General features: G+C 41.4%; 3 protein-coding genes across 10 annotated transcripts; 1 reads left to right on the forward strand and 2 right to left on the reverse strand.

Annotated features, from left to right (window-relative positions):
* Positions 1-14526: 14526 nt before the first annotated feature.
* On the reverse strand, positions 14527-36836 carry LRRC34 (leucine rich repeat containing 34). Of its 5 annotated transcripts, none has more exons than XM_047874585.1 (11): positions 36599-36836; positions 27958-28078; positions 27331-27449; positions 27166-27230; positions 26068-26151; positions 22802-22930; positions 20992-21087; positions 18095-18249; positions 17552-17707; positions 16205-16331; positions 14527-14755 (listed from the first exon to the last, which is right to left on the reverse strand). In XM_047874585.1, exons 2-11 carry the CDS (start codon positions 28029-28031, stop codon positions 14552-14554), a joined length of 1209 nt encoding a protein of 402 aa, XP_047730541.1. In that variant the 5' UTR covers positions 28032-28078; positions 36599-36836; the 3' UTR covers positions 14527-14551. The 5 variants fall into 5 exon arrangements, with proteins under 5 accessions (XP_047730541.1, XP_047730543.1, XP_047730540.1 ...); XM_047874587.1 differs by lacking the exon at positions 36599-36836 and adding an exon at positions 33158-33250; XM_047874584.1 differs by lacking the exon at positions 36599-36836 and adding an exon at positions 32906-33025 and having other exon boundaries at positions 27385-27449.
* LRRIQ4 (leucine rich repeats and IQ motif containing 4) lies at positions 33400-55271 on the forward strand. Of its 4 annotated transcripts, none has more exons than XM_047874580.1 (6): positions 33400-33470; positions 41662-42709; positions 46631-46804; positions 48528-48666; positions 49929-50125; positions 54985-55271. In XM_047874580.1, the coding sequence occupies exons 2-6, from the start codon at positions 41690-41692 to the stop codon at positions 55132-55134; spliced, it is 1680 nt and encodes a 559-aa protein (XP_047730536.1). In that variant the 5' UTR covers positions 33400-33470; positions 41662-41689; the 3' UTR covers positions 55135-55271. The 4 variants fall into 4 exon arrangements, with proteins under 4 accessions (XP_047730536.1, XP_047730537.1, XP_047730535.1 ...); XM_047874581.1 differs by lacking the exon at positions 33400-33470 and adding an exon at positions 33482-33580; XM_047874579.1 differs by lacking the exon at positions 33400-33470 and adding an exon at positions 34000-34068.
* Positions 55272-56390: 1119 nt separating this feature from the next.
* LRRC31 (leucine rich repeat containing 31) lies at positions 56391-105894 on the reverse strand. Its single transcript, XM_047875486.1, has 11 exons — positions 105768-105894; positions 104598-104681; positions 84744-85000; positions 76227-76370; positions 73692-73859; positions 70621-70788; positions 70234-70401; positions 69309-69476; positions 66355-66522; positions 63487-63654; positions 56391-57468 (listed from the first exon to the last, which is right to left on the reverse strand). Exons 3-11 carry the CDS (start codon positions 84934-84936, stop codon positions 57113-57115), a joined length of 1701 nt encoding a protein of 566 aa, XP_047731442.1. The 5' UTR covers positions 84937-85000; positions 104598-104681; positions 105768-105894; the 3' UTR covers positions 56391-57112.
* Between the last annotated feature and the right edge of the window lie 31706 nt (positions 105895-137600).

Raw genomic sequence — 137600 nt, forward strand, 5'->3', positions numbered from 1 at the left:
TAGGGCTCCGCGCTGGGCATGGAGCCTGCTTAATATTCTCCCTCTCCCTCTGCCCCTTCACTGCATGTGCGCATGCTCCCATGCGTGCACTTTCTCAAAAAAGAGAGATTTGGTTTATTTGTTTAAGGAATTAGATCATTATCATGTAAACATAATAACCACCCAGAAGTAGGGTATTTAATATCGAGAAGAATGCACTAAAATAAATACCATAGGTGTGAATAGATACCTGGATTAAAATGTCTGGCCAGTATTTCAAATGCTAGAAAATTATTGAAATCAATACATAAACCTACAAAGATGAATAAACTAAATACCACCCTAAGTCAAATGGGAAGGAAAAGCCTGAATATAACTGGCAGTAAACAAGACAATGTCAAGTGTTACAGGGGAAGGCAAGAAAGAAAATATTGAGCAGTCAACCAGAGTTGAATGGGCAGAAAAAGGGCCATTACTCCCATGGATAGGCAAACAAGAAGAAATGGATGAATGTGCACACAGCTAACTGAAATAGGCAGAATGAAAAAAGTATGAAACAGGGAGGAGTGAAAGACATGTCCAGTGCCTCCATCATCTTACATGAAATAGTCCTCAGTCCTCTGCCTGTGCTGAGGAGTAGGATTGGATAGCCAGGTTTACAACCCATGATCTCACACACCCAAGCACAGTTGACTGCTGAAGGGCGGGGATTAGATAGCCACATTTATAACACATGATTCCATACTATGTCCACAGCTAACCGAACACTTTACCAGGGAGAAACAATTCTTAGGCCCGACTGAGCGGTTAGATTCTCAAGAATATGAGTTTTGAAATTCAGAGACTGTTAGGTTTTGGTATACATGTGAGTGAAAAGATCGTTTAGAACTGGCCCAGAGTCAGTGAAGCAAGCCAGAGTCTACGGGAAATTATGAATAAGCAGAGAAAGCTGATCTATAGAGTGAAGCAAGGGAGTGAAATCAGTTCACAGAACCAGCCACTGATTCCCTGTGAGAGAGGTGTGGCCTTGGTTTCTGGCTTTGCAGTCCCATTCTTTAAGTGGCACAGTGCTGTGCTTCATTTCCTTGTCCCTGGGTACCAGTGATTTTTTTTCCCCTGTTAGATCCTTAAGGTAAATCCTTTTCTTAAACAGGCATGAATGAATCAGTGTTTTTTCCTTGCAGTTAGATAGCTCCAACTTAGACACCTAAGTTTTGATCCTTAATGATTGAGAAGATGGTGATCCCATTAACTGTGATAGGGAAGATAAGAGGCTTATACAAGAGAAGACTTTAGTGGCTCCTGGGTGGCTCAGTCGGTTAAGCATCTGACTTCGGCTCAGGTCATGATTTCACACTCCGTGAGTTCAATCTCTGTGTCGGGCTCTGTGCTGACTGCTTGGAGCCTGGAGCCTGCTTCAGATTCTGTGTCTCCCTCTTTCTGACCCTCCCCCGTTTATGCTCTTTTTCTGTCTCAAAAATAAATACTGAAAAAAAAGTTAAAAAAGACTTTACTTTAGATGCACTGAGTTTGGTGATAAAACAGCCATGTGACAATGTCTAGCTGTAGTTGGAAATGGAGCCTTAAGCCCAGGAGAGGTCAGAGCTAAAGATACAGATCTTGTAGCATAAGACTGATAATTCTTGTGATAGAAATGATTCAGGCAGCCCTAGGAGATGGTACAGAACAAAAGATGAGGAAACAATCTTCAGGGAAATACATTTAAAGAATGAGCCAAAGATGGGGTGCCTGGATGGCTCAGTTGGTTAAGCGTCCAGTTTCGGCTCAGGTCATAATCTCACAGCTTGAGAGTTTGAGCCCCATCGATTGAGAGCCTGCTTGGGATTCTCTCTCAAAGAGAGAAAGTGAGGGAGAGAGGGAGGCAGGGAGGGTGGAAGGAAGGAAGGAAAGGAGATACAAAGTGATGAAGAAAATCAGGGTGCGGCAAGTTTCACAAGGACAAAAGTGGCTTTACACCAGTCATATGGCACAGAGAAATTAAATAGGTGCAAATCAAAGACAACTTTAGGTTGGGTAATTGAAGCATGATGATCCTTTGAGGAGGCAGTTATAGTAAGCTTAGGTGGATATGGTTTGAGTGGTAGCTAAGACATTGAATACTACTATTTAGCTTGAAAAGCAGAGTGTAGGTCAAGATCAGTTTTTGTCAAACATGTAAAAAATATCAAGCACTTTTTTGTTTTCAAACTTGAAACATCGCAAAATGAAGAGTATAATATTGTAACACCATAATCAAGAGGCTGTATTTGAGCCTGAAATTAAAGGATGATAAGAGAAAAATGGAAACATACACATGGTCACAGATTTATTCATGGTTCAGATGTGCAGAGGAAATAGAGTATTCTGACAGAATGTGCATGTGTTTACTCTTGAGCTCCCACCCAGTGGGAAGTCTGGAAAAAATTAACCTTTAGTCCCAGCCAATTTAAAACTTAGTCTAATATAAAGGAGATACAATTTATAATATTTTAAGGTAATGCTTAAACTTTTGGAAAAATGCTGTCTTATTTCTGCCCTTTGTCTTCTCTTTAAACTGGTGTCGAGCTATACGGAGGGTGCTTACATGACATAATGGCATCAGGGAAGACCATGTGTTCAGGTCTTCATTTTCTGGGCATCCTACTGGCCTCTGATGCAGTAGGCAACAGCTTGTAAAATAGGTGATCAGATTTTTCCTAGCTTGGTCAGAGCCTGGTGGTTCTTGACTGAATTGGCCTCGCCTTAGTTTTAACAAACGTGGAGAACTCAGACTTCTGCTGCTCTGTCTCAAGCAGGCCAGTGTAGTTCAGGTTGCAGGTTTAACCTGTGCCACCCCACCACAGGCTTGAAGTAAGCCTGTTTGCCTGCCATTCATGAACTTGCTTCCCACTCAGCTAGCTACCTTCTGAAGGTAGCTAGCTACCTTCCCTTGGGAGAATGTAGAAACTTGGGGGGGGGTCCCTTCTATTCCACACAGGAACAGAGATTAGCCTGGACAGGCAGATCTCGTTACCAAGGTTTGTTTTCTTGTGACTGTTTCCTAGACTGACGAGAGGCCACCTCGTTCCAGAATCTGGTAGACTCCTCTGCTACCCAGCATATTACAGAATACTTCAAAGCAATAAAAGACTATTGCTACATTAAACATAAGTAAATCACACAGACACAAAGGGTGTAAGATTCCTTTTCTATAAAATACAGAAATAGGCAAAACTGTTACTGTGGTGTTAGAAATCAGGAAAGTGGTTGCCTGTTGGAAGAAGGTTGGAGGCACTTCTGGGAAGTGTGTGGTATTTACTATCTTTATGTAAGTTGTGGCTGACACAGGTGGGTTAGCATCTCTTCACTTAAGATTTGTGTACTTTTCCATATGATTGCTCTACTTGCGTTTAAAAAAGTACATATTTAAAAAACTGAAGAATGAGAAAACCAGGGCATTGGTTCTTAAACTTTAATAGATTAAAGATGACCTGGATTGTAAAAATGCAGATTCCCCAGACTGTCCTCAGAAAATTTGATTCAGTAGGTCTCACTCTAAGAAATCTGTAGTTTTAACATTTGCCCCAATGTGTTCTGATGCTCCACATTTTAAAAATGCTGATTTAGCATCTCTAGTTTAATGAACGTAACTCTCTGGACAGACATCCAGGTATATGAGGTTTGTCATATTAATTGTTGCTCAAGTCTGAATTTATTGGATCTCTAATTGCTGGGAGAAATTTCCTCACTAGCTTAATGTTTTACAGATGTAATGACAGTTGTTTAAAATGTTCCTAACTTTTCCCATAGCTTAGTTTTATTGCATCCACTGAATTCTGCAGTTTTTCCAATTTGATTAAAAAACAAAAAATTTTATTCACTTTCTATTGCATTTTTAACAATACAAAAACATTTGATTTTTATGAGATATACAGCCTTTTATTTTTATTTGTATTTTTAATTTTTTTTAACATTTACTTATTATTGAGAGATAGAGAGACAGAGCATGAGCAGGGGAGGGGTAGAGAGAGGGGAGACACAGAATCTGAAGCAGGCTCCAGGCTCTGAGCTGTCAGCACATAGCCCAACTTGGGTCTCAAACTCACTAACTGTGAGATCATGACCTGAGCTGAAGTCAGTGGCCTAACCAACTGAGCCACCCAGGCGCCCCGAGATATACAGCCTTTTAGATACAGATATTTAGTTCTAGATTATTCAGTATGTAATAATGTTAAAAGAACTCTATAAAAAAACAACCAGTCTTTATATCCGCATAGCAGAGATCTTAAAATGGAAATAAAATAAGATTGGAACACGAAGAGAAGAGAGTGTTGGCAAGTAAGGTTTGATAAAACCTATTAAGTAAAGTCAATAACTAGTAAAATCAGTTTAAGCGTCAGGATACATAATGTCATTTATAGAATTCTGTAATCTATACAGTATAATTTTGTTCCATTGTAAACATTTGCAGATCTTTAAGTGATTTTTGCATCAATGGAAGGTCATATTATTTCTAAAATTCCATTACCAGATTGTGGTAGTTTTCTATGATACAACATATAAATAATATCTATCTAAAAAAAAAAAACCTTGAAATCCATTTCACACGTTGTTATTAACATGAACTGTTATGTATTTTTCAACCAATTCCAGATGTTTTAAGATTTTATTTTTCAGCGCAGACTCAGCCTGATAGCAACCATCTGTCCTGTCCTGGATGATTCAAATTCATCTCTGAAAGCATGAGAATGGATTTGGTAAGGCATTTAGGTCTTTTCTGGCTCAATGACTCTGTAACATTAAGTGAAAATAATGCCTCATACAGTTTATTCAGATGTTCTTCCCTTTACATAACCACCATCATCCTCTGTACGCACCCTCCCGCCTCCCCCCAGGGAGTATAGGAACGCGGTATTAGATGCTAAATAGAAGGAAAGACCTATAAAACTTCAAAAATCATTAAATACTGAGTAGGGGGTATTCATCTTATTTGTTTAAAGGAATGGACATCGGTGGGGGTTTTTTATTGCTAATTTTTAATAAATACAGCTACGATTTGAGGAATTAACAATACTTTAAGTGAAGGCCAATACTCTGACATCTGTAAAGTTGACCACCACCTTGATTTCACGTCCTTGCTGTCAACATTTAGAGATAGGTGGTATTTTCTTTTAGACTGCAGAACCTCAGCTCAATTTAAAGTAACCTTTTAAAACTGTCCATGTCTTTTCACACTTTGCTTGACAAGTAAATCATTCAGATGAAGCAGCCTCTTCTTGGTATGTGTGAATAAATTTGTGTATGTAGGTCAAAGCATCATAGCGTCAGTTGCCTCATCATAGGAATCTTTTTTTTTAACGTTTATTTATTTTGAGAGAGAGCGTGTACAAGTGTGCATGACCCAGGGAGGGGCAGAGAGAGGGAGAATCCCTTTTTCTTTTATTTATTTATTTATTTATTGTTTAATATACATCCAAGTTAGCATATAGTACAACAATGATTTCAGGAGTAGATTCCTTAATGCTCCTTGCCCATTTAGCCCATCCCACCTCCCACAACCCCTCCAGTAACCCTCTCTTCTCTATATTTAAGAGCCTCTTATGTTTTTCTATAAAACAGCACCTGTTTTTATATTCTTTTTGCTTCCCTTCCCTTATGTTCATCTGTTTAGTATCTTAAATTCCTCATATGAGTGAAGTCATATGATATTTGTCTTTCTCTAATTTCACTTAGCTCACCAGCTCCATCCACGTAATTGCAAATGGCAAGATTTCATTCTTTTTGATTGCCTAGTAATATTCCGTGTGTGTGTGTGTGTGTGTGTGTGTGTGTGTGTACACATACATGTACATACATACATATACATATATACACCACATCTTCTTTATCTAGTCATCCGGTGACAGACATTTGGGCTCTTTCCATACTTTGACTATTGTTGATAGAGCTGCTATAAACATGGGGGCACATGTGTCCCTTTGAAACAGCACACCTGTATCCCTTGGATAAATGCCTAGTAGTGCAATTGTTAGGTCATAGGGTAGTTCTATTTTTAGTTTTTTGAGGAACCTCCATACTGTTTTCCAGAGTGGCTGCACCAGCTTGCATTCCCACCAACAATGCAAAGAGATCCTCTTTCTCCGCATCCTCGCCAACATCTGTTGTTGCTTGAGTTCTTAATGTTAGCCATTCTCACAGGTGTGAGGTGATATCTCATTGTGGTTTTGATATTTCCCTGATGATGAGTGATGTTGAGCATTCTTTCATGTGTCGGCCATCTGGTTTTCTTCTTTGGAGTGTCTATTCATGTATTTTGCCCATTTCTTCACTGGATTCTTTGTTTTTTGGGTGTTAAGTTTGGTAAGTTCTTTGTAGATTTTGGATACTAACCCTTTATCTGATGTGTCATTTGCAAATATCTTCTCCTATTCCGTTGGTTGCCTTTTAGTTTTGGTGATTGTTTCCTTTGCTGTGCAGAGCTTTTTATTTTAATGAGGTCCCAATAGTTCATTTTTGCTTTTGTTTCTCTTGCCTCTGGAGACATGTCAGGTCTCTAGAAGTTGCTGCGGCTGAGGTCAAAGAGGTTTTTGCCCGCTTTCCCCTCTAAGATTTTGATGGCTTCCTGTCTTACTTGGTCTTTCGTCCATTTTGAGTTTATTTTTGCGTATGGTGTAAGAAAGTGGTCCAGGTTCATTTTTCTGCACGTCGCTGTCAAGTTTTCCCAGCACCATTTTCTGAAGAGACTTTCTTTATTTCATTGGATATTCTTTCCTGCTTTGCCAAAGATTATTTGGCCATCCATTTGTGGGTCCATTTCTGGGTTCTTTATTCTGTTTCATTGACCTGAGTGTCTGTTTTTGTGCCAGTACCATATTGTCTTGATTACAGCTTTGTAATACGTCTTGAAGTCCGAGAACATGATGCCTCCAGCTTTGGTTTTCTTTTTCAAGATTGGTTTGGCTATTTGGGGTCTTTTCTGGTTCCATAAAAATTTTAGAATTGTTTGTTCTGGCTCTGTGAAGAATGCTGGTGTTATTTTGATAGGGATTGTATTGGATATGTAGATCGGGTAGTATTGACATTTTAACAGTGTTCTTCCTATCCAGGAGCATGGAATATTTTTCCATTTTATTGTGTCTTCTTTAATTTCATACATAAGCTTTCTACAGTTTTCAGTGTATAGATTTTTTACCTCTTTGGTTAGGTTTATTCCTAGGTATTTTATGGTTTTTGGTGCAGTTGTAAAGGGATTGATTCCTTGATTTCTTTCTGTTCTTTTTTATTGGTGTATAGAAATGCAACCGATTTCTATGCATTGGTTTTATATCCCGCGACTTTGCTGAATTCATGTATCAGTTCTAGCAGTTTTTTGGTGAAATCTTTTGGGTTCCCCATATAGAGTATCGTGTCATCTGTGAAGAGTGAAAGTTTGACTTTCTCCTGGCTGATTTGGATCTCTTTTATTCCTTTGTGTTGTCTGATTGCTGAGGCTAAGACTTCCAATACTATGTTGAGTAACAGTGGCGAGTGTGGACATCCCTGTCTTCTTCCTGACCTTAGGGGGAAGGTGCTCAGTATTTCCCCATTGACGATGATATTAGCAGTGGGTCTTTCATATATGGCTTTTATGATCTTCAGGTGTGATCCTTCTACCCCTACTTTCTTGAGGGTTTTTATCAAAAAGGATGCTGTATTTTGTCAGATGCTTTCTCTGCATCTATTGAGAGGATCATATGGTTCTTGTCCTTTGTTTCATTGACGTGATGAATCACATGGATTGTTTTGCTGATATTGAACCACCCTGCATCCCAAGTATAAATCCCACTTGGTCGTGGTGAATAATTCTTTTAATTATTGTTGGATTCGGTTGGCCACTATCTTGTTGAGGATTTTTGTATCCATGTTCATCAGGGAGAGAGGAAGAATCCTAAGCAGTCTCCGCACCTGAGCCATTCAGGCACCCCATCCTTATAGGAATCTTAATTTGAAAACAAGATTGGCCATAGACAACAGTAATTATTTGCAATCAAATCATTAAAATGTTACTGGCATCTTCTGGCGCCTGGGTGGCTCAGTAGGTTAAGCATCTGACTCTTGATCTCAGCTCCTGTCATGATCTCATGGTCCTGAGATTGAGCCCCAGTGGGCCTCTGAGCTGGGCATGGAGCCTACTTAAGATTCTCTCTCTCCCTCTGCCCTTCCCAACTCGTGCATGTTCTGTCTCTCAAAAAATACTTAAAAGAATTCTTAAATAAAAAAAATGTTGGAGCACCTGGGTGGCTCCATTAAGCATCCTACTCTTGATTTCAGCTCAGGTCATGATCTCCCAGTCGTGAGATCAAGCCCCATGTCAGACATGCACTGACTTTGGAGTGTGGGATTCTCTCTCTGTCTTTCTCTCTGTCTCTTTCTGTCTCTTGCTCTCTCTCTCTCTCTCTCTGCCTCTCCCCCGCTTGTGCTCTCTCTCTCCCTCTCTCCAATACATAAACATTTTTAATTTTTTTTAACATTTATTTATTATTGAGAGACAGAGCATGAGCATGGGAAGGGTAGATAGAAGGGGAGATAACAGATTCTGAAGCAGACTGCAGGCTCTGAGCTGTTAGCACAGACCACAGTGCGGGGCTTGAACTCACAAACTGCGAGATCATGACCTGAGCCAAAGTTGGATGCTTAACTGACTGAGCCACCCAGGCACCCCATCAAATACATAAACAATTTTTAAAAATAAAAATAACAGCTCTTTAAAAAATGTTACTGGCATCTTCTAAAAAAGGACGATCTTAAAAATTTCACTGGCATCACTGACTTGTTTGGAAAGCCTCCACTTATATGTATTTGTAACGTGTATGTTTATAATATATTTGCTTATATTTGTGAGATTCTGTCAATACCCATAATACCTAAATAAGATACATAAAATACTTTTTCAACTTCTGAAATTCCCTGACAGCCTGCCACCTGAACCCGTTTTACAACCTCATGACAACTTTCAGTTAGGATAACTAATAATGACATCTTCTTTTTTGTGCTATTTTTACTACTTAATGATATTTTCTTTTTAAAAACAAATTTAATTCCTTAATTTTTTTTTTTCCACATGGTTAAAATTTTAGTCTCTATTCCTTTTTTCCCCCAGTCCTTTTTTTTTTTTTTTTTTTTTTTTTTGATGTGTAGGTGACATTAGTTTCAGGGGTACAACATAGTGATTCGACAATTATATACAAAATGTTCACTATGGTAAGCTTAGTTACCATCTGTTACTATACAGTGTTATTATAATATTACTATGTTCTCTATGCTGTACTTTTCATTCTCATGACTTAAATATTTATTTTGAGAGAGATCATGAGCAGGGGAAGGGCAGAGGGAGAGAGAGAATCCCAAGTAGGCTCCACGCTGTCAGCACAGAGCCCAGTGCGGGGTTCGAACCCACAAAATGTGAGATTTTGACTTGAGCTGAAACCAAGAGTCAGTCGTTTAATCAACGGAGCCACTCAGGTTCCCCTGACTTATTTATTAAGTTTGGAAGTTTGTACCTCGTTAATCCCTTTATTTTGTCTGTCCTTTCATCTCCCTCTCCTCCAACAACCACTGGTTTGTTGTCTGTGAGTCTGTTTTTGTTCTTGTTTCTTTGTTCATTTGTTTTTGACTCCACATATAAGTGAAAGCATAGGTTATTTGTCTTTCTCTGTCTGGCTTACCTCACTTAGCATACATAACCTTTAGGTCCACTGATGTTGCCAGTGGCAAGATTTCATTCTTTTGGTTGAGTAATATTCCATTGTATATATGTACACTGCATCCTTATCCATTCGCCTATCAGTAGACACCTAAGTTGCTTCCATATCTTGGGTACTATAAGTAAAGCTGCTATAAACATAAGGGTGCATATCTTTTCAAATTCGTGGTTTTGGGGTTTTTTTTGGTAAATACCTAGAAATGGAAATACTACATCATATGGTAGTTGTATTTTTAGTTTTTTTTGAGGAATCTCCATACTCTTTTTCATAGTGGCAGTACCAGTTTACATTCCCACCAGTTCTCCAACACTTATCTCGGCTTTTTTTTGGTACTAGCCATTCTGACATATGTGAGGTGATATAATTGTCGTTTTGATTTTCATTTCCCTGATAACTAATGATGTTGAGCATTTTTTCATGTGTCTGTTGGCCATCTTTATGTCTTCTTTGAAAAAAAATGTCCATGGGTCCTCTGCACCTGAATAATAATTGGATTATTTGGGGGTTTTGGTGTTGAATTGTAGTTCTTCATGTATTTTGGATATTAACTTTTTATCATATATGCAACTAGCAAGTATCTTCTCCCATTTGGTAGGTTGCTTTTTTGTTTTGTTGATGCTTTCCCTCACTGTGCATAAGCTTTTTAAGTTTGATGTAGTCCCAGCTGTTTATTTTTGCTTTTGTTTCCCTTGCCTGGGAGATATATCCAGGAAAACGCTAAGGTTCATGTCCAAGAGATTCCAGCCTATGTTTTCTTTTAGGAGTTTTGTGGTTTCAGGTCTCTTATGTTTAGGTTTTTAATCCATTTTGAGTTTAATTTTGTCTATGATAAGGAAGTGGTCCTGTTCTCCCAGCAGCATTTATTGAAGAGACTGTCTTTTCTCCATTATGTACTCTGGTCTCTTTTGTCATGGAATAATTAACCATATAAGCATGGGTCTTTTTCTGAGCTCTCAATTCTGTTCTGTTGATCTCTGTATCAGTTTTTGTGCCTATACCGTACTGTTTGGTTATTACAGCTTTGTAGTAGAGTTTGAAATCTTAGATTGTGATATCTCCAGCTTTGTTCTTTCTCAAGATTGCTTTGGCTATTCAGGGTCTTATGAGGTTCCATACAAATTTTAAGATTTTTTGTTCTAGTTCTGTGAAACATGTTATTGGTATTATTTTAGGGATTGCATTGTATGGCCATTTTAACAATATTAAGTCTTCCAATCCATGAGCATGGAATATCTTTCCATTTGTTTTATATCATCCTCAGTTTCTTTCATCAATGTCTTTTTTTTAACCTTTTTAAAAATATATATTTTGAGGGGCGCCTGGGTGGCGCAGTCGGTTAAGCGTCCGACTTCAGCCAGGTCACCATCTCGCGGTCCGGGAGTTCGAGCCCCGCGTCGGGCTCTGGGCTGATGGCTCAGAGCCTGGAGACTGTTTCCGATTCTGTGTCTCCCTCTCTCTCTGCCCTTCCCCCGTTCATGCTCTGTCTCTCTCTGTCCCAAAAATAAATAAACGTTGAAAAAAAAAATTTTTTTTTAATATTTATTTTGAGAGAGAGCGAGCAAGTGAGCAGGGGAAGGGCAGAGACAGCGGGAAGGAGAGGATCCCAAGCAGGTTCCACTCTGTCAGTGCAGAGCCTGACATGGGGCTCAAACTCTTGAACTGTGAGATCATGACCTGAGCCAAAATCAAGAGCCAGACACTTACCTGACTGAGCCACCTAGGCACTCCACCTTTATTATTTTTTAAAAATAAGCTCTAGGGGCGCCTGGGTGGCTTGGTCGGTTAAGCGTCGGACTTCGGCTCAGGTCATGATCTCATGGTCCGTGAGTTCAAGCCCCGCATCGGGCTCTGTGCTGACAGCTCAGAGCCTGGAGCCTGTTTCAGATTCTGTGTCTCCCTCTCTCTCTGCCCCTCCCCTGTTCATGCTCTGTCTCTCTCTGTCTCAAAAATAAATAAACGTTAAAAAAAAAAAAAATTAAAAAAAAAAAAAAAGCTCTATACCCAATGTGGGACTTGAAATCATGACCCTAAGATCAAGACTCACATGCTCTTGATCTTGAACCAGCCAGGTGCCCCTCATCAATAGCTTACAGTTTTTAGAGTACAAGCTTTTCACCTTCTTGGTTAAATTTATTCGTATTTTGTTTTCTTTCTTTAAAGTTTATTTTTATTTATTGTGAGAGAAAGATAGCAATCAGGGGGAAGGGCAGAGAGGGAGACACATCACAGAGCCTGATGGAGGGTTCAAATTCACAAACCAAGAAATCATGACCTGAGCCAAAATCAAGAGTTGGACACTTAACTGAGCCACCCAGGCGCCCCCTAAGTTTTTTCTTTTTTTCAGTATCTACACTGAATATGGGACTTAAATTCACAACCCTGAGATCAAGAGTCATATGCTCTTCCAACTGAGCCAGCCACCCTGGTATTTTATTCTTCTGATGCAATTTTTATTACCACTTCCATGTTTATGTATATATCATATTCTGCCTCTTTTTGTGTATCCCTTGACTAATTTTTATAGCTATAAGCAATTGATCTACTAACTTAACTATGTATTTGCTTGTATTGTGAAATTTTCTCCTCTCAGTTTTCCTCTGGTTGTGGCCTCTTTTCGTTTATAGGATTTCTATTAACATTTCTTGTAAAGCTAGTTTAGTAGTGATGAACTCTAACTTTTGTCTGGGATACTGTCTCTACTTCAATTCTGAGTGATAATTTTGCTGAATAGAGTAGTCTTGGTTGCAGGGGGTTTTGTTGTTTTGTTGTGTTTTTTCTTTCAGCACTTTATGCCACTCCCTTCTGGCCTGTAGAGTTTCTGAAAATGAGCTGATAGCTTTATGGGGTTTCCCATGTATGTAAGTTTGCTTTTCTATTGCTTTTAGGATTCGCTTTTTAATTTTTGTCATTTTAATTATATGTCTTGGTGTGTATTATATACATATAATTATACATAATTATATGTATTTCCATTTTAATTATATGTCCTTGGGTTCACTGTAAGGCTCTCTTTGCTTTTTGTACCTGAATGTCTGTTTCCTTCCCCAGGTTAAGGTAGTTTTCAGTTGTTATTTCTTCAAATAAGTTTTCTGTCCCCCTTTTCTCATCTCCTTCTGGAACCCCCTATGATGCAAATGTTCATACACTGATAGATCACAGAGAGGTCCCTTAACTTATTCTCATGTATTACTTTTTCTTTTTGCTGTTCAGCTTTGGTGTTTTCCATTATCCTGTCTTCCAGATCACTGATCAGATCTGTATCCTCTACTCCACTGATTTCCTGTAGCCCATTTTTTTATTTTAGTTATTCTCTATCTCCGACTAGTTTTTAAATTTTATATCTCTGTGTTGAAGTTCTCCCTGAGTTCATCCATTCTTCTCTCAAGTCTGGTATCTTTAGGGCCATTACCTTGAACTCCTTATCAGGCATATTGCTTACCTGTTTCATTAGCTCTTATTTTGTGGTTTTGCCTTCTTTCATTTGAGACCTATTCCTGTCTCCTCATCTTGTCTGTTTCTGTGAATTAAGTCAGCTCCTTCTCTTAGGTCTAGAAAGTAGTGTCCTTGTGTAGAAAGGGTCCTATGGTTCCCTGTAGCACAGTCCTCCCTGGTCACCAGAACCTGTTGTGGTTGATATGTGACTAATGCCGGCATGCTGGTTGGTGATGCTAGCCCTCTACCCAGCTGACTACAGTGATTATCCTCTAGTGTTGAGGATACACTGGTGGGCAGCGCTTATCCCCTGCACGACTAATAAGCCCTGCTTCAGCCTGTGCAGTGTGGACAGCCTATCTGCAGTGATCTGCTTTGCTTGCTGTGGGCTTACTGGTGGGTCGGGCTTGCTTCCTATGTGGCTGGCTCTGAGACCTGGTTGTAGCAGCTGTGGGTTTGCTGGTAGGCAGGGCTAGCCTGTAGCCCAGCTGTCTATAGTGAGCCTCTGTGACTGCTGCAGACACATCGACGGGTAGGGCTTTCTCAAACCTCTGTAGCTAGCTGAGAAGTGCAGCTACAGCAACTGCAGGCGCACTGGTGTGTGGGGTTAGCTCCCTCCTCTTCAGAGCAAGAGTTGCTTTGGAGGGGTGCCTGCTGGCATGGGCAGTTTGGAGAGGGCAGGGCACACCATGCTAGGAAGGTAGGTTGAGAATGTCAGAACTGGCTTCCATAAGTGTTCGGCTGTCTAGGCTGGGAGGGGGCAGGGAAACTGACAGCCACCAGCACTTTCCTTCCTGGAGAAAGCTACTAGATTTCCTGTAGATTCCTGCCCCTCCTGTATACATCCTCAAATGAGGCAACAAATCTCCCTCACATACACCCCAGGCACTTTTCAAACTGCTTTTTAGTTGTTTAGTGTATTGGTTTTTAGAGGGTAGAGCCTTGGTTTCCTATAGCCCTCCAGCTCTCCTGGAGTTAAGCCCCACTGATGTTCAAAACCAGACAGTATGGAGACTGGTCTTCCCAGTGCAAGTCCCCAGGGCCATTGGTGTCCAGTGTGGGCTCGCTTCTCCTTGCCTGTGATATCCTTCCCCTTTGTGGCTAGTCATTCCAGGGGTTTAGCTGTGGAAGATCTGTTCTGCCAGGCTTCAGGTTGTTTGCAGAGTGGAGCAGTTACCTTGATATGTCCATGGGATGAGGTGAATTCAGGGTTCTCCTGCTCTACCATCTTTGCTCTCCTGTAAAATTTCTTCTAAAAAATTATATTACTCAGTTTTTCCACAATGGACAGTTAAAGTTTAATATATCTTTTACACATTTCAAGAAGTAGCTTGTTCTAATTTATGAACGAAAACTGTAGTAGGCCATAAAATATTAACATAAGGCAAATACGTGAAAATTATTTTAGAGCTTGTTTTTCATAGATCTGGACCTACTGGTACAAGAATAGAACCTGCATTAGATGACTGACTGCAAGCTTCTCCATAAGTTGGCCTCCAGTAATAATGCTTTTTAAGGCCATTGGAGACTTCTGCAAGATACACATGTCCATCCACCACAAATGGCTCCACATCTGTATTGTCTGGTTTTAGACGGCCTGTTTGAATTAAGTCTGAATATGCCTGTGATTTTAAAAAAAAAGAACAAACTATCATTAATAAAATAGGTTGTTCATTTATCGTAATTAAATTTCTATATTCAAATTAGCTGTACTGATTTTCAGTTTAAAATATTTTGAGTAAATTACTGAATTTTATTTTCCACATATAGATTTTTGTTCACTTAATTTCACAATGAAATTAGAATCTTGCAAAATTTATTTCTAAGCTTTAAGGTATTTTTTGTCATTTTATGACTTCCAGAATTAACAATTCTCAACTGTTACTGATTTTGTGGGCCAAAAGGTCCCATGGTCAAAATTCCTACAGGGGATCTTAAATGAGGGACATAAGGAGTTGTATATGCCCTTGAAAATTTGATGGCCAGGGACCCATTTCTCAGAAAAATAATCAGATTTTGGCATCCAACTCTCTGGATTTCATAAACTCCCTGAAGCTCATTTATCGTCTGAGGCTAAGAGACCATTTCCATATTATTAGATGGTGGCCTGGCTGGTAGCCCCATTCTTTTTTCATTGTAGAATTTTCTTTGTTTATCTCATGGATCATTGGTACGTACGTAAGATCACACAAACATGCTAAGCTGGCTTGTCAGTAAGATTGTATACAGAGATAGGCAGAAATGTAGACAGTAAAAGAAAACTTCAGTTGCTTTCCGCTTTATTCCAAGCTCACCTTAGTTTCTAGTGTGTAGAATGTTTTTCTAAAATCAAGATTTAAATAGTATGTTTTATTACTCATTTTGGTGGTAGTTTTGGATAGCCTTTTTGCAAATTGAGATTTTTAGCATCTTCTTTCCAAATGAAAACTATTTGTTACTATGCTTTTTGTTTTGAAAGTAGTATCAAGGGCTGTGTTTGCATAAGCAACTGTAGGTCTCCAAAACCATGTCTTGGTTTAATTATTGGGCAGCAGATTAGAGACTGTGCTGCATCAAATTTAGAATAAATCAACAATTGTGATTTTTAAAATGTTTTAACTTTGGAGGAGTTGGGACTGTGTCATTCATTGATCTTTATATTAATATGTAGTATTTGAGATATTTTGCTATTTCAACCACAGAACTTTACAGTCATTTTTAGGGTTTATTTTTAAATGTATCAGAACTGCAGTGTCTTACTATATTTTGTAATCATTCTTTTAATATTTATTTTTGAGAGAGAGAGAGAGACCAAGCAAGTGAGCAGGGGAAGGAGGGAAGGAGAGAGGGAGAGAGAGAATCCCAAGCAGGTTCCACTCTGGCAGTGCAGAGCCTGACACAGGGCTCCAACTCAACAAACTGAGATCATGACCTGAGCTGAAATCAAGAGTCAGACGCTTAACCTACTGAGCCACCCAGGTGCCCCAATATGTTATAATCATTTCTAAGGCCACCTGTAAATGTCTGATGTTATAGAGAAGACCCCAGAAAAAGCCTTCAGTGAAGAAGAAAGAAAACAAAACAAAACATACCACACATGTAGCTTCATCAAATTTGTTTCCCCAAATGTAGACATTAGAGAGTATGGGGTTTGTTTTCATGGACTGTGAAAGTGCAACAAGTCCTTCTCCCTTTATGTTGTTGTTGACTACTGACAACCTAGGGAGAAACAAGAAGTAATAACCCTGGAAACCAGTAAATACTTTCACAAAGAAGATGCATAAGTTAGCCAACAACATTTATTACATTTCTTTCTAAGTTTGTTATTTTTTTTTTAATTTTTTTTTTTCTTCAACGTTTATTTATTTTTGGGACAGAGAGAGACAGAGCATGAACGGGGGAGGGGCAGAGAGAGAGGGAGACACAGAATCGGAAACAGGCTCCAGGCTCTGAGCCATCAGCCCAGAGCCCGACGCGGGGCTCGAACTCACGGACCGCGAGATCGTGACCTGGCTGAAGTCGGACGCTTAACCGACTGCGCCACCCAGGCGCCCCCTAAGTTTGTTATTTTAAAAGAGGGGGAGATAGAGGATCCGAAGTAGGCTCTGCACTTACAGCAGAGAGCTCTATGCAGGGCTCAAACACACGAAGCTTGACATCATGACCTGAGCCGAAGTTGGTCACTTACCCCACTGAGCCACCCAGGCACCCTTGTTGAATTTTATGCTGTAAAATCTTGGCATTACTCTTCAGCATCTGATGTAATCCTAAAATCCAAGAAACTTAGTCCTCTAATTGGATGCTTCATGTACCTAGTAGAGCTACCTACATTTTAGAAATCAGTAGGTTGTTTTATATCACTCAGTAAATGTTTGGGGTGGATTACAAATATGCCCTTCAGGATTAGGTCATCCAAGTAGTATTTTCTTTATTTTTTAAGTCTTGGTCATATTGAATGATTGTGATTTTTCTATAGAATTCAGGGTAAATACTATAAGCAGTAAGAATTCTCTCAGTCTTAAATCGATCATAATTAGAATCAATATAATTTTTAATAGACATTACTTTTGGGGATGCCTGGGTGGCTCAGTCGGTTAAGTGGCCGACTTGGGCTCAGATCATGATCTCGTGGTTCGTGAGTTCGAGCCCCATGTCAGACTCTGTGCTAACAGCTCAGAGCCTGGAGCCTGCTTCAGATTTGTGTCTCCCTCTCCCTCTGCCCCCTCCCCTGCTCACATTCTGTGTCTCTCTCTCTCTCAAAAATAAACATTAAAAAAAAAATAGACATTACTTTTGAAAAAGAAATTGAAATGTTTAATATGTCAGTTTAGAAACTATTTTTATATATTTCATCATGCATCTTGAGTTAAACCTTTAAAACACTAACCTCAAGCCCTTTAAATTTTTGTTATTTTGATTAAATGTAAAGTGATACTAACGCTTTAAGACCCCTGTTGTGTGAAGCAAGAATTTCACTGAGATACTTTGCTCCTACATCTTCTATTCTGTTAAAAGAAAGATCTATTACTTCCAGAGTAGTATTGCTTTTCAGTACGTCAGCCAAACACACCATTCCATCACGAGTTATTTTATTGCTGGGAAAGGAAAAAATACGTGTTACATTTGAAAATATGAAGTATTCTTCTTTTATTCATAGAGATTAACAGGCCTCAGAATTGTTATATAGAACAGTATTTTCTCATTCACTAAAAGATTTTCATCACTCAATTTCCCAAAAAGTTAATGAAAATTTGCTATAAAATGTTACTTTCATTCTGGATTACTCGTGATTAAATTGCTCATTCACATCATAGGAGATACAATATCAGTATAAGCTAAATACTAAGACTTAGGATAAAAAGTTGACAACAATGGTTGCATTTTCTGATCTTTGGAATTAGCATCTAACGGCGAATCCTGTGTACTGTAAATGTTTACATAGATTATTCCCAGGACTTCTGGATTAATGTATTATCACTTACCAGCTCACATCAAGGTAGCGTAGGCTTCTATTCAGATACAGTGCATCGCATAATTGTTTTATTCCACAGTTTTTCATATTATGCTTACACATGTGTAGTGCAACAAGGCAGTGATTTTCTTTCAACATGTGGCCTAGATGAACTGTGGACTCTTCCTAAAAATAGGTAAAATCTTTTTCTAAAATACAATTTTGAAGCTATACCTGTTTATTCCAAACATATTCTAAGTTTTTTAAATTAGCTTTAAAAAAATATCAAGACTATTAGTCTGTAATTTTCATTTGTTTTGGCTTGGCTTTTAAGAAAAATCATTTTTGCCACAAATGATACCTTATTTTAAAAATAGACAGTAGGTACTTGCAAGGTACAGTGACTAAGTGATGTAAAGTAAGAGGCTGGTTTTAAAAAGGCATAATCCTAAACAATCATTCCAGGTGAAAAAAAAAAATTGGTCCCATGACATATTGAGCATATTAAGCCCCCTTATTGTTGTCCTCTCAGCCTCTAAATTTTTCTTACACCCTCCATATGTTCCTGAACTTTTCTCTTGATTCCTACTCTTCATAGTCTTTAGACAAAATACACATTTCCCAATGTTGATTCTATTTAAAAACACTCATTAATCGTGTGATACCTAGTTCTTCCCTTTTATATAATCATCCCAAATTTCTAAATATGTTTTACTCTTCTAGTCACTGGAAGACTTATTTTTAATTCCAAAATCTAGCTGCTTCCAGGCAAAAGGTATGTAGCCTCAATGAGGATTTGAATACCAAGCACTTTAAATTTTTAACAGAGTCAGTCTTGAAATGAATGGGTCAGAGTATTTTATGGTAAGAAGTCCTCTTGCTTGATTGCTGTATTTATAAGAAGTTTTACAGTCACTGGAAATGCTGAATACAAACATGGATAACTATGCTCAAATTACATACTTCTACGTAATACTCTGAGAAAAACCTACTTTGAGAAAAACTTTAAAAGTTAAACGAGACCACGTGGCAGTAGCAGATAGTACTTGAGCTTTATAATAAAACTGTCCAGGGGTGCCTGGGTGGCTCAGTCAATAAAGCGTCTGACTCTTGATTTCGGCTCAGGTCACGATCTCACGGTTCATGAGTTCAAGCCCCACAACGGGCTCTCTGCATACAGTGCAGAGCCCGCTTGGGATCTCTCTCTCCCTCTCTCTCTGCCCCTTCCCTGTTTGCATGCGCTCTCTTGCTCTCCCAATACCCTTAAAACTGTCCAGATACTTGCATTATACTAGCTGTATGACTTTGAGCAAATTATTTCATCTAGCTGAGTCTCAGTTTCCTTTCCTGTAAAACAGATAAAATTCTACTTCCCTCACAGAATTAAATTAACAAAAAAGTACATGGCCCCAAATAAGTGTTCTATAGAACACTGCAAAGCATTTATTATTATTCAGTGTTCTGTAATCCTGTATCTTATTTAAATTATTGCTGACACTGAAATAGATACACCCAAAGGAAGCTATAGTTTAGGATCTTAACAAATGCAAATTGATCACTCAGGGGCCAAATATTGCTCTGCATGGTGCCTGAAACAGAGGACATGATACATATTTGTGTTTTATGCTTTGCGTTTTTTTTAGGTCAAGAAATTCGGTTGAGTGACCACCCTTATTTAAGGGACGGAACTAGAATCAGAAATAGTAAAGAGTTTTTAGGTCAATTCACTGAGTTTGACAATTTGCCTAAGATGATGCCTGGCATCAGTATCTTTCCAAGCTCCCCAGATAATGAAATGGAATTCATTAAATGGAACAGGTTTGCAGGCTTATGTTTGGGAACAGCACAGTATGAGGAAGCACATGAGGATTCTACTCCACAGCCACTGAAGAAACTAGTGCTCACAGGGAGAGAGAGGGTGGTGGCTGCCTTGGAGAGGAATTAGAGTTTACCTGGCTAAACTCTCAGCACCAGGCTGAGAGCAAGGTCTTGGACCTGAGAAAGGCCTTTGGGCTTTTCATAATTCTCAGATTTGGGAATGAGAACACTCGACACACAAGAGGAATCGTGCTTCTGATGTGATTTCATATAGTTTAACACACTTATTTCTTTGAGGCTTTAATCCAGAAAATTTTGATTTAGCCTTCATAGGTCACATCCTCAATCTGAGAACCTTCTCTGCCACTTCTAAAAGAATGTTAAAGGAATAAGGAGAAGCCTTGACAGCAGGTACCATGTTTTCCCTCATCTTGTCTCCAGTAGATAGCTTACCTATAGGATCAAGTCCAGACTTCCCAGGCTGCTATTCACTCACATTCTGCCATTATTACTCATAATTTCAAAAGTGGTTTAGTGATACCAATATAACAGACAACAAAACAATTTACACTGAGCTTTTATAATCTAGCCTTTAAAACTTGAATCATTTGGGGGCACCTGGGTGGCTCAGTAGGTTAAGCATCCGACTTCAGCTTAGGTCATGATCTCACAGTTTGTGGGTGAGATCACACATGGGGCTCTGTGCTGACAGCTCAGAGCCTGGAACCTGCTTTGGATTGGGTGTCTTCCTCTCTCCCTGCCTCTCTCCCTGCCCCTCCCCGACTTGTTCTCGCTCTCTCAAAAAAAACATTAAAAAAATTAAAAAAAAAAAAAACTTTAATCATTTGTTTTTGTCTGAGCTACTTTGCCTCTCTACAGGTTTACTGTTAATCTGAGTTTACAAGAAAAAAAAAAAAAAAGACATGTTTACTGCTTAAATAAGCAACATCTAAAATCATGACTCAATTTTTCTTCAAGTAAGCTTTTGTTTGTAAATGCAGTTAATTCTAAAAATATAATGCATTCATGAACCTTGACATAACCTTCAATAAATAGTACCTTCGTTTTATTCACATAATAATATTAGCTGTCATCACTTTGAATACATACCTGTTCACCATACAGTATAGGTCGGTTTAGGTTTATTCCCTTAATTGTTTGGTTTTGAGTTAGGACTGTAGCAAATGCTATCACACTTTGCATTCCCTAAAAACAATAAATTCATTAAGGAAACTGACAACATATTTAATGTCCCTATTTCAAAATCAGTAATCTGGATTCAGTTAAATAAATGTATTTTGAATTGTAAACCTTTCGTGGTCAAATTCAGAAATGAATGATCACTGTGTTCTTTTTTCCCTGGCCTAAAATCTGTAACATGATGGGGAGTTCTGAAAGTTTCACAGTCCATTTCCTAGGATGTTTACCTCCAGGTTTGCTCCTAAGTTCTCAAGGTACTGTGTGTTGCAGACAGACCTCAGATACATAGATACACACGTGGGTCCCAGCTAGCATTCTGCACTACTGAGAACACTGCAAGTTTTACGCATACTTGAACCCTCTGTGTGAGTTGTGGCAAAGATTTACTAATCCATTTTTCACAGCTTCCACAGGCCTCCCTCTTTACCTTATTGGAAGGGCCTAATTCTTCCCCATTTCTGTGATGGACACCACCGACCACACCTAGGTGTTACACCAGAAAACCTGGGCTTCCTTGCACTCTGCCACCCCACTCACCCTCCCATCCAATTAATCAGTAAGTCTTAAGAGATTCTGTCTCCAAAAGATGTCTCAAATTAGCCCATCTGGGTGCCATCACCCCAACCCCAGTCCTTATTGTCGTCACCCGGACTACTGTAGTAACTTCCTAAGTGGTCTGTGAGCTTCCTCTGTCACTAATTCCCCAACAGAGAAACCAGAGATCTTTTTAAAGGACCAGATAACGTCACTTCTCAAAGCCTTTCCATGACACATATTTATAACAATCCCCTCTTCCCCTGATGTATGACCTGCAACCCATACAACATTGCTGGATCTGGCCTCTGCAAACCTCCGCCTTCATTTTGAGATACTCTTAACTCCCTCATCCACTCTGGCTTTTGGGTTCTTGAAACCTGCGGAGTCAGTATTTCATTACTCATGTACCTCTCATGATTTTTGCTATATTTGGGTGTCAGTTTTATTATTTACTTAATAGTTTTCCATTAAATCAATTCACTTTTTCCATCTTATTTTAAAACTGTCATTACTATAAATGGAAAACCTTAAGTAAATTCCTCAAAATAAGCATCTATAAAAATAAATACATGAGTATTAAAATCGCCTCAGTCTGTATTAGTAATGCCACCCATACAACACTTGGGGCAGCACTATCTTAGAGTCTGTATGTGTTGGACCCCTGCCTTGAATGTTCTGCCATGGATGCTTTCCAAGGCAGTTATTCCTCATCCTTCATGACCAAGTGTTACCTCCTCAGATATTAGAAACTACCCTATCCTGAAGATTACCTCCTACTTGGCAATCTTTGTAGCACTTTTCTCTTTATTGATGTTTTCCCAACTGGAATATAAGCTTTCTAATGAAGTAGCATTTTTTTAAATAAGAAACAACAATAACAACAGAAAACACTACAATCTTTTTTCTCAAAAGATCCCATATAGGTTAAGAAGGGTTATAGATGGAAGATTAGGAAGAATTTTATTCTAAGTATTCCTCTATAATAAATACAATCTGATTTTATTAATAGCACTATTATGCCTAATAGTATAAAAAAAAAAAAACCTTTTTCTCTGATATTAGGGGAAAGCTTAATCATTCCTAAGATGGTCATTTAGCTGGTCTCTTTAACAATTACCTATCCTGGTTTCCAGGGAGAATGACGCAGTACCTAGGCGATATTTCTTATAACCATTTTACTCACCAGATCACAGTCACCCAGATCTAATTTTTCTAAGGATGAATTAATTTGCAGCATTGCAGCAAAAAACATTCCACCTTTATTTTCAATCTTGTTTCCAGTCATTCTTAGGTATTTCAGAGTTGTATTCTTCTGCAAAGGAAAAGAACCAAAACTTCGTTAAATTTTAGTCCACAGAATTCTTGTTTGATTACGTGAGTTAGGAGACTATATTACTATTTGTAGACTCCTCAGTTTTTCATGAAGACAGAAGAGGATACACTCCTTAAGGGTACCATTCAGCTACTCATAGCATAAAAATCTAGCTTAATTTTTTAGTGGAGAGAATGCCCCGGAAACAGATGCCCAAAAATGCCCAGTAAATGAAGCAGATTTTAATAAATTTTCCTTTCACTGGGAAATCTATAAGTTTGTTTTCTAACAAAATTATGCCACTTTTTTTTGAGGTGAAATTCACATAACCCAAAGTTAACCATTTTAAAGTGTACAATTCACTGGCTTTTAATAAAGTCACAGTGTTACACGGCCATCACATAGCTAGTTCCAAAGTATTTTTATTACCTCCTCAAAAGGAGACACTATACCCATTAAGTACTCATTCCATATTCTCCCTGTATCACTTCTAAAGGAATAGAATTTCTCAAACATTTGCAAAGTTTAACTCCTCTCATTCCACTCTTTTGATAATTCTTTCACAAATAAAACTACAGACATTTCAATATGCTGATGAGTAAATATCAGAAGACATGCAAGTGCAAATAGTTATCTTTAAAGTTAATCCAAACCCCTTAAGAGCAGGAAGAAGGCAAGGAGGTCTACTGTTAACACTTCTATTCAATATTGTACTGGAGATTCTAGACCAAGCAATTAGGCAAGGAAAAGAAACAAAAAAGGCATCCAGATTGGAAAAGAAGTAAAACCATCTCTGCATATAATGTGATCTTATTTATGGAAAATCCAAAGGAATCCACCAAAAAAGCTGTTAGAACTAGTGAGTTCAGTGAGACTGCAGGGCAAAAGACCAATTGTGTGTGTGTGTGTGTGTGTGTGTGTGTGTATTTTTTTAATCGTATTTCTACACACTAGCAATGAACAACCCAAAACTGAAATTAAGGTTATCCCATTTACAATAGCATCAAAAATAAAACGTTAGGAATAAATTTAGCAAAACAAGACTTGTACGTTAAAAACAAAGCACTGTTGAAGGAAATGAAAAACCTAAATAAATGGAAACCCTTCCCATGTTCGTGGATCAGAAGACTTAATACTGTTAAGATGGCAATACTCCCCAAACTGATCTAAAGACTGAAAGCAATTCCTCTCAAAAATCCTTGTTTTTCTTGCAGAACTTGATAAACTGATCTTAAATTTCGTACGGAAATACAAGGGACCAGCACATGTTGAAACAGAAAGGACCCATATGGGCTTCTTGACTTCAGAACTGGCTACAAACTACAGTAATCAAGATAGCGTGGGACTGGCATAGGGATCAAAATACAGGTTAATAGAATGAAGAACAGAGAAATAAGCCATTTACAATCGATCGAGAAAATTAATGGGGAAGAACAGTCTTAAATAGTATTGGGACAACTGGATATCCACATGCAGAAGAATGAGGTTAGACTCCCACCTCACATCATATACAAAAATTGACTCAAGATGGATCAAATAACTAAATGAAAGAGCTAAAACAAAACTGTTAGAAGAATACGCAAGTGTAAATCTTCATGACTTCGAGTTAAGCAAAGCCTTCTTAGATATAACAACAAAAGCAAAAATAAATCAAACTTTATCAAAATTAAATAATTTTGTGCTTCAAAGGACAGACACCATTAAGGAAGTGAAAAGACAACCTAAACTACAGAATGAGAGAAAACATTTGCAACTCAGGTATCTGATAAGGGACTTACATCCAGAACATGTAAAGAACTCTCACAGTTTATAAATTTTTTTTTTTTAACGTTTGAGACAGAGACAGAGCATGAACAGGGGAGGGGCAGAGAGAGAGGGAGACACAGAATCAGAAGCAGGCTCCAGGCTCTGAGCCATCAGCCCAGAGCCTGACGCGGGGCTCGAACTCATGGACCGCGAGATCGTGACCTGAGCTGAAGTCGGATGCTCAACCGACTGAGCCACCCAGGCGCCCCAGAACTCTCAGTTTAAAAAGACAACTAAAAACCATTTACAAATGGGCACCGAATAGACGTTTCTCCAAAGAATGGCACATGCAAAGATGCTCAACATCATTATTTATGAGGGAAATGCGAATCAAAACCACAAAACCTCTTCATATCCACCAGGATGGCTAAAATCAAGACAGTAACAAGTGCTGGTGAGGATGTAGAGAAATTAAAACACTCCACATTGCTGGTGGAATCATAAAAAGGGACAGCCACTTTGGAAAACAGTTTGGCAGTTTCTCAAGATGTTGAACACCATTACCAAATGATCTAGCAGTTTCACTCCTAGGTATATACCCAAGAAAATGGAAAACCTATGCACACAAAAATGTGCAAATATTCACATTATTATATATAATTCACATTATTATAGCATTATTATAGACAAAAAGTGGAAACCCAAATGTCCTTTAACTGATAGATGAACAAAATAGGATATATCCAAACCATGGAATATTATTGGGCAATAAGAAGGAATGAAGTATGTTACAATATGGATGAACACTCACTGGGGAGTGAAAGAAGCATGGAGAAGGGTTGCTAATGGCTTTGCGGCATCTTTGGGGGATGAAAAGTTCTAAAAATAGACAGTGATGGTTGCACAATTCTGAATATACAAAGACGCACAGAGCTGAACACCTTAAAGGTAAATTTTTATGGAAAAACGTAAATTTTTATGTATGTGAATTATACCTCAATAGAGCTGTTTATTTTTAGGGGTACCTGGGTGGCTCAGTCAGTTAAGTGTCTGATTCTTGGTTTTGGCTCAGGTCATGATCTCACGGTTCATGGGTTTGATCCCCACATCGGGCTCTATGCTGGCAATGTGGAGCCTGCTTGGGATTCTCTCTCTTTCCCTTTCTCTTTGTCCCTCCCCTGTTCGCTCACTCTCTCAATATAAATAATCATTTTTTAAAAACTGAGGTCAAAAGTGCTTGTAATATTACATTTTAATACATCGAAGTACAATAAAAGTACACATTTGCATAATAATGTAAGTTCACAGTGATATTTTATTACGTTGATTACAAGCTATCAGAAGTTAAAATTCCCAAAGAAAATGTTGGTTTAAGGTATTTAAATGCTTACATGTAGTGCTTTAGCAATCAATTCTCCACCTTCGGGCCCAATATCATTAAACATAAGATTTAAATAAATGAGTTTATGTTGTTTCTATAATAAGGAGAGAAAAGAAACTATTATTAGGAATGCAATTATTAGGAAACAAATCAATCTAGGAGCTGCTTTATTTAAATAAAAGTATTCACCTCCAAAGAAAATCTTTGCAACATAGAAAATCTTTAAGTCCAGCACAAGAAACTACCATTAAGGGCCGGGGGAGGGGGTGGAGATTACCATTCTCATTTAAACATAACTGCAATATAAATGAAAGAAAAAGACCACATTCTTTTTTGATCAATGATTCAAAGTACGAATGTGCTTACAAAGTATGAGTGTACAAGTTTGCAAAAGAGGACTCAGGAGCTCTAGGTACCAGTAGTCTACTGATAAATACACAGGTGGGTTTTCAGTGTATTTCAAGTGTTATAAATATACTGCAAGGTCAGGACCTGGACATTTTGCAAAACTGTCACTTTGTGGGTGTGCCACGAGACTAGGTGGTTTCACTGTAAACAGAACATTTTGATGACTTTTGCAGCATTTTTGTAATTGTTGAGAATAAATTTATATTCTTTTTTAATCTTCACTCTGTCCTTACGTTGTGTGCTATCTCATGGATAGAATTTTAAAATCACTTTTAAGCTCATTGGAAACATGTTTAGCAGTTGAGATTGGGACAAGTAAGAACTGAAAAAGCGAATTCAAGAGAGGTAGTGAGTAAGTGATGTATGCTGCCTTAAACATTTTAACTGAAAAAACAGACACATACACATATTTGCCAATCGTCTTGAGGTCGGAACAAGGGCCTTTTCTTAAAGTACACCTATCTGATTGGTGGACCACACGTTTTTTGTTTTGTTTTTTTGACCACACTGTATTTCTTAAACAAAATGCAACCATAATGCAGCACTTCAGCCTGGGCAGTTCCAAAGTGAAGACTGTAATAAAGGGTTAACTTAGCAGGCTTAGGGTACTCAAACTCTGCACATTCCAAAGAAAGGACTGGTTCTTAACTGACTCCTGGGAGAAAACAAAAAGAACTGAGAACATGTTGCAGTAAAATACCTGAAGCAGTCTTGCAGCATAGTATGCACCAACATCACTCATGAAGTTATATCTAACATCCAAACCTGGAGAACACGGATGAATAGAGGCAGATATTCCTTATAATGAATAATTAAAATCAGGAAAATGAAAGCAAGAGGCAACGATTCTTAAGGAAGCATATACCATTAATATATGGATTCTTCTTTAAAATTCTGGAAAGAATCCAAAAATCTTCACCTGTTATTCTTTCTACTGGCATTAAGCGACTGTTACCAGGAATGTTTAATGTGATTCCTTCCAATCTGTTAAAATACAAAAAAGAAACCCAGTAAAGAAATAAAAGCACTTTTTCCCTCATGTGTAAATAGTAACGTCATGAATAGCATTTACTGAAACCAAGTATGTGTCACAATATAGATTTACAGCAAGTAACTTAAGAGGGCTGAATATTCTACAGATTTTACAGACACTTTTATATTATAGAATTTTTCTCACACACACACAAAACAATGTATCTCCACTTGACAGATAATGACATCAAAGACTTCAACGATTTTCATAAATAAATCCAGCCCACAGGAGTTCAGCACAAATCTGGAGCCGAGAGCCACTGGTCTCGTGTTCGTCCCCATATACTCCACTACCTCTGGGACTAACGCTGTCCATCATTTACCTCTCTAAATCAAAAAGTACGTCCATTTTAAAAAGGATTTGCAAGTGGCTTTAAACAAATCACTCAGTATTCCAGGATTTTCACACAGATGATTATCAGTGAATATTACTTACGTAATCAAGTTTTGTCTTCCTTACCCCTTTTCAATTTCTTCATCCACTTCCTGGAGTAGATGCCATACAAAGGAATTAATTTTCCTGGACTTTTCCATACATAGATTATAATAATCTTCCTGGAGACTGCCAATAATTTCTGGAACTTTTGAAAAAGTAGTGCATTACTCTTCACAATGTGAATTATACTGGGACCTTTCCCTTTCCCTCTACACCCTCCCCCTGCCCCCCGCAAAAAAAAAAAAAAAAAAAAAAAAAAAAAAAATTACACTTCTTCCAAAGATACGAATGTGTATGTGAATAGAGTCAGGGGTAAGGAAGAAAAGGAGATGGGATTAAGAGCAAGAGGGGGAAAACAGAAGGAATCGAGGCGAATGAAAATGCCGTTCGAACAAGAGCCATAGAAGCCCCCACTGAGGGTAGGCAGACACTAACTGGGAATTGACACAAAGGGAGAACTACAGGCCTGGTAGCTGAGGAAAAGGATATTCATAAAAATTAAATATTTTGTCCAAAACCATACAGCTAATGAGGGCAGAGTATAAAAACTGACTCCAAAGCCTCTTTCCACTCTGCCACCTTAGGTTAGGATGACTCACACTTTCTTATCATGACTTCAGATAAAGACAATTCTATCAGAGAATCTAAACTTTAAAAAGATCTGAAAAATCACCACGTCCCATAGGCTTCTTGGATACCCTCTCTACCATGCAGGTTGATGCATCTTTGAATATAGCTGTCAGTTCCTCCTTACACTAAGTGGAGGCCTGGCTCATAGCAGCTCTTCACCTACCCTAGCCTTCCATGTCCTCTATTTTTTTTTTTTTTTAAGTTTATTTTGAGAGAGAAGGAACCAGTGGGGAGGGGCAGAAGCGTGGGGACAGAGGATCCAAAGCAGGCTCTGTGCTGACAGCAGAGAGCCTGATGTGGGACTCAAACCCACAAACTGTGGGATCATGACCTGAGCCCAATTTGGACACTTGAGCCACCCAGACACCCCCTTTTCCTCTTTCTAAAGATTGATTTTGCTCTGTTCAGCCCTTAACAAAGAAGACTGAAACAAAGCAGGAGTTGAACTCTCTCCTTTGTTACACCTTCTGCTTTCCTTAAAGGTCTTAGTTTTTCATATTAATTTAAAAGGATCTTTTGCCAGACCCACGCCTTCCAGGGTGGAAGCTATGCTGTCACTCTCCTTAGAAACACATGCCACTATCTTTGTTTCCTGTCCTATCTTTTGTGTCTCTTGAAAAAAAAAAAATCTGTGCTCAGAGATCTCACGACTCAACCAACCTAGTGTCTTCAGAGCCAGCCTCTTTGAGTCTCTGCATCTCAACAGATGTTCTTTGCTGAGATTTTTGCTGAGTAGATTTCTACGTTATATGAACCCAAGAGTTTACTAAACAAATTTGCAAAACAAGATTTAAGATGAGGAACGTTGTATTAAAAAGGAAAGCAGTACACTTTTCTTAACAGTTTTTAAGAATGAGCTTTAAAGGGGCACTTGGGTGGCCCAGTCAGTTGAGCGTCCGACTTCGGCTCAGGTCACGATCTCGTGGTCTGTGAGTTCGAGCCCTGCGTCGGGCTCTGTGCTGACTGCTCAGAGCCTGGAGCCTGTTTCAGATTCTGTGTCTCCCTCTCTCTCTGCCCCTCCCCCATTCATGCTCTGTCTCTGTCTCAAAAATAAATCAAAACATTAAAAAAAAAAAAGAATAAGCTTTAAAGGGACACTCGGGTGGCTCAGTCGGCTGAGCGTCCGACTTTGGCTTGGGTCACGATCTCATGGTTTGTGAGTTCGAGTCCCGCGTTGGGCTCTGTGCTGACAGCTTGGTATTGTCTCCCTCTCTCTCTGCCCCTAACCCACTCACATTCTGTCTCTGTCTCTCCCAAAAATAAATAAACATTAAAAAAATTTTAAATAATAAGCTTTAACAAAAATTAACCCACTTATTCCAGACAAGTTGGAAATTTCAGTATAAAAAAAAACAACAAAACATTTATCAGCAATCCCACTGCCAAAGAACCATTATAACTGAGGCCTGTGGGTATTTCCTCCCAAATGTTTTTCTCACATATGTACTTATTAGCATTTTTAAACAAAATTGGAATATTTCAGTACAGTTCCAGATCTTTTAACATTATGTTGTGAGTTTTCCCATGTCATTCTCTGAAATTTTTTTATGTCAACAGAATTTCCTCTCTTGTGTGTGGATGTACCTAAGAAATCCTTCACTTATTTTAGGAAGTTTTCATGTATTTAAACAACATTTTAGCACAATATCTCCCAAATTGTGCTCTTTAGAATACTAATCTATGAAATGATCAAAGATACTCTGGGGCACCTGGGTGGTACAGTCAGTTGAGCATCTGACTTTGGCTTAGGTCATGATCTCACGGTTCTTGAGTTCAAGCCCCACATCAGGCTCACTGCTGTCAGTGCAGAGCCCGCTTGGATCCTCTGTCCCCCTCTCCCTATACCCCTACCCTGCACGCTCTCTTTCAAAAATAAACATTTTTTTAAAAAGATGTTCTAAGTAGAAAAGATTTTATTGTCAGATAAGCTTGGGAAGCACTGCAGTAAACAAAGCTAAACAGACCCCTATCTGTATAACACTTCTCTGGACATTAAAAACACTCAAGAGTGTAAGAGTCTTTAAATTATTGAGCCTGGAGAGAAGGGAGAATAAAAATACTCCATCTCCCAGACTTATGTGACCAGGGTTCACATGGAATTCAATCTACAAAATGCTACTTTAGCATTCTCGACAGGAAACATAGCAAACATCTCAAACACATTTACTTGTTGGAGCTGGACTCCCACTGGGCTTGTTTCCTCCCTTCTACTACCTTCCTTGTTTTGTTTTTTAAATTTTAACAATTATTTTTGAGAGAGACAGACGGACAGACAACGCGAATGGGGGGGGTGGGGGGGTGGGGGGGGGGTGGGGGGGGAAGACAGAGAGGGAGACACAGAATCTGAAGCAGGCTCCAGGCTCCGAGCTGTCTGCCCAGAGCCTGACACGGGGCTCGAACTCACAAACCATGAGATCATGACCTGAACTGAAGTCGGACCCTCGACCAACTGAGCCACCCAGGAGCCCCATCCTTGGTGTTAAAAACAGACTACCGTGAGAATCTCTGAGGCTCAGTGCCTGCCTTCAGCTGGCCACAGCACACCCGGGACATGCAGGAGAAATGCGTCAGACTTAGAAATCCTGTTTCTTTGAAAGAAGGAGGGAATCTTAAACTATACACTAAATATAGCTAAAGAAAGTTAATACAAAAAATTCTTATCACCCGACTGTGGATTTAAAGTGTTTAAAAGTTTCCGGTATATTTTTCTGTTATGCTCTCTTTCATTTAAAATTCACCTAAGGGGGCGCCTGGGTGGCGCAGTCGGTTAAGCGTCCAACTTCAGCCAGGTCACGATCTTGCCGTCCGTGAGTTCGAGCCCCGCATCGGGCTCTGGGCTGATGGCTCAGAGCCTGGAGCCTGTTTCCGACTCTGTGTCTCCCTCTCTCTCTGCCCCTCCCCCGTTCATGCTCTGTCTCTCTCTGTCCCAAAAATAAATAAACGTTGAAAAAAAAAATTTTAAATTCACCTAAGTACTGTATGTCGGGATTTTATGGCATCAGTAATTTATTTCCTGTATTCATATTCACGGAAAATAATAAGTCAGTGTTCCAATTGTAAAGCTAAGACTAGGAATACCAGTTACACAAGAAAATGTCAAAGTCTAACCCAAATGTCATTTTTAATCCATGCCAAAGTCTTATATTCCAAATATTTTCCACCTAGGAGCACTTTTTAAAGATTCTATATTAAAAAAAAAAAGTGGGCAGGGGCTCAGTTTGGAGGTGGTCCCCTATGCCCTCCTACACTGGCACCACCCAAGTACTGGGGAAATCCAAGGGTTGGGAGTGAGTCAGAGTAAGTGCCTATCCCGGATCAGCTGTGTGACTTTGAACAAGTACAAGTTATTTAAATTCTCCCATCTTAAACTTCCTCTTATGCTAGAGGCAGAGCTAGATGCCCATCTCACAGATGCAGTAAGGAATAGGTAAAGCTTCTAGCACAGTTCCATATCTACAAGCACCCAACCCTTTAAAACAAGCATCCAGGGGCCCCTGGGTGGTCTGACTTAGCTCAGGTTATGACCTCACTACTCATGAGTTCAAGCCCCACATGACCTCTGTGCTGACAGGTCAGAGCCTGGAGCCCGCTTTAGGATTCTGTCTCCCTCTCTCTCTGCCCCTCACCTGCTCGTTCTCATTCACTCTCTCGAAAATAAACATTTAAAAATATATTTAAAAAGACAAACAAAAACAAGCATCCAAAATGGAAACAGTGAGGAATACCTGGGTGGCTGAGTCAGTTAAGCAACCCATTCTTGATTTCTGCTCAGATCATGAGCTCATGGTTCTTGGGTTTGAGCCCTGCAATAGGGGTCCTACTGAGCCTGTTTGGGATTCTCTCTCTCTTTCTCTCTCTTCCCCTTTCTCCCTCTCTGCCCCTCCCCTGCTACGTGCTCTTCCTCAAAAATTAATCTAAAAAAAATGGACAGGATGGCAGGAGGAGGGGTGTGCAGACCATACTCGAGACCCTCTTGCCCACCTAGGCCCCGCTTTCTGGAGCTTGCACACAAAAAAGGGCCCAAGAGGAGCACCTACACACCCTTCCCTGAGACGGGAGAGCAAATCAATAGACACACCTCCCCCAGGACAACCTATCAAGTGAAGGGCAGACCCTCGGGGAGGAAGGGGGCGGATCGTGGGGCTCCCCTCCCACCCATATGTGGGGGCCCCCGAAGTTCTGGCCACAGCTGGGGTTCCCAGGGGCACCCTCCTGCCCAGCCGCCTCAGGCCAGCAGCCTGCTCGGAGGAAAGGGCTGGTGCGAGCAAGCCCGCGGCTGGGGTATCACCCCTCGCCCGCTCCACCTGGCCAGGCAGGCGCCGAAGGACACCCTATTTCTTACCGCTCCTGTCGGCCGGGGCCCAGGACGTAGTAGGGATTGTAGTGGGAGCGGGAGGAGGAGACGGGGACTTGGCCCGGGCCGCCACCTTCCCACCGCCCCGCATCTCCCTTTCCGCCCCCAGAGCGGCGGTGGAGTTGTCATGACGACCGCGCGCATGCGCCTGCCCAGTCCCGGGCCTCCTGCCAGCTGCACCGGGGCTCGGGTGACCGCCGGACCCTGAACGCCACCTCCAGCCCGCTGCACATTCATTACCCACTTGGGCCCTTGAGGCCTGTCTGGGCAGGCGGTGACCGCCAATGCTATGGAAGCTCTTCGGTCACCCCCGCCTGGCTTCGGGTCACCTTGACCTGGGTTAAAAACACAGACGGAGAGTGCCCCGGATCCTTTGCAGGGAGAAGTTCTTGAGGTTTAGCGGGCACGGCTGATAGTCTGGGGGCCAGGGCTACAATGACGATTGTGACACAGTCCCCTCCCCAAAGCGTGCACATACCTGCGGGGGGCCAAGTACAGAGGAACGTGGTAGCACCAGGACAGATAAGGTCCGGAGCTAAGGAAGCTGAAAGGGGTATGTAGATCAGTCTTGTGTTGGGGCGGGGGTATCAGGGAGGGCTTTTTGTCGGAGGTGACTCTCTGACCGGCCCCAGCGAATCCGTCCCAGGTGCTGGAGACCCACAGGTACTTGGGGCTGCCTAGATGAGTATGGGGGCGAGGCGGGGAAGGCGGGCAGGGCCAGATCCACACGGAGCCCTGCGCATCCTCTGAGAAGCACAGCTGATAGGGGGCCAGGTGCTGGGAGCCCTCAGATAGGAAACAGCTGGTGGAGGTGGATTTGACAGGATCTAGGGGAGACTCTGAAGCAGCCTCAGTAGCCCAACAGAGATAGGGCCTCAGCCGAGGCTGGACTCAGTGAAAGGAGGAGATGGGGACAAAACCCAGCAGGAGGTACAGGGTAGCATGCTCAGGATTTGGTACTTGGATGGGGGAGAGAGAAAAAGAGGAAGGAGGAAAGGAAAGGTCTTCTGTTTGGGGTTAACCATAGACTGCAGAGGAAGCAGCTGAAGGGCCCTGGAGAGAGCTCTGGAACCAACCAGAGACTCCGTGCCTGGAGGATAGAAGGAAGACCCTCAAGGTGAAACCAGGACATTTATGAACACTGTTCAAAGGTGAAAAATAAAGTGCCCAAGACCTCTCTCCCGGAAGCTACCCCACTAGGCAATTCCAGAAGGGCACTCCACTGTTAGCAAATTGTGCTAGGAGGCAGGGGTCTCTGTGTAGCCCACAGACTGTGGCCATCACTTGAATCACTTCAGGTTAAACATGATAGAAAATGCTGTTTCCATTTACCTTCCCCCGTTCTACCAATAGAGGTAGCTTGAAATACTAAAGCATGAATGTGGGCACAATTCAGCATCTGCAGTCCCTACCCCTCTCAAAGTACTTGAAGTCAAGTAGGGGAAAGTAAAGAGTTAAGGATTAATTGCTGCTCTAGGGGAAGGGAGGGATATACTTTTAAAGGAGGAAGAAGTGCCAATCAGACTTTTGTTCTAGAGAGTGACTAATAAACAAGGTCAGAACAAACAGAAAAGAGCTGCTTTTCACCAAACAGCACTTAAGCACTGTTCTCCGTATGAACCTAGCAAAACAAAGTATTTGCACAGAACTACAGACTGTGTGTCAAAATGCATATCAAATAGGATGGCCAAAAAAATACCGACCACATGTACAACTCATTTCCGTCAGTACATTTTTCATTAACCCAATGATTTCCAGATGGAGGAGGGATGTAATTTTAAAGACCTGTCCCTTGAGAATTAAGTGGCTGAGGGGCAGGGAGGTAGGGGAAACAGATGTTGCTGAGCTGGCTTCAAGGAAACTTAAGTGGATTCACTGGGTGCTTATGTGTCAGGAGGTCTAACTTGAGTCTCGGCTTTCTAGAAGTCAGAACCAAAGAAAATATATGAAAGTATGTAGTTCCCATTTTTTTTTTAATTTTTCTTAATGATTGTTTTTTGAGAGAGACAGAGTACAAGTGGGGGAGAGGCAGAGGAGAGGGAGACACAGAATCCAAAGCAGGCTCCAGGCTCTGAGCTGTCAGCACAGAGTCCGACGCAGGGCTTGAACCCATGAACTGCGAGATCATGCCCTGAACCAAACTTGGACACTTAACTGACTAAGCCACCCAGGTGCCCCTGTAAATGGCAGCATTTACTTTCCTCTGGCACCTTATAGTAGGAAGGTTTAGTAGGTGTATCTTTATATAAGTAACTTAACAGACATATCTTTGACTATAATTTTATAGAAATATTTTTCAAATGATTGTTTAACTGTTTAAAAAGCCAACAGCATGGTGTTTAATTATGATCTAAGGAAGTCCTATCTTTTTTTTTTTTTTTTTTAATTTTTTTTTCAACGTTTATTTATTTTTTGGGACAGAGTGAGACAGAGCATGAACGGGGGAAGGGCAGAGAGAGAGGGAGACACAGAATCGGAAACAGGCTCCAGGCTCTGAGCCATCAGCCCAGAGCCCGACGCGGGGCTAGGAAGTCCTATCTTGAGGAAACAGATAATAGGGTCTAGGGAAGTTGTTTCCTGCTAACAGGGAGAGAGAACTCAAAGGATCTGGGAGAATTAATGTTTCACACACCCATTAGCTCTTTCCCCCCAACTACCAGAAGATTGAACTGAGCTGCTAGCAGGTGTCAGAATAGAGCAAATTCCTGGTTGAATTTTCTGACGAGTATCTGAAGTGCTGACTCCTGGTATTGATCGTGCATACATGTTGTTTAGGTACTGAATATGCAGGTGGAAAAATGAGTGTTATTAAAAAATTGAGTTGGCCCATGGATAAAAGAAGAGTAGAGGGAGTTGGTGGAAAAGTTTACATTCCTATCATCTGATGAAACGAGAAAGTATATCAGTGATTAGTAGTAAATAGTGCCTCAAACCTTCTTGCTCATTGTGCAAGACAATAGGGAAAAAAACCACAGTCTACAAATAAAAAAATGCATTGTCTATGAATTACGAGATCTATAGTTTGGTGATATGCGTGGAAGAAGGAAAAGTAGAAACATTTTTGAAAATGGATAAAATGCCGTTTTGAGTCTATTTAAAGACAACAAGTCCTAAGAAACTATTTCAGATCGATCATTTGGTGACGATGGCGATACGGGCACACTGGTGTGGCACAAGCTAACAATTCCGGCAAACAGATGTTTCTCTAAGGCCTCTTTTACCTTTAAGTCACTGATCTGAGGTTTTCAAAAGGAAAGGGTTACTGGCCCTGGGCTTGGTAGAGCTCTTCACCTACAAGCCTTTCAGAGCTCATCACCAGATTAAAGACTTCTCTATTTCTCTTAAGAAAACATATCGTACGTTTCAGTATCCCAGGACTAAGTATGAAATTTCTACTTAGAGAACACTTCTAACACCAACTGTGTGGGTTTTCCCAAGAAGCAAGTCTCCAGTTCTCTGCGGACGCCAAGTAGGTGTCCAAAAATTTAGTTCTGCACTGTACCCAGAGTTAGCACAGACCCTACAGGGTGAAGGTTCAGTCCCACAAGACTGCTTCCCACTGCAGATGCCAGCCACAAATCCTAGGTTGTCGCCAGTTCCAGCGGACTACCAGTCGGGGTTCCCTCAAGTTCAATAATTTGCTTTAGTCGTTTACAGAACTCAAGGAAACACTTTACTTACTATTACCGCTGTATTCTAAAAACTACCATTCAGTCACCGCCAAACGGAAGAGATGCATGTGGGGAAGAGAGGGTATCAAGACAGGGCGCAGAGTTTCCATGCCTTCTCTGGGAATATTAGCCTTCCAGCACCAACCCAAAAGCTCTCCCATAACCTCTCGGTTTAGGGTTTTTATAGAGGCTCCAGTACATAGGGAGGATTGATTACATCGCCGGCAATTGGTGATTAAACCAACATCCGGCCCCTCTCCCCTCCCCTGAGGTCAAGGGCTGGGGTTGAAAGCTCCGCCCCTCTAATCACGTGAGTGGTTCCTCTGGCAACCAGCTGCCGTTAGGGAGCTATCAGGGTGCAAATAAGAGTGAGGGCAGTAAGCGGTATGGACTCAGGTGTGGTTGATGGGGCTTATTATGAATAACAAAAGATGCTCCTTCCCAACCACTCAGAAAACACCAAAGTTTTAGAAGCTCTTGTATCAGGAACTAGGGAACGAAGACCAAATATATATTCTATCACAATATCACACCCAGAATCTTCCTTTATTATTGTCTGAGCAGATTAGATTCTCCCTTGCCTCTGCTGAAAATCTAAAGTTGCTTGCTTATAATAGTTTTCCACTCAAGTCTGAATTTTATATGAGTCTTCATCTCCGTATTACTTGAGACTTAAAAATTTTTCATGGAATTTTATGGTTTCCCAGAAATTATCAAAGCAAAGGATTACCATTACCATTACCATTACATGATTCTCCAGTCCTAGCTGTATTGAGGCTTTTTGCTTGTCTGTATTAAAGGGAGAAGATCTCCCAGGTGTTTTAAGTAAAATCTTGAAACTAATTTAACTGGAAATGGTTATTTATGCTATCAGATTCACATTACACATCCAGTTGGTGTGTAATCAGACTTGAAAACCAAAGTGTCACCACTTGATGTAAATTTCAGAGGGCTGATCATTTTTTCCTAAATGGTTTTCTCAAGCATTAAAGTTAAGCAAAAAAGAGCTAACTATTAAACTATCCAAAACCTGGCTCCCTGAAATTACACAACGGTTACGACGCTTAGAAATTCCACAGTAATATGGATTTGTAACAAGTTATTTGACCACGTTGAGGTAGCAATCCCAATGAAAAAAAAAATAGCCAGATAAGGAATCAATCTTCTTCATTCTTATTTACTGTGGCTGAATTACTGGCCAAGCTGTTGCAAATCCTGACTTTACAACCTCCTTTTATTAAGTCTGCTAATGGATATACAATATATATAGCTTTCAGAGGCCATCAAATTGGTTCCAGACACATGTGGGCTATAAGATTCTGGTGAGATAACATACGTACACACACATTCAGACATTCTAGGCAGGTCTCATCATGGAGGAAGATGAATATTAGAAAAAATAAGTTCTTTTATGCACCTGGATGCCTAGACACACTTGTGTTAACCCTAATCAGATGGCTAGTCCACAAGAATCTTCCCCAGATGACTCTGCCTGAAGGGCTGCAAAAGAAAATCAAGCCTGAATGCTTACACCCAAGACTGATTTTAATAAAAACCAGACTTCTTGTAAACAAATAATGTAAATATCCTTAGTGAGGATATCCAGCCCCCACTTCCTACTATGTTCTGAGATAAGCCCTTTTAGTTACTTAGTATCTGTATCTGTAAAACAGAGATCTTAATGGTGCCTGCTTCTCAGGGTTCTAGTGAGGATTAAACGCATTGAGTAAAGCTTAGCCCACGTAGTGTCCTGGGTGCTATTTTCATTTCTAGTATCACCTTAGTCTGTATAGTATGGATTGTCTAGAGGCCTTCAGTATTGTCAGTAGTTTAGGACACTGGAAATTTTATCCTGCAGGACTGAACAGTATTAATCTACCTAATGATCAAATGACAAATGCTGGCATTTGTCATTCCAGGCATAATTCTCATTCTAGGCATAATTCATTCTAGGCATAATTCTAGGCATTCTAGCCATAATTCAACCAGTGATAAGTCTTTTCTTTTCTTTAACAGAGAACAACACTGTCCCAGAGCTCTTTTGGAGGCTAGGCATATAGTAATGGGGATCTAAACCACACACTGTTGTGTTGCAAGGTGCAGTAATATTAAGTGTGGGGCTCGAAGCACATCCCCTCTATCTATGGACTGGACCTCTGTGTGGATGAGAGGCTCCATACTCCAGCAGGAAAGTCCCCATCCTAGAATGCAAGTCAGAGATGCTACAATCAACCTAGCTACCATCACATCATTGTCTTCTCTGCCCTTTATCTTAGGCTTTGTGTGTGTGTGTGTATGTGTGTGTACTAAGGACCAACAACTTAGTCTTTGGTAACACAATATTAACATCTTAGATTTACAAAATTTATAAATCCAGTAGTGCAAGTCTGCCAATTTTGTGATTATTCAAGATTGTCTTTTGCAATTCTAGGTTCTTTGCATTTTCATATAAATTTTAGAATCAGCTTGCTAACTTCTACCAAAAAGAAAAAAAAAAGCCTATTGAGATTTTGATTGAGGTTGCACTGAAACTATAGATCAATTTGAGTAACACTGACATCTTAACATTGAGTGTTCTAATCCACAGACATGATTTATTTCTCCATTTCTCCATTCTTTCTGGGTTGCAGCTGCAGTTCATTTCAATTCCCAGCAATTTCAAATGTCCCGCTTAGGGATTTAAGCCCCTTCCTCCAGCCAGGCTTAGGGATCTAAAAGCATGAGAGGACAGGACCTCTCTCTGCTTTTCCAGATCGCCTGCAACTTTTCCTAGGCCACTGAGTCGGCCCCAGTCTACTGGGGAGAGGTGGCTCTGCATTTGAGGCTCCTCCGTGCTAACCCACCATGCTGCTCATACAGGGCTCTTAAAAGTTTGACTGGTTTCTCCTGGTTTCAGAAGTTCCTTTGCCTGTGCATATGGAAGGCTGGCTTCTCTGCCTGCCTGGTCCCCAAAGTTGAAAATGCCACCGGGCATGAAAGTGCCCACTGGTCTCTGCTAACTTAGGGAAGGGATAGTCCTTCTCTAGAATTAATTCGTTGGCCTCCTTTGCATCCACAACTCTCTGGTGGCTTCAAGAAAAAAACAATATTTTTAAAATATTATTTTTTCCAAGTGTTTTCTCAGTGTTCATGGTAAGAGCAATCTTTTGCAATCTTCCACATCTACCTGCAAAGAGAATCAAGATAGGGATTTTTAAAAACTGAATTTATTTTTAATTTTTTTTTATATATGAAATTTATTGACAAATTGGTTTCCATACAACACCCAGTGCTCATCCCAAAAGGTGCCCTCCTCAATACCCATCACCCACCCTCCTCTCCCTCCCACCCCCCATCAACCCTCAGTTTGTTCTCAGTTGTTTTTTTTTAATTTTTTTTTCAACGTTTATTTATTTTGGGGACAGAGAGAGACAGAGCATGAACGGGGGAGGGGCAGAGAGAGAGGGAGACACAGCATCGGAAACAGGCTCCAGGCTCTGAGCCATCAGCCCAGAGCCTGACGCGGGGCTCGAACTCCCGGACCGCGAGATCGTGACCTGGCTGAAGTCGGACGCTTAACCGACTGCGCCACCCAGGCGCCCCTGTTCTCAGTTTTTAACAGTCTCTTATGCTTTGGCTCTCTCCCACTCTAACCTCTTTTTTTTTTTTTTTTCTTCCCCTCCCCCATGGGTTCCTGTTAAGTTTCTCAGGATCCACATAAGAGTGAAACCATATGGTATCTGTCTTTCTCTGTATGGCTTATTTCACTTAGCATCACACTCTCCAGTTCCATCCACGTTGCTACAAAAGGCCATATTTCATTTTTTCTCATTGCCACGTAGTACTCCATTGTGTATATAAACCACAATTTCTTTATCCATTCATCAGTTGATGGACATTTAGGCTCTTTCCATAATTTGGCTATTGTTGAGAGTGCTACTATGAACATTGGGGTACAAGTGCCCCTATGCATCAGTATTCCTGTATCCCTTGGATAAATTCCTAGCAGTGCTATTGCTGGGTCATAGGGTAGGTCTATTTTTAATTTTCTGAGGAACCTCCACACTGCTTTCCAGAGCGGCTGCACCAATTTGCATTCCCACCAACAGTGCAAGAGGGTTCCCGTTTCTCCACATCCTCTCCAGCATCTATAGTCTCCTGATTTGTTCATTGTGGCCACTCTGACTGGCGTGAGGTGATACCTGAGTGTGGTTTTGATTTGTATTTCCCTGATAAGGAGCGACGCTGAACATCTTTTCATGTGCCTGTTGGCCATCTGGATGTCTTCTTTAGAGAAGTGTCTATTCATGTTTTCTGCCCATTTCTTCACTGGGTTATTTGTTTTTCGGGTGTGGAGTTTGGTGAGCTCTTTATAGATTTTGGACACTAGCCCTTTGTCCGATATGTCATTTGCAAATATCTTTTCCCATTCCGTTGGTTGCCTTTTAGTTTTGTTAGTTGTTTCCTTTGCTGTGCAGAAGCTTTTTATCTTCATAAGGTCCCAGTAATTCACTTTTGCTTTTAATTCCCTTGCCTTTGGGGATGTGTCGAATAAGAGATTGCTACGGCTGAGGTCAGAGAGGTCGTTTCCTGCTTTCTCCTCTAAGGTTTTGATGGTTTCCTGTCTCACATTTAGGTCCTTTATCCATTTTGAGTTTATTTTTGTGAATGGTGTGAGAAAGTGGTCTAGTTTCAACCTTCTGCATGTTGCTGTCCAGTTCTCCCAGCACCATTTGTTAAAGAGGCTGTCTTTTTTCCATTGGATGTTCTTTCCTGCTTTGTCAAAGATGAGTTGGCCGTACGTTTGTGGGTCTAGTTCTGGGGTTTCTATTCTATTCCATTGGTCTGTGTGTCTGTTTTTGTGCCATAAAAACTGAATTTAGACAATCTTTTTTTTTTTTCTTCATGTAAGTCAACCTGTTAGGAGGAGTCTATACTTGAACTCTTCTCCCAACATGAAACACGAAAACCTACATTTCATGCTATGTTAGAACATCAGGCCCTAGATTCAAGCAACTCAAATTTTCTCTCTCTCAGGGACAGAAAGAATCCTGGTGAGTAAATGGATTTTTTTTTCTTTTCACACTATTTCAGATTTTGGATATTTGCATTTTCCATCAACATGTCAAGTGACATGATAAAACGAGGACATTCCGTTAAAATTCATCAGAAAGTTGATCCACAACGGGCCACTGCTAGAACCTTTTTCATTGATGCTTCTAATCAGAGCTTGACTACCATTCCACCAGAGATCTTCGACCTCGAAGAATTAGAAGAAGTGCATCTGGAAAACAACCAGATTGAAGAAATCCTCCGGGGTATTCAGCATTTAAAGAACGTCCGGATCCTCTACCTGAACAAGAACAAGCTGAGAAAGCTGTGCCCAGAGCTGGGCACGCTGAGCAGCCTGGAGGGCCTGGACCTGAGCGACAACCCGCTCCTGTCCTCGTCCCTTCCTGTCCTCAGAGGCCTGCGGGGGCTGCGGGAGCTCCGCCTGTACCACACTGACCTGGCCGAGATCCCCGTGGACCTCTGCAAACTCCTCCACCACCTCGAGCTGCTTGGGCTGGACGGAAACCACCTGAAATCTCTGCCCAAGGAAGTAGTGAACCACACCAAACTGAGGGAGATCTACCTGAAGCAAAACCAGTTTGAAGTCTTTCCTCCCGAGCTCTGTGCTCTCTCCAACCTGGAGATCGTTGACCTGGATGACAACAAACTAACTGCCATCCCACCGGAGATTGGGAACCTGACCAGGCTGCAGAAGTTCTACGTGGCTCGCAACAACCTGCTCCTCCTACCCGAGTCGCTGTGCCAGTGCAGCAAACTGTCCGTGCTGGATCTGTCCCACAACCGCCTCCACTCGCTCCCGCACTCCCTGGCCGAGCTGTCGGGGATGACGGAGATTGGGCTGAGCGGGAACCACCTGGAGAAGGTGCCACGCCTCATCTGCAAGTGGACCTCGCTGCACCTGCTCTACCTCCGCGACACCGGCCTGCGGGCGCTGCGGCGCTCCTTCCGGCGGCTCGTCAACCTGCGCTTCCTGGATCTCAGTCAGAACCATCTGGAACGCTTTCCGCTGCAGATCTGTGCGCTCAGGAACCTAGAGATCCTGGCGCTGGATGATAATAAAATATGCCAGGTACCGATTCCCTTCCCGGCTGTCACTGTGCCCTCACAGGGGCTTTTCCCGCCCTGAGTTGGTGTTGATGTCCTCATTTGGACGTGGGCGATCTTCTCCTCGGCGACACGTGGGGGAAATGAGACACTGGGAGCTTAACTAACCCGTCAAGGCCACACACCTGTACGTGGCAGAACCGAGCTCCAACCCAGAGCTGCGGGGCCCCAGAGTCTACGTTCTTAACCAAGACCCCCTCTGAACAGGGTTTCCTCACACAGATTTCTTTCTGACACCTACAGCCTTAGGCCTCCAGTCATGGTGAACTGCAAAATCAGATTTGTCCCAAAAGAAACTCCCGTGTGTGCAGGGTGACGGGTTCAAAAATGTTCATAGCACAGTGTTGACAGCCCACGACAGTCATGGGAGACCGTGTCAATAGAGCAATGAGCAAACAGATTGTGCTAGATTTAGAAAATTAAAAAACTAAAGGTTTAAGTGAACTGGAGGAGTATGTGCCAGTGTGGACAGATCTTAAAATTGTGATGTTTATTAAAAAGGAAAGCACCAAGCTGCAGAACCTTACACCATTTAAAAATTTTTAAAAATCTTTTTTAATGTTTTTATTTATTTTTTGAGAGACAGAGCACCAGTGGGGGAAGGGCAGAGAGAGAGGGAGACACAGAATCCGAAGCAGGCTCCAGGCTCTGAGCTGTCAGCACAGAGCCCCGATGCAGGGCTCCTTGAATCCATGAACTGAGAGATCATGACCTGAGCTGAAGTTGGGCACTTAACTGACTGAGAGCCATCTAGGTGCCCCTCACCATTTATAAATTTTTAATCACACAAAACTACATACATATACACACATAATACATACTTTGGATATTTACAAATGTAACAAAAGTATAAAAATATGAACTAGAGGGGCCCCTGGGTGGCTCAGTTGGACTTTGGACTCAGATCATGATCTCCCAGTTGAATGAGTTCGAGCCCCCCCATGGGGCTCTCTGCTGTTAGTGCAGAGCCCAGTTCAGGCCCTCTGTCCCTCCCCCTCTTAAAAATGAATAAACATTTATTTAGAAAAATCATGAACTAGAAAAAAACTGGCTAAATTTTTAGTAGTGGCTGCCTCTGGGAAGAGAAGGGAAGTCAAGGAAATGAGGGATGGATCCCAGGGGAGCTCAATTTTAATTGCAGTGTTTGATTTTATTAAAAAAATCTTTTTATTTGACTGTAGTTGACACACATTCATTTTGTTTATTAACAAAAGATTTGGGTGGTGAGGACACATGCATTTGTTTTAATATTTGAAAATTTAAAAGAACAGTTCTGTTAAAAGCAAAAGACAACCATAGAGGGAGAAATCAGGCCATCTGGAAATCAACAACTGTGATCAAATAATAGGTCTGTTTTTCCCGGCCATGGACACCAAGCTGCTGTGTTCACCGTACCTTATACAAGTCCTAGGCCTTAAAGGTTTGTTGGGGGTGTTTTTGTTTTTGTTTAATCTCTTATTTGATTTTTAATTTAGAACTTCGGAGGGGCGGGGGGAGATTGGTTGTTCTTTTTCTAATTCCTATAGAGTTTCAAAACTGCCTTTTAGGAAGTGACCATTTTGATGGTAATTTAGGATTTAGGAAGAGAATCTTAGACTTAATCTCTACTTAGGCAGCAACCCATTTTGGAGGATTTTTGAAGTTTATCATAGGCCCTCTGCCCATCCCCATTCCACCACTGAGGTAAGAAATTCCTTTTACAGTAGACAAAGTCTGCCATTCCACACTGGGAGTGAGAGGCTCAAAATATAAAGCGCCTTTGGGAAAAATAACACATCGACTTAATTCCTTATTGAGTCATGAATGATACCTAATCGTTTCCTGTGAAACACTTGAAGATATCAGAATAGAGGAAGGAATCACATACAGATGGCTCCTTAAAGATAAGCCTCATCCGGTACCAAGTTTTACCACAAATCAGGCTGCACTGAAATGTGGTTCAATATTATTATACTGAATGTGGAAATCTCTGTGTCCATTGCCTGCTATTCTCTAGTTCCTATGATGGTATTTCTGGGTTTTGTTTGTTTTTCTCATTTCCTGTTATGCTAATCCCTCCAGTAACCTCCCAGTCTGTATAATGACACGTGACCTTTATGCCAGCTCCTTACCTCTCCCACCCCAAAGACTTTCCTGGTGGGTTTCTGGCTCCCAGAGCCTGGCCAGTAGCCTTCTCTTGCCTAGGTGAATGCAAAAGTAGCTTTCAGTGTGTGTCTAGATGGGTCTTATTTGTATGGTACATTTCTGTTAAGGGAGAACTCAACCTTACGGTGAGTATAGCTCAGTGAGAGCATCAGTAATAACTGTCCTCATTTGACACTCTGTAGGTTTTCTGTGCATCTAGATTTACTTCCACTGTGCTTTAATGTGACTGTTATGGGATTAATTATTGGATCTTGAATATCCTGAAAAAAAAAGTCTTTAAACATTCAATGTGCTTTGAAAAAGAAAAGCTAAACCTATGAGCTAGCTGAACCGCGATGTGAAATTACTAGGTTCTAATGAAGGGGTTAGATTGAAAACCATTTTCCCATTAGTTTGGACGCTTTGTGTCAAAGGGATCTAAGTGCCTGGTAAAGAATTTTGAAATAGCTAAGAAGGAAAGCTCAAACAGCAGCTTCTCTGGAGATTGACTTTAAAAAATAAGTAAAGGGATAAATAAAACTATAAACACTTTATAGCATGTTTAGGAAAATGGGTGCTCCCCCTACCCAATAAAGAAAAAATCTGAAAGATTGCGGGTGAGACTTACTGCTATGTTATCCCTCTAGGGGGCTTTCTTTTGACCTATTCCCCAATGTATCTATCCCACCCATCCATCGAGGGGTCAGACTGAGCTGGACTGTAACCATTCTCATGAAGAAGAGGTGCTGGATTGAGGAACGGGTGGAGGAGAGGCCAGGGCTAAGACTGGGAACTGTGGGGAACGATTTCCCCATTAGGAGTAAAGCCAGATGATGGAAGGTGATTCAAAGTGAGTTAAGAAGCTCTTGAGCTATATAGCTGGGCTCTTTTTTCTCCAAGAAAACAGGTGTCTCTGTAACATAATCAATAGGGAGACCATCCCGTGTTTTAAGAATGAGATTTTTCCATGTGGTTCCAGAGTGCCAGAAAGACACCAGAAGGTGGACATACGAGACTTTGACTTGACACGAGAAGGAAATCTGGCGATTAGAGGTCTCCATCCAAGTAATGAGCTTTTCGTTCCAGGAAGTGGTGTTTAAATGTGTGCTGGATGGCTAGCTGTGGAATATATTCAACCATCCTATTAAGGGATTAGAATAGACGACCCTTCCAAGGCCTTCCCGCCCAGACAGTTGGGAGTCTCTGAAATGCCTACCTAATACCTGTAAAGGGCCTGTAAAACCTTGGGATTCACTGGAAGGCAGAATATGACCAGATAAAATCATAATAGTCTTCTTCCTTGTTTACTTCCAACTGAGATTTCAACTGAAGTTTCTAAATTGCTGGGCCTTTAGGGTGAGAGGTCATGTGTCTAAATTGATCAGTTCCAATAACTGAAATTGTTGATATTATAGTTGCAATATTACACCAATAACTTTAGTACTTTTTCAGTAATATCAAGCATTTGCTACCCTACCATTCAAAAATCTGCAATAAAGTAGGTTTAAAATTGCTTCAGTTTAAAGCAGTGCATAAAATTGAAGAGCAGAGAGGCTCATCAGAAAAAGGAGGACTCCCGACTTTGGATCTACAGGTATAAATACTCTATATGCAAAGGTGTGTGCAAACTTTTCATCAGTAGGAATTGCTAAATCGCTGTACTTGATGTTTATCAATTTGCCTCAAAACTAAAAGCCCAATTTATTTTCTTACTGTTACAAATAATTTTGACCTGAAACTTATATTTTTGGAATACTTCTAGCTACCTCCAGACTTTGTATCCCTTTCAAAACTGAAGATGCTTGGATTAACAGGGAATCAGTTGGCTTCATTTCCAGAAGAAATCCTTTCTTTAGAGTCTTTAGAGAAATTATACATTGGGCAAGACCAGGGAGCCAAGCTCACCCATATTCCAGAAGACATTAGTAAACTACAGGTAAGCCTCCCCAAATGATTAGGCAAAGAAGTACATGCCCACTGATTCCTTAAGTTGGCTGATACTGAGAACACCCAATGGTGTCCCCATAGGCTGCATGTGGAATCATCCATACTAGATTTCCAACCCCCTAACAAGCAGCCATTATTCCACTCTGAGGCTTCCACTGTTTTTCTGAGCCCCTGGATCCATATTCAAAGAACATTTTGTTGTGATTGCTGTTGGCTATGCTGTGCCATACTCCTTTTCACTGTACGGTTTGGCATGTTTCATTTGCAGAAATTGAGCCCCACTGCTTTCCATTTAATTTCTAGCTTTTGTAGGAGGCCCCTGAAAATTGTACTATTTTGAAGTTCACATGGGTGGGAGCCCGCATTTTGGATGCATCAGCGTGACCTCCCTTCCTGCATGATGGCAAACCAGAGTAATTTAATGTTGCCCCAGTTTCCTGTGGAAATGGGTCCGCAGCCCTGTGCTAAATCCTAACAAAGCAACAAGATAACTTCATTCAAAGGAGCCCTACCACTGTGTCTTAATCCATGCATACTTTAAAGAAGTGATTTTTTTTTTTTTCCATGTCGGTGGTACTGTGCTCTTACTAATGATAAAGTAGGTGAGGGCCACGACAGACCCCCGCCCCTGGTTGTGGAACTGAGCAACAGCATGTATATATAACACAGGTGCTTCTCAACCTGTGGCACAGAGGTCCTCTTCCTGATTCTCCATTGCTTTGCCCTGTGTTCAGAACTCTCCTCATCATCTTGCTCCTTGACATGCCATGCCATGCTCTCTGAAATCTTAGGGTGACATGCAAACATTATATTTTTGCCCAGTGAATTTGCAAATAGTTAACTCATTATCTACACATTTTGGCTTCTCCTGCTTGGGCAGTGTTGGATTGGTACCTGAGGCAATTTCAGTTCTGTAACACTACTGTAGATTTCAATTAGCTTTTGAAAGCAAGCAAATGATATATATACTTATATTATCAAATTATTTTTCCATAAAGTTCTTGTGAAACAAACGCTAGATTCCCATGTTTTCTTTTCCCTGCATAGATGGGAACCATGTCCAATGGTTTTACCCAAAAATACTTTTATGTTTGGATGTTGGCTCTTTAAGTATGTTTCCCCCTTTATCCTAATGAATAGTGTCCCCACTGAAAGAGCATGGGAATTCACCAATGATTCTGGTTATTAGAATGTAAGGATCATTGTAAGGATCAATGTAAGGATCATTATGGTCTACTGACATGTTTTTCAGAATCTTTTTTTAAAAATTTTTTTTTAAATTTTTTTTTTCAACGTTTATTTATTTTTGGGACAGAGAGAGAGACAGAGCATGAGCGGGGGAGGGGCAGAGAGAGAGGGAGACACAGAATCGGAAACAGGCTCCAGGCTCTGAGCCATCAGCCCAGAGCCTGACGCGGGGCTCGAACTCACGGACCGCGAGATCATGACCTGGCTGAAGTCGGACGCTTAACCGACTGCGCCACCCAGGCGCCCCTAAAAATTTTTTTAATGTTTATTTCTGAGAGATAGAGACAAGTGTGAGCAAGAGAGGGGCAGAAAGAGGGAGACACAGAATCAGAAACAGGCTCCAGGCTCTGAGCTTTCAGCACAGAGCCTGACACAGAGCTCAAATCCATGAACCGTGAGATCATGACCTGAGGCGAAGTCAGATGTTTAACTGACTGAGCCACCTAGGCACCTCTGTCTTTCAGAATCTTAAAGAGCTGTATATAGAGAACAATCATCTGGAGTACCTGCCCACATCCTTGGGATCCATGCCTAACCTGGAAATTCTTAATTGCTGCCACAACCTGCTTAAGCAACTTCCAGATTCCATTTGCCAAGCACAAGGTGAGGAATCTTAGTAGATCCTCAGCGTAGTGGAGTGTGAGGCCAGCATGTCCCATTTCCTTGATTTACCAAAGACCAATCTCAATGTTCAGAGAGCTGAGCCCTACCCTGTTACCTCCTCGAAGGCCTCACTAGTGAGACAAGGAAAGCCAGATGCCTGATGAGCACAGCTAAGAACCTCACAAAGACAGTTAGACTGTTTCTTGTAAATTGAATAGAGGAGTAAGTACCAGCTGCTAAGAAAATTAGCATTCACCCAGATGGTCATCATACAACCAACACTAATTTACTGAATACCTACTATATGCCAGAATTTGGAGTTGGGGGTCCTGCAGCAGATTTGCACTAGGTCACTAAGTCACTTGAATGAAAGGAAAAGTGTTGACCCTGAGTGATGAAATCAGCAAGGCAGGACTTTTGGAGCTGTATGATTGGCATGAAAAGTCCTATATGATTCATATTTAAACACCCAAACATTTTACGCTAGGCTAAACCAGTCTTTATTTGTACATGCATCAGTTCATCCATCCATTTAACAACCTTTTGCTGAGCTTCTAGGGGGACCAAATAAAAAAAAAATGTTTTTGGCCATAGTGTGCTGAATCTTCAGGTTTAGAGATAGTTTTCAAACTATGACTCTTTCTTTAATGAAAAGAGGGTGAAGAAATATGAGTGGAAGCTGTGGCCTACCCCCAAGACATTCAAAGGTTAGAGGTGAGGGTGGGCTTGTTCCTTAGTAATGCTTCTGACCATACATCTTTATCCTGTCCTTGGCCCCTGGAGGAATGAACCATTATCAATTTTTTTTAGTGTGTACTACTTTTCTGTCTCTCATGCACTGGCTCTCACAACCCTGAACTGTTATAAGGAAGAGAACTTGGTCTGCCTTATGAAATCTGTGTCTTTTGTGACACGACAGCACAGGAAACAAATATTTCAGAGCCAGTAGACTAAAGAGCGTACGTTTTAGGGGCGCCTGGGTGGCGCAGTCGGTTAAGCGTCCGACTTCAGCCAGGTTCCGATCTCGCGGTCCGTGAGTTCGAGCCCCGCGTCAGGCTCTGGGCTGATGGCTCGGAGCCTGGAGCCTGTTTCCGATTCTGTGTCTCCCTCTCTCTCTGCCCCTCCCCCGTTCATGTTCTGTCTCTCTCTGTCCCAAAAAAATAAATAAACGTTGAAAAAAAAAATTAAAAAAAAAAAGAGCGTACGTTTTAATTTTGCTTGTTCTTAAGATAAACCTATCATTTAAAAACAAACTGTTTCAGCTTTGAAAGAATTACTGCTTGAGGACAACTTGATCACCTGTCTTCCAGAGAATTTGGATAGCCTGATGAATCTAAAGGTTTTGACACTGATGAACAATCCTATGGAGGACCCCCCAGGAGAAGTGTGCGCCGAAGGCAATCAGGCTATATGGACGTACTTTAAGACAAAAAGAAACAGGAAAATAATGGCAACAAAGGTAACGTCAGCGAAAATTCTGGATAGCACATTTACAGTTGCTTTGTCCTCACCGAGAGTAGGGACTCTTACTTCCTTTATATCCTCAGAATTAAGCAAGAGAAACTTGGAATACCATCTTAGCATTTTTTTTTTTGCATTTTTGTCCTTCATGTCTTTGTCAGATAAGGAGGCGACACACAGCTGAAAGAAATCGAAACTTCAAATCCCCAAAACAGTCTAAAATTCTTGGACTATTCAAAGGACTGAAGAGCTTATATTAACAAATTCACTAAGCTAAGGCTGAAAAATCAGAAGTGAAAGTCCTGATGGGGCAGGGGTGTAGAGACCGGAGTTCTTCTCTGCCATTAACTAGGATCGAAGGGCGAAGAGCCTTTAAAACAGGGAGAGCAAAGAATCTTGTCCTCTCCTTGCCCACCTCGCCCATGGAGACATAGGATACCCCCAGACAGACTAGGACAGGCCAGGGTCCGCTTCAGTCAGTAATTCAGTATTCTTTATTCAACTGGTCAAGCCCCCACTGCCCCACAACCTGATGACCACATTAGTCCTCCAGTTAGTGCCCCCACTTGTATAGCTGCACCCCCTACAGTATACCTTCCACTTGGCAGTCAGACCAATGCTGTTAAAATGTAGGTCAGATCTTATCACTGCTCTGCTGAAATCCATGATTTTCCTTTTTACCCAGAACAAGAGTCAGTCTTTGATCTCCTCTGTCAATGGCCCTTATCTGTATCAAACCTAATACCCTCTCTTCTGTGATAAATATTATGTGATACCTTCTTTCTTCTTCCGAAGTTAAACTCAGATAATGTAACCTACCGAAACCACATAATTTTTTAAAAATGTTTATTTATTTACTTTGATAGATACAGAGAGGGGGACATGGAGAATCCCAAGCAGCCTCTGCGCTGTCAGCACAGAGCCTGATGCAGGGCTCAAACTCACCAACTGTGAGATTGTGACCTGAGCCGAAACCAAGAGTCAGGTGCTTAGCCGACTGAGCCACCCGGGTGCCCCAACACAATTTTAATAAATGAAAATAATGCCCAAGCTGCAACATAAAGGAAAAAGGAAAGTAATTTATATTATTTATTTTAATATGTATATTCTCAGGAATAGCTACACTGGAAGAATGAAAATAATATTTTTTGGATACTTCCTAAAAGTATTGTGAAAAACCATGCATCCTCTTGCACATTTTAAAATTGATATTTAGGGGTGCCTGGATGGCTCAGTAGGTTAAGCATCCAACTTCGGCTCAGGTCATGATCTCATGGCCAGTGGGTTCAAGCCCTGCATCAGGCTCTGTGCTGACTGCTCAGAGCCTGAAGTCTGTTTCAGATTCTGTGTCTCCCTCTCTCTCTGCCCCTCCCCTGCTTGCACTCTGTCTCTCTTCCTCTCTCAAAAATAAATAAACATTAACAAAAATATTAAAAAATAATAAAGTTGATATTTAATTTTTTTGCCACTAAGTTTAAATTATTGCAAAGGATTTACTTGCCAGTGAGTTTTGAATATTGACATCTTGAAATAGAGCTCTTAGATCAGTATCTTAAATGTATCCAGTAGATTCTAAATACCACTATGATTTTGTCAGTCACATCCGTTTACGAAATACTTGAGCAAACTTATTTTCTAGGCAAAAATTTTATATCCGTTTTCTTCTTGAACATGTATGTCTATTTCACTTTCCCCTAAGAATAGATCTTAATGTTTTATATATGTAATTCTAAGTCATTTATAGATCACCTTTCATACTTTCAGGCAACAAAAATATTTATACAAATTAAGTTTTAAAATTAAATTTTTTTCTGTGGCCATAGTGTTTCTACATCCTGGATTGAGTCATATTACAATTCTTAGTTGCGTAAAACTGAACAAAACAGCATAAAATCCATTGCAAATTTTGGTGGTTAATTATTTGACCTATAGGACTTGGGGGAAGAAATACATACACAGATGAGAGACTTTTCCACATCGTTTATATATTCCCACATAAACATTACTTATTGCTAGAATGTGATAGGATTGATGTCAGTTCTAGTCCCATTTTTCATTTTATAGATGAACCTTGTTTACATAGCTAAATTGAAAAGAATGGAAGAAGCTTTGTGTGTGTGCGCGCGCCCATATTGTTTTGTTTCAAATGGTAATGATTCACACATCTCTGAACTTCTTCCAGATTTCTATCCCAGAAACTCATAGCAGACTCTTAGCTGGCAAATCACCTGGCCTTCTTCCAATTTTCTTGAGGGCAAAGAGCTGGGAACCACTTGCTTTACAAAAGGATTGGTTACCTAGTCCCTAGAGCCAACATCAATACTGCTAGTCTTTTATTATTGAAATGTAATCGACATACAATTCTATATTAGTTTTGGGTCACATCACATATTGATTTGACGATTCTGTGTATCATGCAGTGTTCACCACAGTTAGTCACCACCAGTCCCCTAGTCCACTCATGCCCCCACTGTTCTCTGTATTTAAGAGTCTGTTTTATGGTGTTGTTTGTTCATTTGTTTTGTTTTTTTTCAATACTGCCGCTCTATATTGTCTCTTTTTTTGTGGTGTCCCAGAGGTTTCTGGAGTCCAGCTCAACACACCCTAGTCAGATTCAGGTGGCAGTTGTGAAGGCAGAAGTGGGAATGGAGAAAACCAGCAGTTGTTTTCCTAGGAGAGACATTGTAGGAAGGGGTGCACGTGCAAGCTGAAGCTCTGGAGATGGATCGCCTCCAGATCATCCAAGCCTGCACACCCTGGAAAAGTCTCTGTGCACCGGGTACATGTTACACAACTGGAAGACTGCTAAGCCTGGAGATAACAGAAAACCCCATGAATGTCTAGAATGCCTCTAGAGGGCGATACTGTTCCCTGGGAAAATCCCCACCTGAACGGATGTGCTGCTGCTGTCACTTCCCATCTCATCTGTCCCGTTTTCACATCACAGACGATCCTTGGTATTTTTCCCCTGCTCCTCCCTCTGCTCAGATATGGACAAGGCTCTCAGTTCAGTCCCTGCTCACATCTCCTCATACCTGCCTGTGATCCACCTTACATAAAACAGCATAGCCCACCCACTTCATTCATTCAGTTGTTCACTCATCAACAAATACTTATTTTTTGCTTTTTGCTATGTGCCAGGCGCTGTTCTAGGCACTGGAATTGCATCAGTGAGCAAAACAGATTTTTTTTCTGTCCTCTTATTGCCTAAAGTCTAGTGTGATGGAAATGAAAAGATGAAATATAAAACATAAAATTATATAGTCTTGTTAGAAAGTGATACCTGGCATGGGAAAAAAGTTCAAGCTAAGGGGAACTGAGACTGCCAGAAGTTTTGTGTGTGTGTGTGTGTGTGCGCGCGCGCGTGTGCGTGCAGGGGAGGGGGGTTGGTTGTGCTGAGGGAGGTTCAATTTAAATAGGAAGGTCAGGGTAGGCCTCATTGGAAAAATGACTGGCTTAGTCAGCTCAAGCTCCCATAACAATATACCATAGACTGGGTGTCTTAAACAACACAAATTTTCTCACAGTTTCAGAGGCTGGAAGTCCAGGATTATGGTGCCGGCATGGTCCGTTTCTGTTGAGAGCTCTCATTCTGCCTTGCACATGGCTGTCTTCTTGCTGTGTCCTCGCATGACAGAGAGACAGAACGAGCTTTCTGGTGTCTCTTATAAGGGCACTAATCTTATCGTGAAGACCCCACCCTCATGACCTCATATAAGCTTAATTACCTCCCAAGGGCCCATCTCCAAATACATTCACATTGGAGGTTAGGACATTTAACATAAGAGCAGGGAGTGAGGGGGCACGGTTCAGTCTACAGCCATGACAAGTGAGCAACTACTGGAAGAACTGGAGGGTAAGCCATCTGAATATTGGGAAGAGTGTTCCAGGCAGAGGAAGCAGTACACACAAAGGCTGTGAGCTGAGGTTGTGCCAGGAGTGTCTGACAGTGGGGAGCCCTGCACAGCTGGAGCACAGTGAGTGAGGTGAGGGAGTAGGTAAGAGGCAGTGAGGTCGAGAGGGAGGGGGCAGATTGGATAGGGCCTTGTGAGCCACTGTAAGGACTTGAGCTTTTTTTCTGAAAGAAGTGGGGAGGCACTGGAAGGTTCAGAGGTGGGATCTTTCTGAGTAGGTGGGAGGGCACAGGATCTCAGAACCAGTGAGGGCTGGCTGTAGGTAGAAGCACAGCAATCCAGTAACAGAGGGAAGACAGGTATAAGCCCTCCTGATTTCCCCTTACTGTGCTCTGTTGTCTCCATGGCACTTATTACCATCTATCCTGTATCCTCTCCTTCCTGCAATGTGAGATCAGTGACATTAGCTTTTTCTTTAAGTTTTTATTTATTTATTGAGAGAGAGAAAGCCAGAGAGAGAGAGAGAGAGAGAGAGAGAAAGAGAGAGAGAGAGAGAGAGAGAGAGAGAGAGAGAGAATGAGCAAGGGGAGAGGCAGAGAGAGGGGGAGAGAAAGAATTCCTGGCAGGCTCCACCCAGTGAGAAGCTTGATGCGGGGCTCCAACTCATGAACTGTGAGATCATGACCTGAGCTGGTCAGACGCTTAACCAACTGAGCCACTCAGGTGCCCCAGTGACGTTCGCTTTTAACTGCTGTTTCCTAAATGTCTAGAACAGTGCCCGGGACATAAAAGCACTGAATTTTTCTTTTCTTTCTTTTCTTTTCTTTCTTATTTTTTTACATTTGCCAAGATGACTGGCCAATTGAGAGAGAGAAAATAAGGTGGAGTTCTAATGACATTCCATTCTCTACGTCTTTAGAACTACATATCCAGAACAAAGAGATCGCCATCCCCAGTCCAGAGTGATACCAGCTGATGCTGTTTGGGTTTATCTTGTTTTCAGATTCAGGCATGGTGGCGAGGAATAATGGTCCGGAAAGGACTGGGGAGATTTGAAGAACTAAAAGTGCAAAAGAAAGGAAAGCCTTCTCCAAAAGATAAGAAAAGGGGGAAAAATGCAAAAGGAAAAGCTGTGAAGAAAAATAAGAAATAATTCTATAATGAATTGAGGTAATGAACCCCGATGGATTACGAAGGCAAAACATCTAGGAATTAGATACCTAGCACACTAAAATTATTCATAGAATTATGGTTATGTGTAAAAATAAAGATTCTCAATTTATTGAAATATTTATGGATGAAATGATATGATGCCTGGGAACGGTGGCATAATATCAGGGAGAGGGAAGTGTGGGGGATCCAAATGAAACAAGATCGGCCTTAAGTCAGTAAGTATAGACACATGAGATAGGCAAATGGAGGTTCATTGTACTACCTTCTCTACAACTTTTTTTTAAGTTTATTTATTTAAGTAATCTCTACACTCAACATGGGGCTTGAACTCATGACCCCGAGATCAAGAGTTCTATGCTCTTCCTACTGAGCCAGCCAGGCACCCCTACAACTTTTAATTCTGAAATAGAGACTCATAGGAAGTTCTGAAGAAATGGACAGGGAGGTCCATGCCCCTTCACCCTCCCTCAGTGTTGACATCTCACATAACTCTAATAAGGAAACCAGAAAATTTATATTGGTGCCATCAACTGAGCTTATTCAGATTCCTTCTGTAGTATGTGTGCTTCTGTGTGAGTGTGTAGTTCAACATGGTTTTGTCATGTGGACTTGTGTGGCACAAGTCTCCTTTGTGCTATTCCTTTGTCACACCTATGACCTACCCCTCTTCTGATCCCTAGCCTTTTCTCCATCTCTGTAATTTTGTTATTTCAAGAATGTCCTATAATTGGAATCACAGACTACATAACCTTTGGGGACTGGCTTTTTCATTCAGCGGAACTGGAAGTCCATCTGCACTGTTGATGTATCAATTTATTGCTGAGTAGTATCACCTAGTACAATAGCTTGTTTAAGCATTCACCCACTGAAGGATATTGGTGTTTCCAGTTTTTGCCTAATTCATAGGTTTTACATGTGTTCACGTAAACACAGGAGCACAAGTGCCCATGGAATCCATGGGGATGCCCAGAGAATGAATACCACAATTACCTAAAACATCCCCATTTACATCACCCAAAAGCTTCTTATCCTGATGGCTTTCTTTTGGAGTAATATTGATTTCAAATTCCACATGTCTTTCAAGCAATAATTGCAACACAAATTATTAGTGTAGCAACAAGAAAGCAAAACATGATTAGAGTGTATGAGAATAGAAATGTGTGAGCAAACACACACTTCTGCCATGCAGTGAGTTCCATGCTCCTGCAAAAGATACCCCAGTATTTTAAAAATCACTTAGAGCAAGACAAAAACTTTAATGAATTAAATAGGTTTTATGTAGCAAAAACCATGCCAAAAAAAAATGCCCAGAGCTAGTATGTTAGTTTCTTTCAACAATAAAAATTTTAACAAGATGTGTTTTTGATACTGGGTTTTGATTTTTTGACCACCTTTTTACTAAGATTTATGTCAGTGACCATTATTAGCATTCATGGTTTATATCTGAGATAAAAAGCACCAGGACATAAAATAATAAACCATGGAAGGGCACATTTCCTGATAAAAATGCAAGTAGTTTACATTAAGATACATATAATAATGATAACATAAAACTATTACATAGCTAGTGCTTTTCACATTAGATTTCACACTCACACTCATACACACACTCACACATGTACTTACACACCCTTATATTTAGAACATTTATCATGTAGGAAAACAAGAGGGAGAAAATTCCAGGGCAAGAAAAAAGGAAATATGTTACCAGAATCTAAACATCTTTGGCAGGCCTTCCAAATAGTAAGTGAATTAGATTTCCAAAATAAATGAAACTCCAGGGGAAAATGTCATCCTTGTCATTTGAGAATAAAGACATGCTCATATTAGATTACCATATACATATTTACAAAGCTTTTGTAACATCAATCCCACTAAACAGCCCAGAAGTTGATACTCCTTTGATTACACTGGGATTCATTCATGTTTTTTTCCTCCTCCAGATAATGGTTTATAGCTTAGTTAAGCCGTGGGAAATCAGCTTCCTGAAATTCACCAAGGTCAAAGTGAATGCTGCATCTGTGATCTTGGTGAAAACGTTTGAGTTCTTCCTCCTGTGTAGCAGGGAGGATCCACCTTTTCATCCCTATCTCCGTGATCTTGGGAAGTGTGGTGACAGCACATAACAAATGTCTAAACCATTGTCCGCAGTCCCGGGAAGTTGATGGCCTAAGGCTGATATCCAGCTCCGTTAACTCTTTGAGGAACCACATGTTTTGGCAGAAGATGGCCCATCCTGTGTCACAGATACTGTCGTTATAGCTCAGGATAAGCTTCTGCAGCTTGGCAAGATGACCCGTCTGTATTAGTGATGCTGAAAAATGAGATCACACTAAGTGCTAAAATACAAGAATACTTTCTACTGTGGCTGTTTGCCACTTCCAGTAACACAGTAGCTCCAAGGTTGGTAATGACAAGATTGGCGATTCTTAATGATTTGTTATTAGCTACCAGCTTTAATCAGGGCATCTGAACTTACCAGAGCTATTCTCTGTGTATTCCAATACAGCTTGAAAAGTGTTCCTTTTTTCTTTCCAAATCCCAACCCAAAGAATATCTTTTTTGTCAAGTTCCTGCTCTTGGCTCAACTAGAGTCCCAGCTCTTCCTGCAGACTCTAATTAAATATGGGAGTGATTGGCTTTAATGAGGACCATTTATTTGTAAATAGTCTTCTTGCTGTTTAATACTGTTTAATTGTTCACTGCTCATTCAGTCATTCTTCATTCAGCAAATATTTAACTGAGCACTTTCCAAGCTCAAAAGACACCTGGGTAGATTCTAATTCACCTTAGGGACCTCTAATACACAGAACAATTTTCCCTCTGAAGAGCACATATCACAGTACTACCTAAAATGGCACTTAATAAATAATAGTGATGAAGCAATGAAAAGATGATAACACCTGTAAGGGGAGACAGGAGAGCTACCCAAAGCAAACAGTGTGTGCTTCCCTTGCCAGCCGAAAGCAGGGATGGATTACAGAGATCAGATGAGTAGCACAGAATCTCGAGTGGGCAGGGGCTTTGGAGGTCTCCTCATCCAACCTCCAGATCAATGATCAGAGAGGACTCTCTCTTTCACGGCTCCTCTACTGGAGACCAGCCTGCTCCTGCCTGAAGCATCCCCTCAAGTTGCCCCAACAGAGTGAGAGAGTTCCAAGCAGGAGAAAGCCCTTCCTCCGGGTCCCTTTCTGCCTTCCAGTGACTTTCACTGATTGCCCCCACAGCCTGCTGGACACCTCAGCTCCTCCCTCCCACCAGCCCTGCCGTGTTGGAACAGAGTCTGGTCCCGTCAACTTCTCCCCCTTTAGGACTAAACGTGCCCAGGTCTTTCATTCTTCATGTGTCCTGGCTTCCAGAACAAACAGGATGCTCCATCCCCATCACTTTAATCTTTCCCACAGTTTGGTTCCACTGTGCATTTATTTGGAGCTTAGCATTCCAGGCACTCAACAGCTGCCCTCCATTCCTAGGTGTCCATGTTCATGTGTATCTCTTCCTTGTTCTACAACATGACTCACCATATTCTCAAGACCTAAGTGTTAAAGACAATGTGCATGCTTTTCCTATTGAAGTATTTTTCTATTGTGGAAATTTTCAAAGGTACAAAACATAGGAGCATGAACTCCTGTGTCCCCATCATTCGGCTTCATTACATCAGTCTTGTTTCACCTACTTCCCATCTTTTCTTTTCTTTCTTTCTTTCTTTCTTTCTTTCCTTCTTTCCTTCTTTCTTTCCTTCTTTCTTTCTTCCTTTCCTTTCCTTTCCTTTCCTTTCCTTTCCTTTCCTTTCCTTTCCTTTCTTTTAGTAGAGGCATACGTCGTTTTATTCCACTTCACTTTACTGTGCTTTGCAGACAGTGCTTTTTTTTATTTTAAATAACAAATTGGCAGTTTGTGGCAACTCTGCACCAAGCACCATTTTTTTCCAACAGCATTTACTCACTCTGTGTCTCTATGTCACATTTTGGTAATTCTCACAATATGTCAAACTTTTTCCTTATTTGTTATGTGATCAGTGATTATGACTTGCTGAAAGCTCAGATGATGGTTAGCACTTTTCAGCAATATTTTTAAACTAAGGCAAATATGTTCTTTTTTTAGACATAACATATTGCACACTTAATAGACTATAGTATAGTGTACTGGGAAACCAGAAAATTGAGTGGACTCGCTTTTTTGCAGTCTTTTCTTTATTGTGGTAGTCTGAAACTGAACCCACAATATCTCCAAGATATGACTATATTCTATTTTTATTTATCCTAGAATGTTATTGACTGTATTCCCTGTGCTGTACTTTTCATCTCCAGGACTTATTTATTTTGTACCTCTGAATTCCCTTTATCTTTTTCACCCATCCCCCACCTACCTCCTCTCTGGTAACTACAAGTTTGTCCTCTGTATTTAAGAGTCCATTTTTTTGTGGGGCGCCTGGGTGGCTCAGTGGGTTGAAAGTCCAACTTCGGCTCAGTTCATGATCTCACGGTGTGTGAGTTCGAGCCCCACATCAGGCTCTGTGCTGACAGCTCAGAGCCTGGAGCCTACTTTGGATTCTGTGTCTCCCTCTCTCTGCCCCTCCCCCACTCATGCTCTGTTTCTCTGTCAAAAATAAACATTTTTTAAAAAAAGAGTCTGTTTTTGTTGTTGTTGTTGTTTTGCATTTTAGATTCCACATATAAGTGCAATCCTATAGTATTTACTTATTTCACTTAGCATTACACCCTCTAGGTCCAACTATGTTGTCACAAGTAGCAAGATCTCATTCTTGGGGCACCTGGCTGGCTTAGTCTGTACAGCATGTGACTCAACCTTTGGGTCATGGGTTCAAGCCCCATGTTAGGTGTAGAGCTTACTTAATTAAGAAAAAGAGAGGGAAGTGTAGGTTTGTGTGTATCTTTTTAAACAAGATCTCGTTCTTTTTTTATGGCTCAGAAATATTATATGTATACATACATATCACTCTTCTTTATCCATTCATCTGTCTGTGGACACTTAGGTTGCTTCCATATCTTGGCTATTATAAATAATGCTGTAATAAACACAGGGGTGCATATATCTTTTCAAATTAGTGTTTGTGTTTTCTTTGGGTAAGTACCCAGTAGTAGGATTACTGGATCATGATATTTCTATTTTTAATTTTTTGAGGAACCTCCATACAGTTTTCCACAGTAGCTGCACCAATTTACATTGCCATGAACGGTGCATGAGGGTTCCTTTTTCTCCATATCCTCTCCAACGCTTGTTGACTTTTTGATTTTAACCATTGACAGGTGTTAGGTGATTCTTCATTGTGTTGTGTTTTAAGATTTTTTTTAAAGTAACATCTACACCCAATGTGGGGCTCAAACATACAACCCTGAGATCAAGTGTCACCATGCTCCACTGACTGAGCCAGCCAGGCGCTCCCTCGTTGTGGTTTTGATTTGTGTCCCCCCATTGACCAATGATATTGAGCATCTTTTCATGTGTCTGTTGGCCATCTGTATGTCTTCTTTGGGAAAACCTCTGTTCAGTTCTTCTGCCCATTTTTTAATTGGATTATTTGGGATTTTTGGTGTTGAATTGTATAAATTCTTTATACATTGTGGATATTAATGCCTTATTGAATATGTCATTTGCAAATATCTTCTCCCATTCAGTAAGTTGCCTTTTCATGCTTTTGGTGGTTTCCTTCATTGTGCAAAAGCTTTTTTTTTTTTTTTTTGGTGTAGTCCCAATAGTTTAATTTTGCTTTTGTTTTTCTTGCCTGAGGAGTTATATCTAGGCCAAGGTTGCTAAGGCCAATGTCCAGATCACTGCCTATGTTTTCTTCCAAGAGTTTTATGGTTTTAGGTCTCACATTTAGGTCTCTAATCCATTTTGAGTTTTTGTGTATGGTGTAAGAAAGTGGCTCAGTTTCATTCTTTTGCACGTAGGTGTCCAGTTATCCCAATACCATTTATTGAAGAAACTGTCTCTGCCCAACATTGTATATTCTTGCCTCCTTTGCCATAGATTACTTGATCATATAAGCATAGATTTATTTCTTGGGTCTTGTTCTGTTCTATTGATCTATGTGTCTATTTTTGTGCCAGTACCATACTGTTGACATTACTACAACTTTGTAGTATATCTTGAAATCTAGGATCCAATTTTGTTCTTTTTCTAGATTGCTTTGACTATTCAAGGTCTTTTGGGTTTCCATACACATTTTAGGATTATTTGTTCTAGTTCTGTAAAAAATGCTGTTGGTATTTTGATAGGGATTGTATTAAATCTGTAGATTGCTTTGGGTAGCTATGGACATTTTAATAATATTTGTTCTCCCAGCCCAGGACTATGGAATATCTTTCCATTTGTTTGTGTCATCTCCAATTTCTTCTATCAGTGTTCTATAGTTCTCAGAATATAGGTCTTTTACCTCCTTCGTTAAGTTTTTTCCTAGGTATTTTATTATTTTATTATTTTTGGTGCAATTGTAAATGTGATTATTTTCTTAAATTTCTCTTTCTGCTGCTTCATTATTAGTGTATAGAAATGCAACAGAATTCTGTATATTGACTTTGAATCCTGCAACTTCACCAAATTCATTTATCAGTTCTAATAGTTTTTGGTGGAACGTTAGGGTTTTCTAGCTATATCATTATGTCATCTGCAAATAGTGAAAGTTTTACTTCTTCCTTACCAATTTGGATGCCTCTTAGTTCTTTTTTTGTCTGACTGCTGTGGCTAGGGCTTCCAGTACTATGTGGAATAAGAGTGGCAAGAGTGAACATCCTTGCCTTGTGCCTGACCTTAGGGGAAAGCTCTCAGTTTTTCCCCATTGAAGGGAAAATATGATGTTAGCTGTAGGTTTGGCATATATGGCTTTTATTATGTTGAGGTGTGTTCCCTCCAGTCCCACTGTGTTGAGGGTTTTTATCATGCATAGATGTTGAATCTTGTCAAGTGCTTTTTCTCTATATACTGAGATGAATCTATGCTTTTTGAGGTGATCGTATTATTATAGTTTAAAGCAAATCCCAGACATTGTTTTAACTTTCCTGTACTGTTTGAATTTGCCAATCATGTGAGTATCCTAATTATGATTATTTCACAATTTTATATTTATTATATATTTTTAAAATCTGGGTAATCGGATCATAGGTTGTGGAAATACTTACGTAGTTTACTCTGGGAAAGTGCTGTTATTTATAAAGGAAAAAAAAATAAGGTACAAGTGATTAAGAAATTCTTAAAGGATGTTTGTTAAAATAATCAAAGCTATATAAAGGTGGCAATGGCTAACCACACACATTAATACTTGTTATTAACTCAAATGTTTTTGGAGGGGTGCTCATTGCTTCAGAGATCTGGCAGCTGGTGGTTACACAGCGATAGAGGTGTGGGGACAAGAGTAGATGAGAGACACAGGTGTAGTCTCCAATTCATTGTTTTCCAATGGGAAGCGGACATATAGAGGCGATTTTAGGGGATATGTGAGAATGGTATTATAGACTCTGAATCCCACAGTGTACAAGCTATTCCTTATTCAATTCCCATTCCATCTTTCTAAATTGACATGGAGAAAGCGTCAGATTGATGCTAATATGCCTCTAAAGCTCTCTCTCCCCCTTTGTCTAACCAAGAATGAACCTCTATTCAAAGCTTTCATATGGCAACAGTCTAACAATGTCTATATATGAGAAGTGATGCCTGTATTTCAGTTATAGTGATGATCAGTTTCCTGTTTTTGTTTTGTTTTGTTTTTGAGGCACGGAGGGGCAGAGAGAGAGGGAGAGAGAATCGAAAGCAGGCTCCACGCTGTAAGTTCAGAACTCAACAAGGGGCACGATCCCACAAACCATGATATAATGACCTGAGCTGAGATCAAGAGTCCGATCTTAACTTACTGAACCACCCAGGCACCCCTCAGTTTCTTGTTTAAATAAAAGCATTTAAGTTAAAGAGTTAATATAAAGAAAAAACTGAGTAACAGTGCAGGTACGACGTGGACAGGGCAAACTTTGTGAAGGCAGACCGTAGGTAACTGAAATTTGAGTAACACCAAGCTGGCTAGAGAACGCCACAACTGTCTTGCTATGGGGAAGGCAAGGAGCAGAAGCTGGAATGACCCATTACCACATCTATGCCCACCTCCCCCTTTGTGAAAAGCCTGCCACTCTCTTCCTGGCCTTTGAATTGCCCTTATTCATTTTCACCAGATCTCTTCTAAGCAGGTGTCAGAGAGAAGGAAAGCTTTGCAGAGGGCTCAGCCACAGGTCTGGCTGCCCTCCTTCCCTTCCTTCCCCTTGCAGGACAGGTGCACTGGGCTCCCTGTGCCAGCACTGCTTTGGGACCAGTAGATACGAACCCAGGACAGCCACGTCCTCTGTCACCAGGGAACAGCTGCTCAGTCTCAGCACTTGAAGGGACTCTGAGAACTTCAGTGTTTCCAGAAGCAGCTTCAGGTTGCCACCAATACATTTGTTCCAAGAAAGGTCGAATATTTCCAGAGCAGGGAGGTGAGCAGAGGCTTCAGCTAAAATTGAGAATAGTAAGAAGAGCAAGCATTTAGGCTTCCCTCTTTGAAACTGAGCAACCTGGGGCAGCATATTAATAGAACTAAAGTTAAGACAGTTGTGGAGACTGTTGTCTTTTTCCTGAAATTCATGTCCACAGCTTCGGTTGTCTATTTTTATTTGAGAGAAATGCTGGAAACTTTGGAAAAGTAAAACTCGGAGAAATGGAATTCACTATTGACTGGGATTTTTCTCCTTCAGTTGACATCCAGGAGGGAGAAAGAGGCAAAGGATTTGGACAGCTGGTCGGGATTTCCAGTACGTGCCCTGGTTTTACGTATTCCCTTGTACAGTTACCGCTAAGGTTCAGACAGGGGGCCAAGTCTCCTCAAGACTCTGAAACACCAGAATATGTTTGTGTCTACCTACCTGCAGTGACAGAGACAAGGAAGGGAACTAGTGTATTTTGGAGAGATTTTTAAAGAAGATTAAAAGAGGTTCTGCTCAATTCTCAGTTGCCCCTAATATTGCAATTAACCCAAACAACTTATTGCCAAGATATAGTTAATTATGCTTTAATTCCAATCTTCTTTCTAAAGAATAACAGGTGTCCAAGGGGCAAATATATATCCTTTTATAATATGTAAAAAGAAAATCCCTATCACCTACATGGTACAGGGAGCTATCAATGAGAAATGGAGCTTTCTCTTCTAAAATTAAGGTGGAGAAATATGTGTTTACTTCTTAATGCAAACTGATATAATTCAGTGTAATATCTGCTTGATTATGATTCATTATGCAGCAATAATTAAAGGAGTTATCCTCTGATGGCAGAAGACACAAAATTAAAAACAAAATTTTCTTTAAAAAATATCCAACTTTTTCCAAATAGAAAGTATTATTTATAAAACATCATGGGGGCACCTGGGTGGCACAGTTGGTTAAGCATCTGAGGTCGGGCTCAGGTCATGATCTCAAGGTACGTGGGTTTGAATAGCCCACATCAGGCCCTCTGGTGTCAGCTCAGAAACTGCTTTGGATCCTCTATCTCCCTCCCTCTCTGCCCCATTCCTGCACACGTGCTCTCTCTCAAAAAATAAACATTAAAAAAATTTAAAAAAAAAATCACGTTGGGGACATCACGTTGTCCCTAAACTTATTTTTTGTGGCACTTTCCTAACTGAACATTAGTCTGAGCAATGGCATGCATCATGTATGTGCGTGCGTGTGTTTACCTAACCATTTGGGGGATTACAGACCCCTTTGAAAAGTTACTTTGTTTTACTTGCTTAGCTAATGTCAGAAATACCTAAAATGTGGTTAGGGTATATACAGTGAAGAAGAAGTGTCATCTCTGCCTTCAAGGAGGTTATCAACTGGGGGAAATATGCACATTGAGAAAACCACACAAATAAATACATAACTGCAAATTCTGATAAAAGCTATAAAAAAGATACGGGGCTCCTAATTTAGATCAGAGATGCTGTATTAACAGGGAGCATTCATGCTGAGGCCTGAAGTCAGGGCTCCCCAAGAAAGAATAGGGTGTGGGGGTGTTCCATCCAGAAAGCAGAAAGGCCTGAAGACAAAGGCGAGCCCAGTGACAGGAAGGAACCGAAATAAGCTGATTCAGGGAGCAAGGGGGAGAGTGGCCGAGATCACCTGCACCTTTTAGACCCCATGAAGGAATGTGGATTTTACCAGAGGTGATGCAGGCAGCCATTGAGTCTGTTTAAACTGGGTAGTAGTAAGATCCAATTTACTTTTTTTTTTTCAAGTTTATTTTTATTTATTTTTGAGAGCATGCACGAGAGAGTGTGAGCCAGGGAGGGGCAGAGAGAGAGGGAGAGAGAATTCCAAGCAGCCTCTGCTCTGTCAGCACAGAGCAATGTGTGTGCAATGTGTTTTGTTTGGGTGGCAAATTCAGTAAAATGACACAAGGTGCCTCCCTCATACTTATTCTCAAGCAGAGAATATCTCCCCCTGCTTGAAGGTGATGGTCTTGCCCCTCAAAAAGGCAGAAATTCCAGATTCTCTAGACCCTTGATCTAGGCTGGGCTGTATCCATGACCTTCCAGCAGGCCTGGATTCCTACAGAAGACAACAAATCATGCTGGGAAGTAGATGTTGGGCAGTCAGCTAGACTCACACACTAGCAACTGCCTCGCTTTTCCCATAAGACTCCCAGCAATCCAGTTTATATTGTCACCTCAGTGAAATGACAAGTTACCATGGATATGGACCTCCAGAGTTGGCTACGTACAGTCTAGATTTTAATTTTTTTTTTTTAACATTTATTCGGGTTTTGTTTTTTTTTTTTTTTTGAGAGACAGAGCATGAATGGGGTGGGAGGACAGAGAGCGGGAGACAGAATCCAAGGCAGGCTCCAGGCTCTGAACTGACAGCACAGAGCCCAATGTGGGTCTTGAACTCATGGACCATGAGATCATGACCTGAGCCGAAGTCGGGTGCTTAACCAACTGAGCCACCCAGGTGCCCCACGTACAGTCTACATTTTAAATGTTAGGTTTGCAAATGCCAGAATCATTCATGTGGCCTTCAGAAGGCCAATTTTAGGGGAGCATATTTCCTGAAGAGAAGACAAATTAGTACTTCACAAGTTTGCCTGTGGCCGAGCCTTGCCTGAAATTCCAATGTATGGAATATGTGTTCTCATGTGTTACTGTACTTGCTTGTAGGGATCTGGGGAATTCTCTTACCGAGGGCGGTAAACGTCTCACTTTGCAAAGCACAGTTGTTGATGAGTAAGGACTTCAGGGCTGGTAAAAATCGGAGCCGGCTGAGTAGGTTTTCAGAAGAGCCGCCCATCTTTTTGTTGGCAGATAAATCCAACTCTTGAAGACTCGAGAGTAAAGGGATTACCTGGGCTGTTAAAATGTCAGCAGTGACATGTTTTAGGCACCATCTCACAAAGAGTCTTCTGGGTGTTTGGGTCCCACAACCTCCCTCCTTGACACACCCCTGCGCACACGCACACCAGCCACACTTCCCGATGTACAGCTTGGGCTTTTCTGCTTCCAAGCCTCTCTTCAGGCTAGAAGTTAAGACCAAAGATTATGAAGACAAAACGGGTTCTAATCCTGCCTCTGCTGCTAAAGAATTGTATGACTTCAGGGAAGTCACTTAACTTCCCTGAATCTCGGTTTTCTCAATAGTGAGAAGAATAACAGTACTTCACAGGGTCATTGGAAAGATAAAACAACTGAGTATATTTAAAGTACTTGGTACATGGCCTGGCACACATTAACAGCTCAATTAATGTTCAGTGCCATCATTCTTTTCTCAGAATAAAGTAATAAGTACGAGGAAGGCAATGAAAGCAAGCAGTCAGGATGGAGGTCTGTTGGTGACAGCACTGGCTTGGGGTCCTGAGGGCCCTGCTGTGCCAGGAGTTACTCCTGCTTCACTATCTTTCTGCTACTTTTCGTGCTTGCAAGCCTTTGGCCTCGCTCTTTCCAGTGTGGGAGATGCAGCATCCTGGCATCTCTGTGGGGCTGGCTCACCCCTGAGAGCCTTCCAGGGACACCTTGGTCACATAACCCCTTGGTCACTATCACACCACCCTATTTATTTTTGCTTCTGTGAGGTCTGTATGTAGGGCCTGCTTCATCCCCAGAGTGTGCATCAAAGTCTAGAACACTGGAGGCACACACACATTTGTGGGAGGAGGGACGGAGGACGGGAGAAAGGCAGAAGAGAGAAGGCAGGCACGTGCAATCCCAACAGATGTAACTGTTTCTTCCTCTTCCAACCCCCACAGCACTCTGCTCTTCACCATGTAGTTGGTTTATTCCTGTCCCTGCCAGACTGAAGCTCCCTGACTGTGAATTTGCCTTTGCCCTTGGCACAGTACTCCATACAGCTAGATGATTGGCTAAATGATCTGTAATTCCATTTCTTCAGAGCTGTCTAGAACGATCAGAAAGAAGAATGGGGAATTACTTAATACCATAAGGTATACACAGGATGTATGTTCATTTCCATCTTTTCAAAATTAGACAGTTTGCTACAGTTATTAAATAATCATTAGCTTTCCAAGGCCATCCACCCGTGTTGGTGGCTGCAAATGTAGTAAGAGAGGCTAATTCATCCCTTGTGCATATAACATTGGAGGTGCTCTAGCACCGTACCCTTCCTCTGAGTAACAAGATGAGTAACAACGTTACTCAGTTGTACCAAGGGAACTTCATTCTTTGGGATCTGATGCACTCATAACCCAGGAGTGTCTCCTCCAAGCATGACACTCAGAAGTAAAGGGGATGGTGATATTCCATAAGGCTCCACTTGGAGCCCAGAAACAGATTGTTACTTTAAAATCTTTAATGAAAGGCTTGGACGCTTCTGTTTTTCAAATTGAGGCATAAGAGTCTAAAATGTAATTTAGCAGGTCTCAGGATGCCTGGGAGTTTCAGTTGCTTAAGCGTCCAACTTTGGCTCAGGTCATGATCCTGCAGTTCACGAGTCTGAGCCCTGTGTCAGGCTCTGCGCTGACAGCTCGGAGCCTGGAGCCTGCTTTGGATTCTGTGTCTCCCTCTCTCTCTGTTCCTCCCCTGCTCACACTCTGTCTCTCTCTCTCTCTCTCAAAAATAAATAAACATTAAAAAATAAAAATAAAAATAATGTAATTCAACAGGTCTAAAATACAGACGTCAGACCTAAGAACCTATTTTAACTCGTTTCCTTCCCCAATCGTACTAAAAACAACTAAAAAATTGTTTCTAGTCTTGTTTTTCATGGATTCATTCTTTCAATCAGTCACAGTCAACAAGCATTTGTGGGGTATCAACTGTGGGCCCGAGCAAAGGGGAGGTTCTGAAGGTGTTCCCAACACAGGAGGGGCCCCTGACCTGGAGAGGGAGCGAGGACAAAGGCCCCAGGGACAGAGGTCAGCACGCACAAATGACCGGGGTAGAGTCAAGGAGAGGAAGGGTAGAGAATGAGGTCACAATGATAGAGGAGGAACTGGGAGACCATTTGGGCTCTCAGTAACCTAGGCCCGAGAGGACGGTGGCCTGAACCAGGTTAGTAGAAGTCTAGGTGGTGAGCTGTGGTCTGATTCTGGAGGTATTTTCAAGGCTTACTGTGGTCACAGATGGACTAAAAACCTTAATGGCAAGGCTGCACTTGCGCGGTTTGTTATAAGAAACTGCATTTATACATTATGTGGGGTAATTACAGGATTGTGTCTATGGTGGAAAGCGGGTGTGTGCCCTAAAGTTGTAATGTACACCCATTATGCACCACCCTGCTGACTTGTGTAACTTTGTCTGTATCTAAGGGGCTTGGCTTCACTTGTTAGTCAGAAAGCCTCAAGGCCCTTTGTTCAGCTTTCTTTCCACATCCCTGTTTGAAATAAACTTTGTGACTCACAGACTCATTTCTAAACAGCAACACATATTCAAAATTTTCTCCTTCAAGTGCCACATCCATCATTTACAAACGTGTTTAGGAGGAATTTAGATGTGCTAATACTTACTGGGCACTTAATACATGCCAAATACTAGATTGGGGGCATCCACAGAACTTTTTAGGATGGGACGCTTTCAGTAACTCCATACACTGTAAGTTTAAGGGGACGCCTCGAATTTACCAAGTTTCCAAACATATACTGAGGTTCCAAAAGTCCTTCCTTGGCTCTACAGTTCACACTTACTCAGCGACATCACATCATCTACCGTCAGCGAGCACTGGTGAAGATCCAGGACTTCTAGATGCTCCAACATGGCCAACTGAGCTGACGAGTCTTCAAAACCTCCACCCAGCTCCTTGTTGCAGGAAAGGTCTAATTTCCTCAGTTCACACAAGTACCTAAAAGCAGCATCTACAAAGAAAGTCAAAAGTCCCATTTTGACAAATTACAAGGTGGAAGGCAGGTGCGTAGAGGGAGATGGAGAAAATACACTGGGCTGAGAAAAGCCAAGATGAAGGAATAACTTTAGACTTCCTACCATCTGGCCATCTTTGGACCTGACCGTGGCTTCTAACACACACCATCCGTGATCTGCAACGCGTGCCAATGGCTCTGGTCAAACCTGCAACTAATGGTTCTCCTCCTCCTACACTGGAGCATTGGCATTTCAGAGAATTCTAGACTTAGGCAAACTGCCAGTGAGAAAGATATTACAGGCTCTGTAAGTTGAAGGGAAAAACACAATTTCATTTCATGGTCTCCCTTACTGTGGGTACTCTATATAGGGGAATAAGTTTTAACTACAGATGCCACTGATGCTGTTCTTTTCATCAGTACCAACTCCTTCCTACTACTAAGCATAAAATAATGCTGACATTTTTCAAAAGTAAGAGAAAAATGGAGAGCTTTAGTAGCACATAACTTTTATTTTGCCCCATGTCTATCTCAAACCCAAAATACCCTGGCCTTTTCAGAGGCAGTCATTTTAAAAGGTTGTTTTTGTAATCGTGCAAGCATATGCTTGTCGTAAAAGACTCAGAAAGTAATAAAACAAGGAAGATTTAAATTACCTATCATCTTATTCCCCAGCCTAAGCACTGTGCATATTTTGTTGAATGTCCTAACAGCAATTATAAAGTAAAATTGCACATGTATATAAAAACCTCACCCAATATTCTGACACTCTTTTGCGATAGTCCACATGAATGTAACTTCAGTACTTTCAGATTTGAGGTACTTTTTAATCCCTGAGCAATACTGTTTAGACTGCCACCGATGTTTCTGTTAATGGAAAGATCAAGTACTTCAAGATTTTGCATCATGGGTAGCAACTGACCTAGAGGGAAGAGAAACAAACAAGAGCAGCTCAGTAAAAATGCAGGGTGTGACTGCTGGGGAAAAAGGGGAGGGCAGCTTCATGTGACCTGGGGGTACAGTGCGCCACTGTTCCAATTCAGGGTAAGAGAAAGCACAGCCAACCTTGACCCCCATGCTGTCTGATCGTGGGCATCTTCACACTTATTTTCTGGGAAGGACTCATCCAAATCCCACCTACCCACAAACGCCCCATCTTCTGATGTGAGGTCGCAATCTACGAGCTCAAGCGTTTGTATCTTGCTCCCTTCTTGGAACTTCTGGAGGATCAGAGGCAAGTTTCCTCCCACTTTACTGTTCCAGGACAAGTTCAGCTCTTCCAGCTCAGGTATTGCCTCCAGTGCTTCTCCTGTTACCAAAGAACCCAAAGACTGGATTGATTGCTAGTCCACAAAGCAGGGGATCCATGTCAAAATCAGTACAACCATTGTTTATGGACTAGTATTAGCCAGGCGAGGGACTGGTTAGGTGCCAGGTGCCGAGGAACAGAGTGAAGAAAATGACCCACCTCCAGCCCACTCCCAGCAGTGGGTGCTTCTGTATGTACAGGCACAGCAATTCTAGTCCCTCCAAAGTTCAGAACCATGCCTATGTATAAAAATTGTAAGCAAAACAAAACAAAGCAAAACACCCCAAGGGTACCTGGGTGACTCAGTCAATTAAGCATCTGACTTCAGCTCAGGTCATGATCTCACAGTTCATGAGTTCAAGCCCTGCGTCAGGCTCTGTGCTGACAGCTCAGAGCCTACAGCCTACTTTAGATTCTGTGTCTCCCTCTCTCTCTGCCCCTCCCCAGCTTGTGCACGCTCTCTCTCAAAAATAAATAAATATTAAAAAATTTTTAAAAACCCCACCTATCATTGAGTCGTTTTTGTGGTAATAAATATTTATACTATTCCAACTACTTTTATCCACCCTGTCTGGGGTCATCATTGCTGGGAAGCTGGGCCAGAGGAAGAGGTGAGGCAAAACAGGGCACTGGCCACCACAGGGGTGAAGCTCACCCTGACATCAAGAGTAGCACACACAACTGAAACCGAGCACTGCAGAGAACTAGTAACAATGCATAAGGCATCAGCCGCTCATAATAGCCATGCAGTCCTGGCGGGTGGAGGAGGATGCCGTGAGAATGGGGTGGAACTTGACATTTCTGAAACCCTTTCACATAGGAAAGCATCCGAGGGCCAGAATGGAGGCTGGGAGAGAGAATAGGGAAGAGCAAGGAAATCCTCTTTAGGAATGATTTCCACGGCCTTGGGTAGAACAGAGGCACATACACGAAAATGCACTTTCTCAGCATACAGAGTCAGTCTCGACACCAAACAATTAAGAGTGCTGGAAAGTCCCTTGTGTCCGGAAGCCTCTCCTCCACTGTCCACTACTGGGCTTGGACTTCTACCATTGGTTATTCACTGTATGGAGTGAGGTTTCAGGAGTGCAGGAGCCTCGTGTTAAAATGCATGTTCTCCCAGCACAGGAATCATTTTGTGTGTCATCGCCAGTCAGCTGGGGTGGCTTTTCTGGGGTGGCATCACCCTGAAGCATTCCCCAGGATCAGAGAGAGAGACAGAGAGAGAGCACATGACTGATTAACCATGTCTGCAGTGCACATGGTACTGGAGAGCCACGCATCTATCATCCTGCACTAAGCAACTGTAACCAGTGTAGCAATGATGGAACGCCTCCTGATCTACGGTCTCTCATCAGTCAACCATCTATTCTCCAGGTACCCCATCTGCCATCAAGGCTAAGGAAGACCCCTTCTGATGGGAGAAGATGCAAAAGCCCTTCCAGAGAGGAGTCTGGGAAAGGGAGCAAGGCATAAAACATCACAGCAACAAAGATGCAGACTCTCTCTTGAACCTGGCAAGTTCGGAGTGAGTCCCAGGGCAGAAATACCATTCCCTGGCTTCTTAAGGCTGGAAGATCATAACAAAGATTAGACTCATCATAGAAAATAAACAACATTTTCTTTTTGTGCCTGAGTGGCAGTGAGTTGAATTTGCAACTCTGCTACACAATAACCAGCTGCTAAATTGATTACTTAAAATCACTGAAAGTTAGTTTTGGATGAGGGAAGAGCAAAAGGAGGGACTATCCATTATTGAGCACATGCTGGGCATGTAGTAAATGCTTTAAAGAAATTAATCCTCACAATAGTTTTCTGAGGTGGACATCAACCCCATTTCAGAGATAAGAAAGCTGAGGCTCAGGAAGGTTAAATCATTTGTCCATGGTCCCAAAGCTAGTTAGAAGTCAGGGTAGGATTTGCACTAGGACCTGGCCTGCTCTCAGATGGATGGTGTTTCTCCTCAACTACAGGAAGGGTAGGCCAGGGGCATCAACTGACCTCGATCTTCCACAGAGGGCAGAGAGAAGACATTTGACATGAACTGTGTTGTCTCTACAGAAATCTTTGCAGAGATGTAAATGATCAAAATATGTCATTGAAATAAGAAACTCCAGACCAAGAGAATTTTTAAAAATGTTAATGGCAGCTGAAACCAGCAAGCATTTTAGTAAAGGGTTGGGTAACATGACAAATTGTATCCTACATTCTATGTTATTCTATGTTCAGTAATTAACTAACTTGAGGTTCTAGTTCTATTTAAACCATTGCTTTTAGTTTTAAAATCTTGCTTTGGTCAATTTTTTTAAAGGGGAGTGGAGGGGCGCCTGGGTGGCGCAGTCGGTTAAGCGTCCGACTTCAGCCAGGTCACGATCTCGCTGTCCGTGAGTTCGAGCCCCGTGTCAGGCTCTGGGCTGATGGCTCGGAGCCTGGAGCCTGTTTCTGATTCTGTGTCTCCCTCTCTCTCTGCCCCTCCCCCGTTCATGCTCTGTCTCTCTCTGTCCCAAAAATAAATAAACGTTGAAAAAAAAAAATTTTTTTTAAATAAATAAATAAATAAAAATAAAGGGGAGTGGAAAAATAGAAGAGGTTGTTTTCGAATTGGAAAATAACTTATTATCTACCTCAATTTTACAGGTGAGTAACAGTGAGTAAGCAAATTGGACAATTATCTCCATTTAAATTCCATGAGAGCAGATACCTGACCAACCTTTCTCCTTTCTCTATCCTGGGGCTTAGCTCAATGCTAGGTACAGGCTACTTAGCTTTTCAGAAGTTATACAAGTGCCCAGCGTGGCATTTCATCGTCCTTGTGCTCTCATCCATGAGCCCCGGAGGGGCTGTGACCCAGATAGTTTGCCCTTGATGCTTCAGAGCTGCTAGCAGTGAGGCATTCATCATACCCAGTGCTCGAACATCATCAGTGGTAAGTCTGCAACTTCCCAGCCTCAGGATTTTTAACTTGCTGACGAGATGCATTTGCTGGGTGACTGAATGGAGGGTTCCACCTATAAGATCATTCCAGGAAATATCCAGTTTTTCCAAGTCTGGGAGAAGAGGCAGCAAAGCAACTGGAAGGGAACAAGAGAAAAAGACAGATTTGCACGTGCAATGTGTAATTGGTAGTACATGGGACCCAGTGCCTATTGCACTGTAAGAGAAGAGGGAGGGGTGGACATGTTGACTTTCAGCAAAGCACGGCTCCCTCAGCCATGCAATCGGGACAGACTGCATTTCCTAGGGCATTTTCTATTTCTGCCAAAAATGCAGTGGTATCTTCAGATTTCATACAACTCCTTTATTGTAGTAGAAACGGTAATTCTGCTACTAGCATTGTCACTGTAATATGTACACTAGTCCTTCCCATTTTTGCAGAGCACCCTGACGTCCCTCACCCCTTCATCCTAGTGGATCCTCAGGCTGAAAGCAGAGGACTGCACTGTTGGCCAGGGTTGCTGAGATTGAGGGTACTAGTTACCCTTTCTTTGGGATCATCATTGCCTGGGTATCACAGCCTTCTGAAACTCCCATTATATTTAAATGGACCGACATGTGGAGATTTAGATAAGCACAAAGCCTGACCAGAATCTTCTCTGAGTATCTGCCATCACGTTAAAAGTGAAGTTGCTGGGGCGCCTGGGTGGCTCAGTCGGTTAAGCGGCCGACTTCGGCTCAGGTCATGATCTCGCGGTCCGTGAGTTCAAGCCCCGCGTCGGGCTCTGTGCTGACAGCTCAGAGCCTGGAGCCTGTTTCAGATTCTGTGTCTCCCTCTCTCAGACCCTCCCCTGTTCATGCTCTGTCTCTCCCTGTCTCAAAAAAAAAAAAAAAAAAAAAAAAGTGAAGTTACTGCCTGTGAAAAACATTCTCAAAGGCCATCTTTATCTCCCAAAGCGACAAGACCCACCCGAGAGTGGAGACTGGAGGCTGGAGACGCCAGCCGAGAGGAAGTAAAGCATCTTTGCTTGTTTGTTTTTAAATATGTCTTGAAGGTTAAGAGGCAGCCATCAGAAGCAGCAAGCTGAGGTCTTATAGCTACAGGCACAGCAACTCCAGACCTTCCAAAACTCTGAGGCCATGCTTAGGAGTGAAATTTGTTTTTGCCTTTTGTTTGTTACTAGCTTTCAAAGCAGTTGAGCCCTTTCAACTTGTTCACCAGAATTCTTATGCTTTATAAAGCATAAGTCAATTGAACACATTAAGAAGGAAAAACAATTAAAAGCAGGATTGCTGGGGCCCGCGCTCAGAGATTTCAAGTCAGTGGGTTTGTGCTGAACTCAATTGCCTGTGTTTGCACCAGCTCTGCTAGTGACTCTGACACACAGCCATCTGGAAACACAGGTGCAGTCAGGGTTCTCTCTTAAGAGAATTGTCCAAAGGAGAACCTGGGTAGCTCGGTTGGTTCAGCGGCCGAATTCAGCTCAGGTCATGATCTTGCAATTCGTGGGCTCAAGCACTGTGTCAAACTCTGTACTGACAGCTTGAGCCTGTTTTGGATTTTGTGTCTCCCTCTCTGTCTACCCCTCCCCCACTCAGTCTCTCTCTCTCTCTCTCTCTCTCTCAAAAATAAACTTAAAAAAAAAAACATTTAAAGAGAGTTGTCCAAAATATAATGGCATGCGTTTTAATTAAAATAGTCAAGGACCCCTCACTCAAAATTCAGCTGTTTTGACACCTCTGTGTTGGTAGACACATCTAATTTGATGAAAGACTTGACTCAAGGCATCTGGGAGAAAGAGAAAAGATAAGGTGGCAGTGGTTGTGTATGTGTGTGTGTGTGGGGGGGGGGGGGGGGTCTTCACGACCGGACTCCTGCTTACGTGTGACACATGATGGTTACACTCTCATTCCACAGATGACAACACCCTTTTACATGCCCAGTGGGGCTTGGCTCTACGGATGAGCCACACGAGTTTAGATAGTACGCAAAACAAATGTTTTTCAGGGAAGAAGAAGCAATCGGTAGGGAAGTAAAATTACTCAGGAAAAACAGACAAATGAACCTTCCTCCTAAACTTGGCTCAAATCTTTGTAGCTTGAGGAAGGATTAATTAACTTGTCTTTTGTTGTTGTTGTTTTAACATTTATTTATTTTTGGGACAGAGAGAGACAGAGCATGAACGGGGGAGGGGCAGAGAGAGAGGGAGACACAGAATCGGAAACAGGCTCCAGGCTCTGAGCCATCAGCCCAGAGCCTGACGTGGGGCTCGAACTCACGGACCGCAAGATCGTGACCTGGCTGAAGTCGGACGCTTAACCGACTGCGCCACCCAGGTGCCCCAGTTGTTGTTGTTTTAAATAGTGGTGCCGCTGCTCTTCCTGAGTTGGGTGGGGCCACTCTGCAGACCTCGGGTGGTCAGGTGAGTGATGGGTGTGTTTTGCCTGCTCATCTCCCCTCAAAGGCCCTGGGTCCCTCTGTGCCAAGTCAGCTGCATACAGACCCACTTCCCTCACGTCCACGGTCGTTAATCCGCAGTTATTCAGATCCAGACACTTGTTGACAGCCTTCCTGCCCAGCTTCTGCAGGAACTGCTCGTTTTTCTCCATCCTGGATCCCAACTCCATTTCTGAAGTGAGAGGCTTAGCTACATTATCAGGAGAAAGAAGAACTTGCTGTTAATGCAGATAGTGTTAAAGACGCACGGCGATCGCAATAAGACAAGTAAACAGGCTAACAACAACCCTGAGCTGGTCCTTGGAGAAACCTCAACCCAGAAGAGGAAGCATTTACCAGGGGACAGAACTTAACTGCTGTTCTGGCTCCGGGTGCTGGACAGTGATCACTCCCATGACCCTTTTCTTACAAAGGAGCCTGAGGAACTCGGTGGCTGTTCTTTCCTGGCCTGACCTAGGTTTCTCCTCTCGTAGACAGTGTTGTTCTCCCTGGACCGAGTAGTAAACTTGTTAGCACCGGGTTGAAGCCGAGCACGGCTGAGAGATGCACAGATGTCTCCGGTGAATGCTCATGGTGGGGAACACAGGTAATTTGACCAAACAAATTGCCAAATTTGCCAAACAAAGGCAAAGCGTTGCAATCACTGCCAATGGGCTCAGCTGGCTACAGGGAGCGACTCAAACACTTGCTGCTCATTTCGTAGACCATTCCATTGACAGATGCAGAGACAGTGGTGCCTGGGAGAGCTTTTCTCAACTCCTGCCACAGGACACTTTCAGGAAGACTCATTTGTCCTTCTTGTCACTAGAGACTACTTACATGGCACCCTCACCAAGTTCCTCTGTACTAACACAGTACTAACGTGATAACACTAAAATAAGAAAAGACTTACTTTTTCATTTTTTTTAATGTTTATTTCTGAGAGAGAGCATGAAAGGGGGAGGGGCAGAGACAGAGGGAGACAGAGTCTGAGGCAGGCTCCAGGCTCTGAGCTGTCAGCACAGAGCCCGACACAGGGCTCAGGCCTACGAACCATGAGATCATGACCTGAGCCGAAGTCAGACGCTCAACCGACTGAGTCACCCGGACGCCCCTAAAAGCTTTCCATTTATTGAACACCTATTATGTACGAGTGCTGCACCTACCCCATGTGCCAGCGTTTGAGACACGTATAAAATACATCATCCTTTTGGAAGAAAAAATGAATATGCAAAAAAGGGTCACTGACAGTGACTGTTTAGAGGTTTTATAAATGAAAATGTACAATTTAAAACATATAAAAAAAGTTTACTGGAATCCACTACAAAAGTGTAAGTTCTAAATGTGCAGTAATATTCTACTAACCCTGACAAAGTATAAAAACCACATAGCTAAAAAGAAATACTATATTGGTACCAGTGAAAATTAATGGTAGGACTTCAGTAGTAATCGATTTAAATATTAGGAGAGTAATAAGAACACTACCTCTCCACAGTGTGTCTGGCAGCTTGCTATTTTTTCTATTATAATTTATTGTCAAATTGGCTAACATACAGTGTGTAAAGTGTGCTCTTGGTTTTTGGGGTAGATTCCTGTGGTTCATCGCTTACATACAACACCCAGTGCTCATCCCAACAGGTGCCCTCCTCAATGCCCATCACCCCTCTTCCCTTCTCCTCCTCCCACCCCCCCATCAACCCTCAGTTTGTTCTCTGTGTTTAAGAGTCTCTTATGGTTTGCCTCCCTCCCTCTCTGTTTGTAACTATTTTTTCCTCTTCCCTTCCCCCATGGCCTTCTGTTAAGTTTCTCAAGATCCACATGAGTGAAAATATATGATATCTGTCCTTCTCTGACTGACTTACTTCACTCAGCATAATACCATCCAGTTCCATCCATCTTGCTGCAAATGGCAGGATTTCATTCTTTCTCATTGCCAAGTAATATTCTATTGTATATATAAACCACATCTTCTTTATCCATTCATCAGTTGATGGACATTTGAGCTCTTTCCATAATTTGGCTATTGTTGAAAGCGCTGCTATAAACATTGGGGTACACGTTCCCCTATGAATCAGCACTCCTGTATCCCTTGGGTAAATTCCTAGTAGTGTTATTGCTGGGTCATAGGATACTTCCATTTTTAATATTTTTGAGGAACCTCCACACTGTTTTCCAGAGTGGCTGCACCAGTTTGCATTCCCACCAACAGTGCAAGAGGGTTCCTGTTTCTCCACATCCTCGTCAACATCTGTTGCTGCCTAAGTTGTTAATTTTAGCCACTCTGACTGGTGTGAGGTGATATCTCAGGGTGGCTTTGATTTGTATTTCCCTGATGATGAGTGATGTTGAGAATCTTTTCATGTGTCTGTTAGCCATCTGGATGTCTTCTTTGGAAAAGTGTCTATTCTTGTCTTCTGCCCATTTCTTCACTGGATTATTTATTTTTCAGGTGTTGAGTTTGGTAAGTTCTTTATAGATTTTGGATACTAGTCCTTTATCTCATATGTCATTTGCAAATATCTTTTCCCATTCCATCGGTTGCCTTTTAGTTTTGTTGATTGTTTCCTTTGCAGTACAGAAGCTTTTTATCTTGATGAGATCCCAAAAGTTTATTTTTGCTTTTAATTCCCTTGCCTTTGGAGATGTGTTGAGTAAGAAATTGCTGTGGCTGAGGTCAAAGAAGTTGTTGCCTGCTTTCTCCTCTAGGGTTTTGATGGTTTCCTGTCTCACATTTAGGTCTTTTATCCATTTTGAGAGGTTTTTGTGTGTGTGTGTGTGTGTGTGTGTGTGTGTGTGTGTGTGTGTATGGTGAAATAAAGTGGCCTTCTTCATTCTTCTGCATGTTGCTGTCCAGGTCTCCCAGTTTGCTAAAGAGATTGTATTTTTTCCATTGGATACTCTTTCCTGCTTTGTCAAAATTAGTTGGCCATACATTTGTAGGTCCAATTCTGGGCTCTCTATTCTATTCCATTCTGGGTCTATATGTCTGTTTTTGTGCCAATACCATACTGTCTTGATGATTACAGCTTTGTAATAGAGGCTAAAGTCTGGGATTGTGATGTCTCCTGCTTTGGTTTTCTTCTTCAATATTACTTTGGCTATTTGGGGTCTTTTGTGGTTTCATACAAATTTTAGGATTGTTTGTTCTAGCTTTGAGAAGAACGTCAGGGCAATTTTGATTGGGATTGCATTGAATGTGTAGATTGCTATTTTTAAGCAAACACCTGTAGGGTGTGGTCTGTGTAGGGATGGTTGATGTTGCCGCATTCTCCCAGTAGGAGGCAGCACCATCCACAATTTTATCTCTTTACACAGGCCTTCCATTTCTATCAGGGTGCATTGCATACAATGTGTTTTATTTTGGGTATGGTTGCCAGATTTAGGAAAACAAAAACAGCCTGTCCAATTAAATTTAGACTTCAAGTAAACAAGGAATCATGGCTTAGTAAAAGTATGCCCTAAATATTGCATGTATTTTATGTGGCAACCCGAATTTTGAGTAGAGCAGAAGCGAGTTAGGGATGGGGGGATGGGGAGGGACTAACTCTTGCATGCAGTGAGTCCAGGACACTTTGTTAAGCTTAATGCAAAGAGTCTCAATCACACTGTTTCATAGATTTAGAACCTGAGACACAGAGAGACTGTAAGTAGCAGAGTCAGAATGTGAACCTAGAACAGACTGCTCCAGAACCCATTATGTGTGTATATGTGTTTAAATTTTTGGGTTAGGGGGTATCTGGGTGGCTCAGACAGTTAAGCGTGACTTCTGCTCAGGTCATGATCTCATAGTTCGTGGGTTAGAGCCCCGTGTCTGGCTCTGTGCTGACAGTTCAGAGCCTGGAGCCTGCTTCAGATTCTGTGTCTCCCTCTCTCTCCACTCCTCCCTGGCTCATGTTCTCTCTCACCCTCACTCTCAAAAATAAATGAACATTAAAAATTTTTAATACGTAAATAAATTTTTGTGTTAAAATATTTCTCTGCATGATACCTTATGCTTTCTCTTTTGTTTTTAAGACTTTATCCCCATAGAATCGACCTACGATCATGCTCAAGTTCCAGCTTTCCCAAACCTTTTTCTTCTCAAGCCACTGTTCTGTCAATCATTTCCTTTACTGTCAAATGTTTGGAAAAGGTGGTTTGTACTTGCTGGTCTCACTTCACCACATTTACCAATCAACCTCTATGTTCTGGTGACCACATTCACCTATTCAAACAAATTGTTTCTCAAAGGTCACCCGCAGACAGATTCAGGACTCTCTTCTCAGACCACATCCTGCTTGGGCATTCTGTAACGGTTGATCTGATGGGCAAGTCTAAGACCGCAGAAGTGGAAGACTTGGTTCAAATTGTGGGTCCTGCAGGTGAGCAAGTAATTTGGCTTCTCTGAGCTTTGGGTGATTCATCTGTAAAACAGAAACTCTAATTTCTGCCTTCTTCATTTCTCAGGAGCATGGTGACTTACATTTCCTAGGGCTTCCCAGGGAGATGGGACTCTGCAGGGCCTTTTACATGAGAGGTATGTTATAAATATTTGTTGAATGAACAAATAACTGAATGAATGAATGAATGAATGAATGAATATTAGCTTTAAAGCACCTTAATTACCAAAACAAATCAACATGATAGACTTTTATCGAATGCCTCAGTATAAATATAAGTACTAATTTATGAGATCTGTAATGCCCGAAGTTCCGAAACCTCCCACAAAAGTCCACCAGAGTCGTTAAGTCAAAGCCAAGCGGCAAGGGTCGTTTATTGCAGGTTCGAACCTGGTCCCCCACGCACTCGTCGCCGGTGACGCAAGAGGCCACAATCAGGGTTGGTACAGCGCTTTTATAGACAGAGACAAGTAGCACAGGGGAGGTTTTAAATTATGAGGTGCCTGATTGGTTGATTTTAAAGTAAGGACATTTGTTGTTCTCTGATTGGGCATCCTTTGTCTGTCCTTTGGCGGGAAGGCTTTGTCCGTTACTTGTGGCGGGAGGAAAAAGGGGGAAGGGGGAAGGGGGTAGGGTAGGTGAGGAATGTGCTAAGCAAGCAGGTTTACAGAAGCGAGAAATGCCGGTTAGTTTATGTACAATCACTCATTCCATCACATATCGGACTACATTTAGGAAGGTTTACAACCCATTCTACTACACAGCGGGTTACATTCAGGAAAGGCCTCACAATGCTCGTAGCAAACAGCAAGCAAAACAGACTTCTCAGCAATTGTATTTCTTATCAAAGATCCATAATAAGCAGAAAAGAGAACTTTAGCTTTAAACTAAGGCAGGGCTGTCATTTGGATTTAAAGCTGTTCTTTTCAGATCCATGGACATGAACTTACAAACCATATATTTCATTTTTTTAAATACATAAAACCCTTTCTTCAAAGGATAGCTTATGTCACAGCTCAAGATATAAGGCAGTTGAGTCAGAGCTGCTGCTACCAGTTGGCTGAGTTGTGGTGACTGGTGCCCTATGGAGAGCACAAAGTGACACATGAACAGTTCTATGGAGTGATTCGGGACCTTTTCCTGACTGCTTTACCGCTGAGACAAGCCCCTGCTTCTCCATATGATTCTGTGAGCTAAGAAGTATCTTCACATTAAGTTCTTTTCCAACTTATATCTTCCAGGGTTGGTTTCTTGGTCATAAACAACCATGAATCCCAGTGGTTTCATAAAACATAATAACGTTTGTATGTTTGTAACGTGGGTGTTGCTGTGCAGGGAACCAAGATAACAAGTTCCTGTTTTCCATGAGCTACGTGTCCAATGGAAAAGGCAGGGGCACCTGGATGACTCACTTGGTTAAGCGTCTGACTTTTGGTTTCAGCTCAGGTCATGATTGCACAGTTCGTGGGTTTAAGTCCCACATTGAGCTTGGTGCTGACAGTGTGGAACCTGCTTGGGATTCTCTCTCTCTCTCTCTCTCTCTCTCTCTCTCTCTCTCTGCATCTCCCCTGCTTGCTTGCTCTCTCTCTCTAAATAAATAAACATTAAAAAAAAAAAAAACAGGCCGACAGGAAATCCATGCTCACAAAACAGAGAAGTACAATGGTGGGGGCAGGCAGAGGGTACATGAGCACACGATAGTGACAGTAAGCACCTCAGCTCCCATGGGCAGGTCACATGGCAATCTTTCAAGAGAAAGGGGTGTGTGAATGCACTTTAAGAGTGAGTGAGAGTCAGTCAGGTGGGTGGACATGAGGGAAGGATAAATGGGGGGAGGGGTGCAGGAGGATGGTGACACAAGGGAAGGTCTTTGTAGGCACAGGGAACCCCTTTGCAAGAATGTGGCCAGCTCAGGAAACTGCAAGTAAATCTGAATGTCAGGAGTAGTGGGTGAACATGAGGTTGGGGGAAGGCAGGGGTCATGAAGAGAGATCCATCTGATCACAAACACCTTGAAGACCATGTTTGGGATTGTGGACATTCTCTTCAAGGCAAGAAAGACTCAGTGAAGGATTTTAAGCAGCTGAAAGATATCATATCTGTGATTTAGGAAGAGGACCCAGTGGCACTATGGAGTACGGGTTGGCAAGAGAGCAAGAATAGAAGCAGAGAAACCAGTTAGGAAGCTGTTTCAGTGGTCTAGGCAAAAAAACAAAAAACAAAAAACAATGAAAGCCAGAACAGCAATGGAGAGGAGGAACCAGATCCAAGAGTCATTTTGGGGGCAGGATTAACATGACTCCAGGTACCACTGAATTTGGGGAGATGTGGAAATGGACAAGCCATGCATGGCTTGAGTGGCCAGTGTTGGCCAGTGGGGAAAACCAGCTGCCTGGCCTTGCACTATTAATTTAATCATGGTTATAGGTATTCATTAACTATGCTCCTAAAACTTCAACTCATACTTTAGAACAAATACCAACAATTTTCTGATAGAGGTTGTCTTTCTTTTTAAGTAGACTTTAACTTCCTATTTCTAAAAAATATTTAAAATATACTTAATCTACTTTCAAATAAAATTATATATATATATATATATTTTTTTTTTTTGAGAGAGAGAGAGACAGAGAGAGAGAGAGAGAGAGAGAGAGAGAAGCATGAGCAGGTTAGAGGGGCAGAGGGAGAGAGAAAGAGAATCTTAAGCAGGCTCCATGGTCAGTGGGGAGCCCAACACGGGACTTGATACCACAACCCTGGGATCATGACCTGGGCCAAAATCAAAAGTTGGATGCTCAACCAACCGAGCTAGCCAAAATGATATTATTTTTGGTATTTGATGCAAATAATCTGACAGAAATGAGGGTAGGTATAAATGAAACAAGATTGGCCATGGGTTGATAATTGTTAGAGGGAAGTGATCATGGGGGGTCCTTATACTATTCTCTCTACTTTTGGGTATGTTTGCATTAAAAGATTAAAATGCTTAAAAATACATTTAATCTAATAAATTATATATATAATAATATATATAGCCCAGAGCCCAACGTGGGGCTAGAACTCATGGACTGTGAGATCATGACCTGAGCCAAAGTCGGTCGCTCAACTGACTGAGCCACCCAGGTGCCCCTCTAATAGACAATATATTAATGGCATTGTACATGACACATAGCTTTAAGGAAAGATTGGGCATTATTTATTTTCATAACCCTTGAATTTGTAATCTCTGTTCTAAGAATTTGTACTAAAAAACAAGGCTGAAATACAATGACGTATGGAAGAGGCAAGAGGGAAAGACAAAAATATTCACTGACGGGCAAAGGATGGAATATCATGCAGCTGTTAAAATTAGGCATATAAACATCATGTAGCAACGTGGGGATTGAGCAGTATAAAAATATGTTTCAGAAGTAGGACCACAGCTCTGTGTAAGCTCAAGAGGGATTTGCAAGCTATTATTATAACTGCAAAAGATGCCCATTCTGGCCCCCAGCTACCTCCTCTGTGACTGTCCTATTACTTTTGTCCTCTCTCCTCTCATCCTGCTTCAGCACCCCTGACCTTGGGCTCACTCTCCAGTACTCCAGGCTCAGTCCCACCCTGGACCTTCACATTTATAGCTGCCTTTGCCTGGGAAGCTATTCCCACAGGCATCTACGTGACTGGCTTTATTCATTCACTCTACTTGGCTTACTTTATTCAGATCTCTGCTCGGGTGCCACCAAATCAGAGACTCCTTCCCTGCAACCCCATCTAAAGTAGTACCCCATCCATCATTCTTAGTCTCCTTAGCCTGCTTTTGTTTCTTTGTATCATTTATCACGCTGAAATTATGTCTGCATCTGGTTCCTTGTGTACGTAAGGTCCTGTGTTATGTGGCTGCATTTCTAACACAATAATGGCTGACATACAGTAGGTACTCGATCAATGTTTATTGACTGGCTGGTTGACCATAAATGCATGTATATGAACAAAATACTGTATCAAAATGAAAGGAAACAAGGTTTTTTCTCTATACCTTCCTGTAGTGTTACATGTAATTTAAATGCTAATAATTTAAAAGTAAAATTCTTGAAGTATTTAAAGCATTTAAGTAACATAGTAAATGCTTAGAATAGAGACTCATATTAGGTTTAGTTTAACCCATATGATGTCTTTCGGGGGAAACATTATTCTAAAAAATAGAGAAATAACAGCAGTCAGTTTACCAGTATCTAAGATGTTTTCTGTTTTCTGTGCGTCATCGCTGGGTTGGAAATCAGCAGCTTCAAGATCATTGCTCTTTTTTCTGCTTTCAGCTTTGGTGGGCCTGAGTTTTGAGCTCCTGAAGAATTTGTTGACAAACGAAGTCCGGGGTTTGGTTTCTCCATCTGAGGAATTTTTCTTCCTTCTTTGACTCATGGTCAAGTTGAAAGTGGTCTTTCTCAATAAGACATCTTCCTGTTGTTTTCAGTTTCTGGAATTACTGAGAAGCAAAAGACTCTGTCGAGACCATGTGAAATCAGAATTTCCTTACATGAGCTTTTATTTCCCCCCTTTCTTTGTTTTTATTACTGGTAATGTTTAATGTAAAAATAAGAATGATGTAACCCAGGATCCGGGAACCAACAGATGGTGGCAGATACACATCTAAAGCAAACTTGGGTTTTTAACTTTGCCCTACTTTATTGTGTGAAATACAGGTCATTAAACACCACTTTGGCAAATGCATCAAATGTGTTAATAATTTGAAATTTCAGCAATTATAGTTACCTTCTGAGGGACAGTAGTAAAAGAGGATTTAGCATGTCTCTAAACTGGCCCTTTGCAAAACTATCTCCCAGGGGGGGTTGCCTTCGGTAAGCCCAGCCTCCTCTCAGCAGCCTCCTCTGATGCTGCTTCTCCTGGCTTCTTCCCTTTTTCCCCTCCAGCCCTGCACCGCCACCCCCATTAGAGACACACTGGCAGCAAAAACTTCGCTCACTCCATAAACAGAACCTACTCTGGGTCAGATACTGTTCTAGATGCGAGATTCAATGATGAGCAAGGTACAGCTCACATCTTTGATGGAGGCTTAACCTAGTGGGAAGATAAGCCTGTAAGCCAAAGAGTCCACTGGGGTAAGAGCCATCAGGGAAGACAGACCTAAGTAAGTAGGCAGGGAAGGCTCAGTTGGGCTATGCTTGCCTTGCAGAACAGACTTTGAACAGGGAGTGACATTGCCTGGATTTTGAAGAATGGGAAGTTAAACAAGAGAGAGAAAAGGGTCCCAAGTAGAAAAATGAGGCTCAAAAGTTTCAGGCATGAAGGCCTGCAAAAGCCTCTGGTTGGCTCCACCAGTGAATTCTGGTTCACCTGGAACAAAGGATGGGGGAATGGAGGTGAGGAGTGTGAGTTAAGGCTAAAGATTCATAAGGGGTGATCTATTGCCCCCTTCTGAGATTTGCTTTCATTCTAAGGGAGGGTTAAATACTTAAATTGGGGATAAAACTGTCAATGGATGGGGCGCCTGGGTGGCTCAGTCCGTTAAACATCCAACTTCAGCTCAGGTTATGATCTTGCAGTTTGTGAGTTCGAGCCCTGCATAGGGTTCTGTGCTGACAGCTCAGAGCCTGGAGGCTGCCAGATTCTGTGTCTCCTCCTCTCTCTGCCCCTCCCATGCTCATGCTCTGTCGCTGTCTCTCAATAAAAACAAAAACAAAAACAAAAACAAAAAAACAAAAAAAAAACCTGTCAATGGAATTTTAGATTTTGTTAATAAAATTTAGGTCCCATTCTTGGGCCAGGGCCTAATGACTATTCTTGAAATTACAATGTTCATGGCTTCTCCCCCATAAGATAGGTCTTTTCTGTAATAGTACGCTCAAGAATGACTCAAGGAACATTTTGCAGAGGGGCTTCTAAAATGACCTTGGAGAGTCCACCTCCAAGCCAGGAAGAAGTAATAATATTCTATACACCTGGAGCATTATTTTAGAAGTAAAAATTGAGCATCTTTTTCTTTCTAAATTTTCTTTTCAAACTAGAACAGGGTGGAGCCCAGGTTTACCCACGAACAGACAGCAATGGAACCAGACAGTTGGCCCCAGTGCAGCCCTACCACTGACCAAGCTTCAGTGGGTTAGGTCGGGGGAAAGACCACTGGCTAATGAACCCAGCCACAACCAGCAGCCCTGGCTGTCCCATCCTGATTCCATCATCACCTTATAGGCCCTTGTCCTTTTGCTGGTCCTCTGGTCCCCACTTAAGACTCCCCTCATGATCATTTTCATGCAATGTCACCGTTTGTTGATTTATACAGAGCCGTTCTCTGGAGTGCCATCCCACTAAATGGTTTCACTTCTCCCCCCACTAAATGCGCTGACTTCAATTCCCAAGTCTTAAGAAAACACTGCTGGATGATGCTCCAGGATGTGGTAATTTACCCAAGTGAAACCCCACCCAGCCTGTGAGGCCCCTCTGGGTTGTCTGCAGACAAGTACACAGTGGGCAGAATGGGAAGGAGGCCAGCGGAGGCAAGGCACAACACAGGACGCAGGACTCAAGGGGATGGAAGAGGAAACAAAAGTTCAGTAGGGGAACCGGCAAGGCAGAAAGGAGAGAAAGGCAAGGGAAGGAAACAACAGAGAGGAAGCCAGGGAATTAGAAAAAGACCAAGTATAAGGAAGGCAGATGTGTGAGTGCCAAGTAGAAAGTATCTGCACGTTTCTCAATAGGCAGCAGGGAAGTAGTGGGTTACCATGCTCATTCTGAAAAAAGTAATTTTTTGCCCCAAAATGGGTTCAGGAAATTCCTCTCTATATACAAACTTGAACAAGTACTCTGGCTTCCCATGCCAATTCAGGCTTACGCAGACCTTCCATTTTCCCTTTGCCCCTATACTGGGCTTCACGGTGTGGAGGCAAACCCTGGAAACGGAATTGGGAAATTTGCAGATCACAACATAACAACCAGACTGCAGCAGCTAAACACTGGGCTTTGTCTCTTCTCCCAGGATCAGACACGCTTATTTAAGAGCCCTTTGAGGAAACTAAGGGCTGGCGTTTCAATTCAACTTAACATTAATTGAGTAGTTATTCTTTTGATATTTACTATATTATCAGTAGGTAAGGTTTTTTGCCATGAAACCCCAAGGATAATACATATTTGACATGTTATTGCTCTTGCAACCAAGCTGTTATTTATTCCGGGGAAGTGAGAAATGCCTTTTCTTTCTTTTCCATCCTCAGGTTTGGCCTTACCACTTATTTAAAATTTTTGAGCCAGCGTTTCAGAGTGAGTCATATTTTCAACGCTGCTTGTTAAAGGGAGATGCATTTTTCTTTCTCCACAAAACTTACTTCACTAAAAAGGAAGTCCTGACACATGCTACAACATGAATGAAACTTGAAGACATTACACTAAGTGAAATAAGCTGGTCACAAAAAGACAAATATGGAATGGTTCCACTTATGTGAGGTATCTAAGTAGTCAAATTCATAGAAACAGAAAATAGAATGGTGGCTGCCAGGGGCGGAGACAAGAGGAAAATGGGGAGTTGTTTAATGGTTACAGAGTTTCAGTTTTACAGAAGGAAAAGTTCATTCACAACAGTGTGAATATATTTAAAACTACTGAATTGTACACTTAAAAAACGGATATGATGGGGGGCACCTGACTGGCTCAGTTGGCAAAATATGCAACTCTTGATCTCGGGGCTGTGGGTTCCAGACCCATGTTGGGTGTAGAGATTACTTAAAAATAAAATCTTCCAAAAAATGGTTAAGATGGTTAATTTTAGGTTATGTGGGGTTTTTTTTTAACACAATTAAGAATCATATATATATATACATATATATATATACATATATATACATATATATATACATATATATACATATATATGTATATATATATATACATACATATATAATTCAGAGGACTAGGACATTAAATGTAAGGAAGTTTTAGAAAAACCTTAATTTCTGCTTTCATTTTCCTTATGTATATACAAGTGTGATATGATTTTCTAAAATCAATGCCTAAATATGCCTAAATAGGTTTTAATGAATATAAAGTAAAAATCCTAGGTAATTTTTTAAAAAAACTATTACGTGGCATGCATGGGCTTAGTTCAGCCCAATTCAGAACACTTCTCTAGAAAACACATTATCATAGATTTATTTCTAGTATTATCATTAATACAACTATTCTCAGTTTAAGCAGAAAAGGAACTTATTAAAAGGATGGCAGAGGTAAACATGTATTTGCTTCTGCTTTTGAACTCCATTTAAATAACAAGGGATTTTTAAAAAAACACTTCATAGATCTCTAAGGATAAGGAGAACTGGGTAGATGCCAACAAAATTTTGGAATCTAGAGAGCATAAGAAAGAACTTAACTGACTTTAAATTTAAGTGCCTGTAAGAGTTGGGGAACAAATGTTAAAAATTTCAGAATCCCAAAAGACTTCATAAGTGAACCAATAATTGTCCTAGGCAACTCTGAAGGAAGAGGTAAGTATGGGTGGAGCTCAAAACAGAGTAGTTAAAAATCTGTAAGAAGTTTTGTTGTTGTTTTTTTAAGATTTTATTTTGAAGTAATCTCTATACTCAACATTGGGCTCAAATTCACAACCCTGAAATGAAGAGTCACACCCTCCACTGACTGAGCTAGCCAGGCACCTCAATTTGTAAGAAGTTAAATAATTAAATTTTATTTCTCACCCCAGGGCAGACAAGAGATGGCCTCGTTCCCACCCTGGCAAAAGATGGAAAGTTTATTTTTAGGACAAGTTGAAACATAGAGGATCTGGACACGGAGACACTGGTCATGTTTTCAGTGCCTTATTAGATAGGGAAGTTAAGGAAGGTCTCTATGTCTCTATATTGAACCATGAGACCCCTCCTTGCTCCTCCTTTAGTTCCTCTAAGAACACACTGGCAATTAAGCTCGATCACCCTCTATCCCCACCCCATGGAGGTATATGGGAGTACACCAAGCTGGGGAAAGTGATACTGACTGTTGAGGGTCCTTCAACTACATGAGTCTCTGCCAAGCAATAATGAAGAAGCTCACTGATTGAGAAGTCCTACATATATACACAGAGCTCCTGATAGAATGCTTAATTCTATATATGTTTGGAGGGCCAAAGATCTCAAGATAGTGGAGGGAAGACTGACAGGAAAATGAGATTCAGAAACAATAACAAAAAGGGAACTTAAAGAAAATAAGAACAATGCAGGGAGAATAAAAGGTTATTTTATTTATTTTTTTAATGTTTATTTATTTTTGAGACAGAGAGAGACAGAGCATGAGCAGGGGAGGGGCAGAGAGAGAAGGAGGCACAGAAGCTGAAGCAGGCTCCAGGCTCTGAGCCGTCAGCACAGAGCCCGACATGGGGCTTGAACTCACGAACTGTGAGATCATGACCTGAGCCAAAGTCGGACACTTAACCGAGTGAGCCACCCAGGTGCCCCTAAAAGGTTATTTTAAAAATCACTATTATACTTACAGAATTAAGAGTTGATGTAGGGTCCATAAACCAAGAACCAGAAGATGTAGGAAAGAGAAAATCCAGACTTCTAAAAATTAAAACTGTGATACTTTCTGTGCAAGAGTAAAATGGTGTATTTTTTTTAATTTAATGTTTATTTTTGAGAGAGAGAGGGAGAGAATGAGCAGGGGAGGGGCAAAGAGAGGGAGAGAGAGAACCCCAAGCAGGCTCCACGCTGTTAGTGCACAGCCTGATGTGGGGCTCAAACTCATGAACTGAGAGATCATGACCTGAGCCAAAGTCAGACACTGAACCAACAGAGTCACCCAGGTACCCTTTCATCTGTGTTTTCCTAATTGTTTTCAATGAGTACATATTATTTCTACTATCCGAAAAAGCCCCTATGTTTTTAAAATTTTTTTAATGTTTATTTTTGAGAGAGAGAGAGAGAGAGAGAGAGAGAGAGAGACAGCATGGGGGGGGGGGCAGAGAGAGAAGGAGACACAGAATCTGAAGCAGGCTCCAGGCTCTGAGCTATTACCACAGAGCCGGATGCAGGGCTCAAACCCATGAACCATGAGATCTTGACCTGAACCAAAGTCATACACTTAACAGACTGAGCCACCCAGGCGCCTCGGTATATCTTTTAATCTACCTAATTCTCCAGCAATAGCTACCGCCACCACAAATGCACAACAATGACCTACTATAAAATAAGGTATCCTGCGAATTCCCAAGTACAAGGAGAGCAGCAATAAGACCCACATGGTATCAGCAAGTGGCAGGAGGCAGTAGAAAACAGGCAAAAGGTCTTCTGGTGGCACTGAGCACCAGTAAACTCATTAAAAAAAAAAAAAAAAAAACTGCCGAAGGTACTTACTCCAAAATCTAAATGTCCTCAGTCAGCATAGAAAGCTAATTCAGCTTATTTTTAGAGCAGTGACAGAACCTGAAAGGGGTGCTAAGAGTGAAGGCAAAGGAAAGGTTAGGTTGTATGGGACAGTCTAGGCCCTATTAAGTCTCAGCAGTAACCAACGGAATCTCCTTTGCAGGACAAAGTCCCTCTCAGAGGAGAATCTATGGGGGTAGATGCTAAATGGAGCAGCACAGAGACACTGTGGAGAAAGGCAAGAGAAGATCCAGATAAAGTGGGGGAGGAGGCAGGTACTTTCAAAAAGCACAAGGCAATATATTTTTTTAATATTTTTTATTTTTTTTTATTTTAGAGAGAGAGTGTGTACACACAAGTTGTGGAGAGGGGCAGAGCGAGCAAGAGAGAGAATCTTTTTTTTTTTTTAATTAAAAAAAATTTTTATTTTTTTAATGTTTATTTATTTTTGAGAGAGAGAGAGACAGAGCATGAGTGGATGAGGGGCAGAGAGAGAGGGAGATACAGAATCCAAAGCAGGATCCAGGCTCTGAGCTGTCAGTGCAGAGCCCAAAACGGGGCTTGAACCCATGAAATGTGAGATCATGACCTGAGCCAGTCAGTAGCTCAACTGACTGAACCACTCAGGCACCCAAGCAAAAGAGAGAATCTTAAGCAGGCTTCATGTTCAGTGTGGAGCCTGATGCGGGAGTCTATGTGGGGCTAGATCCCACGACCCTGGGATCATGACTGGAGCAAAAATCAAGAGTCGCTCAAAGGACTGAGCCACCCAGGTGCCCCAAGCACAAGGCAATATTGATTAACTCTTTATAACAGTAAAAAGGCCTTTGAGCTAGGAAAGCAATCCTGGCCCACTCTGCTCTCCTAAGGTATACCCTGTGGTGTACATGATTCATGAGTGACAGCAAGGAGAAAGCTGTGATGCCAATGAGGACCTAGTTATTCACCACCGATTCCATCATATTCTATGCACTGGAAGTGAGTCACTAAGTAAGTCCAGCCCACACTCAAGGTAAGGGAAATTAGGTTCTACCCTTTGAAAGAGGGAGCATAAAAGAATTTTCAGACATTTAAAAATTGTCCTACAATATAAAAAAATTTAGAAGGTGAGAGATATAAATAGATGATAGGCAAAGACAAACCAACATCTGTATAAGGGCACTCCCTGCAGAAGAAATCCAAAGAAAATACTAAAACCTTTAATTCATAAAACTATTTCTGAACTAAAGACTTGATCTAGCATTTAAATGTAATACAGCATACCTAGGAAAATCTGCCTGGAATAGATAACACCAAGAGATACTCAAGGAAAACAAATGCGCTTTAGAAAGAAAAGAAAAGAAAAGAAAAGAAAAGAAAAGAAAAGAAAAGAAAAGAAAAGAAAAAAGAAAAGGCAAAAAGACCAAGTCTTACAAATATAAGAGAAAGTAATCAGATTGTCAGCAGACTTTTCAACAATAGTTTATTATTTTTCCCAGATAGTGGAATACATATTTAAAATACTCAAGGAAGAAAATGAGCCAAGGATTCTATAATTAACCAAGCTGAACTTCAGGCATACTGTTATGAACACTTAAGAACTAAGGAAATACTGTTGCCATGAACTCTTCCTGGGGAATCTTAATCTAGAGAATGATCTTTAGACAACAAAAGTACTTGAAGTAACATCAGCATAAGGACTAACTGATGTTGATCACTGAATATATATTTACCTGTGGTTCTAAGAATAACTGATATGTTCAAGGGAGACCAAGTATTTAATGGTTGTGTGCTCTGACATTCTGAATATTAAATTATTAAACATATTAAAAAGAAATAGCAACTATAGGGGCTCCTGGGTGGCTCAGTTGGTTAAGGGTCCAACTTCAGCTCAGATCATGATCTCACAGTTCATGAGTCAAGCCCCACGTCGGGCTCTGTGTTGACAGCTCAGAGACCGGAGCCTGTTTTGGATTCTGTGTCTCCCTCTCTCTGCCTGTCCCCTGCTCATGCTCTGCTTCTCTCTCAAAAAAAAATTAGTGCTAAAAAAATTTGAAAAGAAAAAAAGAAAGAGCAACTGTAGTATAACAGAGTATGGTTCCTATATTATAGAAAAAACTAAAAATAAATAGCTACAATTAAAACTATCAGTAATAGCTTATTCTCTCCAGAAAGACAGGGAAAAAAAGTGGGGGGGGGGGGGGGAGGAATTATATAGGAAGATTTCCCAGAACTGGAAAGTAGGAGTTTCTACATTGAAATGGCCTCCCAAATAGTCATCAAAAGAATGAGGAAGAAAACACCAGTATCAAAGCACTTATTTATGAAATTTCTAAACAATGACAAATAGAAGATCCTAAAAGCTGGTATAGAGGAAAAACTTAGGTCCATAAAGAAGATCAGGACTGAAATTGGCACTGGACTTTCTAGCATTAACTTTAAAAGCTAGAAGACTATAGAATAGTGTCTTCAAAACTCTGGGAAGTTATTTTCTTTTTTTTTTTTTTTTTTTTTTTTTTTATTTTTATTTTTTTTATGAAATTTATTGACAAATTGGTTTCCATACAACACCCAGTGCTCATCCCAAAAGGTGCCCTCCTCAATACCCATCACCCACCCTCTCCTCCCTCCCACCCCCCATCAACCCTCAGTTTGTTCTCAGTTTTTAACAGTCTCTTATGCTTTGGCTCTCTCCCATTCTAACCTCTTTTTTTTTTTTTCCTTCCCCTCCCCCATGGGTTCCTGTTAAGTTTCTCAGGATCCACATAAGAGTGAAACCATATGGTATCTGTCTTTCTCTGTATGGCTTATTTCACTTAGCATCACACTCTCCAGTTCCATCCACGTTGCTACAAAAGGCCATATTTCATTTTTTCTCATTGCCACGTAATATTCCATTGTGTATATAAACCACAATTTCTTTATCCATTCATCAGTTGATGGACATTTAGGCTCTTTCCATAATTTGGCTATTGTTGAGAGTGCTGCTATGAACATTGGGGTACAAGTGGCCCTATGCATCAGTACTCCTGTATCCCTTGGATAAATTCCTAGCAGTGCTATTGCTGGGTCATAGGGTAGGTCTATTTTTAATTTTCTGAGAAACCTCCACACTGCTTTCCAGAGCGGCTGCACCAATTTGCATTCCCACCAACAGTGCAAGAGGGTTCCCGTTTCTCCACATCCTCTCCAGCATCTATAGTCTCCTGAGTTGTTCATTTTGGCCACTCTGACTGGCGTGAGGTGATACCTGAGTGTGGTTTTGATTTGTATTTCCCTGATAAGGAGCGACGCTGAACATCTTTTCATGTGCCTGTTGGCCATCCGGATGTCTTCTTTAGAGAAGTGTCTATTCATGTTTTCTGCCCATTTCTTCACTGGGTTATTTGTTTTTCGGGTGTGGAGTTTGGTGAGCTCTTTATAGATTTTGGACACTAGCCCTTTGTCCGATATGTCATTTGCGAATATCTTTTCCCATTCCGTTGGTTGCCTTTTAGTTTTGTTGGTTGTTTCCTTTGCTGTGCAGAAGCTTTTTATCTTCATAAGGTCCCAGTAATTCACTTTTGCTTTTAATTCCCTTGCCTTTGGGGATGTGTCGAGGAAGAGATTGCTACGGCTGAGGTCAGAGAGGTCTTTTCCTGCTTTCTCCTCTAAGGTTTTGATGGTTTCCTGTCTCACATTTAGGTCCTTTATCCATTTTGAGTTTATTTTTGTGAATGGTGTGAGAAAGTGGTCTAGTTTCAACCTTCTGCATGTTGCTGTCCAGTTCTCCCAGCACCATTTGTTAAAGAGGCTGTCTTTTTTCCATTGGATGTTCTTTCCTGCTTTGTCAAAGATGAGTTGGCCATACGTTTGTGGGTCTAGTTCTGGGGTTTCTATTCTATTCCACTGGTCTATGTGTCTGTTTTGGGAAGTTATTTTCAATGTAGAATTCTACATTCCCAAGTAAACTGTCTTGTGGAAGGTAAGGAATAGAGCTTTTCGAACAAGTTAAGTCTCAAAAAGATTTCCCTTTCATATATACTTTCTCAGGAAGCCAATGGATTTTGTGCTCCATGAAAATGAGGCAGTTAGCGAAGATAAAGAAAAACATGGGATGCAGAAAGGAAAAAGATCCCAAGATATTTATAAAGGGAAATCCCAGAATGACAGGCACCAGGTTTAGGCTCAACTAGTCCATTAGTGGTCAAAAACAAAGGATTTTAAGAGGAATATTTCAGTTAAAAAAAAAAAAAAAGACTGGGGCAGGAATGACTTTTTATTTATCTGGCCATATTGGAGGGAGTTTTGAAGCTCTTCCAGAATCTGTGCATGAATTAGTAATAAGTAAAATAGAAAGCAAATTTTAAACTGCAGCAACTCTTAACCGTAGAGAACAAACTGAGGGTTGTTGGCGGGGGATGGGGGGAGTAAGTATGGGGATGGGCTACATGCGTGATGGGCATTAAGGAGGGCACTTGTGAGGTGCACTAGGTGTTATATGTAAGTGATGAATCACTGAATTCTACTCCTTTAACCAACACTACACTATATGTTAACTACCCAGAATTTAAATAAAAACTTGAAACATTAAAAAAAAACCTGCAGCAATAATTAGAAACTATTAGTATTAGAAGCTATTAGTATTAAACAGTTTGTCAAAGTTTTACGATCAATATACAAAAATCAGTTGAATTTCTATACACTTGGTAATGAACAATCCAAAAATGAAATTAAGAGAAAAATTCCATTTATAATAGTATTAAAAGAATAAAATACCTGGGAACCAATTTAACAAAAGAAGCATAAAAGTTATATTCTGAAAATTATAAATCATTGTTGGAAGCAATTTAAAAAATCTAAATAGGGGCACCTGGGTGGCTCAGTCAGTTAAGCCTCAGACTTTGGTTCAGGTCATGATCTCGCAATTCGTGAGTTCAAGCCCCACCTTGGGCTCCATGCTGACAGCTCAGAGCCTGGATCCCACTTTGGATTCTGTGCCTCCCTCTCTCTGTTCCTCCCCCACTTGCACTCTGTCTCGCTGTCTCTTTGTCAAAAATAAAGAATAAAAAATTAATTAAAATTAAAATTAAAAAATTAAAAAATCTAAATAAATGGAAAGGTGTTACATTTCCATGGACCAAAGGACCTACTATGTTAAGATGGTAGTATTCCCCAAATTGACCCACAGATGAAATGCAATCACCGTCAGAATCCCAGCTGACTTTGTAGAAATTTATAGGCTGATGCCAAAATTCATATGGAAACTCAAAGGACCCCAAATAGCCAAAACAGTCTTGAAAAAGAAGAACAAAGTCGGAGGACTCATACTTCCCCTATTCAGAACTTACTAGAAAGTAACAATAATGAAGACATTGTGGTACTGGCATAAGAACAGACATGTAAGTGAATGGAATAGAATTGAGAGTCCAGAAATAGGCCCATCTAATTATGGTCAATTTTCAACAAGGTGCTGAGACCATTAAATGGAGAAAGAGAAGTTCTTTAAACAAATAGTGCTGGGACAACCATATCCACATGCAAAAGAATGAGATTGGATCCTTATCTCACACTATTACAAAAATTAACTTCAATAAACCAAAGACCTAAAATGTAAAATGTACTGGCTGGCTCAGTCAGTACAGCATGCAATTTTTTTTTTCTTTAATCTTTTTTTTTTAACATTTATTTATTTATTTTTATTTATTTTTTTTTTAATTTTTTTTTTCAACGTTTATTTATTTTTGGGACAGAGAGAGACAGAGCTTGAACGGGGGAGGGGCAGAGAGAGAGGGAGACACAGAATCGGAAACAGGCTCCAGGCTCTGAGCCATCAGCCCAGAGCCCGACGCGGGGCTCGAACTCCCGGACCGCGAGATCGTGACCTGGCTGAAGTCGGACGCTTAACCGACTGCGCCACCCAGGCGCCCCTAACATTTATTTATTTTTGAGACAGAGAGAGACAGAGCATGAACAGGGGAGGGTCAGAGGAAGAAGGAGACACAGAATCTGAAACAGGCTCCAGGCTCTGAGCTGTCAGCACAGAGCCCGACGCAGGGCTCGAACTCACGGACGTGAGATCATGACCTGAGCCGAAGTCGGACACTTAACCGACTGAGCCACCCAGGCGCCCCACAGCATGCAATTCTTGATCTCAGGGTTATGAGTTTGAGCCCCACACCAAGTGTAGAGATTACTTAAAAAAATATTTTTAAAAAAAATGTAAGGAAAAACTATAAAACTCTTAGAAGGAAACACAGGAGTAAATCTTTGTGCCAAGTCTTAGATATAATACCAAAAACACAAGTAACAAAAGCAACAAAGGGGAAAAAGTAGATCAATTGGACTTTATCAAAATTTAAAAGTTTTGAGCCTTGAGGGACATTATCTGGAAAGTGAAAAAAAAAAACCACAATGGCAGAAATATTTATAAATCATTTATCTGATAAGAAACTTGTATCTAGAACATATAAAGAACTGTTACAACTCAATAATAAAAACAGTAAGCTAATGAGTCATTTAAAAAGGGAAAATAATCTGAATATACACTTTTCCAAGGCAAACAGCCAAATGACCAGTAAGTACATGAAAAGACACTCAACATCATCAGTCACCAGGGAAACACAAATTTAAACTACGATCAGATACCACTTCATGTCCAGTAAGATGTTAGAATCAAAAAGCCAGATAAGAGCAATGATGTGGAGAATTCAGAACCCTCATATGCTGCTGGTGGGAATATAAAATGGCACAATCACTTTGGACAACAGTCTGGCAGTTCCCGTGTGCCCAGCACCAGGAAAACATCGAAGCTCACACAAAAGCCTGAGAATCCAAGGTCTCTCTAAACATCTGATCAAGAAAGCAGCCTAAGGTAAAGAAGGTGCAAAGAGAATTAGAAAGCTCTAAAAGTACTGTCCAAATAGTCACAGAAAATAATGGAGGCCAACAGAGGTTTGAAACATCTACCCTCCTCTGGCCCTTAAGCTAGATGCTCACTGTAGCTCATCCCAACTGCATTCCTTATGCTCCCTTTACAACTTTCTCAAAACAGTCTGCAGCAATTGCCTTATAGAAGAACTTAATGGGACAAACATTCGTATTGTGAGCCCTGTATGCACATTACACAGAGCTGAGTTCTGACAAGCTCACTTGTGATGAACTCATCCTCCTACAGCTTCTAATGTTCTTAACACAAGGAACAGATAAACAGAAGGGCACATGCTTTAACAAAATGCAGAAGAAGTGGAGAAATACAGTGGTTTTATTCTTGGTGGAGAAAAAACAAGATCCAGACCAGGAATGCGGCACTAGATAAGTATAGGGTTTTCAATTGCTAAAGTGAGAGCCGAAAGGTTTTCAAGAGCAGGGCTGTCACTTGGAGTCAGTTCCTCTGAGCTGTGGTGTGACAAGCGCCATGAGTTACGCGCTCAAAATCTCCTTCGACCCTCTTCCAGCAGCTTTTCCACACTGCAGAAACTACAACTTACAGTGTCACTTCCCAGCCTCCTCTAAAGCTAGGTTCTGGTTGTGATCTAGGTCCTGCTGATCCCTCGCATTTGTGCAAGTCTTGAATTTGCAAGTGAGGTGCTTGGGGAGAGGGGCAAGTCATGCGACACCCAATTTCCTGATGCGTATGGTTTCAAGCCAGCAGCTGTGGCAGCGGGTTCCAGTTTCAACAGGTGCAGTGCATCCACACTGTGACAGGGCAGCAGCATTCTTGGTGGCCCAGTTATGTGGGGTGGCTTTAGGTTCTTCCTAGAAACACAGTAGAGAATCCCTTTCTCCATGATTCCATAAGCAACTTAATACCTATAACAAATGCCTTTCTACCAATATAGCCAGAGCTGATCCTGGTCTCTGCAGAGCAGCCCTGCCGGGTACCTGGGATGGCAGAAGGTGATGGTAACTTCTAAAGGAGTGGGAGACACCACTCATGACCTCATGACAGGGGTACATGTTCAATCTCTCAACTTGCTTCAGGCTCTCCCAGCAAGGAAGAACTCCGTGCCACTCTAAAGGGCTGCTGGGGTAGAGAAAAGGATTTTATAAGAGTGATGTATGACCAGTGTTTGTTTTAAGGATACCCAAGTAAATTTAGAATAAGTTATTGAAATCATTAACAAAGGTCACAAGGACCCATCTAGTGTGGTTTCTCTGTTTACAAGCATGGTGGACCATTCCCCCACTTTCTCTTGTCCAGCCATGCTGGCCTTTTCTTTTTCAGGTTCACTATGCCCCTCTCTGCTCAGGACCCCAGCCTGGATCATTCTTTAACTGGTAACTCCTACTTATTCTTAAATCAGTCCCTCCATCAAATCTCAGACCTAGGATGTTCATGTTATGTGCTCTCTTGACATGCTCCACCTCCCTTCGTAATGAGTCACAGCCAGAATTAAATACTCATTTATGGAAGTTAAAAATAGATGTCTGCCCTGCAGACAGGAACATCTGTGAGAGCAGGGGCTTTGCCTTGTGTGCTAGTATATTCCCAGTGTCTAACGGTGCCTTCTTTGCACATGTTGGTACTCAATACGTTTAGCTTGAGTGAATGGACTCCATCTTCCTGGTTCAATTTCGTTGAATCTCTACCCAAACCCCTGCTCCCAGAGTGTTTGCAGCAAGGGAAGATAGCTTGCAGAATTGGCCACGGGTTCCTAATGCTTCTGCCTGGGTGTGACATGCATCCCTTCCATGAACATTTCATTGGCCAAAGCAAGTCACAAGGCCACGTGTATTCAAAAGGGTGATCAGGAATGGGTGGAGAACTGCAAACATTAGCCTGTTGCATCTCCCTGTCCAAAAGGCTAACCTGAACGTTAAGGTTGGGATAGAGAGAAAAACTGATCAGTCTATAAGTAGTGGCTTGAGTTTTACTTCCTAAGGCAAGCACACTGCATTCTTTGTTCTGAGGCACATCTTTCCCATTTCACTTTTATTGTTATGTTCTCTACTGGCTGATGTGCATTCATATCTTGGCAGTCCTAAGCTCAGGGCTTTACCAGAAATGCCCCTGTGAAAATGAACTTTAGGTCACTAGCAGAATTTGCTTACCCAAGCTGGTTCATCATCTATTCATTGCCTTAATGAGGACAAGCAGATATAGTCCCTTTGTTACACATGAACCATGGCTGTATTGGTGCTTTCATTCATTTGCTTCAAAATTAGCTGTTCTTGGGGCTTTTCAGAAGGGGGCCTGCAGCAACAATCAACCACACATTTATTGAACATCTGTTACCCATAATTCCTTTACCGGGTATTGAGAGGTAAAAAAAATATAATTTATGGCTCTTGTCTTCAAGGAACTAACTCCAGCTGAGGAAACAAGATGTAACACCCCCACCCCCAAATATTACCTAAACTTACAGCATGTATGTTTAAACACAGACTCACTGGTGGGGCAATACAAAGAATTTCAGAGGCAAGAATGTTCCACATAAATGGTTGTGTAGTCAGTGTCTCTGGGGGATGTGGAAGGTGAGCTGGGCTGCAGTGGGGGTGGGTGTAGGTCTCAGAGAGTGGAGTATGGGTCTCCTTGCTAGGCCTGGGCTTCCCTAGGGAGAGCCTGAGAGAGGAGAGAAAGGAGCACCATCAGCAACAGCAATGGGGGGAGAGAATTTACCATCACTGGATGCAGAGAGAACACTGCCAAAGCAGCGAGGAGAAAGGCTGAAAGCAAAGACTTAGCCCAGTGGTGGCCTCCAACCAGTCCAGTCACCTCAGTCCTGACATCAGGTCTTCCTCAGGTCATAACTGCACTCCAGAATCCAGAAATGCTATGTCTTCTAAGAAGTCCAGCACTGGAATGAATATCCGAATGCCAAGCCACATCAAACATCTTTGTGTTGTGTCTGACCTCCTCATAGCCCACAGCTGTCCTGGTCATTGCTGCGACAAACAGGCATGTGCAGGCCTAACCTGACATCACTGCCTTGGCTGGACCCGAGGGCTGTTCTCTGCTCTGGAGCCCCTCTGCTGCCATCTTTAAAGATGCTAGAGGGGGCGCCTGGGTGGCTCAGTTGGTTAAGCGTCCAGCTTCGGCTCAGGTCATGATCTCACGGTTTGTGGGTTCGAGCCTTGTGTCGGGCTCTGTGCTGACAGCTCAGAGCCTGGAGCCTGCTTCGGATTCTGTGTCTCTCTCTCTCTCTGCGCCTCTTTCTCACTCACGCTCCGTCTCTCTCTCTCAAGAATAAATAAACATTAAAAAAAAAAAACTAAAAAAAGAAGGGGCGCCTGGGTGGCTCAGTCGGTTAAGCGTCCGACTTCAGCCAGGTCACGATCTCGCGGTCCGTGAGTTTGAGCCCCGCGTCGGGCTCTGGGCTGATGGCTCAGAGCCTGGAGCCTGCTTCCGGTTCTGTGTCTCCCTCTCTCTCTGTCCCTCCCCCATTCGTGCTCTGTCTCTCTCTGTCTCAAAAATAAATAAACGTTAAAAAAATAAAAAAAACTAAAAAAAAAAAAAAAAGATGCTGGAGGAAGCTGCCCAGACATTCTTCTATGGGTGCAAGCCTGGAAATGCCAGAGAGTTAGCACCCCTGGAGTTTCCAACTTCAGCCAAGAGGGAACTTGGAGTGGGCATGCAGCCCATATATGCTTCCCTCTTCTGTCTCTGGGACTGACAATTCTGAAGGTGTTTTACACATTTCCTCAGGGGGTCCCCAGAGGAAGTCAACCACCATTGCCCTCTTTATCTGGACTGGCTCTTCCTCCCTCTCTTTCGTCTTCCAGGTCCCAAAATAAGTAAATCCTCATGCCCAAGTAAGGACACGTCACCCCCAAAGCAAACTCTTTAAACTTGTTTACATACTTCTTCATTAAAGTATTTGCCCCTTTGCTTCAGGGTTAATTATTAAGATTTAAAAAAAAAAAAAGAAAGAAAGAAAAATTGATTGCACCCTGCTCTTATAATTTAATAAGCTATTTTGGAAATCTTTTCACATTAGTACATATACATCTAATTTTTAAAATAGTATCCATTTAAGGAATATCATAATTTATACAATCGGTTCTCTATTCAGTCTTACGATATACTTCAACGAATATCTTTCTTGTTGCTGTTGTTGTCATATGATCCTTTACTGAAATATTTTCCTTTGTAGTTCTTAACTAGTGGGGCATTCCCCTCCACCACTGTTGATATTATCTGTGATGTTGAGGGTGGTGGCCATCAAAATTGCAGGCAATGGATTGGGACATCCCCAGGATCTCTTCCATGGTTCCAGAGAGATCTCTGGTTAAAGATCAGTGCTGCATATGTTGGGCGATGTTGACAGTCTCATCAAAAGTGATATTTCCCTGTGCTTAATGTTTTTCTACTTCTTTCTGTCTCTTGGTGGTTCCTTGAGGGCTTTGATAATCAGGGCAGAGGCAGAAGATACCACTTCAATCTGGGCCTGTGTGTCCTGAATGGCCAGAAGGGTCTGTAATCCTCACGCCCTTCCAATCACTGGTTGCCTTGATGATGTCATCACCAAACTTTTTACGAGACAGACCCAGGGGGCCGGTCTTGGGGGCCAGGGCAGACAAGGCACCAGCTTCCCCACAGATGCACCTCAGATACATGACTTTGATCTCACTGAGGTTGACCTTAGGTGGCACAGTGGGGGTGGCTGCTGTTGGAGGAACCCAGAATCAGGACAGCTGGAGACAGCTGAACCTTCACCTCCTCCTCTGAGCTGAAAGCCAAAAGCCCAATGGACATCTCTATGTGTGTATGTGTCCTCTTTTCCCAAACTGCCCTTAATCTTCATTTTAATGTGGTTTCTCCTGACCAAAATATTGGGAGAAATATCCTAGCCTGTACTTTATGAGGATAGGCCAGGATGGATAGGCTTCAGGCAGTCTATCTAAAGCTGAAGTAGTAGGGAGTTTTGCAGGACATACTAATGCGCTTTTGTACTTGTAAGAGTTTAGCCAAATGAGATGCCAGAACCATCTGCACAAGAGACTACCCTCACTTCCGACACTAGTTACAAGTTCAGGGTTACCTAAAACTACCCCTAGGTTTGATAATTTGCTAGAAGAACTCACAGAATTCATTGAAAGCTCTTATGCTATGGTTATGCTGTAACACAGTGAAAGGATACAGACTGAAATCAGGCAAGGGAAGAAGTACCTAGGGTAGAAATCAAGAAAGTAGAAAATGCTGAGCTTTTGTCCTCTCCCCCTGGACTCATGACACTGTCACCTCCTTGGCATTGATGTGAAACAATACACAGTGAGTATTGCCAACCAAGGAAGTTTACCCAAGCATTGGTGTCCAGAGTCTTTATTAGGGCCCCATCCAGTGGGTGATCTCAAGTTTGAGCCCCTCGGGAGTTCAACTTATATCACATGGCTCAAATTCCCCAACCTGTATCACACTGTGACTCTCTTGCTCAGGCCCCCGAGCAAACCAAGACACTCCTATCAGGAGGCTGAGGACAAAGGCTGGACCTCTTTTTGGAGTAAAGGCTAGATTCTTCACTACGCAATACCAAAAACAGAATTGATTCCATTACACTTTTCTGGGAAACATCTAATTAATAATGTCCAGTTTCTTTCCTGAGAATGTTTTTTAATCAAACAAATAGGAACAACCATCAATTGACCCAATAACAAAAAATGTCCTTGGCTCAACATATGGCAAAGAGAAAATCATGCCAAGACCCTGGTCAAATGATCCCCCTAAATTCACTGTCTGCCCAAACATGCCTCCAATGGCAAACAGCAAGCTGCATTGGGGCCACATATCTTCCCCTTGGTCTGGGATCTTTGTTTATTTTAAGGGAAATAAAATTACGTTTTGGGGCATTTACACTTAATTCACTGAAACACTTCACAATGGAGGGGTGTCTGATTGGCTCAGTCGGTTAAGCAGCTCAGGTCATGATCTCTTGGTTCATGAATTTGAGCCCCGCGTTGGGCTCTGTGCTGACAGCTCAGAGCCTGGAGCCAGTTTTGATTCTCTGTCTTCCTCACTCTCTCTGCTCTTTCCCTGCTCATGCTCTGTCTTTTTCTGTATCAAAAATAAACATTAATAAAATGTTTTTAAAAGAAAATTTTCACAATGGAAATTTTCTAGCTTTCTCTTTCTTTAAATCTTGGTGGGAAAAGCGTAAAGAAGATTATACCAGGTACTTCAAGCATTTGATATAACCATAAACCTAGTGTCAGGCCAGGAAGTCGTGAATAACAACACTGGTGTTAATGATATCATATGGACCATATTCTTCCAGACCTTAAGTACTCACATCACACCATATCCACAAAGCTTTCTGGGGCAATTCCAGACAAAAGTTGTCTCAGTATGTTTGGGCCACTCTAACACAATACCATAGACTGGGTGGCTTATAAACAGAAATTTGTTTCTCATGGCTCTGGAGGCTGAGAAGTCCAAGATCAAGGTGCTGGCAGGCAGCTTCTGTGTCTGATGAGAACGTGCTTCCTGGTTCCCAGAAAGCCATTTCTTCACTGTGCCCTCACATAGCAGATAGGGCTAGGGAGCTTTATGGGGTCATTTTTCAAAGGACACTAAGCCCATTCATGAGGGCTCCACCCTCATGACCTAATCACCTGCCAAAGGCCCCACCTCCAAATACCATCACATTGGAGATTAGGTTTCAACATATGAGTTTTGGGTGAATGCAAACATTCAGTCTATATCAGAAGGGATCTCTCAGCCTTTCGAATGCTCTGCCACACGTCTGATCTGATCTAATATTACCTGTGTGCTTATCTCTTCAACTAGAGTGTTAAACTCCAGAGTTGGAGGGTACCTCATACCTTGAAATCCATGCTGCACATTGTCCAGCTCAGCACACTTCCATAACAGCTTAGGAGAGCATATAGTGGGGCTTCAATAAACATCTGTTGATGAAACAATTTATATTTTTGTAGCTTCTTTTGCACATGTTTATTGATTTGATGCCGGGCAATGCATATTGTTACTTTGTCCTAGATTTGAAAAGCAAGCTCCTTTACCCTCTGTGCCCTCCCCCCCGCCCCCACCCAATTCTCTGGCTGCAAAGTACTGTACCACCAGTTCCAGTAAGGCCCCCCAGGACGAGCATTCTCTACTGTCAATCACATATCTTCTGCACTACATCGACAGGGTAAAGATTACACACGATTAAATGGAGACAGAAACAATCTGAGAGAACTGGAGAGCGGGAAAGGAGGGATTTTGCCATGAGGATTTTGCTCTGGTTTCTAAATATATTTTATCCTTTTCCCCTTACTAAGACAGTAGGCAATTAACCTCAAGAACCAATGCACAACCAAAACCTACTGATTTTTTTTTTTTTTTTTTTTCTGTTTTTCCTCAAACAGGCTTTATGTAGTATATACATTAGATGAAGTTAGACCTTTCCTGGAGGTGCCCTCACAACCAATTCCTACATTCTTTGGCCAGGAGCAGGATCATTTAAACACAATACTGGGTTTCTGCTACATAATTACTTTAAATTAATCCACTGGTTTGGGCATGACCAGGAGACCATGTTGTGCCCTAAAAGAACCCTTAATGACTAACTGTTGTTGTCTAGGAAAACAGTGGAAACTCTGTTGCCATTCAAGAAATATGTGGTCAGGGAACTGTTCCCTTGCTTACTAAACTCCAGGGTGTTTTATTTAGTGGGTCAATTTTCAGAGTAGTCTCACCATAATAAAGATTTTTTAAATACAGTATAAGATACATTTTTTAAGGCTGGGGGGGGCAAATATTAACTGTGTATGTATGTATGTGTATACACACACACACACACACACACACACACACACACACACATTCCTTATAATCTCTGGCCCCATATCCATTTTTTTCCAGCCTAACATTTCTGAGGCTCCAGCTGCTTTCTCTGGTAAATATTTTGTAAAGCTGGGACAGTTGTTGACTCTTTTTCAAAGGTACTCTCCTAAGGCAGGATAGATTTTAATCTGTGTGCTATGACTTACATGTGGTCCTGTAAGACATGGGCTCAAAGTTTCTCGCAGGGAAGAGATTTGGGGCCAAGAAAACCTCTTCCACCGAGGTCCTTGAAGTGAAAGCAATTTTCATAACAAGGCTGAGAGATTATTTGCCTGCTTCCCTCTCAGACTCACATGACTGTGCAGTGGAGTTTGCCAGAGACTACATGACATGTGGTGTCACGACAGATGGAACAAGAAGCCAATAGGAGAATCCAGCTGGCTTCTTTTAAGCCAGATACTACAGAGGTTGGCAAAAATTGAAAACAGTGTCATTCTTCACACTGATTTTTTTTTTTAAATATGGTTCATAAAAATATCTTACTTACACTGACATGTAAAGGTTCATTATTTTTTAAATGAATTGATAAATATTTTTTTAAACTCTTTATTGAATTTCTAATACAGTAAATATTGATATACATACCCATTTAAGCAAAAGTTTTTTGAGGCACTCAATACATTTAAAAAAAAAAGTTCTTTAACACTTATTTATTTTTGAAAGACAGAGAGAGACAGAGCACAAGCAGGGGAGGGGCAGAGAGAGAATGAGACACAGAATCCGAAGCAGGCTCCAGGCTCTAAGCTGTTAGCGCAGAGCCTAATGTGGGGCTGAAACTCACTAACAGTGAGATCATGACCTGAGCTTAAGTTGGACGCTTAACTGACTGAGCCACCCAGGTGCCCCTCAATAAGTAAATATTAAACAGCTCATCAAAGCAATTGAAGAAAAACATCCCTCAGCTTAGTAATGAAGATGGAGGAAACCAGAATGTCAGCCTAGAATATGCCTCTGTGAGCTCTTACGTTGAGCTGGGGCAGTTAAGCAGCAGCAAACACAGGAAAACACTCTACCTTCCTCCTTTTCTGCCTCAGGGCAGGATATCAAGTCTCCTTTAGTGGCGATGACTAGACTCTCATCAGCCCAGAGCCAGCACCAGAGGAATCTGCCAACAAACCCAGTTCCACCAGCTTCCTTCCCTCAGTTTGTCGCCCTTGGAAGGCTAACACAGCTTTCCTTTGTCCTGTCATTTCTTCACACATTTATTGTTCTCCGTTGAAGATGCTGCACAAGCAGGAGTTCTAAGCCACCTTTTTTAGTTTCTCTTTTTCTGAGTTTCTTCCATGCATATATGAGATACACATGCTAGCAGACTTGGGTTTTTTTTTTAATTATTATTAATCTGTCTTTGTTACAGGAGCCCCAGCTAAGAACATAGAAGGTAGAAGGAATGATTTTTCCTCCCCTACAAACATACCTAGTTAGGCTATGGGAGTGAGGAAGGAAAAGAACAAAATAAGAATGATGCAAATGATTTTTTTAATTAATTAATTAAAAAAAATTTTTTTTTCAACGTTTATTTATTTTTGGGACAGAGAGAGACAGAGCATGAACGGGGGAGGGGCAGAGAGAGAGGGAGACACAGAATCGGAAACAGGCTCCAGGCTCTGAGCCATCAGCCCAGAGCCTGACGCGGGGCTCGAACTCACGGACCGCGAGATCGTGACCTGGCTGAAGTTGGACGCTTAACCGACTGCGCCACCCAGGCGCCCCTAATTAATTAATTTTAATTTAGAGGAGACTGCACGAGCCACGACAGGGACCCTCTGTCCTAAGAGAAAGAGGAGAGAGAGAAAGAATCCCAAGAAGGCTCCATGCTCAGCAAATGCAAGTGATTTTTAATAGTTTTTAATGTTTGTTTATTTTTGAGAGAGAGAGAGACAGCATGAACAGGGTAAGGGCAGAGAGGGAGGCACAGAATCCAAAGCAGGCTCCAGGCTGAGCTGTCAGCACAGAGCCCCATGAGGGGCTGAAACTCATGAACCGTGAGATCATGACCTGAGTCAGAGTTGGATGCTTAACTGACTGAGCTACCCAGGCACCTCCAAATGATTTTTGTATTATTTTGGTATTATGCTATATTTGCATGCATACTCAAGTGTAATTCCATCAAAAAATTTTAGTTTTTCTATTAGCTTCTTAGGGGTGCTTTAATCCTTTTGTTTTGAATATATATTTTTTCCTTCCCCAATTCTGTTGAGGTATATTTTATCATAATAAACTGCACATAAAGTGCATAATTTGATGAGTTTTGACCCATGTATATACCTGTGAAATTATCACAAGTTAACAAGCATATGCATCATTCCCCCCAAATTTTCTTTGTGCACTTTTCTAATTCACTCCCCATTCTCCTAGTTCTGTCCTCAAGCAGTAATCTGCTTTCTGTTTACTTTAGTTTGTATTAGTTTGCATTTTCTGGAGTATAAATGAAATCATACAGTATTTACTCTCACAACATTACTCTGAGATTTATCCATGTTGCATTTATCATTAGTTTGCTCATTTTTATTGCTGAGTACTATTCCATTGTGTAGATTTACGTAAACTTGTTCATTCATTCACTTGTTGATGGACACTGGGCTGTTACAGGTTTTGTCTATTACAAGTAAAGCTGCTAGGTACATTTGGGTATGAGTCGTTGTGTGAATATGTTTTATTCCTCTTGGGAGAATACTTAGCAGTGCAATGGCTGAATCATATGGCAGATGTGTGTTTAGCTTTATCAGAAGTTGTCAATCTGCCAAACTGTTTTCCAACATGATCACATTATTTTATTTTCCCATCAGCAGTATGTGACAGTTCTGATTGTCCACATCCTTACCAGCACTCAGTATGGTTAGTCTTTTAAACTTTAGCCAAATAAAGATGTGTAGTGATAACCCGCTGCTTTTGCTTTACCTCCTAAAAACCTATAACACTGGTTTCCTAATTTCCTAAATATCATTCATCACACGAGGCCAAGCACAATATAGCATGTCCTTCAATGAAATATTAAGCATTTATAAATAAATAAACAGACATATTCCTCTATTTGTGCTGATATGAAACAGATTCTAAGATATACTAAGTGGGTGGCTCAGTTAAGCGGCTGACTCTTGGTTTTGGCTCAGGTCACAATCTCACAGTTTGTGGGTTTGAGCCCTGCATTGGGCTCTATGCTGACAGCACAGAGCCTGCTTGGGATTCTCCCTCTCACTCTCTCTGTCCCTCTCTCGCTCTCTCAGTCTCTCTCTCAAAATAAGCCAATAAACTTTGTTTTTTTAAAAAAAAAGATACATTAAGTGAAAGTAGTAATATCTAACATATATTACAGTGCTTTCTACATTCTAGGTGTTCTAAGCATTTAATATCCATTGGCTCATTTAATTCTCACAACAAACGTGAGAGGCAGGTACTCATATTTTCCTCCCTTTTAGAGATCAGGAAACAGCCTCAGTGACTTCTGCCCATGGTCACACTGGTAAAAACTGACAGGGCCAAGATTGGAACACAGGGTTCAGAGTCTCAGCTTTTAATAACTCTACCATATTACAAGGGGTGCCTGGGTGGCTCATTCGGTTAAGCAGCTGACCGGCTCAGGTCATGATCTTGCAGTTTCTGAGTTCGGGCCTGCATCGGGCTCTGTGCTGACAGCTCAGAGCCTGGAGCCTGCTTCGGATTCTGTGTCTCCCTCTCTCTCTGCCCCTCCCCCACTCACGCTTGGTCTCTGTCTTCCTCAAAATAAACATTAAAAAATAATAATAACTCTACCATACTACCACTCTATGTTTCAAAGGCACAGAGTAGCTACTATTTGTAACTCTAAAGGGAGAGGAAGTCATATTTATTTATCATATTTACATATGAATGAAATATATGAAAAAAAAATGCAAAAGTCACCAACATTGGTTGCCTTGAGGAGGGAGGTTGCAGCTGAAGGGCAGGGGAGAAAGAAGATTTTTGGAATTTTGAATCTTGGGAATATATTATTTATTCAAAATATAAAATAAAATATAATAAAACCCCCCCACAAATCCAACTTCTTTCCAAAATGCCTCTCAGACCCTCAATTCCAGATCCACATTCCCCAACAACTGAACTTTGGTAGCTGCCTCATTTTGTACGTGTCCTCTTCCTAATAGATTATAAACTCTTTGAATGTAGTACTATCTTCCTACTTGTAAATCTTGGAGTTCCCAGTAGGACTTACCACAGTACTGGACGTTAGCAAATCCTCAACAAAAACTTGCTTATTAACTGGTAAGCCTGTTCCCGAGGAACTGAAATCCTGGCACTGAGCCAACTTCTTGTAGCAAATTGTCTTTTGTGATGAAAATATGTGGGACTGGGTCAGCAAAGGGGAAGGGCTGGCATTTGCTGATCAGCAAAAGAGAATCTCCCAAAAACCTCTTTTCTGAAGTTTCATATATGATATTTGGAAAAAAAAAAAAAAAAAAAGAAAGAAGTGGTCACCATCAGAAACAGAACTCGTTTGCTCGACTCCCTACAAGTATTTTATAGTTTGGAAAAGTTTTTTACTTGTTTACATAATAGAAGGAGCACTGTTGTCTTTTCAACACCTGCCCTCCCTCCCTCCTAAGAACTTAATCTAGTTGGGAAATCAAAAGGAATGGAAGATTTCTCCATGATGATGTAATCTATTTGTCTCCTTTTTTGGAGAAATTGGTGATGCTGAGCATTTGTAGCAAAGTCATTAAGAATCCCAAGGCACTTTATAAAGGAAGCAGTGAGATACCAACACCACATGATTGAAGAGTTAACCAGCCCTGCCCTAGGTGAAGGTGGCTGTGATAAAGTAAAGGTTTCAGGTTGGGCCTTTTTTTTGTTTTTTTCTAATTTTGTGAACTGAACTTTTAGGATTGATCTCTTGTATAGATCTTAAAATTGGACATATTTTTTTTTTCAAGATGAGTTATTGGGATTACAAAAACGGGGCTTAAGTGCTCATACAGAAAATAAGGCAGTAGGTTAAAGAATTTCCCATTATTGGAAAAGACTGTCATTCACAAGTTGCAGTGTCTCTGGCTCGGTCCCGCCGATCGGTAGAAAACACATGACTCATACACACAAAATGTCAGCAACAAGATGTACCGCTTCCAGGCATATTTATATTCTTCTAGGATCAGCAATCCTTAACTCACAGGAATGACTTAAGAAACATTTAGAAGTTTCTACTTCCTCCTAAAGATCATCTCATTCTCTGAGGTCCTCCTCCTCTTAACCTTCTTCGCTACAATTGCAAATTATGAGTAAAAGTCTATGTTTAAGTTTAAAAATTGGCAGAAGAGAAAATTTTATTTTATTTAAAGTTGCTTTGAAACTTCTTACAAAAGAAAGTCAGTGAACAGTGGTCATCACTTCAAAAGCCAAATGCCATTTTTTTGTTTTGTTTTGTTTTATGGTTTTGGAGAACAAAACATGGCCTTTTTCTTGTTGTTGGAAACTTTGGAAATGATTTTATGTTCATATACTTCAAGGAGATAAGGGCAGTTTCCTTGCATAAACCACCATTACTTCCAACACCTGCCTTACTTTCTGATGTTCCATAATGTTCTAACCACATTTCAGAGTTATTGACAAACACAAAGGTTTGCCATTTAGGTGGATATCAAAGCCATTTGGCAGTAACGGGGCCTTACAATTCAAACTGAGTATCATGAAAACACAGCTGAGGGAATCTGCTACTTATGATGGAGCAAAATCTTTCCTTGAGAGTTTATCTCAACCAGATTACTTAAACAAGTCACTTCTGTGGAGCCTAAGTCCTAAATATTTATCCTTTGGTTTCATCAGCATAGAAAGCCAAGGGAAAGGTACTTTAAAGTAATTTGCTTTACCAATTCTTTTTAATTAAAGGTGGTTCCATTTTTTTTAATTATTTTTTTTTTTTAATGTTTACTTATTTTTGGGAGACAGAGCCGGGGAGGGGCAGAGAGAGAGGGAGATGCAGAATCCGAAGCAGGCTCCAAGCTCTGCACTGTCAGCACAGAGCCCTACACAGGGCTTGAGCCCATGAGCCATGAGATCATGACCTGAGCTGAAGTGCGATGCCTAACCGACTGAGCCACCCAGGCGCCCCAAAGCTGGTTCCATTTTTAATTTTTTTTAAAGTCTATTTATTTATTTTGAGAGAAAGAGAGAGAGAGAGGCAGGGAGGGGCAGAGAGAGAATCCCAGTCTCTGAACTGTCAGCACAGAGCCCGACACGGAGCTCGAACTCATGAACCATGAGATCATGACCTGAGCCAAATCCAAGAGTCAGACACTTAACTGAGCCACCCAGGTGCCCCAGAGCTGCTTCCATTTTTAAAGGAAGTCAAACTTTTGTAACTTCGGATTTTTCCTTCCTAGAGAGAATACAGACATGATTCTGCTTCCATAACTGTGAAACCAGCCTGTATGCCTCTCACCTGAGCATTTACCCAACCAGGCCTGCTCACCAGATTGCTGGACCATGAAAGAGGCTGGTGGGGTTCCAGGACACTTTCGGCATCTCATCCCTGCTCATGGCCAAGCTGTTGGCAGGAAACTGGGCTGAGCTCTCCAGGCCCAGTGCTGGAGGCCAGCAGCCTGGTCTCTTCTAGGATTCCTGACTTCTTGGCAGGCAGACATGGAGCTGTCTGCCATTGCCAAGTTTCTTCCACCCCCAACTCCCCTGCTGTGTTGGCTAGGAGACCGAGGTCTAGTGACCTTCTAGGTGACTGTTATTTTTAAAACGTTGTCCATTTCAGCTTTTTCTTATCATCCAAAATTTCTATTTGGAGGTATTTTGTTATGTACATAATATATTAAATCATAGTACATGTGTATAGTTTATAAATAAGCACATAGAGGGGACTCATGCTCAAAGATTTTGTAATGGGAATTCACAATCAAAAAAGTCCAGACACCACTAATCTAGGAGTGAAAGTTCTGTAAGGGTCTCTCTACTCTTTTCTCAAAAGCAGATAAAAAGGTTATGTCCAAGATTCAAGAACCAATTTGAGACAGTTCCAAATAGCCAATGATGGCACAATTTGAGTATTAATGCCACAATGGATTAAAACATATTAAACAAATTAAAAAGCCATGATATCATAATAATATTTTTTTTTAAGTAGGTTCCACACCCAGTGCAGAGCCCAAAGTGGGGCTTGAACTCACAACCCTGAGCTGAGATCAAGAGTTGGAGGCTTCACCGACTGAGCCACCCAGGTGCCCCCATAGTGGTATTTTTAAAGCAAACTCTATCAGGTAAAGGGTTAGTATCCAAAATCTATAAATAACTTATCTAACTCTACACCCAAAAAACAAATAATCCAGTGAAGAAATGGGCAAAAGACATGAATAGACAGTTTTCCAAAGAAGACACCCAGATGGCTAACAGACACATGAAAAAATGCTCTACATTACTCATCATCTGGGAAATACAAATCAAAACCACAATGAGATACCACCTCACACTGGTCAGAATGGCTAAAATTAACAACTGAGGAAACAACAGATGTCGGTGAGAATGAGGAGAAAGAGGAACCCTTTTGCACTCCTGGTGGGAATGCAAACTGGTGCAGCCACTCTGGAAAACAGTATGCAGATTCCTCAAAGAATTAACAATAGAACCTCCCTATAATGCAGCAATTGTAATACTAGGTATTTATCCAAAGGATACCAAAATGCTGATTCAAAGGGAGCACATGCACTCCAATGTTTATAGCAGCACTATTGACAATAGCCAGAGCATGGAAAGAGCCCAAATGTCCACGACTGATGAACGGATAAAGAAGATGTGATATATACATATATACATATATATGTGTATATATATACATATACATATATATACATATATATGATATATACATATATATATGTATATATATATATATAATGCAATATTACTCAGCAATCAAAAAGAATGAAATCTTGCCATTTACAATGTGGATGGAGCTAGAGTGTATTATGCTAAGTGAAGTAAGTCAGAAAAAAACAAATATCGTATGATTTCACTCATATGTGGAATTTAAGAAATAAAACAAATGAACATAAGGGAAGAGATGCAAAAAATAATATAAAAACAGAGAGGGATGGGGAACCTGGGTGGCTCAGTCGGTTAAGTGTCTGACTTCAGCTCAGGTCATGATCTCACAGCTCATGAGTTCAAGCCCCGCATCGAACTCTGTGCTGAGAGCTCAGAGCCCGGAGCCTGCTTCGGATTCTGTATTTCCCTCTCTCTCCCTGCCCCTCCTCTACTCTCTGCCTGTCTCTCTCTCAAAAATAAAAACATTAAGAAAAAAAAAAACCAGAGAGGAAGACAAACCATAATAGACTCTTAAATACAGAGAACAAACTGAGGGTTGTTGGAGGGGTTGTGGGTGGGGATATGGGCTAAAGGGGCAAGGGACATTAAAGAACACACTTGTTGGGATGAGCACTGGGCATTATATGGAAGTGATGAATCACTAAATTCTTTTTTTTTTTAATATTTATTTTTGAGTGACAGAGAGAAAGCAGTAGCAGGGGAAGGGCAGAGAGAGAGGGAGACACAGAATCCGAAGCAGGCTCCAGGCTGTGAGCTGTCAGCACAGAGCCCAATGCGGGGCTCGAACTCATGAACTGTGAAATCATGACCTGGGGTGAAGTCAGACGCTTATCTGCCTGAGCCACCCAGGCACCCCATGAATCTCTAAATTCTATTCCTGAAATCATTATTACACTATATGTTAACTAACTTGGATTTAAATTTAAAATAATAATGAGGACGAAAAAGAGGGAGAGGGAGGCAGAGGAGGAGGAGGAGGAGAAAATAATAAACCCATTGGTCACCACTGAAGGATATTCGTAAACCAATTATTCTAAAATGAATCAAGCATTGAACTTGTCTTTCCTGTGTGAGCTGTACCCTCACATTCAAGGAATAATAGAATTAGAATACCATCATTTGGCAAATCTCAAATGAAATAAAATCTAGGTTATGGCTCTCAATAGCCACTAACATCAGAGGAGAGAACTGAACAGGTTGTACCTCCTGATGGAAAATCCAGCACCACCTTTAAACAAAATTGTCTTGCCAAAATAGCAAACCTAAATCAGATCAAGCATCTAAATCTAATATTTAGGAAACATGAAGGACTGGGGAACATGTTAACAACACAAGGAGAATACAATAATCAAAACAGAAAAGACAACCTGTTTTCTTAAATATATTTCAGGGAAAAAGAAGGGAGAAGAGAACCAAATGCAACACAGGAATGTTTTTTGGATTCTCAAACAAACCAACTTTTTAAAATACTATGAGACAATCAAGGAAACTTTTACCTTAACTGGACGATATATGATGTTTAGAATTGCTGATGTTCTAGGTAGGGTCATGGTCTCATGATAATTTTTTTAAGGGTCTGTCTTTCTTAGAGATATATACTGAAATATTTGTGGATAAAATGAAATTATAGCTGGCATTGGTTTCAGTACAATCCAGAATGGGGAAAGAGAGGCGGAAGGCCAAATGAAACAAGAGCAGGCAGGAGTTTGTAATTGTAGCTACATAATTGGCACGTTCAGGTTTACTGTTCTTGTCTATCTCCTTTAGTGTATGTTTGAAATTATCCATAATGAGTTTTTTTTTTTAAGGTTATATCCAACCAACAGCCTCCTCTGTATTCCTAGACTACACAACAGAGGAAATGTTTCCTTAGAAACAAGAATTTCAAATGCTCTAGTGGAATCCAACAAAATTAATTTAAATGAAACTAAGAATCTCTGTTCTGATCTCCCGTCTAAGGAAAAGCCAAGCAAAGGAGGCCATGGTTATCTCAATGATTGTTCCATACAGCGTTTCTACTCTACAAAGGGAAATCCTGTAGCATTTAGTGTGTTCAAGTAAACATTCTGATAGGGAAAAATCTGTTATAAGATGGCCGACAGGACTGATAGAGGAATTCCAGTCCCTGCCCGAAGACTCCCCTTCCTGGTTTTTCTTCCCACCCCGCTTGCTGTGCGAACAGACTATAAATTGTCTCTCCTCTGCTTATGCTCAGGACTCAGACCTCTGGAGAATGATATCCTCTGAGCACGCCAGTGTAAAATAAACCTCCTGCCTTCCAAGATCTCCAAGTGCCACTTGGTTCTTCCGCTGGGTGATCCAGACCAGTTTCCGTACCTATTCCATACAGGGACCATAAAGTGTTGTTGAAATAAATGACACCTTGTTGCATGCCCAGATGTGCTAAGTCAGTTCTCCTTTCCATCCCACCTTACTTCTGGAGAAGTGGCCAGGGTAGCAGTGTTGGAGATGGGTTTCAATAAATCTGTTCATTTAAATATTTTTTAAAGGAGGGGCACCTGGATGACTCAATCAGGTAAAGGCCTCATGATTCATTGTTGGATTCTGTCTCCCTCTCTCTCTGCCCCTCCCCTGCACGCTCTTTCTCTTTCTCTCAAAAATAAATAAACTAAGAGATATCTATTAAAAAATACTTTTAAAAGGAGATGAGTGTTTAACCTAATTTCATTTGTCATGTTTTAAAATCTGCAAGGGTTGCTGGGCATATAGTGGTTGCCTATAAGTGTTCTTCAAACGAATATTCGTGCATACGGTGTTTTAAAGGATTTACACTTACACCACAAGAGAGGTCATTCTGGTCATTCATCAGAACATGGCCTGGATGGAGAACACAATTTAAAGGGCATAACTTTATTGTGAGAGGGGAACCTGCCATCCCTTTGGTTCCCCGATATTGTAACTAAAATATTCCAATACCTTGCTCTGAGGGCTTCACTGGGAATGTTAGTTGTCTAGGGATGCTCTAACAAAGTTTCACAGCTGGGTGGCTTAAACAACAAAAACTTTTAGTCTCATAGTGCTGGAGGCTGAAGTCCAAGATCAAGGTGTTGGCAGGGCTGTTTCCTTCTGAGGACTGTGAGAAAAAGTTAGTTCCATGCCTTTCCGCTAGCTTGAGATGGTTTGCTCCCAATTTTTTTTTTTTTTTTTTTTGACAGAGAGGGAGAGGGGGAGGTGGGAGAGAGAAAGAGAATCTTAAGCAGGCTTCATGCTCAGCCTGGAGTCCAACATAGGACTCAATCCCACGACTCTGGTTTCATGACCTGAACTGAAATCAAGAGTTGGACACTCAACCGACTGAACCACCCAGGCACCCCTGCTCACAGTCCTTATAATATGTTGGCTTGTAGAAGCATCATTCTGGTTTCTGCCTTCAGGTTCACATGCCATTCTCCCTGTGTGTCTGTGTCCAAAATTCCCATCTTATAAAGACACCAGTCATTAGATTAGAGCTCATTCTAATGACCTCACTTTAACTTGATTACTTCTGTAAAGACCCAATCTCCATGTCAGGTCATGTTACGAGGTCCTGGGGGTTAGAACTCAACATATAAACTTTGGAGTGACACAATTCAACCCATAACACGAGGAGGCCCATATCTTCCTAGGCCTCCCTATCCTTGAGGACAACTGCACTATCTTGGACTGAGTTTTCCAAGGAAGTCACCAGGCTACCAGACCTCAGCTCCCCTTTTCCTATTGGCTCCACGGTCTTCTCAGTCTTGCTCCTGAAGCTTTCTCACTATGGCTGTGGTTAATATTGCCTGTTCTGGCTCTTGGTGGCTTGGGTTTGTGGTTGTTACTTCCCTATCATTGGAATATGGTTCCCCACTCCCTCTTCTTTGACTGTAATGATCCTTAAAGCTGAAGAAGAGTTTCTTCCCTACCAGCAAACTACTTTTTGGGCTTAACTTCCTGTCGCCTGGCCTTATACTGGCTATTCTATTCTTTGAGCTCTCTCTGAAAGATAGCCTGCTCCTTTTGGAGGAACTTGGGATATATTTTCCCAGGTCTAGAGAAATGTGGGCAAATAGAGTATTTCTCTCCTGTTGACCTTGAGCTCTCCTCTAGGATCCAATTTTCATTCCCTCATTCAAGACATGGTACATGCTCTGCTTTTCAGGGTAGCCATGTCCCCCTAAATTGAGGGCAGCCTTCTTCGCATCTTTGAGATTCTTCATCTTAATGTTTCAGGAGTTTATATCTTCTCAAAATTCACTGCCCCATTTTTCCAAGACCCTGAAGGGTTCTCATGCAACAGGAGTTCCAGTAACCTGCCATGATACACCAGGTTTCCCATGGCCAATGTACAAACCGGTGTCCACCTAGCTCTCACTATATGATTACATCTTCGTATAACTATCATTCTTGCTGTTTGTAGTCTCTGCCCAGAGCAAGCAAGCAAAGGAAAGCCTTATCCTTTTAGATATATAGACTTCCAACGAGATTGGCTACATTCTTAACTACAATGCTTCCAAAATTAGAGCTAGAAAGATGACAGCTGTGGACTCATGTTCCCTTAAAGAGTGCCAAGCATCATTAGCATGGAACTTTAAGAAACATATACTTCCCTTGTGTTTTCTGAGAGTGGACAGTTATACTCCAGGGCACAGACAATAGTAATCATTGTATGCTGAGCCCTCAATTGCAAGAAAAAAAAAAAAATAAATAGCTTGGAGAGACAGGTCCAGGAGCAGAAGAACCAAGAAAAGGCCCAGAGAGTTCCTTGACACAGACCTGCGGATGGGGAATGGGAGGGAAGGCTTTCGGCTCCAGTCCACTCACTTCCAACCTAAGGCTGTGTGTGAGGGTGAGAAGCCTGTGGAGCCAGACAAATGCGGGTTCAAATCCCAGTTGTCTCTGGCAGTGGGAACCTACCTGTATCTGTGCCTCAGCATTCTCCTTTACAAAATGAAAGTCACAATAGTACCTTCCTCACAGGTTTGTTGTGATGAAAACATGAGACAACGTGTGAGAAGTACAAGGCATAGGACTTGATATAGAGTAAGGACTCAATAAATGTTTGCTTATTCTGCTGAAAGAACAGAGATGACTCCTTACAGCTGATGAGGGAGCATAAGGCAAGCTGACAGCTGCAAACACCCCCAGCCACCCCCACTCTCAGGTGGGATATGTGTGATACTCCTCAGGCATTCCTGGCTGCCCCCCCCCCAAAAAAAGGAAAGGGGGAAAACAAATGGTTACTGATAAGAGTTGTAGTCCTGCAGGACCTAAGTCTCCATGACCCCTCCATAGTGATGTGGGAAACAAAGGCAGAAGGAAATGGCAGATCAAACTAAATTTCCTTATAACCTGCAGCCCATTGACAAATACTTGAGGCTAGCAGAGTAAAATGTTCCTCCAGGAAGTCCCTACTGTCTTAATGCTAATGCTTTGTAGAGGGAAAAACAACCTCAGCTAGACAACAGCTAGGCCTCCAGTATCCTGTGAGTCTTCTTTAGCATATGAAAATCTCACTGGAAACTTCCCCCGGACTTTACCTGCCCCAACCCCAGAGTATATAACCAGTCTCTCCTCATGGCCCCGGGGCAGCTCTTTCTGCCCACAGGTCCTGTCCCTGTGCCTCAATAAAACCATGGTTTTTTTGCACCAAAGAGGTCTTCAAGAATTCTTTCCTGGTTGTTGGCTCTGGACCCCACAAACCCCACAATCACCCCCAAGAAAAACCTCATCATAGCCTGAGCCACCTGCATTTATGGATAAAGAATTTCCTCTCTAAACTAATCAGCACCATGAGGTCAGCGTCACCCTGTGAAAAACATGCTGGCACATTTCTCCCAAGGGCCAGTGCAGAACCACCCAACTTCTTTGGCATTTTGTAAGGTGGAGGTTCATCTTCCAAAGTTACATTTCATCATCTCCCTCTCTCTATTCCTTTGACAATTCAGAATGTGGCTAGCTCATCAATCTCACCAAAGAAAATGAAACGTGTGCAAAATAGAGAACTGTGCCAAAAGGCATGCCTGGAAGGTCATGAACCTGTAGAGAACTGTCCCAAAAAGCAGGTCTGGAAGGTCATGGACCTGAAGGAGTGCTCCCTGAAGGAAGGCAGCAACACAGGCAGCCTTGTCCCGAGTAAGGAGAGGGAAACTCCAGCTGCAGGTGCCCAGGTGGAAAGGCTATTGCCATGGTTTCAGACAGGGGTAGAGGCAGCAACACCATTTTTGCACCAATAGATGGAAAAGATAAGAACTCTCTCTGGTTCATCTTATTGCGTCATTGGAAGGGTAACAGTAGATGAACAAAAGAAAAACTAGCACGGGGAAAAGATGACTAATCTTTAGGAACAAAAGGGAAAAGTTATCATTTTTTTTTCTGTCGTACCTAAAGCATAAGTCATCACAAAATTACCTGATGCACTCGCAGTTGCTCATATCTATAGTTGACTTCTCTCCCGGCTTCTCGGGCAGGTCCGCTGATCGCCTCAGTTGTCTCCAGCGGGGGGGGGGCTAAGAGGAGGAAGCCACGCCCCCTTAGGGAACTAGCTGTAGCTTGTTTTTGGCTTAACAACGTGTTTCTCGCATCCAATCAGAATAGCCTAGGTTTACAGCATCAAGTATGGGCCTCCGCGCGGGCTTGCATCTGGTCAGCCTCAGTCCCTGTTACGCCAAGGGTGATTTTGTTTAGTTAAAAATTGGAGATATCTGATTATCAGTTTTTTGTGTGAATTTCTGCAGCACTTTTGACCGGAGATCTAAGACAGGGACACTACCAAATAAATGAAAACGCAACAGTACTTGGGTGAAATGGGGATTGACGTGTTTAAGTGTGTGAGTTGGTGGGAGAGCGGGGATGCATGGGAGGAGGCTGCGTGCGATGCCTCTGCCGAAGAGCAAGTCCGGGGCTGTTTTTCCTCGGCGCTTCCAGTACATTTTCAGGCATTTCGTCTTTCTTTTCTACAGACCTTGACTCAAAACCACAAGGTTCTTTAGGCCTTTCCTTTAGGCGATGGGTTTTTAGAGCTCCAATCTGGGGGTGCCTAGTGGCTCAGTCAGCCGAGTGACTCTTGGTTTCAGCTCACAATCCCAGGGTCACATGAGATGACTTCCGTGGGGCTCTGTGCTGACAGCGGGGAGCCTGCTTAGGATTCTCTCTTCCTCTCTCTTTCTGCCCCTCCCCAGCCTGTACTCTCTCACTCAAAATAAATAAACATTTTTTTAAAGAATAAAACCTCCATGATTTAGCTTGATTCCCCTGGGGTTTGAACTCTAGTTCTTAGAACTACACCCAACACCAGAAACATTATTTCCTTTTGTCATTATTAGCTTTTCCAAATACCATCCTTATGAGCATCTTTAAAATTACACTGTAGGGGGGCACCTGGGTGACTCATTTGGTTAAGCTTCCGACTTCGGCTCAGGTCATAATCTTGAGGTCGGTGGGTTCCAGCCGTGTGTCCAGCTCTGTGCTGACAGCTCAAAGCTTGGAGCCTGCCTCAGAATTCTGTGTCTCCCCCTCTCTCTCTCTGCCCCTCCCCAGCTCACACTCTGTCTCTCTCTCTCTCTCTCTCTCTCAAAAATAAACACTAAAAAAAATTTTTAAGTTGTAAAGTTAATAATTTAATTTTTAAATTAAAAAAATTTTAATATGCAAATAAATAGCACGAACTACCCTGTAAGACATGAAAAGTCAGCTGCTTGTTCTGCTTATATTGGAAATGTTTAATTTTTGTGTGTTTATGTTACTTTATTTAATATTTTAATGGATTATACATTAATATATTTAAATTGTATTTAATATAATAATATGTTGTTATTAGTATCCAATGGAATATTTTTGGCTTTTAAAAATACCTGACATTTTGGGGGCGACTGGCTGGCCCATGGGTAGAGCATGTGACTCTCAGTTGTGAGTTCGAGACTCACGTTGAGGGTAGATATTCCTTAAAATAGAATCTTAAAAAAAAAAAAACTCGACATTATGAAATCAGGACTAAACTAGGACTGATCAGTACTGGACATATTGGTATATTATGAGATTTTATATAGATTGGTATATAATGACTAGGACTACAGAATGATATCAAGTATTGATTTGGTGACTTGAACAGCATAAATGGCATTGCTGTTCATGATGTGCTTTTCTTTTTTCTTTCTGTGATGATGAACAACTTTCAATAAAATTTGGTGCAGAAGAGAACATTTTTTTCTCAACTTAGTTGAATACCTGGAAAATTCAGTGTATTTCAAAAACCACACAAGAGAAAGCTTTATGTTTCATGTAAAGTGGAGTTCTAGTTCTAAGGTTTGCTAATTATAATTTATTCATGAATTCCCAGTGAAACACTTAAAAATTATGTGTGAGGTAATACAGTTCTTTGTTGAATGGAACTGTCCACACATTGCCGGATGTCCGCTATCCCCAGAAGCACCCATAAATCCCATAATATTCTCAAAACAACTGAACGACCAAAAACTTTCAACGTGGCTCCACAAAGTCTCTGTGGAGATATCATTGTCCCCAGTGAGAATGCCTGGTCTAAGATCCCTGCTAGCTCTCAAATTTCATGGTTCTGTTTATATACTTTATTCCAAAACTTAATTTAATTATTTTTAATGTCTAGTGTGTACTTTTTAAAAAAAAAATTTTAATGTTTACTTGTTTTTGAGAGAGAGAGAGATAGTGAGCAGGGGAGGTGCAGGGAGAGAGGAAGACACAGAATCCAAAGCAGGCTCCAGGCTCTGAGCTGTCAGCACAGAACCCGATGTGGGACTTGAACTCATGGACTGCAAGATCATGACCTGAACTGAAGACAGGCGCCTAACCAGCTGAGCTACCCAAGCGCCCCTCATGTGTGCTTTTTCATTGAGGTTGGCAAAGATAGACTTATGTCTTGTTCCTTTACAAAGACTTACAAATTTATCCCTAATGTCTGGCACAGCCCTTGATACACAGTGGGTGCTCAATAAATAGTTTTGAATGTATGAATACATGTGGGGAGGGTACTCAAGCGGTATGAAACCCGAGTCTTTCCCTGACATTCTAACTGGAAATGTCAGACATTGCTAATACATTCTAGTTGGAAAATGAAGAACGGCATGTGCCAACAAAATAATGTCAGTGCGAAATAATACTTCACGAAGGATGTAGCTTATGGTAGAAGCCGTCAGTGCAATAAAGCAATAAGAGAAATTGCTGAGGCACCCAGGGAAGGTTCTGTACAGTCTGTGGAATCGGAGCTGGTCCCTGAAGGGTTGAACTTGGGTGAGAAGGGACGAAGGCTTTCCAGAGAAGTGGAGAGGAAGCAGGACCGAGAGTCAAGAATGAGCAAGGTGTGGGTGATGAGCCGGACAGTGAGGCCGCCTGGAAGCACAACTAGGTTCTCTCCTTCACGAGGTGTGGAAACATTGTGATAAGGTGTGCGGGGGCCAGATGTAGAAGGACTTTGAGCAGCAATCAGCGGACTCTTATTTAAAAGGTTTCAAGGAGGGCGCCTGGGTGGCGCAGTCGGTTAAGCGTCCGACTTCAACCAGGTCACGATCTCGCGGTCCGTGAGTTCGAGCCCCGCGTCGGGCTCTGGGCTGATGGCTCGGAGCCTGGAGCCTGTTTCCGATGCTGTGTCTCCCTCTCTCTCTGCCCCTCCCCCATTCATGCTCTGTCTCTCTCTGTCCCAAAAAATAAATAAACGTTGAAAAAATAAAATAAAATAAAAGGTTTCAAGGAAAGGCCAAAGTGATACACTATTTGGGGAACCCAAACAAAATGTTGGGGGGTGGAAGGAAGGTGGACATTTCAGGGCAGAAGTGGTCTAAGCAGTGTTGTGCTGGGCCAGCTGAAAACACTTCACAAAAGCTGATTAAAAGAGTTTTAGGAATTTTGCAAACTGGTTGTTAAACATAGCCACTGTTAAAAACTGAAATATGTAGGGGCGCCTGGGTGGCGCAGTCGGTTAAGCGTCCGACTTCAGCCAGGTCACGATCTCGCGGTCCGTGAGTTTGAGCCCCGCGTCAGGCTCTGGGCTGATGGCTCGGAGCCTGGAGCCTGTTTCCGATTCTGTGTCTCCCTCTCTCTCTGCCCCTCCCCCGTTCATGCTCTGTCTCTCTCTGTCCCAAAAATAAATAAACACTGAAAAAAAAAAAATTAAAAAAAAAAAAAAAAAAAAAACAAACTGAAATATGTAGACTCACGATTGATTCTGTTATCTTAAAAATAAACGTAATACAAACTTATCACTTCTTAATCATTTTACCATGTTTTACTATTGTCTATGTTTCTGAGGTTGTTGACATCTATTTACCAGAATGATGGAAACAACATACAACCACGTCCTGCTGTGTGTCTCTTGAGAGCTGGTGGTGGCTTGAGATCTGTCATGTGGGAGTATACAGATGCCACAGAAATCAAAATGTTATGAATCAGAGACTGATATATTGTTTTCTTGATTGTGGACTTAAGAAGGTGGTAGAGAAAAGGTTAATAATCCAGATGTCCTGCCTCTAAGCCATTACTTCGAGAATAGCACAAAAAATTGAGGAATTAGCCTTCTAATATTTATACACTTTTTATAGAGGCAGAATTGACAAAATTATAAGATCTTTAAGTGTACAATGTGATGATTTGACATGCACACCTGTTGTGCAGGTATTCTCCCCATCGAGTTACTTAATATATCCATCATTTCGCATATTTACCTTTTCTGGAGGTGGTGGTGAGAATATTGGAGCTCTACTCACTCAGCAAATGCCAACTATACAATACTGTGTTATTAACTATAGTTACCATGTTTTACATTAGATACTCAGATCTTATTCATCTTAACTGAAAGCTTGTACCAAACTTTGACCAAACTCTCCCTATTTCTCTCATCTTCCAGCCCCTGGCAACTTTTCTACTTTCTGTTTCTGTGAGTTTGATCTTTTTTTTTTCTTTTTCAATTATACATCTAAGTGATACTATGCAGTAATAGGAGAGAGTCATATATCTTACAGGCGGCTAATATCCAGAATATAGAAAGAACTCTTCCAACTTAACAGCAACAACAAAAAAAAAACACACAAGCAACTTGATTGAAACTGGGGAAGGGAGGGGCACCTGGGTGCCTCAGTCAGGTAAGTGTCTGATTTCGGCTCAGGTCATGATTTCACAGTTCGTGAGCTCCAGTCGTGCATCAGGCTGTCTGCTGTCAGCAGAGTCCAGCACGGAGCCCAGTGCAGAGCCTGTTTCCGATCCTCTCTCTCTGCCCCTCCCCTGCTCACGTTCTGTCTCCCTCTCTCTCAAAAACAAACATTTAAAAATATGGGCGAGAGGGGCACCTGGGTGGCTCAGTCGGTTAAGCGTCCGACTTCAGCTCAGGTCACCATCTCGCGGTCCGCGAGTTTGAGCCCCGCGTGGGGCTCTGGGCTGATGGCTCAGAGCCTGGATCCTGCTTCCGATTCTGTTTCCCTCTCTCTCTGCCCCTCCCCCGTTCATGCTGTGTCTCTCTCTGTTTCAAAAATAAATAAACGTTAAAAAACTTTTTTTTTTTTAAATATGGGCGAGGGACTCGAACAGACATTTCTCCAGAGAAAACAAACAAACGGCCATCAAACACATGAAAAATCGTTCAACATCACTAATCGCAAGAGAAATGCAAACTACAATCAGATACCACTTCACACCCAGTAGGATCACTATTGTAAAAAACACACACACCTCTTCACACACAAAACAGAAATAACAAGTATTGCATAGTCTTGAAGAGATATTTGCACACCCATTTTCATGGTAGCATTATTCATGATAGCCAAGGGGTAGAAGCAACCCAAATAGACAAATGAATTTGTTAACATTTATTTATTTTTGAGAGACAGAGTGCGAGCGGGTGAGGGGCGGAGAGAGAGAGACATACAGAATCCAAAGCAGGCTCCAGGCAGGCTCCAGGCTCTGAGCACAAGCCTGATGTGAGTCTCGAACCCATAAACCGCAAGATCATGACCTGAGCAGAAGTCGGACGCTTAACTGACTGAGCCACCCAGGTGCCCCTAATTTTTTTTTTTTTTACATTTATTTATTTTTGAGAGACAGAGAGAGACAGCGTGAGCAGGGGAGGGACAGAGAGAGAGGGAGAGAGACACAGAATCAGAAGCAGGTTCCAGGCTCTGAGCTATTAGCACAGAGACCCATGCGGGGCTCCAACCCCCCAACCGTGAGATCATGACCTGAGCCGAAGTCAGACGCTTAACCGACTGAGCCATCCAGGTGCCCCGACAAATGAATTTTTTTTTAATATTTTATTTATTTTTTGGAGAGAGAGAATAAGCAAGGGAGGGGCAGAGAGGATTCAAAGCAGGCTCTGTGCCAACAGGCTGAGAGCACCTGGCCTGAGGTGGGGCTCGAACTCATGATTGGTAAGATCATGACCTGAGCCACCCAGGTACCCCCAAATGAGTTTTTAAAAGATGGAAGGGGCGCCTGGGTGGCGCAGTCGGTTAAGCGTCTGACTTCAGCCAGGTCACGATCTCGCGGTCGGTGAGTTCGAGCCCCGCGTCGGGCTCTGGGCTGATGGCTCAGAGCCTGGAGCCTGTTTCCGATTCTGTGTCTCCCTCTCTCTCTGCCCCTCCCCCGTTCATGCTCTGTCTCTCTCTGTCCCCAAAAAATAAAAATAAAAAAAATAAACGTTGAAAAAAAAATTTAAAAGATGGTATATACATACAATGGGATTTAATTCAGCCTTAAAAAGGGAGGAAATTAAACTTGACGACATTATGCTAAGTGAAATAAGCCTGTCACAAAAGAACAAATACGGTACTGATTCCACTTATATGTGGTACCCAGAATAGTCAAAATCGTGGACACAGAAGTAGAAAGGAGGTTGCCAGGAAATGGGGAGAAGGGGCAGTTATTTAACGGGTACAGAGCTTCAGTTTTGCAAGATGAAAAGAGTTCTGGCAACTGGTTGCACTACAATGTGAATGAACTTGCTACTGAACTGTATGCTTAAAAATGGTTAAGATGAGGGGCGCCTGGGTGGCTCAGTTGGTTGAGTGTCCGGCTTTAGCTCAGGTCATGATCTCACAGTTTGTGGGTTCGAGCCCTACATCCATCGGGCTCTGTGCTGACAGCTCAGAACCTGGAGCCTGCTTTGGATTCTGTGTCTCCCTCTCTCTCTGCCCTTCCCCCACTCATGCTCTGTCTCTGTCTGTAAAAAATGAATAAAACCTTAAAAAAATGTTTTAAAATGGTTAAGATGAGGGGCGGCTGGGTGGCTCCTCAGCTGAGGTTATGATTTTGTGGTTTGTTGGTTCGAGCCCCCCCATTGGGCTCTGCACTGATGGGCAGATCCTGCTTGGGATTCTCTCCCTGTCTCTGCCCCTCCCCTGCTCGTACACACACATTCTCTGTCTCAAAATAAATAAAAACATTAAAAAATTTTTTAAATTAAAAAAAATGGTTAAGATGATAAACTTTACGTTATATGTATTTTACCACAATAAAAAAAAAAAGATACGTCATGCCATGTGGCACTCATATAAGAGTGATTCATTCTTTAGATACAAAATATGGACATCCAAGATTTCTTTGCAATAGGACGTGGCTCATTCCAGGAGTCAGAGCACCAAGCTGGAGGAGTGAGGGAGCCTGGGGCCACTTCTGATTTCTCCAATGCATGTGAAATGCAGTTTTTGCATTATTGTACCTTTTGAGGATTGGATCAAATGCTATTATTGCTTTCTTAAAAACTAGGTGTTGGGGCGCCTGGGTGGCGCAGTTGGTTGAGCGTCCGACTTCAGCCAGGTCACGATCTCGCGGTCCGGGAGTTCGAGCCCCGCGTCGGGCTCTGGGCTGATGGCTCAGAGCCTGGAGCCTGTTTCCGATTCTGTGTCTCCCTCTCTCTCTGCCCCTCCCCCGTTCATGCTCTGTCTCTCTCTGTCCCAAAAATAAATAAACGTTGAAAAAAAAATTTAAAAAAAATAAAAAAATAAAAAAAATAAAAACTAGGTGTTTTAGGTATGAATAGGATAATATTTATAAAACTACACAGATGCTTTACCAAAAAGAAGACATTAAGTAAAGAAAAAAATACATCACTGGTGTTATTATGCTACTTCTGTAAACATTTTTACATTGTTAAAAAGAAATATGTCCATTTAACTAGTCAGGGCTAAATAACTATGAACGATAGGCTCTTTGTCCCAGCAAATAATATTTAGTTTCCAGAAACCAATCTTTAAAAGCCTGCTTTGTACAACTGTTGAAGTCTATCATTACAAGGATTTATTCTTGGCACTGAATCCTGGAGCTTTGGCTAATAGCAGTCAACTGAGGTAATTCTAGCTTAATTTTGCAAGTGTTCTAATGGCAGTAAAAATGTGTTACTCATGAATCATAATGACACTCAGCAAAAGAGCTCAGTATTTTATAAAGCCATGAGAGCATGGCAACTGTAGTGCCATTTTCCATGATCATCTTTTGTGGGAAATATTTTTATTATTTAGAGAAATGCAAACAATTTTTTTGAGATCAAATTCCATTATAACTAATACCCATGTACCAACAATGTGTTCAATTCCAGAAGTTTTGTGACATGGCCAAGTAGTCTAGATGCAAATTCCCTGGAGGAGTTTTCAATCCTATAATCGTGGTGCCAAAGAAAAACAAATTGTTAGCAATAACCAGTTTACAAGTGCAATTGTTTTAATGACCCTTCCAAATTAATTTTCCTGTTTGAAGATAAAATGTCACCTCTTTCTGTTTGCTAGTCTACTCTTTTTTTCTATGCCTTGCCAATTATTTTCTGTACTTAGTTTTTATGCTATATCTATAGTGAAGAGGGAGGAGCAGGGAATCATGTAGGAGAAACGAGTCTTTAACAAAAAGAGGGGAGGGGCATACATATGCTAGAAGCAAGAACCACGTCTTTGGCATACAGTTCTCCTGGTGCTTGGCTTTTTATGGCCATGAGAAAAGCATTATTGAAGATCAAATGACCTTTTTTTTAAAGCACACTGACATCAGAAAATTTTTTAATAATACTTTTATTTTCAGCGTTCATGGCCTTCTAAATCTTAGTGATTATTTTTTGAAGGGGATATTAAGGAAATTTAAAAATTGATAAAATGAAGGAAAATGGAATTAAAACTAGTATCTGAAGAAATGAAAACCTCTGTTGATTATCTTACCTTACCGTTTCCAAATTGTTGTCCACTTATAAAAATACATAAGCAAGAATGGAATTGCCATTATAATAGTAATATATTTCATAGTCTTCAATATTTGCACATTGGTGTAAAGTATGTTTTCTATTTCTAGCTCAGTTATTTGCATAAGCAAATACTTTTATTCATACAAGGCTTATACCAAATACAGTCTTAGGTTAATTTTTAAGCAACTAAATTATGAAGCATTAAAAAAATAGCACATAACAATTTCAGAAAAATTTATTTAATGCTACCATATTTTTTTAAGTTTATTTATTTTGTGAGAGAGAGAGACAGAGAGACAGAACACATGAGCAGGGGAAGGGCAGTGACAGAGGGAGGAACAAAATCCCAAGCAGGCTCCGTGCTGACAGCACTGAGCCCAACACAGGGCTAGAACTCGTGGACCGTGAGACCGTGACCTAAGTGGAGATCAAGAGTTGGATGATTAACCGACTGAGCTATCCAGGCACCCCAGTGCGACCATAGTTTCAATTAATGAATCACAATCTCATAAAGCTAGAGATCTCAATTTTTCACAATTTCCTTAGACCATGCAATAATCACCATCTACATTCTGGGAAAGGAAAGGGAAGGACAGATGAAGAGAGAATATTTCCTATTCTTTCTCTGGAAGTCTTTGGTTTGCATGGAAAATATGTCTTTAGAATAAATTCTATACATTCCACTTCTGTGCTCACATATACTATTACATATACCTTCCTTATCTTCCAGAAAAAGAGCTGTCATCGCCCTAGAAGAAAACAATTTCAAGTGCATGGTGGATCAGAAGTGCATCAGTATCAGAACAAATGATATAAAATAGTTCTAAAGCAATCTTTATATTTCAGTGTATCCTTTCCGCATTTAGAGAGAAGTCACTGATGGTCAGTCAGTAAGAACTTTAGTCATCAACAAAGTTTGAAAGCTAACATCATTTTTTAAAAAATAGATGGCGATAATACAAAGATGTGATGATATAAAGGCAGCAGCCACTTCTTAAGGTGGCTTAGAGGCAGAGCTACGAGGTTTGTGGAGGGGGAGACCTCCCGTCATCAGAGCCTGGGGCGACTGGTTTTGAGTTCCACACTGCCTTTTTCCCCCTGCTTTGTTGAGACGTTTGTCCTTAAAACTAGAGTTTGTGGAGAGAGAATGGATAGCCTAATTCCAGATCATCCCCATTGGTTAGCATATCAAGAGGGAGCACTGGGGACCCCAAGCACAGTTGCACTTGAGGGAAGTCCCAACAAGTAAGGAAGAAGGTGGTCTACACTTTGATTCCAGGGACCTGAGTTAGCTTTCCTGAGTCACCCTGAGTGGTGTGGAAGGCAGGACCTAGAAGGGCCTGCCTCCCCTCAGTTGATATAAAAGTAGCAGAGACTCTGGGAAGCTTGCTGGAGTGGGTCACCAATCCCAGGGCAAAGATAACTCTGTGGTCAAGCAAGGGCTTACAGGGAGGACCACCTAAGCCAGAGGATGAACTGCCAAACCTCAGAGGCTCTGCTGTGTCAGATGCTGAGTCAGCAGGTAGGGCCTCCTGGCGAGCCCTAGGATGTCTGCATGGGAAGCCAGCTGGAGAGGCAGAGGGCAGGACCTGGTCCGTTGACACTCTCTGGGATCTCTTCCCCCACTAGGACACTGCCCACACCCAGCTCATGCGCCATCTCAAGGAAGAAAGGGAGATGGAGAAAAGATCCAAAGGAGACAATTTAGTCTTGGAAGGGACTAAATTCCCCAAGAAACACTGTCTCTTTACATTGTTGGGTAGCTTTGAATTTACCAGATTGGACTAAACACAGTGTCTCACCTCTTATTGAGAGAACAGGACTTTTGAAAGAGACTAGACCAACTGCAAGGAAACAACGAGGCTTTTCTTCACCCTGGGCATGCAAATTTACAATACTTGTGAACGCTTCACAAATAACTTCCAAGAACATTGCTGGTCTTACCCTCACCTGTTCCTCTCTGCCTGTGGAACTTCTTCCAGCCATTCCTCAAATAGCTGGGGCCCTGCCAGTACTCCTTTTCCCTCTCCTTTGCTTTCAGAGAACCTGCTCCTGGTGTGGCTGACGATACCAGAAGTTGCTACCTGTTCTCTCCCCCTTCCCATCAGGCCCCCGACTCTCCAGAAGCCACTGTTTCTCCTCCTCTCCACATTCCACGTGTCAGACCTCCTCATCTTTCTTCCTTCCTTAACATAGCAGGAGCTGGTGTTAGGAGTAAATGGAGTAACAGCTGCTAGTGCGGTACAGGCACGCATCCAGGGGAAACCGGGTCATTCGTGAACCCTCCTGGGACTCTGATCATATTTCCAGAGAACAGGACTATAAACGGTAGCTCTATATTGGAACACATACTGCTGTTACCCTGTCAGATGGATGTTTATGGGCTGGCCAGGAACTGAATTCTCCTTTAGGATGTTGCTTGTAGCAAAGCAGTGTTTAGCGATATTTCGGCAAGCCTTTCAGACCCAGGCTCTTCTAATTTGAGGCCTATCAGAGTGATGAAAATCTATATGCATTTATTATTTATTGGCAGAGACTTCAATATATACATACAATACAGAAAGACAGTTTAGTAAAGAAATCAAGGCAAAAGGAAAATAGCATTAGGAAAACTGAGATGAAACTATAGAATATTTGTAGTTTTAAAATGCATGCCTAAAGGCAGGCCACAAATTTGGCCCTGAGCTTCCTACTAGCCAGTGCAAAGAAATTCACTAGTTATGTGATTCCTGAGATTTTGTTTTGACTGGATTTCTTAGGGAAAAGTCCAATTATTCCTAGCTCTGCAGGCTGAGAAAAATTTTGCCCATAGCTTTTCAACAGAGGACTCCATATGATGTAATTATCTAACAAAATAATTAGCAATTGGTGGAAACTATCCAAATACTTTGTCTACACATTGCCTTCATGTCTCAGAAAAACTCTATGAGACTCTGAGAAGAGGTAACCGAGGCTCAGAGAAGTTCAATAACTTGGCCAGGTTGTAGAGGTCACACACAGCGGGCCTGGGACTTGACTGGGCCTGTTAGCCATTAAATCCCTGCTGCTGACCACTGTTTCATGAAAAATAACCCCAGAGTGAAATCAATACATCCCATATGGTATTTTTTTAATGACCTCAATAGCTAACAATAAAAATGTGTGTCGACAAAGAAGAAAGTTATCTTCAAACGAGAAACCTAAAGAATTACTTGTAACACAACTTTAGTTTTTTGTATTGAGTTCTTATTTTGTACTTTCCATTAGCAAATTACTAGGAATACAAATGATTGAGGTTCTTTTTCAAGGCTACAAATGCTTCACTAGTAAATAAAACATCACATCTTCAGAATTCCATGTTTTCTCTTTTATATAATTCGCAGTTCTCACACAGACCATGAAGGGCTTTCCCCCTGTCAATTCTAGAAGCTTCTTCCTTAAACAGACTGCCATCTTTTGTTTAATTTTGCAGCTCTGTGAAAAATAACTTAGTTTTTTCCCCCTACTTTCAAAGGAATCTTCCCACTCAAAACCTGTTGCAAATATGAAATAGGTCATATTCCCATCAAAGAAAGCTTATCATTCTCCTAGTATTTTCCTTTTGTGTCAACTTGAAGAGTGGCATTAAGTGAATGCCCACAAAGCATCTTAGAGGCTAAGGAAGGATTAAACTAAAGGCTAAACTCTGAGACAGGTTTATATACACTGCAGTGCACTTTCCTAGGGCTTAGCGTCTTTTCGCCTATCTGTGGAGGATATCAGAGGGCAACGTTTCTGCCATGAAATAGGACTAATCAACTTAGTTGAATTCGTATTTAAGGCAAGGTGAATTAATTAAGACGGTTTCTGAAACAGTCGTCAGATGTGCTTTTAAATCTGCATCCAGAGGAGCTTCCGCAATTGAAAGAAAATCTTTGGATGGTTCTTCCACAAGCAATGTCAAAACCAGGAAGACTTCAGAGAGGATGTAAGTATATATATCTACCCTTAATGAGTCCAAACTCAGACTAGTTACTTTTAATAAAATGTTTGCACATATAAAATAAATGGACACTTTTATCTTAAAAGGAATGCGTGTCTACATGGATCGAGTGCACAATGGAGAAGTAAGGAAATCGTCTTGTATAAATACCATCAACAGCATTCCTGCCAAAATCGCTGGGCACATTATAAAAATAAAACACATTAGACTTTGGAAAAATGAATTTTTATAAAGAAAGGCTTAGATTTATCTACAAATTTGGTTGGCTCCCTTATTGCTAACAACATGTTAGCTAATAAATTCTTATTTGGCTGAAACTACTGAAGAGTTACTAATGATACACTGCTCATGTCAAATAAATAAATACTATCTGTCACACCTTAATTTTATTTTAAGTAAAAGTAAAAGGAAATTTATTTAAAATAAAGTCAGCTCAAAGTTGTATATAAATGTATCAAGTGTTTTCTCATCTTCAAATAGATTAAGTACCTGCCTCTGTGTGTTGCTCCTATACATTTACTATGCGTTATTCTTCTAATGGCCTTTTGTTACTGCAGATAACTATATTCCAAAAAGAATTACGATGTGTGGACTATGAAATGTCAGAGTAGAAACTTTGAGAAAAAAACATTGAGGAGCAGTCAATGATAATTATGAAAAAAACCCTCTGTTAACTATTTCTTAACTCATTCTTTCTAACAATCTCACTAAAATATCTAAAATTCAGTTCAGTTATACGGGTACTACTAGATGTCACTTTGACCTACGTACAAATTTATATACAATGGGTTTTGCTCTACGATCTTTTGGAGAAAGTGAACATATTTATTCAAATTATAGCAGTGCATAAGTTATGTTGAATTCAAGTAGTGAAGATATTACATAATCTCTACTTGCTTAATGATGAAAAGGTTTAGTCTGTTTCATTACAGTATTTGCAAATGTGTCTAGAACTTTACATCTCAAGGAAGCATAGGTGGCTCTAATGACAACGAGCTTCCAGAATGAAAAGAAGTGAGAGGTGAGGGAAGCATGCACACACCATATGCCTTCACCAACACTTTCCAGGGTTCGCATTGTGACGCAATGCATTTAGAACGCTGCTTTAATAAAGTATATGCCTTTAGGAAAAGTGAAATATATTTCAGGGCCACTGCCAAGTGCTTCGGTACTAACTGCCTTTGTGGACAGTGATGCTTACTACTACAGTGATACCTCATTTCATTTATATTGTGCTTGTGTATGCTTATTGTTATTTAAAACAAAAATTAAGTCTAGCTGACCTCCAAAGTGGGCTGTTAGTGACACAACTCAAGCCAGTAGAAAAGAAGCCTCTAAGTTCCTTCCCTATCCTCGGCAAGGCTGGGGAGGGGCGGGAATATGCAGAGACCCAGAGTCAAAGTCCTCTTGAGGAGAGGCTCAGAGCAGAGTCAGGAAGAGGGTGCAGAGGCCCTCTGCAAAACTAGGTGGGAGGAATGTTTTGCAATTATTGGGGGACCAACTGAGAGAAGGTCAAGGAAAAGAACAAGAAGCCTGGGCTTGAAATGTCAAAATTCCCCCAAGGGGATGTTTCACAATGGAGAACTTTAATGTTCAATTTGAAATTGTTTTTGACACTGCCCCCTCCCCCCCAATCTGATTGGCCAATTCTCAGTCAAGTTGGCTACACAACACGTTTGCCTTGTGTGAGTGCTTTTTTGTGGATACTGAGGGAAATGGATGGCATTCGGAGTCAATGTAGAGCAGAGAGGAAGGAACAGCTACAGGAGGTGGGCTGTCGGCCAGACTGGGAACCCCGCAAGAGCAAAAAGTCAGTGCCTGACCACCCATGAGGATGAAATCCTTGAGGAAGAGGTGGGGTGGGGCTGATGGAGACATCAGCCACTCAGATTTTTTTTTTCAATATATGAAATTTATTGTCAAATTGGTTTCCATGCAACACCCAGTGCTCATCCCAAAAGGTGCCCTCCTTGATACCCATCACCCACCCTCCCTTCCCTCCCACCCTCCATCAACCCTCAGTTTGTTCTCAGTTTTTAAGAGTCTCTTATGCTTTGGCTCTCTCCCACTCTAACCTCTTTTTTTTTTCCTTCCCCTCCCCCATGGGTTTCTGTTAAGTTTCTCAGGACCCACATAAGCAGCCACTCAGATTTTAAGGAGCAATGTCTTTTGTCTTTCTTTCTGTTATAAATGGCCATGATGCACATTTGGGGTAAAGATGCTTTAAGTGTAACTATTTCTTCCACTTGAAATAGGGCTTGGATAAGTTTAGAATCACCTTGTAATCTCAGGAAACTATGTATTTGGAATATCAGTACAATTATTTACATTTCACACACTGTTTTATGTAATTATTTTCTAAGCTTTTTATTATTGGATATAAAAATAAACTTTTCACACTTCTAACTATGACTGTGAAATTAGCATGATCTCTCTTCTCACCGTGAATTTTTCTGCTAAGGGTATTGATAATGAAATACTTTTGGACAATTTATTGGTCTTCCTACTTTTTTAAATGTTTTTATTTATTTTTGAGAGAGAAAGAGAGAGAGAGAGAGAGAAAGAATGCAAGTGGGGGAGGGGTAGCGAGAGAGAAGGGCACAGAGAATCCAGAGCAGGTCCTGTGCTGAGAGCAGACAGCCGGATGTGGGGCTCAAACTCACCAACTGGGAGATCATGACCTAAGCCGGAGGTGGCCACTTAACTGTTTTTTTTTAATGGTCAGGCACCCCAGCCTTCTTATTTTTTTAAAAAAAATTTCCTATTTATTATTTTTCTAAACTGAAAATGTACTTAAGGAAGTGTGAATTATGCTTTAGCACTAACATGCTTTTCAGAACCCAGATTAATATAGGACACCTAGAATAGAGAATGTGTGAAGCTACTAAGGATTGTTTCATACCTTAAATAAAAGATCTCTGTAAATATCTCCCACTAGTTTTCATTTAAGAATTTATATTTTTTTCCTCAAGATTGTAGAAACATTTAATTCTACTGATCTACTCTTAGAATGTAAAAACTGTATTTGTAAAAACTTACAAATACAGAAGTTATTTAAAAACTAATTTATTTCAATAGTACAATCCCAGAAGTCATGCATCATACATGCAACACAACAAATATTCCATATGTAATTGCTAAAATTCAGGCTTGGCCAAACTCAGATTGCACCGACTTTAATAAATGGTCACAGTATAGCCAATGAGAGACTGAAATGGAATCAAACTGACACCTGGCTACTATGCACCAGGCAAGCATTCAGTGAAAATCTGCTGATTTGGCAAGGGCTTTAGTTCATGAACTTCATGTCTTACTACTACTGCCCTAATCAGTTGAGACAGAATTAGCACTACCTAAATCGTCTGTGTGCTGCCTGGAGGGGTTTGTTGAGGGTAAGAGTCTGAAGATAGAGATTAAGGAATCCTCATCCTCCTAAAGTGCTGGGCATCCAGGATTAGAGCTCTGGGTCAGAGAAATCCACGCTGAATGCAAACCTAAGCACCGTTACACTCCGCACTTGGGATTACCAGACTCACTGCGTTTAAAATGGATATCCCTGTCTGCATTTTGACTCAAGAGCATTTCATCTGCCGTGCCAAAGTGACCTTGGTTCACTTCATTTGTCTAGATGTTTCTAAAATAAGAGGATACCCTGAAAATGTGAAAGTTGATATTTAAAGACTCATGGGTTGATCCTATGACACCCCAAATGGTGAGATTATAGACACCTAGATTTGGAGCCCAAGCATCTACCTTGCTGATGAAGGGAAAGATCTGGCCAACCCCAGAACGTTTCCTTGGAAGTCTCCTGATAGTATTTGCTTTGAAATATAATTTGATTTAGAGCCGGGAAACCGTTCTGTGTGACTATAGTGGTAGATGCATGGCATTCTACGTTTCTCAAAACCCATAGAAGGTACCACGCTAAAAGTAGGCACACAGGTAAACTGTGCACTTTGGATGATAGTGACGTGTAGGTATAGGTTTACTGATGTGCCACATTCACAAATGTGCCACTTTGGTGCCAGACATTGATAGTGAGGAAGGCTATGCGTGTGGGGCAGAGGGAGATATATGGGAGCTCTTTGTACTATCTACTCAATTTTGCTGTGAACCTAAAACTGCTCTAAAAATAAAGTCTATTAAAAAATAGACTGCATAAAAATTTGGCACATTCAAAATATAACAACAGAACACAAAAAGGGTATCTTGGTCCATTCAGGTTGCTATAACAGAATACTGTAGTCTGGGTGGCCTATAAATGCAGAAATCTATTTCTTGCAATTCTGGAGGCAGAGAGTCCAAGGTGAAGGCGCCAGCAGATTCGGTAGATGCAGTCTGCGAACCAGATACGGTCCAGTGAGGACCTGCTTCCTGGTTCACAAATGACCACTTTCTAGCTGTGCCCTCACATGTCAGAAGGGGTGAGGGAGCTCGCTGGTAACTCTTTTCTTTCTGTCTGTCTTTTTTTCTTTTTTTTTTCTTTCTAAACTTTATGTATTTTGAGAAAGAGAGAAGGGGAGGGGCAGAGAGAGAGAGGGAGAGAGACAGAGAATCCCACGTGGGCTCCGCACCATCAGCACAGAGCCCAACATGGGGCTCAAACCCACGAACCATGAGTTCATGACCTGAGCCGAAACTAGGCACCCCTCTCTAGTATCTCTTTTCTAAGGACACTAATCCCATTCATGAGGGGGTAGACCCCCTCGTGATGTAACCACTTCCCCAAATATTTACCTCCTAATACCATCATTTTGGGTATTCAACATATGAATGGGAGGAGGCATAAAAATCCAGGGTATAGCACCAGGCAATTAGACTTTTAGAAGAAAATTTGGGCACCAATAGATATGATGGTGGTAAGTTAAAAAGCACTCGCTTACAAGTATAAGGATTAAAGGAAACTAGGGAAGCCAAGTGGAGCCCAAAACTGTAACACTGAGATGTGGCAGATGTCACTGACTCATCCTTCCTGGGGACCTTCATGGCGTACATAGAGATACTTCTCTAGACCTCGGAAATAAGCTTACATTTTAGGTGCAAACTTGGAGGATTGAT

The sequence above is a fragment of the Prionailurus viverrinus genome, chromosome C2, assembly GCF_022837055.1.
Source record: "Prionailurus viverrinus isolate Anna chromosome C2, UM_Priviv_1.0, whole genome shotgun sequence".
In the NCBI taxonomy this organism is placed as follows: domain Eukaryota; kingdom Metazoa; phylum Chordata; class Mammalia; order Carnivora; family Felidae; genus Prionailurus; species Prionailurus viverrinus.

Excerpts from the sequence above, each read along its gene's own strand:
- LRRC34 (XM_047874583.1), bottom strand. The coding sequence starts at position 33,008 with ATGCGGGGCGGTGGGAAGGTGGCGGCCCGGGCCAAGTCCCCGTCTCCT. Across the intron at positions 28,079-32,905 it reads GGCCCCGGCCGACAGGAGCG|TTCCAGAAATTATTGGCAGT; the intron begins GTAAGAAATAGG and ends CTTTTTCAAAAG. Across the intron at positions 17,708-18,094 it reads CGCTACCTTGATGTGAGCTG|CAATAAAATAACTCGTGATG; the intron begins GTAAGTGATAAT and ends TTCCTTTCCCAG.
- LRRIQ4 (XM_047874579.1), top strand. Across the intron at positions 42,710-46,630 it reads ATGATAATAAAATATGCCAG|CTACCTCCAGACTTTGTATC; the intron begins GTACCGATTCCC and ends GAATACTTCTAG. Across the intron at positions 48,667-49,928 it reads TTCCATTTGCCAAGCACAAG|CTTTGAAAGAATTACTGCTT; the intron begins GTGAGGAATCTT and ends AAACTGTTTCAG.
- LRRC31 (XM_047875486.1), bottom strand. The coding sequence starts at position 84,936 with ATGAGTCAAAGAAGGAAGAAAAATTCCTCAGATGGAGAAACCAAACCC. Across the intron at positions 66,523-69,308 it reads AGATGATGTGATGTCGCTGA|CCCAGGTAATCCCTTTACTC; the intron begins GTAAGTGTGAAC and ends ACATTTTAACAG. Across the intron at positions 57,469-63,486 it reads AGAGGACGTGGCTGTCCTGG|CATCACTAATACAGACGGGT; the intron begins GTTCGTATCTAC and ends CTCATTTTTCAG.